Genomic DNA, 131,967 nt, shown 5'->3' with positions numbered 1-131,967 from the left:
CAGAACAAAGTAGCCTTCTCCCAGATGAGAAAGACTGAATGAGAAAACATACAGCAAGATAAAACAGAGTGAGCGGAATTAAGATTAAAGTTAAAACAGTATGAAGAAAAAGAGAGAGAGAGAAGGTCATAGAAAAGGGGAGGGGGGCATGCTATTTGTTTGAACCCATTCCTACGAGGCTTGCTTTGTGTCTGTCAGCAGCTTCTTATCTTTTCCTTGCGGGCAAACATACACACAAAAACAAAAACACACACACACACAAAATGTCTACTTGCTTCTTTTTTTTAAGATTAGGCTGTTCTCATGTTTCATGTAGTCCAACCGTCCACTCAGTCTCTACTGGGCTTCCTCATGCTAGTATCCCACTTTTCATCCAGTCATGTTTCACATACATTCCTCATTTCCATTATTTTCTGCTCTCATCCTCTCTGTCCCATGATGCTTTCTTTGTCTATCAAGACAAATCAACACCCTGCTGTTACCAGGAAATTAAACCATAAAAGATGGAGGTTTTGGGACTTCACCAATGTGGGGGGGGAACAAAGAGAGAGGCCTAGAATATGAAATCACTGGCAAAACCCCATCGGACATTAAAAGTCTCACCTGTGTTTTTCTTTCTGTTTTAACTAACCCATACACACGTATACACACACACACGTACGCCGTTAGGCTCATTCATACGCACATGGTGTGTTAAGCGTGGCCTCCATTGTGTGTCCCATTCCCTCTTTAAATAATCATGGCCACGCACTCACTGCTCTTCTCAAACCACATTCATAGTGCTTACTTTGGTCAGTGGTTGAGGGCAAGGCATGACAAATTACTCAGAGGAGAACACCTGCAAATCAGAGGAGCTTGGGCTACAGCGGAGGTTATTTTTTATAAGACTATCTTGTTGAAGACTTGTTACAGGCTACCATCTGATTTCCATCTTTAAAGCTTAAAGCTTCACTAATTAATATCTGTATATTAAAAATTGGATCAAATAGCTACATGTAATGAGAAAGGTGTCACTTGTTGTGATTAATAACAGATAATGATCATCATCATGGCGTCTTTTGTGGTTCACTCTCAACAGGGTCATTTAAAGACTCATCAAGGAAAAGCGTTGCAGCGATAAACCCACTGTGGGCTCCTCCATCTGCATCAAACGGTACACAGACAGTCAGCGACTAGCTGGTTAACTGGATGAGCTTCCCCCCCCCCGAGCAGCAACAACGTCAATGAATGCAAGTTTAAATATTACGAAGAAATCCATGAAGTTGGTGAACTCACAAGGGTCGGATTTCAAAAAGGATGTACAAATTCATAGAAGCAGAGATTAAGAGATCCTGATTTCAGTCACTTTTGTGTGGGTCAAGCTCCACAAATCCTGGATCCTAAAATACCCATAAGAAAAGAGAGTATTTCTACCCTTCATTTACTGTGCAGTTGTAGCATGGATGGTAGAGAAGGAGACCGTTTGTCCCACAACAGCAAGAGAAGGAGGGATATTCAATTAAATGCGCAAAGGATTTTTGCGCATTTAAAGGTTAAAAAGGAAGAGAAATCTTCAAGGATTCAAGATTCAGTAGCACATTCATTCCTGGAGTGATTTTTCAAGCAGCAAGAGCTTGATCCGAGATTAAAGGATGGAGCCTCTGTGAAGACGTATCTATGAACATGATAAATGATAATACATGATGATAAAGATGAATCTATTTATATTCTTCTGCTTTTCAAGCCGTCCACAGTCTTTGCAGCTGCTGTAATATGATTTTTTTTTTTTATCATTCAATATCATTATTAAAATGATGCTGAGCCGTAGTTGAATTTGTCCACACTCAGCAAGTTGCTGTCCTTCGAAAAACAAAAGCTGGGTTAATTTTGTAGTAAAAAAAAAACTGCCAAGAGAAAACAGTAAAGCACAAAGCATGTTTTAATTTAGGGTGGCGGCTCATCACAGTTAATCAGCCTGGACAAGGGTTGGATGAATAGACTTAAGACAAACAATCAGAGGGAGAAGGAGGTTACACTTGACAGAGAAAGACAGGACCAGACAGGAGGAGCTGGGGGAGCAGAATGAACAGAACTGATGGAGAGAAGTAGACACAATCAGGGGGAAAAAAAGACAGAAAGAGGGTTTTAGAGAGACAGACAGACAGACGTGGAAAAAAAAGCGACACAGACAGATGATGAGGAGGTGGAGGAGAGCTGATGAAGTCATTGAGGCGTGTAGGAAAGAATGGTGAGAATATGACCCATAACTGAGACACGATGTAGCGAGACAGCGCCGCCTAACATCACATACACACATACACACTGAGCTGACATGTAGCAGAAACAAATAGGAGGAGTGATGTCAATCTGTCCTTTCTTTCTTCTCCGGCCAATGTCGAACACAAGAAAAAAAAAAAAAAAACAGGCACCAGCATGACAGCATCTAATTTCACCATCCACATAGTCATGTTAACAGGACTACGGGTTATTTGATTTGATTTTGCTGTTGTGCTCGAAACACCACAGATTGCCTCGTCTCCAAGGATGAGAGGTGTGTGGAGTTTGTTTGGAAATGTGTGGGTAAAGATTTGACTTCACCACTTCAACCTAGCTTCTCTCTTTTTTTTTTTCTTCCCTTTGGCATACACTTCCCCTGTTCTTGCAGTTTTTTTTCTTCTCATTTGCAAAATACACTCAAACACACTCAATTTCTCTGACCCTCCCAACCTCCAGTCCCATCCTTCCTCCTTGTCCCCTGCTCCCATCTTTCCCCTCCTTCTTTCACACTACATTATAGAACAGCTTTCATTTAGGTATGAATATTAGATATTTCTTTTGAATAATGGAAAAAGACTGTATGTGAGGAATCTGCAGACATAAGGAGAAAAAGGGGACAGTTGTACTTGTGGGTCTTCACTGGCACATTTAAAATAGTCCAATAAAATGACATTCTCAGATCCAAACTGTTCCATTAAATAAATGATTAACTTTAAGTGCAAGTCAAGAAGTGAGGTGTGTGTATCTCTGTGTGTTGGGAATCTGCAAGCTTCTCCATATTACGATCCTAGGAGGAACTGCAAATCTTTGTGAAATACTGCAGAGACAGATTACAGGGGTTTTTTTTCAGCTGAGAATAAATTAAAACTGTTTTTGATGAATAAAGATGATGTTTTTTTAATGGGATGTTTTATTGTGCTTCTATATTTTATGGACTTCAGATGCATGAAACACCGTCTATAGTGTTTAAAAGTTGTACGCATGATGAAAAAGGATGGAGACAAGCACAAACAATGTTTATATTTTCATAGTTCCGGAAAAGTCAGGTTTGCGAAATTACATTTATAACAGTGTCACACTGTAGGAGAACAGGGCAGAAGGATCAGAGAGAGAAAGGAAGAGGCAGAGGGGTACAGGAAAAAACAAATAACAAAAGCCCTGAGGCGGCGGAGCCATTTTAATTTGATGGAAGTGATTCAGTGCTGTGTCTGCGTGGCGTGCTATACAATATGTGTGTGTTGGTATTAGCTGAATAAAAGAGTTTGTTCTGGCAGCACAGGAACCTCATGGCGCACTTTATTCTTACAGGTTATTGAATTACCTGAATTACCTATATAGTGCACAGGCTGAAAGAGCTTACACACACACACACACACACACACACACACACACACACACACACACACACACACACACACACACACACACACACACACACACACACACACACACACACACACACACACACACACACACACACACACACACACACAAAACCCTGCAAAAAGAAACTGCAAACATCAGCAAGACAGAGGAAAAACACAGATTTGAGTCAAATTTAAATGAGATTAAGAGCTTTACCTGCCAGGTGAAGTATTATTGTCGGGGTTTGCTTTGTGAAATTTACTGGATTGTATGTCATGCACGCACACACACTCACACGCACACACACACACACACACACACACACACACACACACACACACACACACACTCAAACGGAGAAACATGAAATGTAAACTGTCCACTAGACTGCCCTTACTCTTTCCCCAAATGCCTATAGACTATATTTAGTATGATAAGTAAATAATGCTCCAACATTTGCAGTGCTTGGTCTAAAGTCTTGAAATCTGGTACGAACAAACGTTGGGGAAGTATCCAACAGTACAACTTTGATATTTTTAGATCACAAACTCATACTTCAATAGTCAAAGTCTGGATGTTCTGAAAAATGAGGAAAAAACGCTAACATTGTATGCATCAAATGTTTTCCATATGAACTCTTTCTTTATTTTACACTGCATACGTGTGCATATCTTTGATGTGTTATGAGTAAACCCATAGAGACCAAATACTTGACTGTGCTCCTTGTAGTTTCTGAGGTACAACCATTTTGTTATCATACCATATTTAGTCTTTGGGCACTTTGGACCACGTTTTTTTCCGAAAATATAACAGAGCATATTGCAAAGACAGTATTGCCATGTGACCACAGACTAGATATAGTATGATAAGAAAACCTCACAAAATGGTTCGGCCAATTTTGAAAAGGTCTTCAGATTTGTGTCTCGGACAAGCCCAGGATCACCTCACTATAACAAAATCTTAAATTTCCATTGCAGCCAAATCCCCGTAAGTACACCAAGCTGCAGCCAAACAATACAATATTAGCATGACACTATTTGTGGTAGATCATGCAGTTTTTTTTTTTATAAAAGTAGAAAGATAATTTAATAAGATAATTACAATTTGAGTACAGAATCAGAATTGATTGCGCAAGTATGTTGCACATACAAGGAATTTGACATGACGGGTGTTGCATAACATTAAACAATCAACAACAATCAACACAGTGCAAAAAGTAGAAACATATTCAAATTTACAGTGAAATATAAAATAAAGTGAAATATAAAATAAAGTGCACAAACGAACGGATAACAGGACTATAAACAAGTGAGATGTACTGTAAGCAGGGACACAGAAGCACAAACTATAACAAATACAACAACTGAAAATGGTGAAACAGATTACCATTTGAATCAATGGATCTACTGTTGGACTGGAGAAACATCTGCAGAACAAACAACAGTCATCCAACAACTGGCCTAACTTTGGGATTTGCATGCTGGTCCTTCGTGTTGTGAGAAAATAGAACTAAATCTATCGCTTGCTTTCACCAAAGATTCAGTTCCGCCTGGCAACAGTGCGCCTCGCTCAGCCAAAGCAACAAACAGAGTTTGCCAATCATGCCCTGCTCTCTGCATAACTCTTACAGGTGGATCAGCATGCCTGTTCAACAGGGATGGGGCAATCTGCAGGAGACAACATGAAACTCCCACGGTGAAACTACTCACTGTATCCAAGGACGCAACTGGTGGTTTCCTGGGCAAGCGATGATTTGGCAGTGCAAACACAATTTGAAATTGGCAGGGAATTGTTGCCGTCCTTCTTTATTGCTCTTCATGCTTTCATCAATAGCGGTTGAATTTTCATTTTAGGGTGGCTTTGTAACATCTAGGGACTATGGGTGGAAAATAGCCATTTGTGTGATTCTTGCACATTCAGTGTCTATTGATGTGCAATGTCCCTATTAAATAAAACAGCAAATAAAATCTGATTAAGAAAAAAAATGCAACAAATAATCTACCCATCCACATTTATTATATCCAACTCTCTGACAAGCACCCTCCCTCCCCACACAATTAACAAGAGTTATATAGCAAGTAAAATCTGCAGAGCTACTTATCCAAACATACCATCCCTACAGAAAATAGGAAGCCTTTTCAAGGCCCAATAAATCAGACATACTTATGAGTAAACAACCAGTATGAAGTGGGAACCTCTGACCAATCCACGGGAGTAACAGTAATGAAAAACACCTGATCTCACTCATTCCAGAGGAAATAATAAAGAAGGCATAACACTTTTTTTTTTAAACACATAAAAAGAGACACACTCAACCTAACCACCTCTCAAGATAGACACAGCGAATCCCAAAAAAAAAGCATGACGGGAGGAAATAGCAGCTTCTGGAAAACAACATCACAAAGTGCCTTCAACTAGTGACCGCTCCAAGCAGGAAAGTGTGTCGTCTGTGGTTTGTCTGTGTGAAGGAATTTATTTTGTGGCTTGTGTGTGTGTGTGTGTGTGTGTGTGCATGTGAGAGAAACCCGTCTGGGAGATCAGGGGTTGGTCGGACCAATGAAGGTACAAAAAACAGGAAACACATGGTAGGAAGGCTACAAAGCTCACTTCAGGGCATCACACACACACACACACACACACACACACACACACACACACACACACACACACACACACACACACACACACACACACACACACACACACACACACACACACACACACACACACACACACACACACACACACACACACACACACACACACACACACACACACACACACACACACACACACCTACCTGTGGCATCTTTATAAAACATTAGTATTCCAACGTTGTTTCCCTGAATGCTTGATAAACACACAGCCACTTATGTTCCGGGAATGTCAACCAACACTAAACACCCTGTTTAACTTCAGGTTCCCACTGTTGGTATTTAAACAGCTGCTGCACAAGAAAAACTTTTACAGTCTTGATAATAGAGTGCTGCAGGAATGAGTCGTAAAAACCAAGAAATGAGTTGATAATGACCATTTTTGCACTCTGGAAGTCAATGGGTCAGTTCCCTGTTCAGGTTAATGCGTGTGTACGTGTGGGTGTCGGTGTGTTGCGTTTTCTCTTATGTTGATGTTAGTTTGTAACACTAGCTTTATCAAACAACAAAATAGAACATCACCTAACACAAGCTTCAGTCCTTTAATAAAGTCATAGTTTGTATGACATTCAATGTTAACTAAAACATAAATGATTATTTAAATTAGTGCAACTTAACATTAAGTTTTCATACCCAATCCCAACTACAGAAAGAAACAATGTTTTATAGCAAGTTAAGTCTTCACAGCTACTCGCCAAAACACACTATTCTTTTCCGGAAAATCAAAAGCAGCTTTAAAGGCCAAAAAAATCTTGACTTCACCAACCGAGTAAACAACTATTATGAACTGCTGACCTTTAAACAACACCCCCCCCCCCCCCCCTCCTGCAAAACAAACTGCTCACAGATTGGGATTCACCATCAGTATCCGGTATGTTGACAGGTTCTCCAAAAATGCAATCACTTCATTCTGGTGTTGGCAAAACAGGAGAGGAGAGAGAAATCCCCTCAAACGCGTCGTGAATGAGTGCTCTCTGTTCAGTCATTGTGACAAAGACGGCACTCATCTGTTAAACAGACCGTTAGCATATTGTTTTTACTGGAACAAAGTCAGAGTGAAATATTTTTTGGGAAAACACTCTTTGAAGATAAGGACAGAACGGAAGTGACAAGGACAAAAATATTAAAAACGATATTTATAATATCAGTTTTTTCTGGGTTCAACTGTTGGAAAGACACACGTCACACTATCTAACGAGATGGAGTGTGAAAACGCTTGATTACCTTACGCCATGTAATCATCACATGAGGACAGTGTCCTGGATTGGTGATGTGGAAAACATGTCAGTAATCACAAGTGTTATAAGAAGCGTTACACTGAAACATGAGTGTGACCTTGTTGTGCGTTTGTATGTTTTTATTGCGTTTACCTGACTGTGTGTAATTTTACGAGTGTGATAAGCGGTCTGTAATCACACAGTAGCAGAGAGACATTCTGTTTATCTCTCTCTCTATGTGTGTGTGTGTGTGTGTGTGTGTGCAGACACCCACAGGCATGTTATCTGCAGTATGAAAGGAAATCTGTTCTCTGACACCTCAGTCTGACTGCCATAACTCATAACTCATAACAACCACACAGATACATACCCACACAATAGATACTGTGTGTGGATAATGAGGTGTGCAATCACAGATGAACACATCTAAGTGAACACGCAAATGCAAACACACACAGACACACACAATGTCACTAAATAAAGTCCAGACTGGCTGCCCTGGATGCCTCTCAGCTGCATTATTTACAATGAGTGTCCGTGAGCGTCTGACCTGTTTTTGATGATGTTGGTGGAAACTTCCAGACCATTATTCATGTCTGTACAAAATCCTGACTCGGGGATACACTTTTTTTATATATATACTAGTGCAATACAATGTGCTAAAAGTGGGTAAATAAGACAATGTGGCTGCTTATTTGTTGCTTCTAATCAGCGTTTTCTTTTTAGAAGATAATAACATTCAGCTACGCAAAACTCGCAAATATGACAAATGTGTTGGCAGTCAATCATATAGACTGACAAACAGCTGTAAAAGCAGGAGTTGATTCTCAGTTGTATGGTCAGTAATAACAAATATATCAAATATACAATTTATGGTGCTTTAAAAAGGGCCAGTGTGGAGGAATTGGTGAAATCTATCGGTGAGGTTGCAGATTGCAACCAACAGAAACTTTGTGTTGCAAACATGTAGGAGAACTACGGTGTTTAACACAAAGCGAGGATGGCCCCATCGAGAGCCAGTGTTTGGTGGTTTGTCCGTATCGGGCAACAATATGGAGGAGCAACGTTAGCGGACTCCGTGAAGAGGACCTGCTCAGTATGTAGACAATAAACAGCTCCATCTAGGCTAACAAAAACAGAACAATTCTTGTTTTCAGGTGATTATATACTAAAGAAAACATATCAAAATAATATATACCACTTCTGTCAATAGAGCCCCCTATATGCTACACACTGGCCCTTTAAGACATTCCAACCGTAAATATATCATGCTTGATGCATAATGTGTAGTAGTGACAAGATGCATCGTATTTTATGAAAATTGCAATTATGGTGAAGTCAGTGTAATCATTTTACACAAGGACACAACGTTTCACACAGTATTTCCAACTTTAGTCGAAAGCAAGCCAGTGGTGTCAGAGACTTTACATCACAGTAGATAAATTAGACTTTTTATTAATTATATGGTCATAATACTGATGGATACACATAGATAAATGGAACATCCGTCCAACATTTACTGAGGCTATAGTCTCATATAGCCAGCACTCCACAGCAACAGTGTCATCTGGTATCCGATACCAATATTTTGATAAATAAAAATTCAGTAAATTTACATCCACGTATTTCATATTTACATTTGGATTTACGAAGTTAGGAAAGCAATGTTTGAGTCAAGCCTGATGATGGCTTACACACAACAAAATGATCCAAGCCACACCCACACAGTGAGGCACACAGCTTATTCATGAAACACTGGAATCTGATCAATTGAATGTTGTATTAAACAGGTGAGGCGGCCTGACATCTGAGGCACAGCCAGGGTGAGTGTGGCTGGGGGAGTACGTCCATGTCGTTAATGAATACTTGATCAGGAGGGACCACGTGAATGACAATAGAGATATGAAAAGTTGTATGGATTACACATCCTGCTGGTTATTCATACAACGTGTAAAGTCCACCATATGCATTCAAGTGGAAATCAGAGCAGTGTCTGTTGATGCATTTATATTTTAAGTGGCTTTAAATGCTTGAAGTGACAAATGCAAACGCTGACTAACTACACACACTGTCAATGTGTAAAAGAAGGTTTAATATGGTAACCTTGATTTAAATATCTGTCACTTTTTGCTTTCTTCCACCATGGATGGAACAGCTTCGCTTTGCAGTGCCCACTTTGCGTCATCTTACATTTCAAAACAGGGGCCTCCTGCTGTAATTGGACCGGTGAAAGAAAGATGGAGAAGGCAGGAGCCTGACTTGTGTGGGTAGGAGGAGTGTTAAAAGCATTTTGGAGCCATTAACACCATTTCTCTCCCTTCACAGCCTTTTAAAAGCAATGCAGTCAGACACTGCCTGTTTTTAGTGCTGTGTGCTTCCGCCGTGTATCTGTCTCTTACAGAACGAGCGAAGTCGTGTTGGATAAAGATGAGTCAACCTCGCACTCCTCTCTTGAAGAAGCCGTCATTTTCCTCTGGAGGTGTATCCCTCCCTCTTTATCTAGTGAAGACTCAGAGGTCCTCTGAGTCTTCCTTTAGAGAAACTGTTCCCCATTTTCCCTCCATTGAGGAAGCACTCTGCATTTATTTACCGTCTCTACTATTTTCAGAGTTTCCATCAAGCTCACCCTCCTCTTTGTTCTCCTTAAAAAACACTTTCACCTTCCATTTAATTCCTTCCTTCCACTCAATATGTCTTTACCCTTTTACTCCATCGTGCTACCTTTATCTCACTGAAGTACTCTTGCTCCTTTTTCTATCTGTAATGTTTGTGCTTTTCATCTATAGCTCTAAACCTTGTCGTGAATATGACTTTCTATGAATTCATTTAATTTTATATTTTATTTTTGATCCCCTTTCTTTCTCTTTTCCTGTTTTTTTTTTTTATATGAATGATACTCCAAAGTCTTTTCCCCTTTTCCATCCTTCCTTTTCTTGACAGTGTCGGTGCTGTTTTGTTAAATTCAGCCAAAAGAAAACCCCCTGCTTCTTATCTTCCTCTCTTTTCACACTCTTGGTGTCTCATATTTTCCTCTCTCCTTTTCTCCATCTCGACCTAAGCCTCTCTCTCTCTCTCTGCCGTTCTAATTTTACTTTTTCCCTTTCGGTGTCCTGGCTTTAAGGCCCAAACCCATAGGCTGCAGTTCTGTCAGCTTTGCTTCTGAATTTATTCTGCCAACATTTTTTCATTCCAAAGACAAACTGATAATAACACATGGACTGAACACATACGGGGAAATAGAGGAACAAAATGCTTTTTAAAATGTGTCAAATTTAGTCAGTATTTAGGTACGAAAGATGCCATGACCTTATTCAACTCTACATTCACCCACTGTCTACACACACATTCCTCCTGCACACCCTCACTTTGTTCAGCTGTTTTGTCAGACTGCCTCTGTCTGACTGCTTGGCCGACTTCATCTTTACTAATGAAGCATGTTAGTGACAGAAACGCTGCACTAATCCTGCCCTGGCTACAGCGCTTAGTAGAGTCACACACACACACACACACACACACACACACACACAGTCTATCCAACAGGCTGATAGGCATTAAAACATACTGCAGACACTGTTGCATGGACACCTGGAGTCAAATTGGGAACTTTTGGGGTTAATGTGTTATTTTTCCACTCACAGGAAAATACAATTAATTAGGGTTAACACAAGTTTGACGCTTGAAGACTTAAAAGAATTTTCATCATCAACTAGTTGCCAAAATTCAAAGATTTTCGAGGCACGCGGGGGCTAAAAGAGTTCTGCATTCCTCGAGACAGAGGATTGAGAAGAGCTACTTTGAGACGAGTCTCAATAACACTCCACTGCTTTGCTGATGCAATGCTGATGATACAGACGAAAGCCAAAGATTGCAATCGCTCCTCTCTCGTACACAAACACACACGCACAGGAAAGCAGATACGAGTAAGCTCACAAATCCACAAGCATAATATGGTTGTGGAAACAATAATGTTCTATATACACAAAGTGTTGCATGCTTGCACAGGAACACACATTATTCAGTCGTGACTTAAAGACCTCTTCCTGTGAACGCTGACACCACAGACTAACAGCGTTTACAAACTAGAGAGATACACTAAATAGAGTTCAGATCCAGGTGTGTCTGCAACAACCACTGCTGTTTTGCGTGATTGAATGAATACAAGCCACCATTGGCTAACCTCTCGTCTACATACTAGTGGGCTGTAAGCCGTGGACAGAGGTGAACACTCACTCGCGGACGCACGCACATACGTGTCCGATCACATGATCCTCGTGGCGAAGATAATACAAGTTGTATTGCCATTCAAATCCTCCCGTTTTCAACAGACTCTGGGACTATTTTCATGAAGAGAACCGTCTTTGTGGTTGTTTATCTAGAAGTGCAGAGTTCAGTTTAAGGGCAGACGAAAACATTGTGCAATTAAGAGAAGTCTTCTCTTTAATTACAGCCAATCAAACAACTTCTTTTGCTTCTCTTCAGAAGGTAATGTTCTCTTTATTCCAAGACGTTCTCACCACGGATCAACTCTTGAGAGGAAACTGGCGTCCCGTTGCAGCATGGGAGGTGCAAAATCATCACACCTTTCAGGAAATAAACTTTTGAGAGCATGCTAATGTTGAAACAGTTTGAGGAAATAAAATACATTTGGCGTCTTTCCTGTCCCACGAGAATGGCTGTCTTATGTAAGAAACGGTTCAATAACATTAGAAGCCAGCAGCAGCACACAGGAATGTGGCATCCACCAAACACTGCCTTAGATTTATAAAGAAAACAACCTCTGTGTATCATGCTGCATACTGACGCGTCTATGTGGGATAACAGTAATACACACTGCAATTAGAGAGGAAAATAGAGGATTTTCTTTCTTTCTTCTTACGATGTTATGCGAGTTGGCCGGCGTCAGCGCACACATGGTCTGAATCGGCAGGCATTCACTGCGTGATTGTTACTGACACTTCCCCGACTGTGCCTCTCCCCCCACATAAGTGCAGCCAAGGTCATGATGAGTCATCAAAAAGCAAAATGGATACAGGTGAGAAAAAAAAGAAAAGAAAATGATGAAAATGCCGTTTTTCGGGCTGCAAATCCCCCACCGCTATCTATGTAGCATGCGCTGTCACAAACACAGATCCACTTTAAACTCCCAATTTCTAACAAAGCCTTGCACTTTCACCACAAATCCTCAAAATGATTGAGTTGCCCATTTTTTTTAAAAGACCCGCTGAAAATTGACCCTTTTTGGCAGCAGGATCAACTAAATCAACTGCGGAATCTGTATTTTACACCTGAAAGCTTCTGGTCCTTCAGAGGCCACTTATATAACAAAAGCTCAAAGATAAGACGTCCTGTCAGTAAAGGCGACACACTCACCTTCCTCGTAAAAAAGCAATTCGCTGTGATTCATTAACCGAAAGAAGCTGCGTATCTATCACCTTTAAATCAGATGGAGTGAATAATATACCTTTTTTTTGGTCACTACATACAACGATGAGCCACAGAACACAACAAAAACCTTTTTGCTGTCTGAGCATGTGCATCGTCCTTAATGTCCTGACGTGTGTGTGACTGTGTAAGTGTGTGTGTGGGTGATCCATGGTTTGTCTAAAGGGCTAGTAGACAGGGCCGTGGTCATAAATTTGCCCAGCCATAACTGCGGTGATTTGCAAGTTCAGAGAAACCATAAACATCAGCACTGAGAGGCCCGCTGCCCTCAGAGGAGGCTAAATTAAGTGGAGAGTGTGTAGCTGTGTGTGTTTGTGAGTGCCAAGTGTGTGTGTGTGTGTATACCTGGTTGAATGAGTGCGTATGAGTTTGCTCAAGGGCATCCCTTGCAGGAGATGAGAAGCGAGTTTGGTGATTGGCCGGGGGTTTGAAGGGGTCATTAATCTACGCTGCTCCATTGGCTGTGACGGCAGAGGGGAGGGGTTAGTGCAGCTGGTCAGTTAGCTGCTGTCAGCTTTCTAATCTGGAACATTCTTCAATATTAGATGGAGTGCGCAGAGGACCACTGGGGCCAAACTGGAATCACTACAACGCTAGGCTACTCCGTCCTGTCCCTTTTAGTTTCTCACTGTATATTATTAGGCGAAGCAAAGTCTCCAAATAATTTGTTTTAAGTATTTTCTGTCTCTTTTAATAATCCTGATGACTCCTGCCCTCTGTATCAGCATGACGGCAACGATAAACCAATGTGAATCAGGAGGAAACGGCTCGTTCACCGGTAACTTAAAAGGCATCTTGAATGATCGTATGTAGCAGAGGAGAGAAGCAGTATACATGAACGTGAGGTAGAGAGAGGGGCTGTTGGAACAGTCTAGTGTTCTTTTCCACTTTAATTATATTTTTATATTCCTCTCCCTTTCCTTATCGCCCTCTCTTAATCATTTATTTTATTTTCGCCCCTCCTCTATTCTTCGCCCCCAACCTCTTTCCCTTTTATAGCAGGAAGGATGGACGGTCCAATCTCCTGCAAGATTGTTTTTATAATTCAACTTGTATTATAGCCGAGCTGGACAGTGAGCTACAGCTACGTCAACAAGAAAGCATGTTGGAGAAGAGAGAAGGCACACACCAGTTTCTTCTATGGTTGGGCCACAAAATTGCTCTAAATCCCCCCACACTGTAACACTGTAACACATACTGCATCAGTGGACACACACCATTTCCGGCCACAGGTTTGGAATCTGATTGATTCAGACTGAAAGGCCTCATGTAAAATTAATCCAGAAAACAGCTTTCAGATGGGATGTGTGGCACACGATGACAACGATCCACCATGGGGGAAAAAACACTGCAAACCGCTTGTTGAAACTTCAATATCCGAGATAAAAGTCTTTGTCTCCTGCAAGTGGATTTATAACTAGCACGAGATTACAGAACCATCAAGGAAGAAAGAACAGCATGCGGACAGAGAAACGCTTCCCCTCAAAAAGCATTCAGATGATGTGCCTCTAAAACTCCTCAGTCACTATGATGCGCATTTTCTTGTAGAACATATCAAAACACAAATTATACAGATTAATGTGGCTAGAAGTTTATTTTATCACCATATCCTCCAATCAAAAGATAAATAGAATCTAGAGCAAGATGTGATACATCCATCTGCATTTGTTGTAAACGATGGTGCCCCGGTGCAAAGAGATCTTTGCAACAGCCAGGGCCGGCTGTGGAGCATCTGTCCTGATGGAAAGCGGTTTTGCAAAGACAGCAATTCAGGAGGTATACCGACTACTACAAAAACTGCTGAAGCTGACTTTTTAAAAAAAGGATGCTGGGCAAAGTGCAGAAACCTCGAACTAAATGTTTTCAAGCTGCTGCCCCAAGCGCTAATCGAGCAAAGGTTTTATTCTCCGTCGTTGGGGATGTTGAACTCGTATGTCTGAATGCTATTTGTGAATCCAAGTTTCCCCTTTTCAGAGAAGAAGTTGACTAACCTTACCCGATGAAGGGAAATCTCAACAGATCATTTTAAAGATTTTGAACAGGGATCACTGGATACATTCAAACTCAGTGTTAAGCTTAAAGCCAAACGTAAAGTGCTTAGAGAGAGTGAAACTAGTTGAAGTCCTCTAGCACTGCCAATGAAACATCCTAGTTTATTGACAGAATATAAAATTCCATTTCCCGTTTTATTGGGGAGACCTCTTCAGCTTAATGGGCCTTACTCTCTCACAGTGTACTGAATATGCTAACTTCAGCCAGGCTCAATCATCACAAGCTGTATTATTATTTGTTCGAACCAAAGCATCTGCTTTGGTCACAAAGTCAATTCAATGTCAGCATTCAGTGTGTGATGGTCAATGATACAACCGCTTTCCTAGAGTTAACCAGAGAAGAGACAAAACTCAGAGACTTTAAAACAAGTCACCGACAACAAGTAATAAGAGCTAAGGACACACAAGGCAGTATTACACAACAGATATTAGATATCCTGTCACTTCTCATAGAATCAACAGCAGAATATAACATCACCAAAGCATACAAGACATAATATGTATCAACAATATAAACTCCACAGCGGCTGCAGCCACAAACACACACACACACACACACTAAAGCACAAAGCAGCAGCAGTTCTTGCACACAGGTATGCAAACACAGCAGGCGTTGACATGCTCTTCTGTTCAATGAGTTAATTGGACTCACCTGTCTGAACGTCATTCTGTGAGTCGTGCACCGCAAAGTCCTCCTCAATCTGCTCCAGAGAGTTCAACTTCTCTGCTCCTTCATTCTCTGTCCACGATATCCACTGAACCTCTCTGACCCAGTACAACCAGTCCCAGTCTCTCTGACCCAGTACAGCCAGTCCCAGTCTCTCTAACCCAGTACAGCCAGTCCCAGTCTCTCTGACCCAGTACAGCCAGTCCCAGTCTCTCTGTCCCAGTACAGTCAGTCCCAGTCTCTCTAATCCAGTACAGCCAGTCCCAGCCTCTCTGACCCAGTACAGCCAGTCCCAGTCTCTCTGTCCCAGTACAGTCAGTCCCAGCCTCTCTGACCCAGTACAGCCAGTCCCAGCCTCTCTGACCCAGTACAGCCAGTCCCAGTCTCTCTAATCCAGTACAGCCAGTCCCAGCCTCTCTGACCCAGTACAGCCAGTCCCAGTCTCTCTGTCCCAGTACAACCAGTCCCAGTATCTCTGTCCCAGTACAGCCAGTCTCTCTGTCCTCTTGTGTGCCTCAAAGTTTTCAAACACTTAGAGCTGGATGAGGCTCTGCAGTGTCAAACAGCAGAATGGCCTCACACTCACCTCACTAGGTTAATGTTCTTCAGAGACAGCAGAGGTCTCCATGAGGAACCACCATTTTAGCAGTTGGCATGCTAGCGAGATCCAGCATGCACCTATTGATCACATGACATTATGGGTGTGTTTGATTGTGTCACTCAGCCTGCTGGCCAGATAGTGTATTAAACCCCAAAACCAGCATTAAGAGATTAAGATACTGTCGATGCAGCTTTTCTGTACTTTGCCTTTATACCTGCAGGCACACTATCGCATACCTTTGTTTTTACTCTGGATGCAACTTGAAATGTGATGAATTACAATACTTGGGATAAAAACAACAAGTAAAAGTTGAATTACAGATTTTAGTCAAAGGGGTAAAAACAACACACGTAAATTGATTTGTTATAGTAATGAGAGTAAATGTAATTTGTAACTTCCACCCCTGCACATAATGTGTAAGCACTTACAACAAGTACCGATTAAAAAAGAGCAGACTGACTTTAGAACCACATTTTCTTCCAGTCAACAGTCGATAGATACACTCACATCTCCAATACAGACTACAGTGCTCTCTTAAGTCTGCAAGGAGCATTTTCAAACATATTAACACACACAGGCAACACACTATATCACATATTTCCATATAGCCGTCAAATTCTTATATATAAATATATTTATTTTATAATCACAACCCCAAGTTTTTGCATGCAACAATGTTAATTATAATGTACAAAAAGAACAAAACTCTATTCTGTTGGACAATTAAGGGTTACAATTTCTGATTAAAAAAAGAGAATAGGCTAAACTGTCTTTTTGTCCCACCATTTGAACCAGACAATAGTCTCAAATACCACATGAGAGATGACAAGAAGTCCTAAAGGAATTCTGTCTAACATCTAGCCATAATACAGTAATCCCCTTAGTCTGCAGGGAGATCAGGGATTAGAGTAGGAGAGAGAGAGAGAGACGAGACAAGACGAGATTGAGGAGCAAAGAGAGAAGAGAGAAAGTTAGGTGAGAAGAGAGGCAGGGGGAGAAAGGGTGAGAAAAGGAAGCAGAGAAAAAAGTGTAAAGGCAGCAGCGTACCATACGAGTTAAAGAGGAGTGTGAAGACCGAGAGAACAGAAGCGAGACGAGGCAAAGAAAGAAAAAGAGCAAGAAATCCCCCTGAAGTGTGTTTGCGTCTCCTGGGAGGATCAAAGAGCAGAGAGACGAGTGACCTCGTGGTCATCTGTCAGCCCCTCCGACTCCGCTGGAGGCAGGATATCTCTCCAGGGAAAGAGCATGCTGACACACACACACACACACACACACACACACACACACACACACACACCGTTAGACAGGATACTGAGGAGAACATATGTGTGTGTGCCATCATTCCCACTCGCACATCTAAACAAAGCAACGGCATGAAATAACTTCCCGCACAACACAAAAGCTGTGTTTTCACCTACTGAAGGGAGTGAACATGGTGCCGTATTACATCTTAAAGGATCTTATTGTACAGATTGGCTCTTTTCTATTTCCAACTCATATTTCCAACTCATATTCTCATATTCTGTCTCCTGTCTCTCGTACACACACTCGCAGTATTTTATACATGACACTCATATGTTAGAGTAAGTATACTGTGTAGACTCTGAAAGGATTGGTTCACCCAAAAGTCTTATTTTTTTGGAAATGTTGAAGAGCATTCAGCCACACTTCCTGTCATCATCAGTGGATCATCATCAGTGGATCATCATCAGTGGATGGGGTCATTAAAAAAACAGTCCATTGAAACTGCCTTTCTATGAGGAAAAGGTCCCTTTGACAATGGTTGACGTGTTCTCCATTTGACCCTCACCAGAAGCCTCCTCGGCCTTGGAAACGGTACGATATCAAAACTAGAAAGATTTTTGTTGTTGTTGTTGTTGTTGTTGCCATGATTACACTACATTTAATCTCAAGGCATTAGTCCAGTGCTTCTCTATTATGTGAGATCATTTGGACCTTCCGTCTTTACAATGTGAATAAAAATGTGTGTAATTATTTGAATGTTCATTGGGCATCATATATTGTTATTAGCAGGAGAGGGGGGGGGGGGGGGGGGGGTTTCGAGCTGGCTGAGGCAGCGGCTGACCACTTGTATAGCGCCTTATTAAAAATCTATATTCTCATCCTGGGAGACAATTGGACTTGTGTGCATATGTGTATTTTTCTTTTATTAATTCACCTTAATTAACTCTTTTAAACTCTTTTTATCTCACTTTTAAAAGTTGCAGGCAACAACTAGTTCAGACGGAGCTTTTGGATGACGAGGCACAAGAAAAAGTTTCAGCGTGCACTACGAGGATACGAGACTGCTATGCCTGGAGGCCACTTATGCAACATGACAGGAGGCCAGGGGCCAGTTAATAAGCAAACATTAAGAATATTTATCGGATAAAATGAATACGTAAAGGCCCATAACTCATCTTTCTTTGAACATTTTCTAATTAACTTGATTTATTAATTAAGTTGACTCGGGACAAGGACTGACAGGAATATACGAAAGATATATCGGGTATTTCTCTTCGTTAAATAGTTGCAACTGCATTTTAGTTGGAAATGCTTTGGTTACATTTGAATGAGTTTATACAAGATTAGCTGGAATGTTCTTCCATTTGATGTTTATTCATGCACTCCGGCTATTTATTTACAATAAAAGTTCCCAGTGCCAATTTCATTACTTTCATGGTGAATCAGAAAATGGTTGGCGGGCCACCAGGCACCCTATTGCGGGACACATCTGTACTATATGTAGATAAATAGACCATGTGATCCTGCTGAATAAAGGAAACATGGGTCACAAATATGGCAAACAAGGTTTTATTAAAAAAAAAAAAGTACAAATAGTTTGTTGGTTTTGGTCTTTCCATGTAATTTATAGACAGCAAGATATACAGAATTATACACTCGTACACGTTTTCCTGAGCAAATGTGGGTTAATGGTGCTGGTCTCTGTGACACTCACACCTGAAGGAAACTGGATTGATCCGATTCATCATCTCCAACAGTGATGTTCCCCATCGCGCCCCACACCTCCCCCTTCTAGTGTATTTTCAAGCACTCCCCCCCCCCCCCCCCCCCCCCCGAGCATCCTGTGGAAGGTGTTAGCTTTTCCTCGCACTTCCCAGCCCTAAAAAAAAAGCCTCCACCGAGGTGCGACATGCTGTGACATCTTTTTTGCAATCCAGGTGGGTGTTTATTGAAAAAAAGCAGCACTGCAGTGAAATGTGGGAATCACACAGTGCGTCCACAGTGAAGCTGATGGAAGCAGTGGGAGAGACCAGAGGTGTCATCACCAGCTGTCCCCGAGACCGCCAGTCCAAAAGCCTTCTCAAGATCCGGACACAAAACACAGCGTATGGTGTGTACGAGGAGGAGAAGTGGTCAAGTCTGCTGTTGTAAGCTGGCTGTGGTACATCAGAGGGTTCCTGTGGTTCTCTCACCGAAACGTGGCTGGAAGTCTGATGCAGCAGTGATTAACATTTTAAATCCAGAAACTCAGATGACAAATCTCGCCTCATGTTGGAACCCAAAACATTTTACCAGCCTTCATGGGGACCGACCAGATGTCGGCCCAGTTAGCATGCTGGGTGCCGAAGTTATAATACTACCGGGGTCAGATGCTTTAGACTGTGTACGGAGTGACTCAGTGATGTTAAATGAACAAATGTGACTTCTGAGATGGCGTGATTACATATCTGCAGGACAGGAGAACAAATGAAAAGGTTCTGGTTCTGTTCTGTTTACATCCTGCTGCTCTTATGTTGGACTGCATGTTACAAACACGTGTGCTAGAAAGATTATCGGAGGATAATTAAATGTTTATGTCTCACACAGGCAAGCTTTACAGAAACATTGTACTGTATTGTTGGTGAAACAACACTGTGAATGGTGGGTGACATGGAAGAAGTTGTGGGAGAATTGATGGAGAGTCACAAAAGCAGGAGAATGGAAAGAACAGAAGAGAATGATTTGAAACCAGAAGACAGAAAAACGCAACTTTTGTCATTTCTGTTGGAGTGTGGTGAATTTCAGGAAGGAGATCAAGCATTAGAAATAAAACCCTTTTACCTCAGTTAGGTTTTTTTTGTCTGTCAGCAGGATTACAGAAACAACTACTGGCCCGATTTTCATGAAACTTGAAGCATGGGATAAAGAAGAACCTATTACACTTCTGAGCGGATCTGAATCAGGCAGACACACACAGTCTGTGCTCTCCGAGTGCCCCTCTAGTTATATGCTGAGTTCAGGCTGTGTGGGTTTTGATGTGAGCATTGACTACAGATTAGTTCAGGTGTAGCAATGTGACGTGTGCTGTGAAGACATCTTCACTCTGTAAATGACTCATATTGTGTGGGTTCAAAAACAAACATCTCATTAAAGCAGCAACTGAACGTCATCAGAGTCCGAATTTTATCACAATAGTTTGTCAACCTCGGCATGCTAATTTGAGACAAAAGACTAAACTGTAAACACATTACCTTGGAAACAAGCCGTCGGCAAATGCATTTCTTTGTTTGCTGCAATGCTGATGTTAATTTCCCATCTGTGCCTGCAGGACAATAGTCAAGTCAGAACTTGAGGGAGAGTTCTGCAACAACACTTTCTGTTTGCAATGTTGAATTTTGAGAAGCTTTTGGTAGAAAATGAATCAGGCTTTAGAGCTTTTATTTACACTCAATCCTGCAACATTTAACCGAAGATACATGCGTACAAACATGTGGGGTCAAAGGGTTTCTCTCTTTTTCTTTCATATCATATTATATCAGCTCAGTACTGTAGGAGCTGTAAACACTAGAATCTCTTGAATATCTGCTCCCTCTCTCTCACACTCTGCCCTCCGCTTCGTTTCTCCATAACACAGACTCTACTTGTTAAAACCTTCTCCATCCAACTCTTCCCCGTTAACCCCTGATCTCCTCCCAACCTGCGTCGCCTTTATTTTCCTGTTTCTCTACAATTTTCTCATTCGTTTTTTTATAGTCTTTTTTTCTCACTCCCTGCATCGTCTCTCTCTCTCTCTCTCTCTCTCTCTATGCCGGCATCCCTCTGTCTCTCCTTCCCTCTCTGACCCAGAGGGCCGTGTTTCTCCGAAATCCAATCCTCTCTCTTTTTTTCAAACCTGCTGTTCCATTTCACTCCCATTTTGTCACACTGCAGTGCACACACAACACCCGCTCCTCCCTCATTTCAACCCTGTTCTCTGCCTCCACAAACACACACATTTACAGAAGAGTGCACACACACAGACGCGCTCACAAACATTTGCACAACTGCATGAATACGAAGAGGAAAAAAAAGGTAGATACAGAAAAAAAAATAGCTTAATTAAGCCATCAATCAAATGTTTGATGCTCTTGGCTGGATTCACGCACAAACACACACACACGCACATCTTACACACTCCCTTGTGGTTCTGTGGCCATCCATCATAGCTTCACTGACTCCGCTCAACCTCAGCTCAGAACCAATCACACAGAGGTTAGGGACTAACTGAGTGAGTGTGTGTGTGTGCATGTGTGAGAGAGAACCACCATTGGCTTTGGGAACACTCCTGTAAAGTCCGTTTTCAGAGCAGAGTGAGCTGTGATCTGTATTATTTACTGTTGAACAGTTGTGACTACTGATGGGTGGAATGTCAGCCCAGCCCTGAAACACACACACACACACACACACACACACACACACACACACACGCGTCTTTGTGTTGGTGCTTTGGAATATCATTCTCACTGCTACAGTGATAAGAGATGCTGCACTGAAATTACATCAAGAGAGAGTTTCTCACAAACCACCTTATATGAAGCCTGCTAGTGTTAGCGACTACGTTTGCTAAAAAGTAGAGCAATAATGACATTTATTTCATCTTCATTTTAAATAAATAATGGCTCATGCAAGAAAATAACTGTGAAACAAATCTAACACTTATGGAAATGTGGATATTGTTGCTTTCCTCAAAAGCTCTCTTAACAAAATAACAAGACTCACTGATGTTTTACACTATTTGATGAAATGTATAAGATGAGTGGAGTAGTGAGACTAAAATCAAAGATTATTACTGCCTGAGATCCAAATAACATCATGTTCATGGCCCATGTCCCAAGATGTTGTTGCTCCATTTGGCTGCATGGTCCATGAGAGGAAAATAAATGACTTTTCCTTCCAGTGTCAGTGTGTTAACAGCTGTTAAAAGTCAATTATCCTGCTTTCCTTTGTACCCATATCATGCAGATGTTCTTGACTTACAGTAACTGCATGTTTAAGTTTTTGGTCTCCAAGCTAAGGTGCTTAATTAAATGTCAGTATCAGAGCCTGACATTTTCGAGCGTTCATAATTTGTCCAGTATTCGATGCCCCGGTCAAATTCGACTTTCATGACAATATTATCTTCACCTCAAGCTTACGGTGCTCAACAGAAGCTGCTGTCGCTACAGGCTCTATTTTACTCGCCCTGCGTCCTTTCACTGTTCTTTGAGAAAGAGAGCAGCTCCAGTCTGTATCCACTGGTTGGGGTTCGCACCGCAGGGAAGACGGATGTGCGTGACCACCTTCACCCTCTCTGAGCTCATATACAGAGGCAGCCAGATACTCTCCTCTGATGCTGCGGAGTCAGCAGCAGAGTTCTAGGATCAAAGGTAGAACACACAAATGAATGAATGTATGCACATTGCCTGTTTGTGTTTCTTAAGCTACCCCCACAAACACATCATATCAATGAATACATCCCCCAAAAATCCCCATATGAAGGCAAGCGTTAAGCATTCTACCATTGACAACTGCTTGTACATGAATACATCAGTCGAATTGTTACTTTTCTGGTTGAAATACTCCCTTAGGATGTATAAACAGTCAATCACTGTTAGTTTCATGATTATATCAGACAATATAAACACTCAAACAGCACAACAAATATGTTTCATTGGTCTAACGTCCATGTTCTGTTCATGTTTTACACACATTTTAATGTCAGGCAGGTAGAAAAGTAAACCTGCTTGGTGAAGGCAACAATATGTTGCTGTTTTATACACAAACACATACCTGTGGAACCCAGGCCATGTAGCAAGGAGGGACAGCCGACACACTGGGAGAGTCGTGTTGATTCTCACAAAGATGAACGCCGTCAAAACTGCAACCCTCCAACTGGAGACCTCCGACCTGGAAAAGGGAGCGAGAGCGAGAGAGAGAGAGAAGGCGTGAGAAGCTAAAGGAGGCAAAGGGAGTATAGGGGGCAAAGAAGAGAATAAAACAAAGTGACTGTTAAAGGAGAGAGAGAGGAGAGAGAGAGAGAGACAGGATGATGGAGTCAAAAGGTGTGGTGAGATAGAAAGACATGAAAAGAGGAAGGAAAGGAAGACAGAGTGTGTTATCAAAGAGAAATGTAGAGCATGTGAGGAAGACACACATTGCTGTCAGCAGATTAACTAGCATGTTGTACAAATTGTACATGGGAGAGAGTGTTTATACAAGTATATCCAGTCTAGTTACTCAGGGATTTTCCACAGTGGAGCAGACAATAAAAGGAACTCTGGCATCAAGGCAGACAACTACTAAATCACCATAATCTGGGCAAAAAAAAGCAAGAGAGTGAGCAAGAGACAAATCCAGAAAAAGCTTCATTGTGTGTGTGTGTGTGTGTGTGTGTGTGTGTGTGTTTGTGTAAGAGACCTCATTGCTTCACAACAATTATCCCGTTTCTCTTTCTCTGTCAGATGTCGGAGTATTTCCCTTCCCTCCCTGCAGCTGCAGCCTGATTTTAAGCACCCACACCCTTCCGCTCTCTCTTTGTATATTTCATCCAAGTGCAAGTGCAAGCCGTGCCGACTGTTATTGGCATGACAACAAAGAAACAAATGACAAAAAGTATCTAGATTGTAGACAATGCAACTATGTCACCCTTGAATCAGAGCATGAAAGGGAAATAAATGAAGACTGAAAGTGGTTGAGAAGAATATCTGCGTACACTGTTCTTTAAATGTATGAATGTGTGCACATTAAATGGATGAAAAAAAAACATGTGCTGTAGGATCACGTGTCAGAATTCTACCTTGACTTGTAGCTTGGCTTGTGCAATAGGACTCCTCCATGATGAGACAAACACCAAACTATCCATAGAACAACCCATGGACCTAAAACCACAAAAAGATGTATTTTCTTTTTTTTGTTATAGCGTGCACACTCTTTCTTCTGTGTCACATAATCCCACAAGCATTGTGTATTACCTGGCGGTTTCCTGTCTCAGAGCGTTGAGGAAGGTGTCGGGGTGGAAGAGCTCCGATAGATCTAGGGTGTCTGATAGAAGAGCTTGTCTGCCTGCACGCTCCACCCAACTCTGGATGCACAGAATAAATCACACACACACACACACACACAGAGAGAGATTAATGAGCTAAAAACCTACAACTAAACACTCAAAGATAACACATAACTCATCCATACATACAATTTCATCAGTTTCACACAAGAGGCAAGAGGCAAAACCTGTATTAGATCACTGAAAAATAACGTGTACGCACAATTTTCTTGGTGAAATTTGACACAAATAGAGACGGCTCTAAATACTTACAATATTCGCTCAAAATGTATTTCACCCTGTCACCACAAAGCAACCGATGTTTGTATTGTATTTGTCTCTTTACATTGTTTATAGAGAACATCGATCTGGGAGTGGGACGATCACTATTTCCATTCGAGTCAATTTGTTAATGAGAGTTAAAAAGGCTTTACAAAACACAAAGTCAATAAAAATGTGTGGCCAGTAGAGTATTTAATGTCCCCTTTGTCACCACATCAACAAGCTGATAACACTGGAACCCCAATTACCTCCTAATGGGAATACAGTGATTGCACACACACACACACACACACACAGATTCCCATTTGAGCATGTGTGTATACTGTATTCACACATGCATGCAAAGACAGAGATGTGTATGTGCAAAGACACTAAGAGACAACAAACGTGAAGAGTGGATCTGTATGACTGCAGATAGACTCCTCTGAGGCCTCTCAGATGTGTTGATCCAGTCTTCCTTATTCAGCAACAACTGCTTTGATCATGGAAGCAGCCTCCTGCTGTTTCCCTGCACACACTAGTTATTTTTGTCAAAGGCACGGCTCACGACTTACCCTGAAATGATATCTCACAATACGATCTTAGGTCTCAGTTTGCACCTCTCCGAGTGGCACAACAACTGATTTCACCGTCATTTTTTACACGTACTGCCGAGGTTATCGGGATACATAAGCCTGTATGGCTGCAGTGGCCAGATGTAGGGCCTTGAGAGTTGGCCTTGGATTGAAGTTTTGATCTATTCTCGGACCTTTTTTTTTTTGCATTTCTGTATTTTTAACCGGTAAGCAGTTTTCTCTAAATCGCCACAGACACTCGTGTATTTTGGAGGTCAGCCGAAGAAAATTGCTGACAAATAGAGGCAGAATAAGCAAAGGTCTGATCCAATCTCTATTATAAATGGATTCCTTTTAAGCACAGCGTCAGTCTTCGCTGGCTTTAGAGATAAATTGGGATGAGCATAATGCCAAGAAAAAGAAAACAAATGCACAAATGCAAGCCCATACCCACAGTCACACAGTCACATTTACAGGCAGATGCACACGCACAGCGAGCCAGTGTGTGCTGGTATGCATAGTATTTATCTGCATATATGTGTGTGTGTGTGTGTGTGTGTGAGCATTTGAGTGTTTTCAAGGTCGCTCTGCTCGTCTGGGGTGCGCCGCTGTGCTGTTTGCACTTTTTTCTTCAGCAGCAGCGTTGGCCGTCTCCGCCTTTATTAGGCTGATTAGCTAACAGGACAGAGACACTCTGCTAACAGAGACATCACTCAGTACTGATTGGCAGAAATGGACAGTTAAGGACAGTGCAGCCTCCAGATAGACATACATGAAGACAGATGGAGTGCAGGTAGACGGGGAGGCCAGCAGACAGAAAGGAAGAGAAGAGAGATGGCATGCAGACAGGAAGACATACACACAAACAGATGGGCAGGCAGGCTGGCCGGCAGACAGACACACACACACAAGCAGTGAGGCTCGCCCACATGAATAACGAAATGCATCAAATTCATAAAAAAAGAAATAACTTGAGTATGTGTGTGTATGTGTGTATTCTAGTCTGCCAGAACATATTGAGGTAGGCGTACAGGCAGACACAGTCGAGAGGAGTTTCAGCCAGAACCTTTATTTCCTGGCACCGACCTCGGGCACACACTTCCCGGAACCTCGTGCTTTTATATAATAATCCGCTTTTATTTTGTATTGAGCCCTTTTCAAAACAACATTGGATTTTTTCTGGCATCGGTTTAGTCAACACGTTGCCTCAGTCAGTCATAAATCATTTTGGTCAGGAGCCCAAAAGTACTTAGACTGGTCCTCGGACCAAGGCTCAGTTTAAGGACTCTTGTCATGAGGGGAAACGCCAGAAACGGGTCCGGGGCCATCGCGGGATATCTGAGGTGCAGAGTCCTCTAAATCTAAACGTGTCCTACTGTAACATTCATCACAACTGGGAAACAAGGCTCCCGGTAGGATATAAATGCATGGCGGATTGAAATGGATCCCTCGATCAGTATACTACTGCTGATTAGAAAACTCTTAAGTCCTATTCCTGTGAGAGTACCCAGGGGCATCTGTTTTCTTTTTAATAACCAATGAGGTCATCAGCAAATGCTTTGTCTGTTATCCCACAAAAATGTTACAAAAGCCCTCTGATAGAAGCAGGCCTTTGTGAATTCCATCTGAACCGTGTATAACTAAACTAAACCATGACAACTATCACAAACCACATTCCAAATATTTTAGAAATGTTTCATGACTACATGGAAGAAGAATGCTTTCTTTTAGTTAAAGTTAAAACCCGGTTGTATGTGTGTTTGTCTGCTTCCATGTGCACGTGTCTATTTAATGTAAGTATTCTTTGTGTGCCTGTGGGAGAAAGGGAGACACACACACACAGAGCGACAGATAAAGAGAGTACAGTATGCATCTTGGCATAAACACATGTATGCGTTACCTGTATGGCGAGAGCCCGTGTTACTACAGCTCTGAGGTACAGCATTGGCTCTTCTGGTCCCTCCCATTTATTCTGCCACGTTAAAGGACACTGAGACAGAGGGGAGGCATAGAGAGGAATAGAAGTTATTTAGGGTCGTACTAGTAAAAAATACGTGTCGGCAAGAAGGTAAAGTAAACCATATTATTTTAGGTGTGGACATTCTGCAGTCAGTCAGACTGCTGTGCGGTCCGCTGAACATGCCTCTCTTAAACTTACTGAACGCAACTGTCAACCCTTCTCCCCCTCGCTCCCCATCACTAAAGGCTGTTGGGTCACCTTACAACCATCCCATATTATACACATTCAAACACTGTGCCTCAGTCACTAAACGATATACATTCTCCTTGGCTGCACAGCCACTGTGGTCTGGATAAAATATGATCAATGTCCATGTTTTCTATGATGTCAGAGGTGACATCACCTTCTAAACTTCTGATCTCAAAAGGTTAGAGTTGGCAGATATGCAAATGAGTGAATCTTTATAACTTGTCTTCCTGTATAAATATTTGACTGTTTACAATAAACTGAAACGCTGTCCCAAACTTCAGTGACGACAGACTCTTGCGTAGACAGATGCTGCTTTGTGTCTGGCTCATCATGATACAGTTAATCTGTTTAATCCATCTGATTATGCCCTTTGTCTCACACTGGAACTGTAGCAAAAGCACATTTGACTCTTCTAGGTTGTACTGCCATAGGGAATTTGGCAACAAACAAAAAAAAAAACCCCACAGAAAAACTTGTGATCAGTGCGATTGTGAAGTAGTGTGATAGATGATCTATAATGCAGTAGATGGATGTACAAACGTACAGTAAATGTCGGTTTACTTAAAATTCTTTAACGTTTTAGTTGCCTTCCCTTAACCGTAAGAGGCGGTTTATAAATTTGTGTCGTTTTGAAAGGCTCAAAGGGGATATTTTGGAAGGCACTCACAAATGCCATATTTGTGTGTAGGTGGCAACAGAAAACTTCCCTCAGGAGACAACTGTTAACTCTGGAACAGGTTCGGCAGTCCATCTTGCTTAAACTGTTAAACAGAGATCAAAGAAGTGCCAAACACATGCACAGATATGCACAGTAGGAGATTGAGGATTAAGAATGTGATGTTATTCAAGCTTGAAAGTCATAATGGAACTAAAAGGGACCTTGCGTGTCTCTCAGCTGCAAGTCAACCATTCAGTTACTTCTCTGCTGTGTGTGTGTGTGTGTGTGTGTGTGTGTGTGTGTGTGTCACACTGAAGTGGGAGGAGACGAGCATGCAGCTTAAGTTGTATGACTGAAATGTGCAAATATACCCACAGAAAGCATATCAGAGTATATATTTAAATGTTTTTAAATTACTTTCAGCTGCATTTAGTGAAAACTAAAAATCGAAAAAGGCCCAGCACGTATTCAGACCACATGTTTGTTTACATACAAGGCACATAAATAGTGAGCTCTTAAATGTGTCTGTGACGCAACAGAGGAGACAGCTAGCAGCTAGCAGCCTGAGACGACACAAAGCTGTCACTTAAAGCAGCCACGCCCTCAATTATGCCTAACTTCATTCCTTAATATAATTGAAACCGGTGAGTTATATGAAGATTCTCCCCCGGTACGGTTGTCACGGAAGGAGATATTAGCTATAGAGATGAATACTGTTTATTGTACCAAACTGTAGACATGTTTATTTCTGCTGTAAAGTCGGGCTTGTTAAAATGGGGGTCTACGGGGATTGACTTGCTTTTGGAGACAGCCTGAAGTAGAACTGAACTTTTTGTCATTTCTGTGTAGGCTTCATTTCCCAGCATCGGAGGGTTGGCGCTTGTTATTGACATGCTAATTATTACCACTGGCACCGAAGAATTCACAGACGATTGAGATTGTTAAACCTTTCATCAAAACGCTCATGTCCTCATGTCTTGATTTGAATGATCTTTCCGCTGACTAAAGGCAGTGGTGATATCTATTTCTGTTTTGCAGCGCTGCTAACCACTCTCTTCTGATGCTTGGGTAGTTTCCAAGTATCTAATTATTTTTTACTGCATAGCTGAGGAGAGGTGCAATGGAGCTGATCTCTCCGGAGCTGTGCCTGCCATACTTTTACAATATTACAATCCCAAATATATCAATGACATCAGCAGCTCTTTCTGTTCCTCTTCTCGAGCTGAAACCGGGCTAATCAGCGACGGTTGGTTAAAACAGAAGCCAAACTCATAATGTCTCGTGGTTGGAGACAGTTGTATCTAATATTATTGACTGTGAAGACTAAAGTGTTAGATAAATCATCACGTTTTCCATTCTGCTGGTAGTAAATCTAATAGGTGTCGAGGATTGTTGCTTTTTCAAGAATACGCCAGACAATTTCTGTACACTTTCTCTCTGGGAGGAGATATCTTAGAAACAGGCCTGTGCCACTACTCTGGGTCATAACTCATCATCATTTGAATTCATTAAAACAACAAACAACTCATTAAAATGCTGCAGTTTGATTACGTACATCGCATACGGAGAGAACGTCTTAAAATGGGTCCAAAAATGAGCATCGAGGAGAACAACTGTGCTCACTAGTGTTGGGGTGCAGGAAAGTGTTTGAACAGTTCAATTAAAGGGGAGCATAGACTTGTGAAATGGGAGTGAGAGCTCATCTGTTTTACAAGCCGAGTAGTTGCAGGAGTAAGTCAGCCATAATGCACTGAGGTGTCCTCATCTGTGGAAAAACCCGTACCAGATGGATAATTAAAAGAAACATGGGTTTTTTGGGGCTAACTTGGGTATCCTAGGTTTACTGTGATGAGCACTGATTTAGCAAGGTAAGCAGCTGATTGGGACAATGTTTGGGGTGTTGTGATATACAATTATAATGGCCATTTAAGTTTAAATGCTTTAAACATGTAAGGAATTGTGTCTTATGCATTGCAATGAACTATATTACAAACTAACGGGCAGCTCAGACATTTCATAGCTTTGGTATTAGTGCTAAATTGTTGTGAAGGAATATTTTAGAAGGGAGAGAGACCAGCAAAGAGAGAGGAAAACACGAGAGATGAAGAGCGGAGAAAGTTGGTCGGGAGAGAGACCGGGATGAGACTTCAGGCCTGCTGATTAATATAAAAAGAGAGATGAGGAAAGCAGTAGAAAGGGAATCATGCCCAAGGCTGCTCCCAGGAGATTACAAACTTAGAAGAAGTAAAGGGTTGATTGTGTATCTCTCCCTCCTCTACCTCATCATAACCCCTTTGTCCTCATCTCAGCCTGGGGACACAAACGAGGACACATGCAGTGTTTGCTACGAGTCCACAGTACAAGTCTGTACACTAAAGCGTGCGCCTATGTCGGCTCTGGTGGTCCCATCTTCATCACTGTATGGGGAAGTTGTACACCTCTAACACGATGTAGTGAAGAGAAATATTCACTGCACACTGTTAAGATACAAATTCTATGTATCTCAATGTATTTCACCTTTCCTCCATTTCTCTAATTCTCCTTTCTCACCTCTTGATTGAGCAGGGCAGTGGCCAGTTTTTGGACTTCGGGAGTCAGCAGTTGGGTCCCTCTGATGACTTTGCTCAGTGCAGCCAGGGATTGGTGAATACTCTGCGACAACACTTACAGTTTAGTGAACACACTGTGCCAAGATATTAGAGCACTGGTACCTGGGGTGTCATTTGATTGCTGGGAACTGGTTCAGTATGACGGGCCATTGATTGACTGATTGGGCTTCTTATTTTCATCTTATTACTCTGCTCTCTTAAAACAATCAAATGTATTCAGTACAACATGCACATATGGCTTTAACATATACCCAAAATAACAAGTAACATACAGACTGCTGCTAAAAATGCCCATTCCAGGAGATGAATGAATCTAACTGTTTGTGACTCACACTCATCCCATACATCTTCATGAAGCAAAGCCCATTTTCCATAACTCTTAACATGTTAACATATCCATCTCATTTATAATGCAAGGTGCAGGACCTATGCTATTTGATGAAAGCGTTGTGCCAAATTACAAATGTTCAGCAAACACCACCCAATGAGAATATCTTTCTTTTTGACAATGTAATGCACTGTAACGTAACGTGTTTGACATTATTAATAGCGCTTATTATCCGACACACCTGGACCAGGCGGATGGCGTTGAACTGCTCCAGAGTGATGAATGACAGGACCGGTGACCCCTGACCTTCTGTAGGTGCGGCCACCTTCTGATGGATCAGAGGAGAACCCTGATAGACAGGAGACGGACAGAAAGACATGTTAGCATTTTGACAGAATAAAAAGATAGATTTCTAAGATTTTCTAAGATTTCCACGACTGAAAGAGAAAGAGAAAGAGGGGGATAAGGGTGTGCAGAGGGCAAGGAGAAAATGCAGCAAATATAATTAGATGCTGGTCATTCTGACTAACTCATAACTTAAGATATTATACCTTGGGCTAAAGTGCTTCACATCACTGTATAATATAGTAGAATTGTCCTAGCATTGGTTTATGTCCCTATTATCACTGGAACATTGTTAAAATTACATCAACTAAACAGTCTCCTCTAACGAGCCACTACACAGGAGTGTGGACATAGTGTTATTTAGAGTAAGACGTATATTGCATTTTGTAACTGCTGCTGTGCATCAGCATGCTATGGCTTGTTTTTTTAATGATTTCCTCAATTAGGACTGTACATCTTTCCAGTGTTCCCTGTGGGCTTCCTTAGCTCAACATTCATAAAGTAAATTGTTCTGTTGTTGGGTCTTCCACAACAACAAGATGTAACAAAACGGGAATTATCTGTCTTTCTGCAGTGTAGACTAAGGGGATAATTTGTTTGTATTAGTTAACACAGAGATCTACTGGAAGTGCACCAAGTGCTTTTGTCTGTAGTTGTGCACAAATACATAACGTAAAAAAACCAAATGTGCACAAACACTGATATCTTGTTGTATTCTGCTGCAGATATCGGGTTCTGTACCTGCATCCTATTTCAAATTGTTTTCCTTGCATCTACTTGTAGTAAGAGTTAGAGGAGGGAATATAGGGAGAGAAGGATGGTCGGGCTGTGGGAATGAGAAATGGAGACATGGAGAGCGACACGAGAGATAAATGAGAGAATTAAAAAAGACCAAGTATGGTGGGATTCAGCTCGACTACACCTTTGCTATTGCCTCTATTCAAAAATGTAAATTAATAACCAAATAAGTACACCCCCCCCGATCCAGACTACATAAAGATTTGTCAAAATAAATACATACATATCTCCACTCTCCAAAAAACATACACACACAGTTTAAAGACAGGAATGCACATGGCCATACAGAAGCACACTTAGGTTGAACATCAACATTTACACACACACACACACACACACACACACACACACACACACACTTTAGGGACCACACATCCGCTGATTATCAAACACAGAGGGTTAGCTGACGACAAAGGGCCTGTTAATTGACAGCAGTCAGAGGTAGATTGAGATCTATGGGAAGCAAGGTGCTGATACAACGGCAACAATTAACACAATCAATCATTCTCTCAGAGAGAGAGAGAGAGAGAGAGAGAGAGAGACAGAGAGAGAGTGTGAGGGAGCAAAGGCACAAATGAGCGAAAAGGAGAGGGAGAGCATGTGTAATTTACAGCATGAGAGTAAATAACAGAGAGGCAGGAACATGGGGGCTAAATTATTTAATGTGGAGGTAGATGTCCTTTGGATTTGAAAAGGTGCCTGTCTCCAAGCAACCACACACAACATGGCGACCCGACGAGGCCGGCCAGCGGCTGTCACATGCAGTGGGTGCTCAATTAGACCCTACTTATTTCCAATTAGCTGTCACAGCTTTTAATTTAGACTCGTTGCTGCTGCATGGGCAATGTAAAAACATGATTTTGTATCCAAGAAAAGACTAGCATGGAACTGTCAAAGCTGGAAAAGAACTACAAAAACTTACCAAGCAATAAAGTAAATACTTAACCACTATGAGTGTAATAACAAAGTGGTGTTAGACATGTGGTTATTCAGCAGTTATTACTGGAATATAATAAGTTGCATTCACGTGTTCATCACTGTAATGTCGTAATTAATTAGTCAATTTGTTTGTTGGATTAATAATCTGAATCTGCAAAGTAACTTGTACTTTGATGTTGTCAAATAAATGTAGAAGAGAAAAGGGTATAATATTACCTCTGAAATGTAGTAGAAACTAAATATATAAAGTAGAATCAAATGGAAATACAAGTACCTGAAAATTGTATGTCTGTACAGGACTTGAGTACATGTACTTAGTTACATTCCTCCACTGATCTTAGCACAGTGTTGCTAACATTCCCAGTCGAATTTTAGGGTGTGAGGTTAAGAGCCAGAGTACGAAGAGATCGTTAAAACGTTTTAATCAAGAACAAATTCATAGGGCCAGCTTTGCAGTTTGGTTTGCAGAATAAATACAACAGAGGGTTTGATTCTTGGCGAAGACTCAGTAGTTCTTAGTTTAGGGAAAGGAATGAGATATGTGGAAAAGATGAACTGGAAAATAACTGACCTGGTTGAGTTTCTTCCACAAGTAAAGGACGGGTGAAAGTCCATTCGACCAGAGCTCCCTGTCGAACTTCGAACCGGTTGCTACTGAGCGGCTCAGGACGCGCAGCTGGTAAATAACCTGCGAGTCAATAAAATATAAACACAAAAAATGCATCAATTTAGCAGAAGTTGCACAGAGGTACCTGGTTCCTGAAGATTCTGTTGTGTTCTGTGAAAAATAAGACAAATATAAACACAATAAATATGCACTTTTGCTAAATTAACCCAAAAGCAATGTATGATTAAAAAGAAAATCACTGTTAGTTCTTAAAATACTGTAATGAAATGTCATTGACACCTCTGGTGGCTGCACTGTCAGCACTGTTTCAGATCCCGGAATGTCGCAAGTGAAAAAAGGCTGAACCCTAAACATATCCTCTAACAGCTTCTTACACACCTAATCAAGCATGCTTAGCTTCTGGCTTTGAGTATTGGATAGTGCTTTTTGCTTTTATCGTGACTTAGTGTGCGTGTGTGTGTGTGTGTGTGTGTGCTGAACAGATGTGTGAGTTTCTATAAATGTGTGTGGTGAGGAAGGCAAAGCGTCTGATAAATGGCTTTCATTTGGTCCAGGATAACTCTTTACTAACACCTGCTTTATCTTATTTGCTCAGGAGGGAAAGTGTGTGTGTGTGTGTGTGTATGTGTGTGTGTGTGTGTGTGTGTGTGTGTGTGTGTGTGTGTGTGTGTGTGTGTGTGTGTGTGCATGCATGTCTGTCTGTTTGAAAGGGGGAGGCAGCTGAGGATGGAGATTTGAAATATATTGGGGTTCAAATGTATAAGGATTTAAATATATTAAGATTATTCCTATCTCAAGCAATTACTACCTGGCAGCAACTGCATTTACCGTCATAACAAACTGGGAAGAAAAAGTTACTAGACAACGTCTCTGTGCAGGAGAGTTCAGTTTGAATCGCAGTGGATTTAGTTCAGGCTTTCACTTTCAATGTGATCCAGGATTGTGGTCCAGGGTTTTTAATCAGTGGACTATTTATCATGGTCTTAGACAAGATACCGTTCAATGAAGACATCTAATGAGCAGTAAAAAACACAAGCACGGATTCTATTATAGCCAAATATATAACGCTGCCATCACTGAACATAAGTGCATTCAGAGAGAGCTCATTTATTCGGACAATATGGGGCGAAAGATACACTTTTTTTTTTAAACCTAATGAGGACAACACATAAACGATACGATATACTGTAATTTTCCCTTGCTAGTCGATACTCAAAATACTCCCTTATCTTTTGCATTGCACATGAAAACAAACTATGCGCACATACATCATACATCTGTCTCGTCTTTCAACCCAATGCAATCCTCTATAAACCCTTCTGACCCATGTTGGGTCATTAACACTGAGCTTATGCATTTATCCGTTCAGTTGTGTGTGTGGTTAAGTGCCCAACCCACAGACAGTGAGAAGGGTCTTTAGGGAGAGGAGTGGGCATAAAGGAAGGAAGGAAGGAAGGAAAGAGAGAGAGAGACAGACAGACAGACAGAGAGCGAGAGAGAGAGAGAGAGAGAGAATGAACGTGACAGTGATAAATAACAGCAGGAGTGGAGGAGATAGGTGGAGACAGACAACTGGCCTTGTGTGTGGGTTACTGAGTACACCGACAGTGTGAATGGACTTAAATGCATTAACACACACACGGGGACTGTTAACACAAACTGTAATGGTTCTACAGGGTTTAAGTGTGTTTGAGGAGTATTACGCACAGAAAGACACGTGCAAACCCCAAAAACACAAAAAGCATCTCATTCTGTCAATTCTACCACTTCATTTGTTGTACGTGTGAGAGTGTTGCGTTGATTTAGATCAGAATATGCAGTGACCATCAACCTCTACACACACACACACACACATAAATAAATAAATGAATATTCAAGACAACATGAGCATAAATATTACAGACCATCTGCAACCACACATGTTATCATTGGAAACATTGTTTGCACATGAACTAGAGTGCAAACAGACAGAAAGCCAAAAACCAACCCTGAGCACGCGGACACGCGACACCGACCGAGTTACAGAGATGTTAAGTTCTGTGACTATAGAGCTTGTTGTGAGCTCAAAAGTTTTGTTTTAAAACGTTTTCATTTATTTTCCACATCAAACCGTAGACATTTTTGGTGACCCCGTCTGCATGCCAAGGGGATCCAAGGTTGAAAAACTCTGCTGTCACCTTTGTGCTCCAAAGTCATCTTCTTTTCCCTTTTTGAAGACTGTTGAACATTAAGCTATTTGTTAACGCTACATTATTGCTACAACGCAATGACCACACAATGGCAACATAACCTTGAGAACAATAAAAGCAGCTGTGATATTCACTGTGATGGATTACCCATCTTAACGTAGTTTCATGCCTCAGCAAAGTGAATTTGATTTCAGAGTGAAATAAATGGAGTCGGATGGCTGCCTGGTAAAGTCCTTTAACCTTGGATTGAAGTCTTGAACCTGAAATAAACTGCTTTCATGTCTCCACCATGGAGGCGGTTCCCCCCGACATGACTGGGGTTGTGGTTTTTTTTGAAGAGTAAATACACATAAATACACAATCAAATACATCGAGACAAATCCAGAGAAAACAAACAGAAATAACAGCAGTGTCATAGGATGCAACTGCACAGGTTTCACCTACAATCTGGCAGCTAGAGTAACCTCATGTTTGATTTGAGCACAACATTGGGATATAAATTGCCTTCCTGTACAAATAGTGCAGTGAAAGTGAAAAAGTGAGAAACTAAGGCTTCATTTTGACTCACCAACTGGAGCTTTGTTTTAAGCTGCAGGAGCTTGAAAACACCAATATCTGAACTGACCAGATCCACATGCTTTCAAAGTGAATACCTTCATTAAGACGGCTGGCTTTTTGTTGTCATGCTTTTGTGCAGTTAGCTGGCCTGCAACACTGTATGTTAAGAATAAACTGTAGTATTATAACGTAAGAAAATTGCAATAGGTTAAAACGTATAAAACATTCGATTTGATATAAACCATACTGAACAATTGAAATGTGCTCTAATTGGTCCTGACACCTCATTTTGCTGATCAGCACAGGACATCCCCCCCCCATACACACAGTGAATATGATGCAGACGGATAAATTAGGGAAAACGTGCAAATAGGGTGGGACAGTATAGGATTTTATCAAGAAGCGCAATAAAAAACAATAAATTGATCGATTGTGGTGAATTTACATTATCAGGATAATCGTTAATATCCTAAAAATAGCTGTCTAGCTCTCTATCGCGGTAGAGAAGAAGAAAAATAGAGCCTGATTTAAAAAACACAGGGATTACCACGTACAAAGAACACTCACTCTTATTGATTCATTTATTTTGTCCTTATTTATGCAGGGGGGAGTTATGATTTGTGATTATTTAACATTGGTTTTCTCAAAAAAGATGTCTCATCTGAGACACATTAAAATGATTCGTTTCTTAACAAAATGTAAGGTAACATGATTCCAGTATGTTTTAGTTCCATTTTAAGAGTTTTAAGCGTATTTTGATGATTATTGGAATAGTATTGTGATTATTGTCCCCACGCACAAATAAAGTAAGATGAATGATGAATGATTTTCTTTGCATTCAGTGTGAATGCACCTGCATGTCTGGAGTGGTTTTGACAGAATGGAAGGGTGGGAGTGTGTGTGTCTGTGTGTGTGTACTGGCACGCACTAATTAATGTGCTGCTGTGTGCTCCTGCTACAGTATATATTTGAATCTGCCTGTTAGTTTGTGTGAGTGTATGTGAATAAATGTGTGTGGCTGCCTTTGAGTTTGTATCACTGAGTATTAGAGGAAGAGATGGAGGTTGTGGTGGTCGTGGGTGTGTGTTTGTGGGAATAAGCAGGTGGCTGTGTGCGTGTGTGTGTGTGTGTGTGTGTACCTGGGAACTGATGATTCTCTGGGAGGATCTCTCTATGTTGGCAGGCAGACCAAAGAATGCAGGTCTGTCATCCTCTGGGAGGTTCTCTATTACGCTGCGGTAGTCCTGGGGAAACACACAGACACATCCTGTACAGGTCACACACAGAAATGTATCCACATGTCCATATAAAGAGAGTGACAGTATGAGCATGCTCCCTATTTTCATCATGGCTTTATAACACAAGACAACATTTTGCATTTCCGAGCAACACATGGTCATAAACTGAAAAAGTAAAAACTTGTAGCGTGCTTGTTAGATTGCTATGTGGGAGTATAGGATTGTGCTATCTTGCCCATCATTAGGTGTGTTGTTTGTATGGTTTGTTGCAGATTTTTTAATGATATCCATTTGGCACAAAAACTACTTTTAAATACTAAAATTGAACTCCCACTTATTCCTGACTGTCACATTGATTTAAACAGTTTAAAGTACTAGACTTCCATATTGATTTATTTTGCTTCCCAAATGGCCTCTCAATTGCTTCTCAAATGACATCTACTGAACAGTGTTGGGCATGTGTGCTCCCTTATTCTTTGTGTATACTAAGCTGCATTAACGGAATGCAAAGCAACAGGATAACAAATCAATTGAGTAAACTTGAGGCCAACATATTTGGATTTATTTGTAGTGGCATAACATGGACTTGTGAAACTTCAATACTGACCAAACCAAAAATACTAAATCTAGTCAGTGAAAAGCTTGGGTGCATTCATTTTGTACCCTTTCTTTGGATTGTTTTTGCTTCTCTGCCAGTGCACCTGGGACCAGCAGCTTAAGCTTAACAACATAGATGTGCTCCTTTGTTTTCTCTGGAGCAAGAATTCATTTCTTGAATATCTTTAGGAGCCACACATACAGCTTCTATGCCTGTAACTGCATTCAAATGTGTGCTTGCCAACTGTATGTGGTACACACACTGTGTCATCCTGACAACCTACCAGTATGGAGCAAGAGTTTGGGAGGCTAATCTGTGGTGGAAAGAAGTGCGTTCCACCTCTGCTCTTTCTCTGACCAGCTGAGTGAGAAGACGAGAGGAGACGAGCAGAGAAGAACTGCTCCAAGTAGGAGCGTAAGATGCGGAGGTCAGAGGGGTTGTCGATCCGTCCACCATAAATTGCGCTCTCCAACAGCCCATGGACAAACTCCCACTGCAAAGATTTACCATCTTGGAAGGTACCAAGACACACAGGCACAAAGAAAGCTATAAACGTGTAATGAGTGCACACAGAACAAAAGAACACTAACAATTCACTAATGTGCTCACAGACAGGGAGATACAATGAAGGGCTCACATGTGTACACACTGCAATATAAATGCAAATGCAAACCAGATGTGCTGCAGAGCAAATCAACAGAGCAGAGATCTCCACTGCATGGTGATGTTTTGTAGCCAGCCCTCCTACCTTCAAAAAGCCTGTCGATGATCTCGAAGCCAGCACGGAGGTCGGACATGGAAAACTCATAGAACTTAGTCCAACCCTGGATAAAGCACAGAGGAGGGGGAATAAGTACAAATATAATTACAATATATATATTTTACTCCCGGTACAATAGGGCGACTGTGGCTCAGTGTGGTGGAGCAGCGTTGTCCCGCAATCAGAGGATCGGCGGTTCGATCCCCGGTTCTGCTCGTCCATGTCGATAGCCCAAGTTGCTACGGTTCCTACGGTGTGTGAGTACTACCTGCTGTTGTATGAATGTTATTTAGAGTCCTGATGGGCAGGTGGCACCTTGCACGGTAGCCCCTGCCATCAGTGGTTGAATGATGTCATGCAGTGTTAAAGTGCTTTGAGTGCCCGGAAGACTAGAAATGCGCTTTACAAAAGCAGTCCATTTACCATTTACAATAGTGAGAACACATCAAGTACTAATGGATTACTTTCAGAATTTGTCAACTAAACAGTAACAGATGGCATTCAAAATCTCACATCACATGCAGTGTTTGAGGATTGATGTATCATCCCTCACACATCCCTTCTTAATATTTAAGCAAACGTGGGCAACTGCAGTTTTAATTACATGGCGGCTTCATTTTTCTACCCCTGAGATTGAATATACAAGCCCAAGAAAGTAAAGACAGCTGATTGCAAAGTAGTAGAGAGTGCGTTGTAAGTCGATATATATCTTTCAATATAATGTCATTTGTGGCTCTCATTTTCAGGATAACTATCCACTCTGTGTATTAGCGATACTTGAGAATGTAAAATCACTTTAACACATCCAAATACATCTACTTGCCTCTGTAATGATCAGCTCAAACTTGCCTGAATTGATACTTTTCAGAAACCCTGTATTTTGTAATACGGCCCCGATATAAACTGCCGTAGTAATATGATGAAGCAGTAGCGGCTGAATGACGGCTACTACTGCTAGACAACACATACTGTACACATGAACAAAAGAGCACACACACACAGTTCCACATCATTGACCATCACAGAAGAAAAAAAAAAAAAAATCACAGAAGTGTTAAAACATAGTTGAGTGTGAGGGCAGTCTCCGTTTGCGAGTGTGTCTTTGTTGCATGTCACTGCTATTCAATCAGCAGTTGTAATCTGCCCACTGATGCTGTAGGTGGATGAGGTGAGGGGTAGAGGAACCCGTGTAGGCATGTTTCAATGAATAAGTGGGTGTTATTTATTCAGTCATTTTGTGCTTGAGTGTGTATTCACAGATAGTGGGGCATGTTTCTACTTCATTTGATGAATGTGGTTATATATGTATGAGCGAGATTTCAGATTGTGCTCATGCATGTTTGAATTTCTTGTACCGTACGTAGTATTGGCTACGCATTCAGTGAAACGATTCAATGTATGGGTCTTATAATGGTGACTGTGTATGTGCATTGATTGTGTGTGTGTGTGTGTGTGTGTGTATATGCCTTCAATTACTTTGGTGAACATACAACTAGGTAGTTCACAATAAGTGCTCACAGACATAATTGGTAACTCTTCTCCTATGGCCATCAATCACACGCACACACACATGCATGCATGCATACATACACACACAGTAACAGTAAATGTTCTCTTGTATTAAGGCTGTCCATGACCTTACATGTGAAAACCTGTCTCCCTGCTTCCATCTCTGCTCTTTTCTCTTCCCTCCCTCTCTATGTCTATCCCTCTGTCTTGTCAAAATAAGTGGTTTCTGCACAGACATGTTAAAAGGATGAAAATGGGGGGGGGGGGGGGGGGGGGGAGAATACGTAAATGAGAGCGGGAGGGAGGACAGCAGATAAAGTGAGGGGTGAGAAAGCGAAGGTAGAGCGGACAAAAAGAGCTGTGACTGTTTCAGTAATTAGGCGTCCATGTTCTTGGATGAGGAACACAACATCAGCAGCTCAAATGAAATCACTCACCAGAGATTCAGTGATTGAGGGAGAAAAACAGAGAGACGGGGGGACAGTAGTCGGGGAGGGAGGCCAGGGAAAACTAAATGAGGAAAAACAAGTAAGCAGGGTAAAGTGAAATAATACAAGGAAAGAGGAGAGTAGAGACATATCCCCAAGAAACGTACAAGACGAAGGGATACTGCATGCTACTTATGTATGCTTACATTCTCCTATAGGGCAATCAATATCCCCCACCCCCCCCCCCCCCCCTCCCAAACCACTCCACAATGCGGGGGCTGGCTAAAGGAGAGTATTGGGACCAACCTTGGGGGGATAAGACAGACATAGAAAGAGGAGAAACAAGTGTGCAAACTTTGTGGCAGTTTAATTGCGAAAACACGTTCTCTGCCACAGTCCTCCCTAGTGTTTGGGTTTACCGGGACTGTGTTGATTGTGTGTTGGTTAGCAGACAACACACAATGCGGTAACTGCAGCGATGTTGTATCATTCGATTAGACGGGCCACTCTGAGGCATCGCTGCACTACACGCTGAGACAAATGGGTCCCAGTGCCTCTTGAGACTTCCACACATCCACATGCTGTAAACTGTAAAAGCAACCGTTTAATGTGACAACTGGGAACATGACACAGCAAACTGCGGCAAGTATCCAGTAATTACAAGTGCAAGCACATCTTATTTCGCCCGTGTTAAAATGTCTGGGTGTTTCATTAGTTTGGACTCGCACTCCTCAATCACAAGCAAACCAGCTAATAAGCAAAAGCCACGGACTCCAGAAGCTTTATTTACTGGACTTAATTTAACTTTACTGTGTTCCTTCCTGAGTTATTGTGCATAGCGATTGCAGGCTTATGCTCCAAACCAACTAGTGCGTACTGTACATGTGTCGTCTGACCGTGTTGGAAAGCCAAAGTGTTTACGGCTCTTCTGGACTGCCCCGGTCCAGGCAGGGAGAACATCCTGCTGTCATTGAGAGTGGCTAGCCATGATAATGGTGTAATTATGAAGATAGCAGCGCACACTTCACACGCAGTCTTTTATGGAATTCATTCATAGGGTTACACTCTGATGTACACATGAAAAGTGACAGAAATTATTTTGTAAAAAAAATAATAAGAGAGCATGAGACAGAAGTTCAAACAGAGCTTTACTCACAACAGCAATTACACCGTTTTTCAAATATTTTGATAAAAATTATACATTTCATTTTGTAAATCAGATTTGACTATTTACAAAACCTGTGGTCTTTTGGACACAAGGGTCCCAATAGTCTAATACTGTAAGTCTATTGTTTAGCATCATTTCCCTCAATGGTTTTGATTTGGTATCTATTTTGTGCCAATTCATCTCTGCCTCTGGTTTCAACAGAGAAAACAAGGAGTCTCGATAGGGAATGTGGTTCTTTACACGCTCTATCTTGTCATGGAGAGGTGGTTTATCCTCAGAGCTGTAGTTCAAATGAGGAAACACTGTGTTCAATCTCGAACATTTTGGAGTTGATTCTGGCACAGGTAAAACAGACCATTTGGATTTATTCTGCTGTGAGACTGTTAAAGCTGATATGTCAGTTTACAAAAAAAAACAGAGTAACTATTACCATAACGCAGTGGGTCAATTCAATCTTTTTCAGTTGTCTCCTTTTTAAAATCCCTCAACAGCGTGTGACTTCGCAGGACTTGTATTGCCCACACTTCCACTGTCCTGACTTGACTGTGCAAACCCTTTAGTCTAATTGCAGAGTGTGTGTGTTGACCAGCAGGGAACTATAAAGACTATTCACAGTTGCAGACACACACACACACACACACACACACACACACACACACACACACACACACACACACACACACACACACACACACACACACATTCATAGCCTCGCATACACAAACAAACACTATACTGTGGGCACAGCACAATAAGGACAAAGATAAGTGATCCCTGGGGTAAGTTTTTACCTTTTCCGTGGGCAGGAGTATTTAAGAAAAGGTGTCGGTTAGTTTGTTTGTTTATGCGATTGTCTTGGTTTTAAATTCAGGACTATTATAACATTTAAACATGTGTCATATTTTGACTATTTTAAATGTCATTGTAATGCTACAGTAATTTGAGTTTATTGTCCTGTGATGAAATTGTAGAAGTATGACCACTCAGGTCTACATTGGGGGTATTTGTGTAATTTTTTTACCTGTGGTATGTAGTTGCGCCTCTCTTGGCAGACAGCATGGAACCAAGCCAGACAGAACAGAGACTGGGCTCTGGCCAGGATGCCTCCTGGACACAAACAATCAACAGCATGTCATAACCAAAATAACTCTATAACTGATTATCAGTGTCTGTGTGTTATTAACCTTGAGGGCATTGTTATCTCTTATTATCCATCAAACGAAATACAACAGAAAGGACTGAGATGAGATTCAAGCGTGCTGTGTTCTGCTGTCGATGGCTTGTTGTTGATGATTGTTGTTGTTCATATTCTCTCCCTGAACCTGCAAGCTCGCTGGGATTCTCACAGTAGTCGCAGCCTGAGGTACTAATTATGCACTGATTGTTAACTATTCCTTTACTGTAATTTAGAACAAAGCACAAATTATTGAAGCTCAGTGTCAGCTCATTCGCTGCATTTGGTTGTTAGCTTAAATGTAGGATGTACAGACATCTCCACAAATTCACATGATAGCATTATTCAAGCATCGCTGCTTAGAATAAGGGAAAATTTGAGGCAACTGACATCAGAAAATGATTCAAGGAGAAAGAGAAGAGCCAACCTTTACTGATCTGCTCAGGAGTCCACGACTCGTATGTTCTCAGGAGATTTTTCTTCAACCCAGGAGGAGCCTGGAGATGGCAAAGGAAAGGGAGGTCAGATAGACAGAGGAGGAGAAAGGGTTTTATTAAGATTGACTGTCCAGGAACATTCACATGTTCATGCAAGTTCAGATAGCAAGGTCCAAACAAAGTGTCGTCATACAAGCACAGAAACATGGGATCCAGTTAATAAACAAGTTATAGTAACATGTGAGCTTGTATTATTGTGAGACTATTTGTCTGAATTGTAAGAACTGGGTAACAACTGATCCGACATGACCGAGAGTGTGATTGATCAAATATGTGTGGATGGATGGCTAGACCAAAAAGAAGCTGTGCAATCCATTCGTAATGTGTGTCATGTTGTTTCCTTTCATAGTCTGGTTAGTGTTCTAACCAGCAAAGAGTTGACATTTTACAAAAAACACTAGATTGGTCAGACAACATGGCGACACTGACCAAGCAAGGGCAGAGAATTGATATCATATTAAGAGGGCCGAAGACTCCTAAAGAAAACCTTCCTTTTAACTCATTTGTAGCCCAACATCAGTGTCTCTAGGAACTACGACAAGAGACTATGAATAAACATAGTGTTGGACACATGTATTGTCACCTATGTTCTTGTTATACTGTACTTAAGTTGGCGTATTCTCTACATGAATCAGCACAAACTGTATCTCTGAACAGCTCTCTGTACATTTGATTCCTCTGACAACACTATGCTCTGTTTAGAATTGAAACAATAAGCATACATTGACATCATTTCACACATTATCAGCTCTGCTGAACATTTGCTACTTCCATCTGGAGGTTTTGATAACAGTCGGTAACGCATATGTACTAAATTACTAAATTGTACCAAAATTGGCAAAATCGCTACATGTGTTACTAACGTTAGTAGATGAAGCGTGTGTGCAAGATGTCTACTTGTTTTACATTGTACTTCCACAGTCTGAATTTTACTTCAGCAACAGTTTCCCATGTGCATCACTGAAGCGTCATCTTACACTTTTATTCACCCTTAAAGAGAGTAGCATGTTAGCTCTACTTTTAGGCACCGGCAATTCAATTTCCCTTTTTGTCACTTTCTATTCTCACATGAAGCTACTGCATTCTGGTCCACGATTGCATATTTACTTTGTGAAGCTTCAACACTGAACTCCAGAGGGGAGTTGAGTGTGGGGTAAAGTCTTTGGAGTTGGGTGATGGAGCTAGTCACTGCGGTTAGCTTGTATTTTAGCCATTTTGAAAAGTGGGTTGTAGATAAGCGGGTCATGCATGCAGTGTCATATACTGTAAATTCACATGTAAAGTATATAATAACTTTCCTACAACTGGATTTACCTCACATGAATCAAATGAAAAGGCCATTGACCAATCCTGCAGATCAGCTCTGAAGCATCCAACAACAATCACACTGGCATCAACATCTATGTGCGTATGTCAGTTCTTATGTAGACTGTTTATCTTTGGTTTGACATATTAGCTCTGACACTCGTCCTGAACTAGTCCAGAAATAATATATTACAGTAACTTCTCTGGGGCATGTTTTCAGAATCTATGTTCATACATATAAAGTATGTCAATATGTTCTTCCATGACAGAGCGCGAGTGTGTCAGAGAGAGAAAAAAAAGGAAAGCAGACAGACAGAGCATGCAGCGTGCTTGGCTGCCTAAGCAGCTAACCCCTTGTGCACGAATCTCATCAGAAGCACACTGAGCACTTAAACACGCATGACTTACACATAAGCTGCAGGCTTCTCCTCCTTACAAATGCACTGTATATGTGGCTGCATTGCGTCGGAAGTCATTATATAGGCAGTGGCTCAGAGATAAAAGCGGGTCTTCTCTCAATAGCTCCCAGAAGGCTGTGCCTATACGCTGTTCGAGTGGCTGTGAATGCTTGATTAAGCCTTGATGGGCAGGTGGCACCTTGCATGCTATGGATGTATGAATGGGTGTGAAGGGGTGAATAACATGTAGTGTTAAAGTGGTCGAAGACTAGAAAGGCGCTAAATCCATATTTAGGATACACATTGCCATGACTTCACATGACATTTCAAACAAACATGGCCGCATTGTGGAGGGATTCACAGAGAACAGCTATGTGGGTGCATGTTCGTGTGTAAAGTTAAGTCAGATCGACGCCACCCAACGCTAAACTTCATCGTGAGCTACTGTACGTGTGAGGTGGTGAATGTGTGTGTGTGTGTCTGAGGACCTCGTAAGTGATCTTGAGGCTGGACTGCAGCAATATGGGAGGAAACCTGGGGTGAACTTCAGCCGTCAGCCACAGACGGAAGCCGGCTTTGGGACGCAGCACGTTTAACTCCTGCGGAGGAAGGACAGCACACACACATTAGAAACGTTGTACACATCGCCACAGGAGAGTAGCATGAGACCAGACTACTTGTGAGTAGTATCTGGCTGTAGATACAACTCTTAGCTGAGGGTTTTCTATCGCCTTACACACACAAATATACTGTATTTTGAAAGACAACATGTAAATAAATAAATAAATTCACAAATTGGAACCATTAGTGAAGACTTGAGCTTTTGATTGCACACATTGTCCAGACGCTGCATCATGCATCACTGCGTCATACATTTTCTGAGCTGATTATCTTGTTTAAAGTTGCTGGAGGGCTGGAGTCCATCCCAGTATATGAATAAAGTCCAAGCCAGCTGGATTGAATTCAAACACACGACCTTCTTGATGTGGGGTAAAAGTGCTAACGGCAAAGTTCACACAAGAGTAGATTAATAACTTTATACTGCACCTTCTCATATCCATAACTTTGGATTTTTTCTTCCCTTACAAAACCTTCATTCATATGTTTATCTTTGTAAAGATATGTGGATATATTCACTAAACCTGTGTTTATACAGTGTGGTCGAAAACATTCGGCGAAATCTCTCTCCTCCATCTCTGTCTCTTCATCTCAATTTCCAGCTTTCTTTTCCCTTACACTCCTTCCCTTCTCTTTCTAGCTTTCTCAAAGACTTGTGGTTAAAAATAGCATGCTGGCACCTCAGGGTCTTGTGTCATCTGATTGGGTACTCACACGACAGCATGCACACACACACACACAGACACACAGACACACACACACACACACACACACACATTGAATTGTAATCAATGTGTTTCTGCATCATTTGGAACCAAATTAGTTCCTTTGGAAGCACACATGGTCACAGAACACAGGAACTCTCTTGAAGAAAACTCCAAGCTGTCTCTCATTGAGCATGTAGATATGTGTTTGTATGTGTGTGTGTGTGCGTGCACGGATGTATCTGATGTGTTGTCAAACAGAATTCCAGTGGAGCAAATTATTGAGTGAAGATACAAGACAGACACATTGACAGAGACGGGTTGTGTAGACACAGAGATAGGACAGATAGTGAGAGAGAGAGAGCACACGGTTATTCTACTGTTTGCACATGTCAACCTTTTTTGTTAGAATATCTCCGTATTGTTCAGACATGCACAGCGTGTGAAAATCATCCCACTCAAACGCAGAGAAATACTCAAACTCAACAGGCTTTACCCTTAAAAAACGTTGCTCACGGAAAGTTCTTCACACGAGAGATGAGAATTAAAAAATACGGTAACTCCTGATATAATCCTACCACAATGATTTGATGAACGCTGTTAATTATATCACAATAGATGGGATTCTGAAGCAAACATATCTGTAATTGTTTGAATTTTAAGCCGACTGGCAGACAGAGACACATTTAGAGTCATGGATAGTCTGATGGAGGGGGTGATGTGAAAAATGAGAGACAGAAAACAGTGCAAGTGGAAGAATATGAGTAGACAGGGATGAGAGGACATCTGCACTGCCAACTTCAATTATGAACACTGACCGCTCTCCTTCGCTGTCTCTGCTCCCTCCCTCTTCTTTCTCTAACTGACCAACTGGTTCAGTGAAGAAGGATAGGACAGGAGAGACAGATGGCAAAAGTTGGAAAATGTTGAAACTACATTGAGAGATACAGTAATACTGAGCAGATGGACACAGCTACAGAAACAGAGGCAGATACTAAAACAAAGCCCTCTCTTGGTAGAATCTCCTCCTGCCGGCTGAGGCTCAGTCCATCTTTCCCTACTTCCCTCCTTCCACATCCACTGTGTCTTCTCTCTCTCTCTTTCCTATGCTCCCTGCCTCCCTCGTTCCCCTTGTTGAGTCGGTTTTTCATTTCAAGCTCGACTGCCGAGACGCCCAACTTCATCGGTGGCTGGGCAAAGAGCGAGACGATGAAACAATGAGAGAAAGAGGGACAGACAGAAAGAGAGTTAAACAATATGAGAGGGGAAAAAGAGGAATGTTAGGAAAAACTGATAGTAGAGGTGGAAAAAATACAAAATTACATACTAGTCAGAGAGAAAGGTAAGGTGAGTGGAACGGAGAGGGACAAAAGTAGAAGAGGAGAGCTTTAATAAGCTTTGGTTTAAGTCACATCGAGAGCACCGACAACTCTGGACTGGAAGTATCTCAAGCTAACCCTGGAGCACACACACGCACACACACACACACACACACACACACACAAAGGTGAGGGCACACACACGGACACAGGCCAATCACTGCCAACAACTGTGCCTCCAAGTGGGATGTGACCTGCTACAGTGACACAGCACTAAACAGAACCCCAGGAAAAGCACACAGACACAAATAAACACGGCGAAAGTGACACATGTTAACCCACTAACTGTAATGTGACACACAAGCACATATACACGATGATGAAAACCATAAAAGACTAGCAACAAGGGCACTATGGATGACACACACACACACACACACACACACAGACAGATGTGTGCCGTAAAGCAAGCACGATACAAACACACATATACAGAGACAACACACATGGAAACAACACAACCACAATAACAAACAACAGAGACTAATATGGGCCGACAGGTAGAAAGCAAATTGTGTATGTGCAGGCAAAGGACAGAAGGTAATTTTAGATATGGAAATCTGGGCAGCCACCAGAATGTGTCCTTGTGTTCCTGTGTGTGTGTGTGTGTGTGTGTGTGTGTGTAGCAGTGTTGTAATAGTGTTGATAAACACTGACAAGCAGGATGAAAAAAGGAATAACATACAACCCCTCCCCCTTCCACTGTCCTAACCTGACCCCAAACCCAAAACCTGATGATGTGAAAAAGTGTTTCTCTCATTTCACTGGACATGTTTCACTAATGTATTTTCAGGAAGTCTTATAATGGATTTATCATATTAGTCTTTGACTTATTGTAGTCCCCTTGCTGGATCATTGCATCATGTATTTGAAGCGCATGGTAAACATAGTTTGTTTATCTCTGGCGACTTTCCCCAACCACGGCCCCTGATCCACACCTGGCTTTGAACAAATGGGGCTGCAGTTTAAAATCATTTTACAGTAAATGATGACACAATGCATCTTACTGTAATGCAATCCTTCTGTCCAAACATACAAAATCTCAGATAGCAGAATATTATACACATCCCCTCTCAGCCGAAAAACACAAACTGCAGAAAAAAAATAAAAATATCACACACACGCACACACGCACACACACACACACACACACACACACAGATAGATGTTAACACATGTCCGTAAGGCCTTACCACACACACACAGAGTACCTACTTTTTCCAGGAGCGGTAGCCATGTAGTGACAAGGTGAAGGTTTTTCAGGCAAAGCCAGTCTCCATTGTGGGAACATTCTCTGAGTGTAGCTAAGGCCACATCCGCCTGTCCCTGACCCATGGAGATCTAGACACACAGAGTGGGGGAGGTAGGTGGAGAGAGGCAGTGGGGTGAAACATTTATTCTTCAATGTAATTTCTCAGCAGTAAGTGGACAGATAATCTGATTTCATATTTGAATTCATCTTTCTCCTCAGCAGGAGAAACATTGAAATACTATAAGAGGGATTCCCAATCGGATTTTCATCAATGGAGTTCCAACATAGAGGCTAGTAACTCGTAGCTAATGGGATTTATATGTATATGTAACTGATTTTACTTAGAATAATGTTATATGCAGCAGCAATAAGCAGTGGAAATAGCGTGTGTGGCTGTAGTGCCCCATATACAGTATGGGTTCGCTTGTACACACAGTTGGTTGTAGTTACAGTGGAAATGGTAAAAATATGTATTTTCTGTTAACTGTCTGAATATTCTTGGATAAAACACATCATTTTGAGCCTTAAGAGTGTAAGCTGATTGTGGGAAGAGTCGCCTACTTAAAAAGAAAAACATATTTCAACATAGAGACCAAAATATAATATATTATATAAGTTGTAAATAACATTTATTAAATTTGCACTCTCTTTTCAAAGTCACTTAAAAATACAACTCAAACTGTAATGAAGGAACATGTCACGCTAAGCATATGACTCATGGATGTGTTTTTTTTTAAGACAGTGGGGGGGGGGGGGGTGTTATATGGCATAGTGGCTCCTGTGTATAACGCTTGGACTTCACAGACACTACTCGTTAGTCAAATAAATACATTTCTTTGTGGGTTTTGATCTCTTCAGTGGATTCCTTGATCATCATGACACCAGCATTGTTCTTGAATAGCTGTATTAACCACAAGGGGCAGTTTTCTCAGGCGTCCTGCTGTCTTGAAATATATTACAATGGATGAACTCCACTGGCAGAACATTAGCAAGAGCTACGCCTCAAACCTGTGTTTGAATACGACATTCAACAAGCTGTACGACTCTCATTTTTAGAATTCAGATTTACAATCTGATCTTGGTATTCTGTTGAAAACATTTCATAGCATTTGTTAAATTGTTATTACTTTTCCCATTTCATCTTGTTAGTCTTTACCTCATAAAAGTTGTCCCTGCCCACAGTTTCTGCTGCTAGCTCTGCAAGCTCCTGGGACGGGTCAGCCCCTGGAGAGATGATGATCAACACCGGCTCCAATTCCAGTGTCTCAGCGTAGAGACGGCGCAGGTTCAGAGGAGGGGGAGAAAGCTCCTTCATACCTGCAGAGAAGAGTAGAGGGAGACTGAAAACGAATGAATGGGTGAGAATGACAGATCTGTGAGAGAGCGTTTCGACGTTGCATTTAACGTTGATATGTTACTCGAACTCAAAGTGACCGGATATACTGCACTGAGACGGTGCACCGGGAGGGACAGAGAATACGGGAAAAAAAAAGAGCAGGAAACAAGAAGTGGCGGTAAATGACAGCATGTAGCAGCGAAGGGGCATTAAGTGAGGGTAGGCTGCAAAGACGGAGACACAAGCGTGGCAGATAAAGGAAGCAGAATGACAGAGAGACAGAGGGAGGGCATGAACGGGGAGGGGTAGACAGTGCCTAAAGGGGAATGATGGGGAAGGGAGGTTGGGCGGAAAGGGAAAAAAAAGTAAAAGAAGAGGTAGAGAGCAGAAGGCAGGCGTTGATGAAGAAAGAGTGAGAGGGCACAAGAGGAAGAGACAGAGGGATAGAGAGATTAGGCGCGTGATGTGTTGTGCATACTGAGTGCTAGGTATGCAGCAGTATTCACCACACATAGCAGAACAATACCTAGTCAGCCCCCTGGCGTCGAGAAGCCAGGCTCTCTGTGTATGCGCCTGAGTGCATGTGTATGTCTGCATGTGTGTGTGTGTGTGTGTGTGTGTGTGTTTCCTCACTGAGCATTAGGCTCTAATCCTGCTGTAATGTAATGAATGATATACCAGATATGGGTTAATAGTGACACACAAGCAGCGATACAGGCTCACACAGTGTGAGTGGCTTTGTTGGAAATTCCACTGTGATGTTATTCGCACATGTATCAGCAGATATCTTTCAGACAAACGCGCACGCGCACACACAAACACACACGCACACACACACGCACTGTGCTTTTTTCGTTGAGACGAAAATTCTTTTGGTGTCTGCTGCCAAATGAAATCTGCTGCACCAGAGGTACACGTATACGTGTGCGTGCACGAGGTCTTGGTTGAGAACATCTCGGAGCGACCTTTTGCTGCGTCACCATGGTAACACTAAGAAAAACAGTCTTCTGACCACATGGCTGGAGCTGTCCGACTACAAAAAAAGGTTGCATTTCCAGAACACGCGCGGGCGTGCACGAATACATACACGTCTACCTTTGACATGGGCAGGTAATCAGTATTCCTGCTGCAGACCAGCATCCTCTGCAAAGTTCACCTTGGCTTTTATGACCCACAATCAGGGCAGAGAGGAGCCTACGAAAAGAGGATGCTGTATAGGCTCCCTATGGTTGAATGCTGATTAGTGGAGGAAGCGCTGAATGGCTAAGAATGAATGAGCACTTGACATTACAGAAAGTGACCGGACACGTCTGCATATTGATTGTTAAAACGAAAAAAGATCGTCTTCTTAGCTGGTTGATTGATATGAAAAATAACTGGAAAGATACATAGAGATGCTTTTTATGTGTATGTGAAAGAGGGTTTGTATTTTTGAAAAGTAGAGAGAGCTTGCCAGTGAGCGAGTGTGTGTGTGTGTGTGTGTGTGTGTGTGTGTGTTCACCCAGGCATGCCTGTGTGCGTGAGCAGTGCCCAGGCCTGGACTGGAGGGATTGAGTCAGATTAGCTGTAAAAGGATTACAGACCATGCCTCATTAGCATACTGATTTGCTGCCAAAAACACATACACATACACACAAAATCTTCTTCTCTCTTGTTCTTTTTGTATCTGTATGTCTCTCTCTCTCTCGTTCTCTCGTTCCCTCATTCAGACACACACTCTCCCCCACGTCATGCACATTCACACATTGCACCTTCAATCAATGGGTTCACTTGGCGTTCAAGGCGTGCGAGCGCTATCTCTTTATCGAGACAGTGTAAGTGACGGTTTTATCTGTGTGATGTATTAGAACTGCCCACAGACCAATGAGAAGAGACAAGAAAGTGATATTGGACAAAAGCTCTCATGGCCTCGTTGGTGCAGTAGGCAGCTTGTCAGTCTCGTGATCTTAAAGTTGTGAGTTTGAGTCTATGGAGAAAGTTACTGCACAGTCAATGTGGTGCAAATATAACACTCACCTTCGAAGATGGACACCCACAAACACTGATATACAGATAGGCACCCACAGAGGCTGGAGTGCGCCCCTCAATGAGACAGGGTTATTTTTAGAACTATGGAGCAGCTGCACAACAGCTGACACTTCTGTTTCAGTCAATAGAGCTTTTTGCTATCAGTAGGAAGCAAGGCAGTCGGAGTATTCTGGCTCATCAAAGTGCTCTCTCTCTCTCTCTCCGTCTGTATCTTCCATCCTTTTTATCACCACTTCTTTTCTGCTGGGGCTCCTTTGAATGTCATGTTGAAACCACTTGTGGTACAATGTTAGAGTGGATTTAGTTTAGATAAAACAAGTTAAGGTGTAGTTGTCTTTTGTCGTGGCTGTAGCGCTGGGTCACGACGCAAAGCATCTAGGGTTGCTTATAGCCTTTGTGTGATTATTTCAGTTTGGCAGATACACTGTTGCAATTGAGTATACAGACTGGATTGTTATTAATTTAGGCTTTTCCCACGATTTAAAGGTCTTTCATGGCCTCCCTGCCACCCCGTAAGTCGAGCTCATTCTTGGTTGTGACAGCCAATCACCTTTCCGTCTGTTACCACAAATCTACCAAGACTTGTCCGCTGCGGCCAATCAGCGCTCGTATCGGATGACAAACGGCCGAACTGTAATTGTCTTCTTACCGGCATTGTGAAAGGAAGTCAATCCTTTATAGCTACTGTCAATACAAATGATTTGAGATTTATCGATATTTGAATGAATGATAAGCTATTTACTAACGACGAGCTAACGTCTCTAGCTAACATCTCTAGCTAACGTTACCTTTCCTATCACTGTACAGCATTACATTACAGCCTGCTTTCTAATAGCGATTTTGAGACTTCCTAAGTGCAGCCTAACGTTACTAATGTCAAGTAAATTTAACGGTAACACATCTGACAAACTAACCTGCCTGTTGATGACTAACGTTAAGGGAATGTCACCTGCATTCTGTCATTAGGCTGCAGGACTGTCAGTCAGTTACTGGCTATATTAGCTTTTGCACAGTTTGTATTTGTGTATATATTTATCTTCCATTTGTATTTTATATTTTCCACAGTAATCTATATCCTAGTGAGAGCCATGACCATATTCTTGGAAAGAAGTCAAACGTGGGCGTTTGGCTCTGCCAGGTTTGTCCCTTGTCACCCATTCTGTTTGTCATTTTAATAGGAAGGATCAGGAGGTGCAGCTGGAGGGAGGAGACCGTCCCGTTTGAGGACCTCAGAATTGTTTCTCTGCTCTTTGCAGATGATGCAATTATTTTGGCTTTATCAGACCATTAGCTTCAGCATGCACTGGAGCGTTTTGCAGTCGAGTGTGAAGCGGTCGAGATGTCAACAACTCCAAGTGTGAGGCCAGTCATGGTCTTCTGCCGGAAAATGGTGGATTGCTCCCTCCAAGATGGGAGTGAGTTGCTTCCACAAATGAAGGAGATCTTACTCAAGAGTGAGGACAAAATAGAGCCTGAGATCAACAGGCGTATTTGGTGCAACGTCAGCAATAATTCAGGCGATGTATCGGACCATTGTGGTGGAGAGGGATATGAGCAGCAAGGAGAAGCTTTCCATCAACCAGTCAATCTAAGTTCCAACACTCGACTACGTTCATGACATTCAGGTAGTGACCGAAAGAAATAGACTCAATTTGTTTTCTCCATAGGGTGACTGGGCTCATTCTTATAGATAGACTCTGATTATAGTCTCTGTGTGAGTAATTCGGTGTGCAGATACACTGTTACAATTGAGTATCCAGACTGGAGTTTTTTTCCAGGACTGCGTGAGTTGCCGTGGCCTTGTTGGTGCAGTAGACAGCGTGTCAGTGTCATAATCTGAAGGATGTGGGAAAAGCTTATTTGGTTGTAGCCTACAAAAAAGACTCAATATCACTGGGCCACTGTTACATGATGACATCATACATTCATACAGTTTTATTTTACTATCAAAAGCAATTGGGAGAGCAAAATGTAAATTCTATTTTGCGGTGTGTTTTCTCATTTAAACAAGTGATGTTTGGCCTTGAGTTATTGTTTATTCCTAATATATATCCTAATATTCATATGACAAAGATGCTGACATCCAAAGCACATCATTTCCCCAAGGTTAACACACCCAGTAAGGCTTTTTAAAATGCATGTGTGTGTTTGGTAGAGTGTATGACTGACAAAAGCAGGTGCAGGACCAGAGAATAACAGAGATAGTGTGTTCTTGTCTTCAAATTACAAAATTGTGTCAACTTAAACTGAAACCTTCATTTATATTATAAATGTTGTGTTATGTAAGCTGTTACAAAGGTCAATATTAACCATTTTAATAGTGTGACCAATTCATATTTCCAATGAGATGTTCAGGGAGGCCTAACATTTGGACAACCCAGAATTTGCAGAGTCAGCTGGGGTCTTGTGTTGAATATGTTTTGCACACGATTTTATTTTGTAAATTTCCAAATATGATGTTCTTTATATTTTTGAACTTGCAAGCTTAATTGTCTGGAAAATTACTTTTGGCATTAGTGAATAACTGGATTGTAAGCAGCTCAAAAGCTGCTAAACACACACACACACACACACACACACACACACACGCACACGCACACACGCTGACATTGATGGGCAGATGAATGTACATGCTCTTGTTCAGACAACAAAACAATACTATATAGCTAATAAAAGCTGAACCTATAAACCTAAAACCATCAGAAGTCAATTAGTGTGTTTTGTCACACAGCACGTGCAACTAAAAATGAGTTTCATACACATACATTAACACCTGCATATCACTTTCACCTGACAGCAATTAGCAGCGTCCCAGATAGTGCAGTCAGAAGCAGGCACACAATACGCCATTAGGATTATCTGGACTGAATGAATGGGTCCATTAGGTACAATAAACTAACTCTCTAGCAACATTATTACTGTGTGTACGTGTGTTTGTGTGTGTGTGTGTGTGTGTATGTGTATGGATGTTCGTGTCAGTGTTGGAGAGAGACAATGAGAAAAGAGAACAGACAGAGAGAAGTATGTGAATGTGTTTGTTTTTGTAGCATTTACTCAAGGTAAGTGACAACTCACAGTGTTGAAAAACACATGAAGAGAAGAGATGGAGAGGACTATCGGGGGGGAAAAACAAAAATGACACCATTGTCATGAAGTGGACAAGTACGGCGAGATCCAACATAAAAGCTCTGTTTGGGAAGATTTAGCTTGAGTGGAGTGTGAAGGCAGAAGGTGCTTTTCTCTATATAGCTGAATGAGAGCAGAAGTAAAGTCGTTTATCAAAAGCAGTAAATGAGGATCTAGTCGTGATGATTACAGCTCATTATTCAGAGTAATCACACTCAAATTCAGAAGGGCAAATATTTACCTAACCTTTATCAGAACCAAACAAGGCATGTTGTTCACATTTTTCAGCAGCTCATCAAACGTAACTTGCTTTGTACAGAGCAGAGCATCAGTTTGTGTGTTGGTTGGTTTCCTTCAACAACTGCAATACACTTTAAAAGGTGTGCATAAGAATAGAATGTGTGTAGTTCATTCACGTGATACTCATATATAGGGTCTAGGCCTGACCAAGTGAGAGCAAATAAGGAAGGAAGAGAAACCTTGTAAAATATCAATAAAGACGAGACCCATTTCCAGAGCAGTTAGGTGTCTAGTGGGCAGCGTGATTATGACGTGAATGTCATGTATTTGTTGTGGCTGTTCAGTGGGAAATTGTGATTAATAAATAATTTGTTTTATGCGTATTCTGTTCCATGTCAGTAGAACGGTCCCGAGCTTAAGTCCAGCCAACTTAGGCAACATTGATCAAAATAATAATAAAAATATGAAAACACTCACCCAGGGCCTGGGTGGCAAATGCTGCCATGGCACTCTGTAGTCGGTCGGGTCTGACTGCCTGAACCAATAACAGCTGGGAAGGGCGGGGGGGGGGGGGGGGGGGGGGGCAGAGGAGAGCAAAGACAAAAACAGGAAGAAAAAAACAACAGCCATTCATTAAAACCTTATAGACAGAAAGTCAATTCCACTTATGTCAAACTAAAATGTTATATATCCAAAAGATGAATAATTACATCATTTTGGATACATAGCCAACATCCAGGATTCTAGATGTTGATTTTTTGGATACACAAAAACACAAAGTAAAAGATGAGTCAAGTGTGTAAACTCGACTTTAGTGATTTAAACTGGGACACATATGGAACGTTTGTGTTTACATCTGTGAAATGGTCTGAAGGTGAATTTACATTAAATGAGTTGCAAATGCACAATGTGTTGAAGAGTTATGCAAGTTTATGGAATATAGGATACACATACAGGAATTTGGCAAATTCGGCATATAAATGAACAAAATTTTAACTAAGGTGGAGTGTTAATCAAAAACAGTTTTGCAACAATATAAAAAAGCAGACAATCTGTTTAGGCAGTAATTGGTGTGCATATACCGTAGTCTCATTAAATGTGGCGCTATCTGCACTAAAGCATTATCAGCTCTTCCCTGACCCATCGACTAATTACTAATTACAACAGATTTTGCTGAAATCGGCTGAGAAACAATCAAATAAACTGAGGCAAAAACACAACTGTGTGTGTGTAGACTTTTGACACACTGTAAATGATGATACCGTGTTCCATTTGGCTGATGAAATGAGTGGGTTTTTTTTTTGATTGAAAGCTGACCTGCTGGAAGGGAGAAATCTTCTTGGCAATTGAGGATGGGATTTCCTGTTCACACTGCGAGCTCTGCGAGAAGGACAGCCAAAGGTCTGAGTCACTCAAACACAGGGATTGGTAGAGGGCTGGGAATGTAGTCTGTGAAAGAGAGATGGCAAAAGTTAAAAGGATGAAAGACTGGTCGGGAAATAATGCGAGATAAATATCCAATCTTAAGCTCAGTAAGGACTTTAAGGCTTCACTGCCGTTCTATGTAAGTCACGATAAGCTATTCTTTTTTTACATGTCTGCTGGTTGGAGGAAAAAAACTAATAATATAATAAATAAATCATTGCATATGCAGCTTATGGTGTAATAATGTACACATTTTGAGGTGAGTGTGCGAGTACGTCAGTGTGTAAATCACTGTGTTTACTTTCAAAATGGCCACTGCCCCTTGCCTCTCCTGATCCATCCAAGAAGGGAAGTCCTGCCGAGAGAGGAGAGGGGTAAGTACAGAAACAGCACTTTGTGTTTTCTCCGAAAAAAACCTGCTCTCTTACCTCTTTCTTAAACATTTCTCCTACAATGGATCCAGTGAATGCATCCCATTCCTACAGGAAAGAGTCGTGTTAACATTTGTCAGGTTTAAAGCTAGAAATTAGCTATATTCAATTTTTCACTGAAATCATACTATATATACTATAATCTACAAAGATTACTCACACTCTCCTGGAAGAGGTCGGGGTACATGCCTTTCACAAAGTGCATCGCAAACATCAACTGGTCAGCCTGAGACAGAGAGAGAGAGAAGGAGAGCGAGATCTATACACGGCTGTAATGTGTCACATATGATCACATGAAATTCTGCTCTGCTCAAAACCAAAGTCTTAGCATCTCTTCTAGACCAAGAGCAAACACACTCATATCCCCATTGTATGATGTGCAGCTATATCTGCCTAACTACAGGGCTTGTAAAGAGTTTCTATACATTGGTAAAAAACAACAACAGAGACTTCAAGAACTACACTGGCTCTTTGTGTCTGTCTGTCTCTCATATCCACTGGTTGAGTTTAAGGAAGACAACAGAAACATCAACTAATCCAGATACTTATCCCACTCCCACCCACAGAAAGAAACAGAAAGACAGGGACCAAGAATCTCCAAAAGCAACAGCAAATATAGGAAAAAGAAAATGCACAGAGAAAAAAATACAAAACATTGTATTGCTCTAATGCCATACTTTTCTTCCAATCTTTACAAAATCATGAACAAGTACAACAATCAAATATATACTGTAAATAATTCAAGAGTAACCACGATATTGTAACACAGCTAACCCGGTTCTTCGATTTCCTGCCACAAGCATCTTTGCTCGTCTGCATTACTGTTAGACCATGAAACCACATTGTGACAACAATGCACACAAACAGTCAATGTACTGTTCCTTACATACCTGACCTATTAAATTAATTTCTGTAGTGTGAATGGCCTCCAAAAGCATAATAATTATCTCTTCAGTTACAGGACATATTATTACTGATTCTCTAAACTCAATAACAGACAATGCACCCAATATGACTCCCATTAAAACACAGCCACACTGCTTCCCAGCTTGCCGTTTGGTGTTCTTATGTATATCTAATTTGAAGCACTTAACAACTGGCTAGCAACGACTAACTGAATTAGAGAAAGCATTTAATGCAGTTGTGTTTTGTAAAGTGGCGATAATTCAGACGAGTGTGTTAATCGAATCAGTTTAGCTATATAACTGCTATCGCTGCTACTAGATGTGGGCATTGTTACTGAAAAATAAGGTACATTATGGAGACAGTAGTCTATGAAAAACTTTTCCTGCAGCCACAGTGGCTGCAATCATCCAGATGTGATCACTGAATTACAGCATGATTAGATAAGGGTATAATTAGAAAGACTCCCGGTGGTCTTTGACATCCCCCTTAAAGTGCATCTTAAACTATGTACTACTAGCAACACTAAAGTAACACTTGAGGAATAATGCTATTCTGCAAATTGCCAATGCAATCCAATCGTGTGCCTCTTGTGTTCAACTGCCGACATTTCCAAACAGAGGACCACGCCATGTGGGACCCTTGTACACCAATTCCACATGACCACATTATTCCTGTGTCAAGCTGTCTGCAGAAGGTGAGCGCATGGGAAACGGGTCAGGTAGTGTGTCACATAAACACTCACACCCACAGACTGACACAATATCTTTTCTTTTTTTTTATTTCCAAGGAAGGTGGTGGATTTCAGTCTCACATTATGTTTAGTGTTTCCCTGTTGTTTTGCTTTTCCATCTCAGCTGTTGTAGGGCTCAGCTCGATGTGTTTTTGATCTTATAATCTATGTTTAGTAGTGATAAAGGTTTAAGAACATAACTGAAAGGGTAAGAGAAATGTTGAACACATTAAAATAAGCTTGTAAAAGGTGCTCTGCATTCTTTGGTAGGCATCTGCACACATGCAAGAACTGAGTTAAACAAAACAAAAAATCACTCAAAGTACTCGAAGCGTACATTCCACGTACTGAAAAACCTTCTTAGCACATACTTGCCTGTCACCATATATTCCATTCCATAATTTACTAACAGCTGAAAAGCCAGCTTCAGTAGCGGCAAGGATAACCTTCAGGCTACATTAGGACTAGAGCTCTTCACTACCATGTCCTCTGTCCGACCCTCTCCATGATTTGTCTCTTGATCCAACGTCTGGATGATTTACACAGAGCTGCCGAGTTCAACTCCATCAACGGAAGTGACTGTGGGTGCAGTTGAACTCGAGGGAGCCCGAGCAACATGATGTGACGGATCAAACAAAAAGTGTCACAATGTCCCGCTTTTTTTCCGGGTCTGTGTGAGCACATGTCATGTGTCAGAGAGAAATGAAGCAAACTAAGTGCAAAGAGGATACAAATCGGGGAGTGTAGTCTGCTTGTCATACTGACACTCTGACGGGACAGGAACCTCCGCTGACAGGTGTGACACCCCTCCCACTGTCTTGAAGACTTGTCTTGGCCATCCTAAGCAGGCTTGTTGGCTGACATGGGAGGGTCGCCAGCTGATGAGGCTCACCTGGACCCTTGAGCTATATAATGCTGGCTCCTGTGCTCACTCAGCGCGCTTTTCATTATTTCTAACTCGTGCTTCCGTAAATCGCTCCCCTTCCGTCATCATGGAAGATCTTCCAATACCTCAAATGCATCTTGAAGAGCGAGGAGGCTTCTGGAAGAGCTTAGAGCGAGGAAACCATCGATACAAAACAGTAGATGTGACATCTTCTAAAGACGTGCCATTCTGGGATGGAACCATATGGCGGCCATTTAACCTGGGTTCAGTTTTAAACTTGCTGTTATTGGAACCATTGGTTAAAGAAGCTAGTGTTGTCTTTATAATCCTTGTATTTCTCTACCTAAACACCAATACTGTTTTTATTTTTTCAATTTTGCCTGAACTTAATATGCAAGAACTGTCTTTGGTCTTCTGAATGGCTAATGTACTGTATAAGCAATATAGTTCATTTAGAAATCCTAAATGGATTTAGAATTATGGCCCATAGGCAGCCAATTACAATCAGATACACAAGAGAGAAAAAAATCAATCTAATCTAAATTAATATAGTAATGTCATAAATTGAGGCACTTCCTGATGATGAGAGTAGAGGTTGAAGTACCTTTGCTAACTGTAATATACTATATTATGAAATGGGATTTAGAAGCGATTAGCTTCTAGTTTAGCAATAACTAAGAACAATAACAGCTGGTTCTTTACTTGGTAGTTAAAAAATAAATCTCTCATCTACTCTATGCTGACTTGTGGAAAGTGATACCAGCCTCCCTGATCTCTTTGGTCCTTTTGGTAAAGCAATTAGGTGCTGAACAGCTGACAACCATAAACAATACCCAGGTAAAATGGCGGACAGTGATCCATCAGATTGATTATGTCACATCATCTGTTTTATACCTATGGAGGAAACACAGGTGTATCCTATGCAAAAGTCTTTTATCAGGTGGCGTGACATAAATCCCGCACCTTGTGTGACACACAGTCTGACGTTGCTTAAGACTGACGCTATGGAACCAAGGATTTCTCATTTGGCAGCTTCGGCTCCTCCATCCTCGCATCCTTCTCTCACACCCTCGCTGTGAGAAGCTCAGACACGAGGAAGAGACGGAAGTGAGGGTGGCCAGGAGGCACGTTAGCATGATGAAAATCACCATCTGAAAATCCCCCTCTGTCGTTGTATTTATTGTTTGTTTGTTTGTTTCTGGTATGTCACACTTTTGCGCATGACTATAACTCAAACTACTGCATGTACTGAGAGATGCATCGCACGCACCCAAGTAAAACTCAGCACATAATGTAAGAAAACTATGTATTGAGTGTATTTGTGAGAGTCAAAGTGTGCATGCATAAGAGTTTCTGACAGATTTCCAGCAGATAAGGGGCAGAGAAAATCAAAAAGCCATAGTGCCTGGAGCACACTGGACAACGCCGAGGTGCTTGCTATTCAAACCAAACCGTCATCACAAACAAAGCATTTTTTATTTACATTTATTTATCAGAGCATTCACAATAACCACTCAAGATCAGCAGATTACAGCCGTAAATTCTATTTTCAACCACGAAAAGCAAGCGGGCTAAGATCTCTGTCGATCTCACAACCATTCACCATTCACACACCAGGCACATTTTGGGGTTAAGTGTCTTGCCCAAGAACACATCGACGTGGACTAGTGGAGCCGAGGATCGAACCGCCGATCCCCCGATTGAAGGACGACTCTGCTTCTACCACTGAGGTATTACCGTGCACAGCCCCGATATCAACAACAAGTCAAGTTATAACTCATAACTGCCAGTGTGGGTCACAGAGTTGGCTGTGTCAGTGATCAAACCAAACAGCCAATCAAAGATTATGGTCAGAATTCAAAACAACCAATCAAAGGAGCGGCGACATCAGCCACCGTCTATTCCATCACTGCCTCCAAAGCAGAAGTGCTCCCTCGCGAGAACGGTTTTCTGCTCGAAGATAGAGTTCTATGTGCTCGTATCTCGTGCATGTGCCTAGATTTTCTTTGCGCTGTTGTGAGACTAATTGATCCCTGTATTATAGTAACTGGAATCATTATGTAAAGACAAATCAATCCCCATGCAAGTATATTAAATTGAGCATCGTCGGTTTACAGGGTTCCCATTTGTCCAAATGTAATAACTTTTACATCATGCATAAAAATGTCATTACATTATGTGCTCATGGTTTTCTGAAATTATTGGCTGATTCTTACATTATGAGCTTTTAATAAATTTAAATTGTTACATCATCGACAATTATCATGTTATGAGTTACCCCCTTGAGGCAAATTCGTAATTTATGAATTTGAGCTATAAAAAAACAATGTCTCGACTTGCCAGTATCTAATCCACATATCTGCCTGCTTGTTCAGTAAACACGTCCCTAATTAATCATTTTCATTTTAATATGTCAATTAAGAAAATGCTGTTAAGCCTTAATTAATATGACACGGGGAAATCCAGGCAGTAGAGTTAAACACTGAAAATACTGTTGTTCAGGACACTTATTTGGAGAAAATAAAAGCTGTTCAAATATAAAACATCTCATTACAAGTCAAGTAACATTAGATAAACACCCATAAATAAAAACATTTAAAAAACAATCTTTGTGATTGAGGTTCACCAATCTGATATATTTGGTAGAGTAACCCTGATTCTTAATCAAACTTTGATGTGTCTAGCCATGCTCAATCAATATCCTATTAAGCTGAATCCGTTTGTGGAGGAATTCAACGCACACAGAATAGTCTGAGTGCCTACCATAGAGATATTCCAAAGATATGGGATGGCTCGTTTGTTTTTTCCACAAAGACGAATATATTATAATGTTTTCTAATATGGTCTCCTCTCAAATTGTCCTCTTCTCTATTCTCCCATTATGCTGCTCTCATTTTGTGTCCTCTCGCTCATTATCCACCTTTATCTTTTTACTGGACCCCCCCCCCCCAAGTTATGTCTTCTGTAGCACAGATACGGGGTGTTGACATGAGCACTGATACTGTAGTCCAGTGTTTCCTCTGCTAATGACTGGACTGCTGCTGTCTACATGTGTGTGTGTGTGTGTGTGTGTTTGTGTGCAAGTGTTGGGTTTATAGCCTTTAGACATGATCAGCAGTTAACAGCCACCCCCACTCTGCCTGAAATTGCCATTCAGGCAACACACACACACACACAAAAAAAACAGAGAAATTACATTCACCATTTACTGCCTGACCTATGCAATGACTGCTCTGTTGGTCAATATTTGACACTTCATTACTGTGTTACTTGCAGAGGTTTGATTGTATACGTGTGTAAATGTATGTGTTAATCCGATTGTGCATTAAGGCCAGAGAATCAATAATACTGCTATACTTCTATACTTTATATTACAAAATCACAAAGATAACAGTGCATCTGCAGGAGAACAACCAACCCGGTTACTAGTAAACCAGCTTAACAGTTGCATTCTCATTGGCTGAAAGGCCAGACAGAACACATTGTGATAACAGTGGGGGGGAAAGGTTTGGAGAAGTAAAGCAGGAGTGTGCAGGTGAAGAAATCAACATTCCATAATAATACTTGCACTTTTGGATAAATCTTAATATTTGTTGGAGGCACTTGTTGTATTTTAGTTATTCAGCCCATATTTCAGTTTAGGCCATGCTGTGCAAAATTGCCCATTGAGCTAAAAACATAATTAAGTATTGTTTGCAGAACAACTGACTTATTCATGTAGTAGCAAAATCATTTCTCTGTTGAGAAAGAGGAGACATTTTTTTAGCTCATGATGAGCGAAGTGTTTTTGGCAGATTGTTGTTTTCAGATTGAAATCCCATCATTTGAATAATTTTAAGAAGGAACAACAAGGCAGAAATAAAACTGTTGGAGGTCTACTTCAAAACAAACTGATCCTGTTTTGCAGTGCACACCCTGATGGTTTACATCAAGCTTTAAGTCAGAGATGCTCAAAACCATATTTGGTTTTATTTCTGTATGTAAGTGTGTGTTTTACCTTGAAAAGCGACCGGCAGACATACTCATACACCATATTCTTCAAGCTGGCCTCCAAAGCAGCAATCCTGACTTCAGTGTTCTCTGCTTCCTAAAATGCACACACATGGACAAAGAGACGGAGATGTTAAACTGCTGAGATGAGGTATGATGGATATGATGTCATGAAGAGCTTTAGTACCCCCCGCCCTCAGGTTCCATTAATAAAACACAGTATATGTGTCTGTGTGCTTTTGATTCTAACTAAATAGGAGCAGCAATGATGTTTAAAAGTTATCAGTTGGTGTTCCTCTTTAAGAGTCTTTTAAATACAAAAAGGTCAGACAAGAGGAAAAGAAAATCCAATAGTGAAACATAAGTATCGGACCATGAGAATCAAACACAGAGATAAAATGCCAGAGAAACAGAGGAATAAGCTGACAAAAAAGGGAATTTCCAGATGGATTTTTCTCGTTCTGTCCCATATTCGCAGTCCAGCATTTCTGTTCCTCTGTTCCTCTTCCTGGATCTCTGTTTGAGATTTTCTGCAAGCATGTATTTCATGTAAAACCCTGTTTAATGAGTGCAAGTTAGCACTTTGTGTATACAGTACCTGAGCATAGACATTGTGTGTGTGTCTGCTAAATAGTTTGTGTGTGTGTGTGAGAACTAAAAAGAGGACTGTTCAGTGTGTTATATCAGACATGAGAGGTCCAAATTCTCTTCCAGATCTCAGGAACCATCTGCAGTTCATGGCAAATAAAACATTCTCATTCAATACAACAAACAACTAAAAGATTCAAAGGGAGAGAGAGTATTCTCACTCACTGCATGAGTCCACAAGCCTCCCAACACACACACACACACACACACACACACACACGTAACAGTGGTGACCAGCTGCTGCCTGGTGACATTCTTGGATGACAGCACTGGCTCTAACAACCCACACAGGATTTGAGGAATTAGTGCTCAATCTCTCAACCCAATGTCTGTGTGCCTCTGTGTGTGTGTGTGTGTGTGTGTGTGTGTGTGTGTGTGTGTGTGTGTGTGTGCACTCTGGTTATCAGAGAGTGTTTAGGGCTCAGATGGAGAACAGCAGTGTGATGCTCTCCAGCTGCACAGGTTAGACTGAGATAAACTCAGTAAAAACAAAAAGGAGATGAAATGAATCTAGCTGAGCTGAACTGAAATAAAATATATCGAAATAAAGTAAATGGAGTTAAGCTCAGTTTATCACAAATAAACTGCACTGAAATATTCTCAAACATATATTTCTATCAAATGTGCCCATGTAAATGCACTGCCTACAAAGATGTAACGTATTCACGTGTGAGCTTCAGAGGCACTGTTTCCAGTCGTTATGCTAAGCCATGCTAAGCTAACCAGCTGTAGGCTTACATTCAAAAGTGGATAATACAAGATTCAGAGACTTTATTGGGATACTTTTTCCCCTCGACAACTTGTCTTACAGATAATATTCCTGCCACTTTTCTTTTGGACTTATAAAGCAGTGATGGCAGAGATAGCCCCACGAGTTAAGTCACAACTCATAAGCTGTGACACTGTATTTCATCGAATATAACAGAGCTGCAGTTTAAGCCTGAAGCGGATTTTAGGACAGGATCCTTGTTATTTTAGACAGTTTGCCATAAAATGTGAGGGAGAAGAGTTGACTTTCAATAGCAGTGAACATCTTCTGCTACTGTGGAACCGGGTCTCACACAGGCCTGATTGTGTGCTGGTGTGTTGCCCTTTAAGCCGAACTGTTGTGTGTTTACGAATGTGCATATAAGTATTTTTGTTAATCAATTGAATTACTTATTAATTAGTCTAGCTGCATGACGGTGTTGCATTGATGTTGATTTCATTTCAGGGGCACATTTTTTTGGAACAATTTTTGCAAAATAAACATGTTAACACACTGCTGTACTGGATGGAAAGGGATGTACTAGAAGAGTTGTGTCAACCAGTCACCTTCTTGGCCTGAAGAGCCCTTTGGAAGAGGCGCAGAAAAGAAGCAAGGCTGAAGCGGTACATGTTGTTGATCTTCGACAGGTCTGTGATGACGAAATACATCTTGCTGGCACTCTCTGCAAGAGGCAGGTAGGCGTCCCGCTCCTACAATAACAGAAAAAAGGTAGAAGTGAAAAAGAGGACAGAGAGAAAGGGGGATAGAGAGACACCAAGAAGCAACAGAAAAGGAACCAGATGTTTTAGAGAGTTACAAAAGATACCACCGATGGAAGGATCGCAGGGAAAGTAGATTAGAAAAAATGTATTTGCAAACGAGATGGAAGGAGAGTGAAAGAGAAGACAACGCGATGTATGATGAGACAGGTGGTGTGAAAAAAAGAGGTTCATTTCAGAAAAATAAATAAAAGCAACTGAGAGAAAATAACTAAAACAGTTCTGGTTTAACAGTGCGCCCTAGAGGATGATGGTGTAATGAATCTACACTCGCTCCTTGCTTGTGCAACTATGTAATCTGATGTTTTTGCAAACTGCAGCTGTGAGTTTGTTTATCTGAAGACCACTCAAACGAGACGAAATACTTACATAACACGGCATATTTTTAAGTAATAGCCAAAACATCTCAATTTTGTATTCAGGATTGTTCAAGAAATTACACAAAAGTGGAGCCATTTTACATTTGCAGACTGGGAATAAATGTCATTTCACATTCTGTCTGAATCTCTGACTGTCGGTATCTGTGTACTTCAATGCCTCCCTCTACCTTAGTCTATCTGTCATCTGTGCTCTCTCTCTCACTCTCCCTCCTCTCTCTCTCTCTCCTCTCTCTCTCTCCTTCCTCTCTCTCTCTGTCTCTCTCTCACTCTCCCTCCTCTCTCTCTCTCTCCTCTCTCTCTCCTTCCTCTCTCTCTCTGTCTCTCTCCTCTCTCTCTCTCTCTCTCCCTCCTCTCTCTCTCTCCTCTCTCTCTCTCTCCCTCTCTCTCTCTCACTCTCCCTCCTCTCTCTCTCTCTCTCCCTCTCTCCTTCCTCTCTCCTCTCTCTCTCTCTCCCTCTCACTCTCCCTCCTCTCTCTCTCTCTCCCTCTCTCTCTCCGTCTCTCTCTCCCTCTCTCTCTCTCTCTCTCCGTCCCCATTCCTTCTCTCTCTTCATGAGGTAGAAGAGAATAGCAGTTGTTGTGAAGAGTTTGTTTATTACACTATAGATGTTGAATACAGATTCTCTTTGCATCACTTTTTTCTTTTGTCATGACCAAAAAACCTTTAAAAAAATGAATCAAACACTTAAATGAATAGTTCAGTTAATCAGTGTATTACCTATACAGGCACACCCCCAGTTTAGAGAAACAGACAGGAGTACGAGCACAGGAGCATTTTAAGTGTACCCTATATTGATAATATTTTCCCCACTTTATCTTGCCGTTAGACAGCCCTTTCCATAGAGGAACTGAACTGAAAGTGAAATGTATCTATATTGTATTTGTCAATGGGGTCTTGTGGCTTTAAAGAGAGCATAGATAAGTTTCCCTTTCAGTTCAGTTCCCCGTTGGAAAGGGCTGTCTAACGGCAAGATAAAGTGGGGAAAATATTATCAATATAGCGTAACCTCAAACAGATATTTTTTTTTTTTAGGTAAGCCTTTCTTTTAGGTGGCTAAAATATATTTTGCTGCTACCCCCGTCCACAGCGGTACATTGCTTTTCTCCCGTGTCAGTAATCATGCCTGCCTCTCCAAACTGGGGGCCTGCCAACCGCCATCTACTGTCGGTAATACACTGAATATTGATAAGTACCTCATACAACTCCACTTCAAATAATCCGAACAATCCCATTAAACAGTGGTGCAGTGAGGTCGGCCATGAAAAGTTTTCCCTGGCATTTTTTCAGAGTGTGTGTGCATGTGTGCCTGAGGTACAGTACCTGGTCCAGGGAGGCCTGCAGCTGGTGTGATTCCAACAGTGACGTCTGGATCAGGGCACTGCTTGCCTTGGTCTGGTTCAGACTGTCTATCAGCTCCCTGTTCTCAAGAATATTACCCTGAGATGTAGCCAGGGTCTGACAAAGGAACAATGGACAGACAGGTACAAACAAAAGATAAGGCAAGGATTAGACGATTAATAAGTAAGAGATAAAAGAGCACAAGATGCACAGAGAGTATGTTGTCCCGTATCTGTCAATTGGCTGAAATCTGGTCTGATCTGACAGTTGCAGGAGCAAGAGTTGTTGTTTTAAAATAGTCTGATGTGGGGCTTTTTTTTTAAAAATGTATTCATAATTTTTAGGGTTGACTCGCCCACTACATCCTGTGGAATCTATTCTCTAAACAAACTGATAGAATTTATTCAAATAGAATATATGAGAAAGCAGTGGAGCATGGAAATGTCAAGTCGAATATGCTCCCACAATTCTGGAATAATTACATGTCAAGTACCACTGAAGCACTAACATCCTTCTCTTGGCACTGTCTATGTGTGCCCAAATTTCCCTTAGACTGTGTGCATAAAAAAATGATCATTAGGCTGAGTGTCTATGTGTCACAATGTCTATCAACTGTGTGTGTGTGTGTGTTTGATAGTGAAGTGCAGGACGCCCCATTAAGTATTTGGACAGTAACAATCTGTTTGACGTTTTGTCTCCATTTTCCCATTACGTAAAATGACCCAACACCTGTCTCCAAATTTCCAGGTTTGAAGTGCATGAATAATTGAAAAGAAATCCAACATTCCTATGGTAGCCCTCTGATTAAGGTGGCTGGGTGGTGCAAATCACATCCTTGTTGAAGCTCAGCAACTCCCCCTGCTTGGTCTGTAAACATTGTATCCATATATATATCTACTACACCCTCCTCAAACCAACAGTGCCAGTTAGAAACGATATGCTCTGTGTGCACGGATAAGTGAGCATTCCAAATAAGAATAAAAGGGAGACAAACACTGATTTTCTGAACACTGTCTAATGATTATATATTAATAAAGCTCCATTTTTCTTCACTGGGGTACATAATTGTGCTTTAGTAGGTAGACATGGTAGGCATACTGTAGTATACATAATACAGTATCGGGTGCTACCCCAGCAACAAGCTCTAGTAGTACTCCAACACGTAGAATTCTCCTCTACATTGTTGTCACAGTGCATGCTATATGTCTGCATGTGTACCTCTAACAGGGATTCTTCCAACTGAGCCAGCTGTATCTTCTTGTCTTCCTCTTGTTGCAGCAGTCTTGTTTTTTCAGTCTCCAATTCTGGCTTCTCCTGCTGGATGGTCAAGGCTAGCAGCTATCACAAAGACACACACACACACACGCACACACACACACACAAATTGGCAAGTGGACAGACAGTATGACTGCAGAAAGACAGACAGTATGACTACAACATGCACTACATGCTGTGTAGATACACTGCATTATTACACAGCACTTGAGGGTGGGTTACATGGGTTACCTGTCCTCGCAAGCCTGCCCTGGTAGTAGTGAAGTTGACCTCTGTCACCACGGAAACAGCATCGGGGGGGATGAAGGGGGTGGGATTCCGTGTTGCCAGGAAGAGACGGAAGTCCTCGTTATAATCAATGACCTTGTCTCCTATCTGAACCACATATCTAGGACCTGGATGTGTTGAAGTTGGACAGAAAGACAAAAAGAGAGTCTCTGTTAACAACATGTACTGTATCATAGAAGCTTGTAACTTTGTCCTCAGTGTCTTCACCTTCTTATCTTTTTACACTCTTAGAAATATGGGTTCCAAAAGGGTTCATCCTGAAGGGCTGAGGTTCTACCCACAAGCATTTCCTTCTGAAGAACCCTTTTTTAAAGAAAGGGTTTTGAAAGTATTGTTGAAAGCATGGGTGCTAAAAGATCGCCCCCAGCACACACAACCATAAAAACTGATTGTGAAGTATGATTGTGATTGTCTGTCGTACGGCACCACACCAGCCCCGGCCCTTTAGGAGCCTCATGAGGACCCAGGATTCTAGATGAAACTCTTTGAATATAAAAGGGTTATATCCAGTATATATATATATATATATATCCACAATCTGAAATTTCTTCAGGCACACATCATAGTTGTTAATTAAACCTGGGTAGATAACATCAAGGTGCAGAATAGTTTGCACTCATTAACAGCATTCACATTGAGGCAATATCTCTGAAAATAGGATTTCACTACAGTGTAGAAAAGTGGTCGGCTTTTGAGTAAGCAACCAGTGGTTGGGGTTGCATAATCAATAATTACCACCACACCTTCTTTGCATAAAAGTGGTGTTCGTGAGTGTGTGTGTATACCCTGTGCTATGAGGTCCCTCCTCAGCAGCGGGTAGAGCACCGGTTCAACTCCATCCATCTCTTGGATGATGAGGGTTTTTCCAAACCTGACCGCCAGTTCAAGGGATGTCATGAAGTTACTATCCTATAGAAAACAAGCACACAGTGGAAAGAATATCTTAAATTACAATATTGGTTGGTGAAATATATCAGAGCAATATCATTATCATCCCTAATTTAAAAAAAATGAATGAATGAATCAGTATTATTTATTTTATATATATATATATATATATATATATATATACACACACACAATTCAATTAACAACCTGACAGGCAAAGGAGCACGATGCACTGAATGATAAGGGTCTACCAATGAACTTAAAATAGACTTGGATTCATCAGACAAGAAGATCAATCGAGGACATCTAATGAAACACTTCAAAGAAATGTTCAACAGTAATGGCTTTACCGGCTCCTGAAACCATAAAAGTTACCTCAGAGATAAATTAGGTTTAGAGTTTTCACCAGAGTGCACATGTGTGAAGATTGCAGATGCAACCGGAGAGTTAATTAACCTTAATGTGTGATGTAAGATATGCATGAGTGTGATTGTGCGTGTGGCTTTACCTGTTGGTTGATGACCTCTAGTCTGTGCTGCTGAAGATGTGTGCGTAGCCACTGTGTAGCTCGGGATGACGGGTCGATCAGGAATGGACAGGCAACACTCTGAGTATAGAAAAATGATAAAGAACTGTTTCAGGGTAAGTTGTTTGAGGATATTTTTACTAGGAAAGAGGCCCAGGTACTGAGAAAAAAGGAAGTGTGTGTGCATGTTCAGTTCTGTCTCACTGCTGTAATGCTCATCGACTAGCGTCACTCCTACGCCAGGCAAAAGAATGAAGTCCACCACCCTCTTTTCATCTGCTCTTCCATTTCACGGTCTCTTGCTCAAGTATTCTCTTTCTCAAACCTGCTTATTTGTCTGTTTATTCCTTTGCTTACTATATATATATATATATATATATATATATATATGTGTGTGTGTGTATATTTGTGTGTATGTGAATGTAAAATCTGCTATTTAAGTGTATATGACAATAATCAGAAACGTGTAAGGGCACACACAGACACCGTGAAGAAAAACCCGAGAGGCTACACTAAAGGAAGTGCGGGCTAAAAGGATGAATGATGGAACACCTTCTTACCTGTAACTTGAGTGCATTGATCTGAAGGCAGCAATGGTAAAAACAAAACAGAATACAGACAAATGGAGGACAGATGAATGGTAACACGGGCAACATTGTTGATATGACTAATAATATAGAGATCGGCTGTTCCAAGTAAATGCTGTAATTATATTGTACTTTGATATTTTTTGTACATATATTACATTTTGTTAAGTGCATTCAATGCATAAGATCTTTTGTAATATAATATATACATATTTTTCAAATAAGTTTAACTTTAGCTACATAAAAACTAAACAAAGCGGATAGAGAATTGGTGATTAAAATGCTTTAAAAGGTACAAGATCCGAGATTGTGAGCATTTGGATTGCCTCTCATCGGCTCTCAACATGTCGACGGCTCGTAGCTAACTGTGCTAACAGCGCAAACTAAGGTGAAAGGGCTGACAGAGATAACAGTGTTTAACCAAGGGGGAACCTGAGGGTGGGTGCTACGCTTCCTCAACAACACTGTCGGTCAGGGCGGCAATATCAGCTGTATGAGAGCAGTGCAGAGCAGTGGCCGTGAGCTAACCAGTGGGGCGCGCTCACACGCACGGACATGCACTAAAAACACGTGCTGCCGGCAGGCTATGTCAACAAAGCAAGGAGAGCTCGGATTACAACACACAGAGAAGAAGAGCTACTTCATTTCTGCTCAGGTAGACATTACTCTACTATATATTTACATAGCAAACAGTGGTTTGCAGCCATATCAATGTTCAGAATGTTAAATACAGTTCCATTAATAACATAGATCCTTCTGTGACAAAGCAGAATTGTAATCAAGGGAATTAAAACAAAGGTAGGGAGAATAACGCGATTTGACAGACAGGGAAATGGATGTCTAACCTGTAGTATGACAAGTGCATTCTCCATGGAGAGGTCATCAGATGGTAGCCCTTGACTCTTCCAGATCAACTGCTCACTTTCCGAGCACAGGAATGACCGCAAGTCAAACTCTGATAAAAACACACACACAACACAAATGCACATGCTTATTCGTTGCTTTACTATTTTCTCACTGAAAACAGTGTTGGTTATTCAAAACACAGAAGACATTCGATGGACGTGACGATTTACAAATAATAGGGGGTCAACTGGATGACTCAGCTGTTTGACATGCTGAGGCCCTCTGGGAAAGAAGTGGCCAAGCATGGTCAGAGCTATTAATAAGACAAAAATGAGCGCTGAAAGAAAAGCACACGTTTTACAGGTTCATTTGTGAGGATGGAATATTAATACCTGAATAGAACAGCTGCTAAATTAAGGTGGCAATGCTTGGCATGTGAAAAGTAAAACCCAGAAAGTGTTAAAAACAGGGTTATTAAATACTGTAATCCTTAATGAGTCAGTGTGTTTTTATGCGAGTACTTACTTATTAAAGGATGATCAAGCAAGTTTAACATTCTCCACTATAAGGATGAGTTATCAGCACTCGTATTCAGTAGTCTGAGAAGTGTTGTATATGTACCATATGTATCCACACAGTGCATTGTGCCATGTGTGTGGGTAGCAGTGTGTTTGTGTAGGCTGTTTAGCACAGGAGTTGGCAAAGGTTGAGCCTCTAGTATTAGTTCTAGTGTATTTACTCTGTAGTCCAGTTTGAGCCATCCACGTCTCTTGACAGTGTCTTCTACGGTCCTCAGGAGCTGCAGACAGATACGTGATGAAGGCTGCAGCAAGCATTGCCCTCATAGGGAGCGTATCCAACTCGCTCTTTATCTCAGACATCTGATAAAAAAAGAGAGACAGGCAGGAAATTAGGGTGAAATAGTATGAAAAGAAAAAAACTGCGAGGATTGGGAGGAATCAGAGAGTAATGGAAAGAATCGACTCCTTATTCCCTCCTCCAAAGTGATGAACCGTGAATCCAACTCCACACCCCAAATCATCCGTAAATCTCTGCAGATTCTGACAAGAAAAAAGTCACCCACAAATACAGGAACACAGTCACACACGTGTACGTTTCATGCTAATGTGAAATTACTGCTGTAATTTCTGCTGATCAGGATTCCTTTGAGACTAATAGCATGGCAGGGGATGATAAATACACGTTTGGTGAACTATGCACCAGGGTTAATTGACTACTTAATGGCCACATACAGTATCTGTGGCTGCAGGTTTTCAGGACCACGTGATCTCTGATCTACTGTATTAATACTGTCAACCATCCTGCCACATTCCACTCAAACCATGCATCTATTTCTGCACCACTTTGCAGCTGTGTACCCCTCTCTCTATGTGGTTCTCCCTTCCCTTGAAACACTTACACAACTTAGAGGGCATTCACATATAGCGAACCCCAGCAACTACACAGTGTGCAAAAGCGTTACGGATGAAGTGTGTTTGTGTGAGTATATGGAAATACGTGAGAAGAGAGTAAACTGGCTCTTTGGTGCGGGCCTTGAGGGAGGCAGTGAGTGTGAGGGTGTGTGTGTCAGCAAGAGATTGAGTGTTTTAATTAAGGTGCAGACAGATGCTGCAGAGAGGAGTAAAAACAGCCAGAAGGGACCCAAGACAGCAGGATACATCCCCCTGTCACACACACACACACACACACACACACACACACACACACACACACACACACACACACACACACACACACACACACACACACACACACACACGCCTCCTGTTGCTCTTACATGTTAAATGAGCCCCATTCTTAGTAAATGTCTATAACCTCCCACAACAATGCACACATCAACCAACTCATACATCAAACTACCTGTGCATTCCACCGCGTGTGTTCTCCGTCCAGTTGTGAAATGAGCTGCTGGGCAGCCGTGATCGTGTCCTGAGCTTTTGTCACCTCGGCCTCCAACTTAGCCGCCTCTGTAGTATGAGACTGAAACCTGAGGAAAGAGTGAGGGGGAGGAAAAGAGATCAGAAAGCAGGTATAAATGTGCTTGATGTGGGATCATTGGAGATTTCTAATTGATTTAATCTACCAAAGATAGATTAAATAGATTGAACACATGTATATAAACCCTTTGTAGCTCCTTCCATGCCGTTGAAGGTAGAATAGAAATCTGTACATATGCCATGAAATCTCACAGACAATACAGTAAGAGGTGAGGTGAGGTGCTCAGATACTATAGAGAGGAGAGGAATGGTAAGACATCTTTCAGTTCAACTCGCACATTTAAGAAATGATTGTACGAACAGGGAAGGACAAGAAGATAAATGGCAGGACAGACGGTTGGAGACAGCAAGAGTTGGAGATGTTGGAGGAAAGAGCAACAGAGAGAGCATAAGGGCTCGGCCACACCTGCAGCGTGAGGTTCACCTTTGTTAAACTATGACCTGACAAGTGGTGTGACTGGCCAATGTCCAGCCAAAAGAAAAACATTACTGGACACATTTATGAAAGGTAACAACTATAAGCTTTTGTCACAGGTGAAATACAGTGGAAATGGAAGGATCAAAGGCTGGAAGAATAAATGGAAAGTTGGAAGGAGGCATACTTCTCTTTCAACTCGTTAACTTTGGCTCCAACAGAGTTGAGCTGGTCCTCCAGCTTATTCTTCCTACTCTCCGTTTTTCTTAGGTTTCTGGAGACACACACACACACACAAACAAAAACACAAACACAGTGTCAAGAGTGTCTATGTGAATCGTTAAATGTATGTATACTTTTTGTTCATAAGAGAGTATGAGTATATTTTCCCATCTTACTGTGAATTAAGAATTATTTTTGACCAAACCAGAGTTGCTGATTGTTTTTATGTTTGGTGAGTTGTATTTTGTTTCTGTCCAGTTTGAATGAACTGTGTTGATGAGTAAACAAGGCAATTAAGCCTGCCGTAGTTCGATGTAACAGAGAAACTTGAGTTCAGAAGGTGTGCAGTTGTATTTTTGGGGTTTAAGTGAAAGAATATTTCCTTTATTTATGTTTTGTGAGCTTATTTTGTTTATTTTTCAGCCCTAGCAAAATCGGCGCTCCCGTGCAATGCATCCTGGTACATGTAGGTACAGCTGGCACGGCTACGCAGCAGGAGAGATCAGCTTTCTCGGTCAATATAGCACGCTCAGGGGAAGTTATTTCTTTAGTGGACTACATTTACCATCAACACGGTCAGACATCGACATACATTTTCTCTTTAACAATTAATGGAATATCAAAAGAGTTAACGACTATTTTTCTGTCGACTGTCCAATATATTAGTCAACTAATCGTCTCAGCTGAATTCTGGAGTGGTATTTTTTTTTGTGTGTGTGTGTGTGTGTGTGTGTGTGTGTTCCTACTCCAGTAGTCCAGACTGCTCTTTCTCCAGTGGTCCTATCCTCTCTAGGACGTGGGAGTATTGGACATTGGCTTTGACCCAGGCAGCCAGGGGAGCAGCTGCTGTACTTGCACGCTTTGCACTCTGACCGCAACAACAACAACAACAACAACATCATTACAAGTCAGAAAAAACTCAGTTATAACAACAGCCACAATAAACAACAAAAAATCTACAAGGGTTTTATAACATCTACCAACCATTCATCTAATTATCATTATGCTATTGTGGCTAGCTGACCTTGGGATCGAAGGAGGCCTTGTTCCTGTTGAGCAGCTCTTCCACACTCTGGCGAATATCAGGGGTGATGTTCCTCGCCTCAAATGTAGCTATGTCCTCCCTCACACCGCGCTTCGCCAGAAAGCTACAGAAAAAAAGGGGAAAAGAAGCCCAAAAAAAAGGAAAGAGAGGGAGGATTGGATGTGAGCAGGTGAGAAATAATGCAAATAAATGTTGTGTGTGAGAGTCTGATGTTACATGTCCAAGTGATAGAGAAAGATCATTCGAGAGGAAGAGAGAAAAAAGTGACTTTTTATCCAGAAAATGAAGGAGTTTATGAATCATTTATGAATTATGAACCTTAAAGTTCTTTCATCTCTAATTTACCAAAAAACAGTTGCAATTTATTCTCTTTGTTACTAATGAAGAGTCGTCACCCCCCCCACTCTCCCTCACACACGCACACACACACACACACACACCACACTCTCTTTGTTACTTGTAGTGCTCAGATTTGAGTCTGCTTACCCAATTAACACGAGTCATTAGCAGGGCAGAATTATTTTTGTCCGTCTGATCCCCTCTAAAGGTGCCCATGGTCATATGAGTGACTAGTACCAAAAGCTAAATTTAAATCAGCATTAACACACAAATCAATCCTCCAATGAATCACCACCATAACATGGCGGAGGGGTTTGTGTATCCCAGTAAACCTCAGAGCTGTGTTGTCGGGGGCCTGGAAGGGTCTCCCAAGGCAATGTGGTCTAAGGGGAGGGGCCAGACTAAGAGCGATTCACTGACCCTTGATGAATAGGCTGGAAACAAAGCCAGACCTGGGAGGGGAGCTCGCCAGCGAAAGTCTGGTGGCTGGGCCTTGGCACATGGGGCTCAGCCTGACAAAACTTCATGGAGCCACCGCCCTGTGGGCCCACTACTCGCAGGGATAGGCAATGGGGTCAGGGGCCATCGCAGTCTAGCTCTAGGGACGTGGAATGTTACCACTCTGGCTGGGAAGGAACCGGAGCTGGTGCGGAAGGTGGAGCGGTACGAACTAGATATAGTTGGGCTCACCACCACACACGACATTGTTGGGGTGTCTTGGCTGACACGTCTTTTCAGTGTCGCGTGCAGGTTGGAGACCGTGCCTGTGGAGTGGCAGACCGGGTTAGTGGTTCACATTTTTAAAAAGGGGGACCGGAGAGTGTGCTCCAATTATCGAGGTATCGCACTGCTCCGCCTCCCTGGTAAAGTTTATTCCAGGGTGCTGGAAAGGAGGCTCCGACCGATTGTCGAACCTCAGATTCAGTTGGAGAGGTCATGGGAGTTTGCCCATCCGGTTGTGGACTTGAAGAAGGCCTACGGCCGTGTCCCGCGGGGAGTCCTGTGGTGGGTACTGCTGGAATATGGGTATCTTGGTTTGTTTCTACGAGCCATATGGTCCTTGTATGATCAACGTGAGAGCTGTGTCCGGATACTTGGCACAAAGTCAAGCAGGTTTCCAGTGCGTGTTGGCCGCGCCGCCAGGGTTTTCCCTCGTCACCGATCCTGTTTGTGATTTTCATGGACAGGATTTCAAGGCGCAGCTGGGGGGAGGAGAATGTCCGGTTTGGAGACCTCAGAATTGCATCCCTGCTTTTTGCAGATGATGTGCTTCTATTGGCTCCCCTAAGAACGTGACCTTCAGCACGCACTGGGGCTGTAGAGAATCAGAACCTACAAGTCTGAGGCCATTGGTTCTCTGACGGAAATGGTGGATTGCACCCTCCGGGTTGTGAGTGAGTCACTGCCCCAAGTGAGGGAGTTCAAGTAGCTCGGGGTCTTGTTCACGAGTGAGGGTAAAATGGAGCGTGAGATGGACAAGGTCATTGTGGTGAAGAGGGAGCTGAGCCGGAAGGCAAAGCTCTCGATTTACCAGTCCATCTACGTGCCGACCCTCACCTATGGTCATGAGCTTTGGGCTGTGACCAAAAGAATGAGATTGCGGGTACAAGCGGCCGAAATTAGCTTACTTCATAGGGTGGCTGTGCTCAGCCTTAGAGATAGGGTGAGGAGCTCAGACATCCGGAAGGAGCTCGGAGTATAGCCTGCTCTTTCGCATCGAGAGGGGCCAGCTGAGGTGGTTCGGGTATCTAATCAGGATGCCTCCTGGACGTCTCCCTTCAGAGGTTTTCCGGGCATGTCCAACTGGTAAGAGGCCCCGGGGTAGACCCAGAACACGCTGGAGGGATTACATATCTAGCGACCCAGCCCCGGATTGATACACAAAAGTCTTATACTGGCACATTCTCCTTCTCCGTCTTTTCCTAACTGTGCAAAACCTTTCATCCTCTTCTTCCTCTGTCCGCATCCATCTTTTAACACCCCATCACCACCTCACACTTTTGTGTAACCAAAGACTTAACTTTCTCTTCTTCTATCTACTGTATCCATCCTTCTTTTTTGCCCCCTTCTTTTGTCTATTCTTGCCATCTCTTCACCCTCTCACCTCTTCATGCTGACCCAGGAGGTGTCGAAGGTGCCCATCAGTCTCAGTACCCCCTCCAGGATGTCTCTGATGACATCAGGGGGCATGCGGAGGGAGCGGATCTCAGACAGAGCTTCAGGCTTTATGTTTCCAACTGCCCGCTTTGCTTCATCTACCAAAGGCTACAGGGCAGCAATGGTAAGAAGAGGGAGGGACACAGAGGTAAATAAAGGTAAGTACAGCTCGAAAAAGACAAGTATGGAGATGGTGGCAGCTGTATGTATGTATATGTATTTCTAGTAACTGACACATAATGTCATACTGACAGCACAAGTGAAACTTACCTGCACTTCCTTCAGCTCATGATCTATTTTGGCCTTTCTCTCTTCAATCTTGGACACTTCCTGAGCCATCTTCCCTTTTATCTTCTCCATTTCTGTCTTCTGGTCGCTGGCATTCTGGAAAACCAAAAAGATCATCTGATTTTCAGTGTGTTGTATCGACATTTGTGTTTCAAATTCTAAAACAGAAGGATATTGTATACAGTATACTTTCTTCAACTTAATACTCACCAAGAACATGTGACCCATGACTGACAGATTTTACGCCTATCTAAGCAACCTATTAAAATGTAAATACATCTATTTGTCAGTTTATCAATTCTGAGATGCATCAGCCCCAGTCCTTATCTGAGTAAAGATGAAATATTTGGTTTAGGAACATTCGGAGTAAGACCCATTAGGTTTGGCAGAATACTTTTAGTCTCACCTCTATATCTGTGAAGTCTTTACCCCTTTATTTATACCACATATGTTCCCTATTCCCTCTCCAAATCTCATGTTCCTTCCTCCTTCACTGCTTCATAATCTGAATATCTCCACCTTCCCCAAGCCTGTTTTCCATCTAGTTTGTTTCCCGTCTTCATCTCTTTGTCCCAGTCTTCCTCCCTTTTCCCTCCCTGCTGTCTCCATCTCTAAAGGAGACATAGCTGCTACAGCCCAAAGGGACGAGTCTAGTCGTTAATTATCACTCTGCTGACAGTTTTTCCTTGCCTTGTTTCTTCTCTCTCCCTCCTTCACTCCATCTCACTAAAAAAGCCAATTCCCCACAGAGAGAAAGATAGGATATCATAACTAATGAACCCCCCCTCCCCCCCACGCCTATACATCTATCCACACATCCATCCTCCAGACAGAGCCAGCAGGAGGAAAGGGAAACAAAAAACACTGGATGAGAAGTCACAGAACAAACAAATGCACACAAACTAAATAAAAAGACTTCACAGCAGGGGAGACACAGTCATGGGAAATCCAGAAAACGTTGCTCGTATAATACAATGCAGATGAGGAGAGGAAGAGTAAAGGGGAGAGAGGCAAGATAAGAGAAGAGAATAAACTGGAAGATAAAAAAGAGGAGAGGAGAAGAGAGGAGAGGAGAGGAGAGGAGAGGAGAGGGCTGCAGTGAGAGTTCATGGGAGGATAAATATCACTTGGAGAAGCCATGAAACCTTGCAGGACCTCAACGTTACACACACTGACATACACACAGTAACAAACATACATACACACACAAGCACACACACACCTGCATGGAAGTGGTAATTTCCTGCAGGGCAGAATCTGCCTCCTGTTGTTTAGTCTTCAGCAGCGCACTCTGCTTTGCAGCCCGCCTCTTCAACTCATCCACCAATGCTTTAGCTTCATTCAGCTTAGACACACCAGCCTGCAGACAAGAGTCAACCATAGAACAAGAGAGACATGGAATATCTATGTGTAATATATGTACGAGTTAAAAACACAACCTCGAACATGTAATACCAACAGTGCTCTTACAGTCACTGCCTTTCTGACTAATATAAGATAAGATGATCCTTTATCCATTATTAGAAACATATGGCAACAAACTGCTGTACATATAAATCAGTTATCAGTTGGTGAAATCAGTTTGAAATACATATTCTCATGCTATTGTTTTCCACATGTATACTACTTATGACTGTTTTTATTTAGTTCTACTTACCTGATCTGTGCTTCACACCATAAGTTATTCTTTAACGGGCTAATAGACAACATACTTTTATATTTTGAGGTACTCAAAAACAATTGGCATGTCTTTCGCTGAAGAGCAAATACAGTTGTGGAAAACAAATACTTGGTGTGAGTACTTTAACATGCATCTCAGTTCTGTGTGCATATGGACCTTGTACTATAGCTGATATTGTACCTGCAGATGCTGTTGTCTCGTTGTGAGCTGGCTCTGCTTCCGGCTAAATAATGCAGTGTAAACGTGCAAAAAGGCCATGTACTGGCTGGGTGTTGCACCATGTTCTCTGCATGATTCATGGACCATCAGGAACAAACGGCACAGGTCTCCCTGTGCAGAACCTGCTGGGAGAAGAGGACGAAGAAGCTTGTGAGCATGAATTGGTTTGAATTTAGGAATATAACATAAAACACAAACAAACACAGCTAGAAAATATGTTAATAGGCTTCTAGTTGCTTCCCCATTAGAAAATGAGAACGTAAAAAGGAAGTTGTATTTTGAAGGTGCAAAAGTATAGTTAACATTCCTTTCTGCCAGCGGTGAAGCGTTTACTTTCATATATGTAAACACTGATTCTTTGTCAATAAAAGCCATTTTCATCTTATTGAAGCTACAGTACTAAGATTGTAATTATGATAACTGGATGACTGTAAGATTAAATTAAGTCAAAAAAATCCTCCACAGAAGAGAAGTACAATTACACTTAGAGACATGACAGAAATGAACCACAAGATACTATCATCATCATTATAATTAAGAATAACACAGCCATACAAACTAAAAAGGCTATTGAGCTCCCACCTGAGCTTTTCCCCTTTGCGTCCTGTTCCCTTTCATTCTCCTCCCGTCCTCCTTCAGTCTTTGCCAGCAGCAGCTCAGGAATCTGACGAGGGAAAAGTTCACACACCAGATGTGAAAGATGGAAAGCATTGATGCATGCATTAAAAACGCTCTTATCGCGACTGCATTTTACATTATTTCAAGTTTAAAATATTAAATTCCAGGTACCATAGTTAATTACTTTTTAATTGATTTACTAATTCACTTTTTAAGCCCTGCGGTGACGGGGTCAATATTTGAATATGAAGCCACTGGATACTTGTAAATTACAAATACTTCTAAGTATGTTTGCTCAACAGAGATATTATCAAAGTCTGGGCAGAACAAGTCTGTCTTTTTCAAAGTTTCCGGGCATAAGTAAATCTGCATACTCAACACTTCTTGCAAGATTTATGGATCTTAAATACTGGCGTGAACTTTATCAGCAGTTGCTGATGTACGGTAATATCTGTTTTTTTTGATCATGTCACTGTACTTGTTTATCATCCTCTATCACTGACCTTCTTCATGCTGCTTTCAGACCATCCTTCCATCCACTGGACAGAACACTTGCGATAGAAAGCTGGGTTGCTCTCACAGTTGATGGTGAAGTTGGAGTTGGAGCAGTCCATGAGCAGAACAATGTGGAGGTTCTGCTGAATTCCTAAGGGGGGGGGGGGGGGGGGAGATACACACAGAGTTACACAGTAGTTGGAGTATAAAAACAGTGGAGGAGTCCATCAAAAAATGTTGTTTGAGACAAAGCAAAAGAGCAGAGAAACAGAGACGATAGGGGTCAATGCGAAGGAAAATATGAATAAAATACAGACAATATACAGTACTAACTATGAGAGAAGTAGTTGTAGAGTGGTCCGGTAAACCCATCCTGCGAAGCAGCATCTTTGAGGGAGGAGAGGAGAGGCTCCAGTTCCTCTGGAGTGTACAGACCTGGAACTTCACCTGAAAGATAACATACACAGGCACACAAAGAAATGATGAAGAAACTAAATACAAGATAGTTGGGCCAGGACGCATTCAAACTGCAACTTCTGATCGGTGCAGCATTGTTTTGCTAAAATTACCAGTACAGTATACAAACACAAAAGAAAGCGAATAAGTGTATTTCACATTTTCTTTATTACTTACATTAACCTAATCTAAAATCTAGCCTTAACCCTGAACAGAAGTTGTATCCCTTGAGGTCTAAAAAGTCAAATCTTTTCTAAAACTGGAGTAAGGGAAAACAAACAACCACAATACGCACCTGATGACAGCAGGCTGTTGATCATCTCTAAGAAAGCTGGGTGAACAAACTGATAGTCCTCCAAAAGCAGAACCACCTGTTGGCCCTCCAGACCTGCCAGCTGCATCACCTACACGTACACAGTATGCATACACATACAATATATGTTTAATATACATGTAAACACGACACACCACAGCTATACTGACACCAAAGTTCCCTTTGCAAGCGATCTGTGCATTTATGTTTTAGTTGCTACTTTAAGGTGGCATTTAACAATGAATTTGGCAATTTAAATGTAAAAAAACAAAAAAACACTTATCCAATTATCTAGCACGTTCTGCAAAAATCAGTTAGATTGGCACAATATGAACCAGTTTAGTCAAAAAATAAAAAAAGACAATCCACTCTTACCGTCTTGAGGTCATTGCTGAAATGCTTAAGAGAATAGCCACGGGAGATTTTGGGCGTGAACAATGTGTATCCATGCATGTGTGACACCAGGCACGTGGCTGTGTGCCGACCCACTCCACTCCGGCCTGCCAGAAGCAGAGAGCCACCGGGTCGGCTCAGGACCCGATCCACCCTGGACACAAAGTCACACACTTCCCAGAACAGGAGGAGATCCAGCTCCCTGTTATCACGGCTGTACAGCACTACTCCCTAGAGGAAGGAAAGGGGGGGGGGGGACACACACACACACACACACACAGGTGAGGAGCTGCACCAACAAATACAAAGAAACACAACCACAAGACTGAGGCACAAAGATAAAAGCAGGAAACACATACCTAATCCAACAGGACTAACCACATACACCACACCGCACAACAGTTTCTCACTGTGTACCTTTTGTATAACTTGTTTTAAGTCAGCAGAATCCAGACGTCCCAGTTGTTTACCATGTGGAGGTAGAGACTGGCCTGGAGCCATTACAGCCCCTTCAGAGGCTCCCCACGTCACATAAAAGCCATCTGCACACAAGGGAAATACTACAGACTTAATAATAACACACAGTGTACATCAAATAGCACAAAGGCTGTCTTCAGAGGTGAGAGAAAACATACAAAACGAGCACTGTAGAGGAAAGTACTGTCGTAGACATGAATCCCGGTCAGCTACGTGTGGAAATGAAGATAAAATGTGTGTCTGAATGTTTAACCTGTGCAATAGGAGTTTTGATTTGTTTTCAGATCCCACAGATTACACACCAGATGTTTCAGACAAGCAGGCAGATGTTTGTTTTGAGGGCGGACTGCACTTTTGGCCATAATCTGGAAGAGGCATTTCTCACTCATTTCACAAAGTAGCAGCATTTAACTGACGGGTTAGATATAAATGCAGGCGGCTTGCGTTTAAATCCAGCAGTGTAGGCGATGCCTAGAAGGGCGAGCAGATGACAGGGATGGGTATGACACTGTAGCTGGATGCATGCTTTGGATGTGTTGATGTGATAAAGAACCATGTATCCTTTAGGCCTCTGCTTCTCTGATGTATTTAGTCTAACTGCCAGCACTGCAGGCCTTCATTAAGCAGTGTCAAGGGCCCTTGGTTATAGATTTGTCATTGTATGTATTCAGCAGTTCTTGAACACCTCTCTGGGTTGAACCAGCTTTCTTTGCATGTTTTCTTTATGCTGGCTTCCAATTGTAAATTTGCATGAAGAAAACTGGCCATGGCTTGCTCTTGCCAGCATTTGTCCCTATTTCTAGTACTGCTTTGCAGATTATTACTGAGCACAGTATATATTCGTATTACGACATACATTTGTATGCAAGGAGGGTGGGATCTGCATTTATCTTCTGCTCTCATTCCTGAGGGACCCTCCTGTACAGTGTGGACAATACGAAACATCGTTCTGGTTTGACTTTGTTCTTAATGATCTCCCACTAGGATTTGGCAGGCAAGTGTAGCAGCAAGTGTAGCATTGGAGTCTTGCCAGCTCGAACCAGGATTTAAAACCAGTTGCCAATATCTCACCCCTGCTACAACCAAGGAATTAAAATAGTATTACAACTGGTGACACTATATTTTTGATCAGGGAATAAGAAACATTTTTGTTTTGTTCTCAATTTGAAGTGGTGTCAGTCAAACCAAATGAAAAAAAAAGGAAACATTTTATTTATATAATGCTGGTTTCAAATAAGCAAACAGACCATTATCTGAGAAACTGCCCTAAATGCAGAGCTGTCAAAGAACAGAGCCTATCAAAGCTTTCATTCAGGCATGAGTGGCAGTCTGAAAACGTTGGCTTGAATTGCATCAAGTACTCAATCTGTAATGGATGTTTTCCTGCTTTGCCTTGATGTTGGGCTGTTGAATCCATCGGAGCCTGCAAACAGTTGTTTTGTACGCGTGAACCGAGCGAAGGTGCATGTCAGCCAGAGTAGAGCTATCTCATACCAGTCATGTTGTCGAGAGCGTCAGAGCTCCAGTCTCCCCGTATGATGGAGGACAGGATGTTATCGAAGGTGTGAAGGTCTTTGGAGGAAACTAGCCGGTCTCTGAACAGCCTCCTGGCCTCATATGCTACCACCTCCAACACGCTGTCTGTCACATTAGATTGAGCTAAAAAGGAACACATGACATATGCACACACACACACACACACACACACACACACACACACACACACACACACACACACACACACATACATACATTTGAATTAATATCCAACAGGATATCCAAGCCGTGTACATGCTTGCATTTACTTACAAGATGAGATTTGTTGATTTTGTTTGAAACTAATCAGAACTTTGATACAACATTCAACACAAAGAGTAAAAAAGTACAGCGAAATATTTGAAGTATCCGTATCTCTCGTTGTAGTTTAAGTTTCAAACAGGACAGACACAGACACAAGCACGGTATTTACACTGTGACTCAGGCCTCAACGTGAGTCAAAGGGCTATTTTTGGTGAGATCAGGCATGACAAAAGCACTTCCAGGGGGGAAACTAAATTTACCAAAATCCCCCAGGAACAAGCAGAGTGCTGCTAGCTAAAAAAAGACTGCTACAGGGACAGGCCACAATTGAGGTCTCGTATAGACCACTGGCTTCAACTGTGTCTGTCACATTATACTGAAGGAGCTGAAGAAGAGAGTCAAGCACAGACACAGTTGACGCACCCGGGTTTTCATTTAAAACCCACAACGGAAAAGGAAATGACTCAAAGTGCCAAATGGTCATGCTTAACATGTTCTATGGCTTTCAAATTGATATTTGTGAGTTAAAAACATTTGTTTTTTAATACAACACAAGGGTTGTGCCGATAGATGATGATCTTGGGGATTGACGATGTTCAGAGCAATCAATAGCGCTAAATAGCCTGAGATCAATAGACAGAGAGAGACAGTTTCAGCCTGCTTGCTTTTTGTGGTTGTAAAGACAACTTTTGGCCCTAATTCCATTTTCTTCCGTTGAAGCAATCCACAGAGAGAAGGAAAAGGACGAGAGAGGGAGACGCAAGCTGCAAACTGCTGTTATAACACCACAAACAGCTGTCTTTACACTATCTTTTAGCTTTGTTTTTGGTCTCTACCAACTTCTGAGAGAATTATCTGACTCTTCAGCTTGTTGGTAACTGTGTCTGTCTGTTGTTTGGTGTTTTTTTAGAGCTTTTTTGCTGAAAACGGCGTTATGAGAGTGGTTATGTGCCGTTCATATACAGTATATTGTGATCACATGCACACTCAAACCACACCACGTACAACAACACAGTCACAGAGTAAAGATGAACAGAGGGGTTTTTCCACATACCGGAAAGAAGGTAAGCAGCAAGAGGGGAAAAGAGGGAGGAAGAAGAAGTAGTAAGTAAAAAAATGATGAGCATTGGAAAACAGAAATGTGTCCTCTGACGTGTTTAATTAAAATAAATGATTGGACTCACTATCACAGCAGCGACATATTACAGAAGGAGAGAAAGAGACAGAGGCAGAGATGAAAGGACAGCAAAGGGAGAGGATGATAAAAGAGGGGGAGAGAGACGAGTGACAGAGAGGAAGTGAGGAAGGAGAGGAGAGAGCTGATGAAGAAAAAGGTGAAATTTGGAGACAGTAGCTCTGCGCTAAAAAGAATATTGACAAGAAACAAATCCATGTGGTGCTGTTTGCAGACATTAGTGGTTCTGAGAATGTGAGTGAAAGCCCCTTACTGGCCATGGGTCTGATTCTTCAAGGTTCCCACATGGACAAAGTGATATCTTTATGAGTATTGGTCCCAGTCCAGGTTCATATTTGTTCCCTAGCTTAGAGGAGGTTCGAGTGTGCCTGGGAGAGGTGCTCAGACACACACCTATTAATATGTGCGCATTCTTGCATGTGTGTTTGTTTACCTGCAGTGAGGTCATACCGCAGCAGGCTGAGGACCCATTCTGTGAGGATACAGGGGGTAAACAGGTAGTGGCTGTGGTCATCCACTGTAAACTTGGCTTTCACCTGACAGTAGAAATAAATGAGGAGATGGATGATACATACTGTACATATCTGAAGGACACAATTCATTGGGAATTGACGATATGCTGACAGTGAATGAAGCCCCATATGGCTAGTTCAAAGTTGCAACTATGGATGGCACACAAATTGTGCTGTTAGAGGTTAATTTATTTATCATTTATATATATATACACAAATATTTATACACACACATATACACAGTGATACACAGTAATTTTATGAAGCTAGATATGCTCATATTTATACTTTTGATATCTCAGGCAAGACTATGTTGCTCCAAATAGAATGTGAACATGAACGGACATCCTGCCCAAGTCAATACCTGTTCATAGAGCTGCACAAGAGACCCAGACAGCTGGTGTGTTTTTCCTGTGCTGGCCCAGGACGCCTGGCTGCCCAGGCTATGCTGGAGAACTGGCTGCAGGTATGCTGAGTAGATAGTCTGCAGCTGCTCCTTGTCTGGATAGCTAAATGCAGAGGCAAAGAGGCAGAGAAACAGATGGACGATGGAAAATAAATAAAGAGAGAGGGTCAGGGTTAGAGGGACACCAACAGTGAAACAGAGACATGATGGAAACATCACAAATTTAGATGCACGGAAATACATAATGTAATTGCAGGCTGTTTGGCAATGTGTAAAGTACATTTGCACCATACTTACTCTATAGTGCAGACACGTACTATAGATGAGAAGCGAGAGTTGAGTGAATGGCTCCCAACAGCACCCCCTGTTGACATGGAGGCCACCACCTGGATGTTCTCAAGACTCACCCACTCCAGGTTTTCATCATAGAATCCCTTATATGTCAAAACCTTGAGGAGAGACAGAGAGAGAAAGAGATGAGAGAGAGAGAGAGAATCATCCATCCTTCATTCACTACTTTGTTCACTTCTTTGTATTTTTGTTCATGTGTCCTCTACCTGTTGCAGGAAGGCAGTGAGGTTGCTGGTCCCCCATTTGTCAGGTTTTGGTAGGTTGATGTCTTTTAGGTAGAGCACCAGGTTCTCACAGTCTTTGGGTCTAAAGACTCGGCCGGTGTTTGAGCTGAGCAACAGGCAGGTCTGACCGAGCTTCTGGAGCACATGGCGAGATGAGGTCTGGGCACTGCAGTGAACCACGGCGACTTGGGTGGACCGCAGCCGGGAGAAGGCGTAGCGCAGGAGCATCCTTGACAGAAAATAACAAATAGAAGAAAGGTCAAGAAACACACAGGCACTGTGAAGATGTGGCCAGACAGGGCCGAACAAAGTCAGACACATTTATAAATGCCGTGACTCTTATACATGTCATATATGTTTAGGATGGTGCCAGGACCGCAGGAGGGTCACTTAGGATCTAGAGAACAATGTTCGTCAGAACAGACCCAAGGGTGCATAAAGAAAGAGAAAATAATTGGAAAGTAAATGATGTGCATGTGTATGTAAATTAATTCGATGTTCTTTTATCAGAAGACTAAGCTGACAAACTCGGTGCCTCATTGCCACCGTGACCTTTCAGACAAGAGTGAGGCAAAACAAGAGGATGGGAAAGGGCGACATTGAGTGAGACTAAACTGGAGTCTAAAAGGCAAACTTAGTAAGCTTTGTTCCTCAAAGCCCTGCGGAGGGAAGCAGCTACATTTGAGGAAAAACGACACACCAGACACACATGCACTACGCAGATCTGAGTCTTATTCTTGTCAGTGCCTTTACACAAAAGGTCAAGTCTTGAATTAAAGAAGCTTTGATATCAGTGGTGATTGTGTGCTTCTTGTATCATTTTAATTGTCCACATTTGAAAGCCTCTGCCTCAGAAGCCATAATCCTTTCACTGTGACCTCACTAACCCTGCAGACCAACAGGAGCTTTGCCGAGAACAGAAACTGCCACTTTATAATATTAAACAATCATGGCAATGCTGTTAAATTAGTGAATGTGAGATAATGTAATAGTTGATGAGTTCAGTACATTTGAATAGGTGGTTTCAAAGTCTGTATTTTTGTGTTTTCTGTGCGCGCATGCATCTCTGCATGTGTCTGTAATTACCCCTTTCCGCAGCCCTCCGGCCCCACCACCATGAAGGGCTGCCTGTGCGGAGCTGTGAGCCATGGGGAGAAGCAGTGCAGACCTCTTTGCATGTCTGGAGTCTCGATAACAGGTAGCGTGTGTGCATGAGAGAGCTGTTCCAGTGAGAGACCCTCAGGATGATGGAATGTGTAGGCTGCTAGATTGCCGCTGTCAGAGTCATAGTAGGTATCTAGTGGTTTTTTGGTGTCTGGTGGACTTTCCCTGGCCCAGCTCAGCAACTACAGAAGTACAAAAAGAACAAGGGAAAAAACATTCAGACCAGGGCTGATCTTTCTGAGTAGTGGCGTGGTGGCATTGCAGACGTTCTGCAGCAGGTGCATATCCTGTGTAAGCACTTGAATGATGACTCATCCCTCATTTTTTCAGTAACAGCTGAGACCACTTACTGTAAGAAACAAGTCTTTAAGTTTGAGTCATGAATACAATTTGAATACTAAAACTGTTCTTACGGTCACCATCTGCCCATACAAAAAATCAACAGAGGTCCTCACCTCTTTGGCAAACTCCTGTCTTGTTTTGAGGTTGAGGTTTCCTCCCAAACCTCTAAGAAGACCAACGATGAACTGACCTCTCTCTGCGACAGCACTTAGGTGTGACAGACCATTGAAGACTGTACCCACCAGACTAGTCTCCACCACAAAGTCATTCTGATGGAAGGAGAGAAGAAGAGAAGGGTATTTACAAGTTGGGATTAAAAATGGAATTGAATTAATTAAAAAACAAAGATTTGGGTTTTTTTGTGAATTCATCACACTCTTATGACGTCAGCATTTAAATCTATTATGATGACCACTGGTCAGTATACGTGGAGGTCATTTATTCATTTATGTCAGAAAGTGTTTTAAAAATCAGCACAATGACACAGTTTGACTGTTTTTGTGTAGAAGTAGGATCGGGCAAAGTTGACCTGTTTGATGACCCAGTCCAGGGCTCGTTGGAAGTAGTCTGCCAGCCAGTTTTCCAGGTTACTGCAACACTCCTCTGGCTGACCCCTCAACCACGACTTAAGCAAGGCACCCACATCAATGTCCTCATCGCTAAAGTTACAAGTCGGAAAAGAGGAAGGTAAAAACAGTGAGACAAGCCAGATGAACAAGATGGAATTTGGTGCACTTGAAACCCTGTCTGCATAGGCTGACTGACCTGAGAAAGATCATTCCCATGCGGGATATGGTGGCTGGTGAGGCACAGCTAAGGTCATGAGTCTCAAACAGGAAGTTAACATGGGGACCGAACTGGATGCGTTCTCCACTAGGCATGGTCAACAGCCGGTTATCATCGAGCACAGAGTTCAAACTCTCGATCCACTCTGGGTCGATGTCGCCGTCGCACACAATCCATGAGCTCACCCCTAGAAAATACAAAAACACATATAGATATATATACATACGTACATACAGTCAGCATCAATATATATTGCAGTATAGCAAACGTAGACCACTTTAGGCAAACTGTATCCATTCCCAGTAAAGTTTACTGGTCAATTTGAACTTTTCCAGTTACAGTAGACTTCATTCCAGTTGTCAAAGACCACCAGTGAGCTATATGCACCATTGGTGTCTCTTTCTTACCGTGTGGTTCTCTGACCACATTCCTGGCACTATGTGTGAGGACGCCATCTGCCCATTCTCTGGTGTCCATGTCTATATGTCCCAGCAACTGTTGTCTGGGCATGGCCTTCGGATTCATTGTGTACTGCTTCACCTACAAAAATACAGCATTAGTTGAAGATGGCACACAAGATTGGGGAAGATTTTTTTTTTTTTAACTGACCCAGAAACTCTGGAATAATTGCTTTTCATACAATAATATGTACATTTACAGCATTTTGAATGATTTTTAAGTTTCATCTTAAACTAGGTGTTGTAAGTGTACAGTATTCCTTGCTGTATGAACATCCAGGTAGGCAGTTTGTCTCTTACTCACCACTTTGCCCGTCTTGCTGAGTGCAGCCCTAAGCATCCTCCAGAGTGTAGACTTTCCTGCTCCACTTGGCCCTACGATGACTACACCCATGCGTTGCCTCAGCTGTTCATTCAGCTCCAATGCTTTCTTCAGCTGGAAAAAAAAGAGAAGGAACAAAAAATCTGCAATTAATATATGATTTTTTTCTAACAAACTATCTAACTGCGGTGTCTCAATGCTAATGTTAAAGCCTTTTTGCGGTATAGGGCGATCCCAAACACTGAACGAGGACCAGGTATCATGGTAATAATATTTGTATACTCTGCTAATTAATAGATTACTTTATACACACACACCTGGCTGGGTATAAGTTCCATCCGTGCCTCCTTGAAGACTTGTTCCAGTGCATGCATTAGTACCTGGTCCTCCACATCGGTGAAAATAACTCCAGAGAAGACATCTTTTACCAGAGCATCAAACCGAGAGATATCGGCAAACGTCAGCTTGGACATGGTGTTCAGCCTCAAAGCCTGCACCACCAGACTACTCTCCTGAACTGCATGTAGACGAAAAAGATTGATTTATTCATCATTCCAATCTGAATTAGGATATGATCACAAATATGAAATTGTTAATTACTGATGAAAGAAGAGAACAACACAAAAACACGAGGTTATGACTTATAGACATTGTTATTTTGCTCTTGCACATGCCCCCTGTTATAAATGTGCTGATTACCAAAGCCTGTAATGATTTAAGAGTTTGTACTACTTATGGTCTCTTCTCCAAAGATGCTGGCCTTCCCTACAGGGACAACTGTGGTGTTTTTCTTCACCGCAGAGAGGAACACTTGGCCAGACTACTCACAGAGACAACACAAGGAAACCTTGGGGGACTCAACGGCAGACAGGGGTGCATGTGTGCTCTGTGTGTGTATGTGTTGTCGTGTGTCGGACAGATAAAGTGCGGCTGGTGGAACACAGGAATTTGAAAGAAAGAGAATGGGCTCCAGAAAAGGCAGAGGGAATGAGAAGAGAGACAGTGTGGGGGGGGGGGGGGGGGGGGGGGGGGGGGGGGAGTATTGAAAAGCAGAGGCATGACAGGGGAGATGGGGGTGAGAAACGGAGAGCAGCGAGTGACAATAAGTGGGTCGATAGTGGTATCGACAGCCAGGTATCAGAGACAGTGAAACAACAGGTCAGAAGGAGGTGAGGTAAGGAGGTGAGGGAAGGAGGTACTAAAGGGGCCAACAACAGAACTCTGGCGTGTTTGGGAACGAGAGAAAGGAGACGGACAAAAGTACAGACAAGCGAAAAGCCCAAGGGAGGAAAAGTGTTGAAGTAGATTTCAATTGATAGTATGTCAGTATTGGAGGTTTTAGAGGGCAGGGACGACAGGAGGCGGTCAGTGAAAGTGCTGGTCAATAGAGTCTTTTGATGTACACTCATGTACAAAGAGATTATCAAAACATTTTGTAGCGTGACCCTGTTGTGTATAAGCATTTCTCTAATCCTGCTCTATCTTTCAGGTCAGAAGCTTACTATCAGTGCAACCTTTTCAGTACTTCTCAGGGTACACGTTATAGAAAAATAAAATGTAGACAGTAAACGTTGATATGTTGTAAATCTTCATATATATTACATGACAGTATAGCGATGATTATTCTGCCTTTGTGGTACACGTATCTGTTGAACAGGCTGTCACAAGCTAGAAGAATCAGCTTTCCGACAATCACATAACTTCAATGCCATAATTGATTAAATAATTTGATGTTATGTCACCACATTTAGATATCTGAACCTGGCATGTCCATACATTTCTACCATGAATTATGGCAAAAGTATTGCATTAAAATAACACAAAATGAAACAAATAAGATGTTTTTCCCTTCCCAAGCTGAGACTGATTGAGCTGCATGTAAAATGGCCGTTTAGTCTGCTGTGACTTCTACTTCATTACTATATTATTTCCACCTATGAAGCATGAATAAATTCTCATTTTGAGCAGTGAAGACATGTCAGACCATGTCATTTTCAGTAGCTCTCATTATCAGTTCTCAATACTGACACTAGAAGACTCCTGACCCATGAAGTGTGATGAGTAACACTGCGAAAAACTGTTGCTCAAATATGTATTGATTGTGCATTCTGCTGGTGTTTTATGAAGTCAAAAGGATCGATTCACTGAGAACATTACGTTTTTCAGTAGATCTGGTATTGGCCAATAGTATTAGCTTACTGCAGACGGACCACATCGGCGTATATGTCGGCCGAGCTAGGTCAGAGGTCATTTAGAATTCAGAATTAATGGCATGTGATTGTAGATCCTGACACGTTGCAGTGTATTTTGCTAAATAAATCCTGTTACTCTGCATTAGTCAAATACACTCTCCATTCATACATGTTTGCATCTGTATGTGTTGCATTGTGATACACAAGTTATGGGGCTGTGTGTCTTTTGGCAGCAATGAATGTGACTCGAGGTAATGGCCAAAGAGCCACCCGCTTTCTCCAAACGTCCCTGTCACTCTCCACTATTGGAAAAAAAGCCTCACAGAAATATTGTACCTTAAAATAACAAAAATAGCCCGAGGGGATCTTACTCTTGTCCTTGTCAAGACTCCTCCTCTGCTGCTGCAGCAGACTGCCACAGGCCTTCAGCACCGTCTTCAGAGCACGCAAACCCCAGTCATAGTGCTGCTGGGGAGTCAACAGTTCCCTGGACGCAGCACACATAAAGGCACATTTTCACACATATTCAAACAGTCTGAATCGACTGTAGTGCCGGCTGTAGTGCTAAGGGGAGGGAGTACAACTTATTCACAAAATCAATACACCGCAATAGACTGTAGTGGCAGAGTAAGGCATTTTGAATAAATGTAACCCTCAGATTATCATTTGGTTTGGAACACAAACAAAAACATTTAGTAAACACACAGACAAAAAGACCAGGTTGATGAGACAGGTCACACATAATTAGCTAGTTGATGATTCTTTAACCTGTAAAAGATTTCATATTCCACTTCATCCAACCTCAACCCAAACCGAAAAAAATGAATTTCTACCTGGCCAAGTTGAAGATTGCAACTAGTTTTTGGCCCAGGATTTCTCCATTTTTGAAGCCTTCAGAATAGAGGATGACCTCAGCAATGAGCTCATTGTCTGGCCTGCTCATGGCCACAGGCCTGAACAGCTGCTTTAGGTTGTCTGGAAGCTTCTGTCGGCCTCCATAGCCTTTTCCTGCCGGGTTCAATGTGATAAACACTCCAGAGTTTGGGTCCAATTCCACCTGAAGGATGAAGAGAAGTAGTTATTCTCATTAATAATATGTTATTTACTACAGTAGCATGAATGTAGTTTTATTGATTGCTTGATGTTGATAAATACATAACTGATTTATTGACGGATTGAAAACCTGCACTGTGTGTTCAGTATGTGTGTTTGTCTGCATCTTTTCTTATTTACAAACCTCCTTCCCCAGCAGTTCACATGCGTTTTTGTGATGTTTAAGAGAGTCTTGAATGGCCTGAATCTGCATAGAAACTGCAGACAACACCGCCTCCTCCAAGCGGTTAAACTCGTCAAAGCAGCCCCATGCTCCACACTTGACCAAGCCCACGAAGATTCGTCCCATTGACTTCACATCGATACCCTGAAAAACAGACACATTCTCAATAACCAGTCTTGTGTTGTGTGTGTGGTCAGAAATGTTCATTGCATATTTGTGTTTATTTATTTATACCTCATCACAGTTGAATACCAGCACTTGGCGTCCGAACAGCCCACCCAAAGCTTTGACCGACTCAGTCTTGCCTGTGCCAGCGGGCCCATAGGGGTTCCCCCCGAGTCCCATCTTCATGGCCTGGGTCAGAGTCAGGTAACACTTATCAGTCAGTGGAGTGTGCACCAGCTTAGCCGCATTGCCCTGGGAGACAGGAGAGGTAGGGTGAAAAAAGTGAGCAATAAAGACCTTGACAGAAACACAGTGAGATAGCCAGACAGAAGTTAAGATATGGCGAGTGAGGGAAGGATGGAAGGGGCCGCAGAGGATAAAGGCAAAGGGACAGATGATGGATTAAGGGAGAAAGGAATGAAAAGCAAATGAAGAACAGGCAAAGCAAATGAAAACGAGTGAGACAAGAGTCTAGCTTGTGGTGTTTTAAAGGAACTGCAGAGGGGAAATAAAGCGAGGCATCTTCAGTTCATCTCATCTCTGCATAAACAGTGCCCCCTGAAGGTAGAAAATAAGAATTTCAACGATATTACTGGAACGGAACATCTTTTGTGATCTCCTCACTGAGTAACAAGATGGCAATTTCTCACAACACTCAAGATCCCGTACCATTATCATTATCATCTTAAGTTATTTAAGGGATTGTGATAGCATCATGGGAGGTGCTTGGAATGGCTTATAACCTGCATAATCAAGCTGAGCAGTCATCATGTTGGCTTTTTAAATGATTTAGCCACTATAATAAAAGGCTTTTTTGATTTTTCCTTCCTTGTTGTTACTTGTTTTTATATTTTGGAGTGCCAGGGTTGCCTTCCTGTTTATCCTGTGTTTTTCCCCCCATTTTCCAAGACACATCTTTGATCTACGGTTGACAAAGTAACCAATCATTCTCTTTCCCAGTAACACCAGACCTTGAATTTCCCCGGCAGGAAGCTTTGGGCAGAACTATCTATAACTCATCAAGCATGTACAGATGTGTATGGGTGCCTGTTACTACATTGTGTGACACTAGTGTGATATGACAAGTGACCACCATTAGTCACCATTTAGTCATTTATCAAGTGAAAATACACATTTTCTAATTACACAAATTAGTTGCCTCACAAATAAGCTGATGTTTGGCACTTTCCTCCCTTTCAGGTCAGTGAAGATTGAACACCAAGTAAGCAGATTCAATTACCACTTGAGTTTTTTATATATATATTTTATAGTGTGAATGATCAGAAAAAAGTTAAAAAGGTTAACTGCAGCCCAAGAAACATAAGTGTGTCTTTTCTGTGTGTCCATTTGGTCAATTTTGAAGGAAGAGTGCATCAAACCTCTATCTACATGTCAACACACCTGGTATTCATATGTATAGCTGAACTGTGCATCCACCATATGTATGAGGCAGCATTTGTCTGCTCCCATGTAGAAGCGAAGCTGCTTCTTCCAGGCCCAGGCATCGGGGCTGGTAACTCCTGCCTGGTTAAGTTGCTTCACCACACTGATGTTGTGAATAATATCCAGAATCAAGGCCTTCAGCTTCAGCTGCAGGACACTGGACTCTGTAAGACATGCAATATCAGGATGGCAGAGTTGGTAAAGTTGTGCAAATAACAAACTTGATTATAAATGAGGGTCGCTTTTGTAAATGTCATAACCAGTAGTCAACCAGGTCAAACCAATAAAGAATACATACGCACCGGAGAAAACAGTGAATTATCAAATATTATACACTGTGCTGTATAAACCTACCCCTGTTGGTTCAAAGCAAAAACTTTACATTCAATTTCTCTGCCTCCCTTTCTTTGAACAATTACATGAAATATGTAAGAATCGTATTACCGTTTGGTTTAAAAAGTAATTGCTACTTTACTTAGTGTTCTGGGCTCAATAACCCAAAGTCTTGAGGTAGTCCCAACAGGTCGCTTGTTTTGCTGCTTTGTTGTGAATAAATGGTTCTATTGTAAGCAGACAGAATGGCAATGGGCTTTTTGTTACCATAAAACAGTCGTGTTTTACAGCTGCTTAAAAGAAAAAATGCAGGATTGAATCAATCGGTGGGAAGAATAAACGGAACCCCTCGCTGTGTAAACGACCAACCACTTAGAGAGGGAAACTTTGCTATGACATGAATACAGCCACATTGATATTCTGGAAAGTCAATATCCCTGACCTATGAATACATAAAAATGACATAAAAAAACAAAACAAAAAAAAGTAGCCAAATGAACACCATCTTGTCTTGTCTCTCTGCCAGAGGCCTATGTCAGAGGAGATCACGCTCACTCCCCACCTGGGTTTATAGCCCATTTATGTGGACTGGGTAGTTCAATTATCTTTCCTGCCATTACTTTAGCTACTTTAATCAGCACTGCCACTCCAAAGCCTCTTCAGTCTACCTGGCTGTTTTAGGGAGCCAGTCATTTAATGAGACGTTATCATGGAAATGGGTTCAATTTCAAGTGAGTATTGATGGTAGAGTTTTGAATGCAAGAAAGTCACAAAATGAACCATATTATCTGCAATTATGATAACCTGCAACGCAGCACTGTGCTGAAATATTTGATATTAAAAAAAAAAAATGTAAAAAAATAAGTAACTGATGAGGAGAATTGGCGATAGTAACACTTTGTGCAGTTGAAACGAGCACTGTTTTCATAGATACATTTTCATGAGACAGAAATTTGGAATTGTGCAGCAATGTACCGTGAAATGATGCCACTTCCAGGGTTATGGAAGAGCTTTTCATCTCATGCATGAATAAGAAACGTTGATTTAAATTTAAAAGCCCTTTTTACAAATTGAAGTTCTGTGGAAAAACTCAGCTGTCATGTTTTATGTAGCCATATATTCAGCCCCCCCCCCCTCGCCCCCAAGACATTAAATTAGCCTGCAGGCTAGTGCATCTGCAGCTTGAAAGGGTACTGCCTCTAGAGTCTGACTGGCTATCAAGAGATTTACACAAGAGCAGTCATTTGGCATTAATCTCTCGGGCAACAACCCGTGATTTTGATCAGAGCTCAATCCTTCGAAACACAAGAGGGAGTCTGATAGTGTCATGAAAAAAAGCAAGTCGTAAGTATCAAGTGTTTATAGAGCACGGCAAATTGGGGAGGTTGACATTATCAGGAATTTGATCAGAAACCAAAAAAAAGCAGAAGAAAATGGGGATAAAAAGAGCAGGACAACCTCCTGAGCATCATTTAAAAATGTTACAAACATGTCAGAGCCTTTAATGATCTCTTGACAAAAACAACATCACACAGGGTGCTGCTTCTTTCAGCTTCTCCTGTCTGAGTTTGTATCGGTCTCATGCGTTGTTTTGTCACCTCAATTTTGAATGACTTAGATAAAGATCAGAGTTTAACATTTATTCAACATGCATGAAATGTGTCCAGGCCAATGTTTAAAAAGGCATTCATGCATTTTGGCCGCTGGTGGTCAGAAAAAGTCCAAAACGAGCTGGCAGTCACACATCACCAGACATCTAACTATAACGCATGGAATCTACGGGACACATCTATCAGTAGTGCGTTGTGTACACACTGGACAGTGTATTGAGAGGGAAGCCCTATTAACTGTGACAGCGCTGAACGGCATGCTGGGTACAGCTTGTTCCCCGTCGCTTGCTTCAATATTAACTGCTACACCGCCGAACGACATGCTGAGTACAGCTTGCTCTCCGTGGCTCTATAAAGTACATTCAAGAACAGATAACCTGACGGACAGACCAGAGATGAACGGGACATATTTATTAGTGATTTTCCAGGGAACCCTTCATCCGATCCACTTCACATTTGGCAAGCGTATTGCTCAGGACCCAAGGAAGTGCAGTGTCAAGTGTGTGTGAAGCGGTTCTCGAAAGTTATACCGGCCTCTTCTAAACAGGCACGTTTTGACGTTTTGGCACTAGTATTGGCACTAGTATTGGCACTAGTATTACTACCTTCTAAAGTTGCTGTGGCTAACATGTTAGCATACTCAGGGTGTATTCAGACTGAATTTGAAGCCCATTTTTAGAGGCAGCACGGTCACATATAAAGTCATTGAAAAGATGGGAGTTGACACAAACAGAGGTCAAGACAGATCCACATGAGCAACTTGAACAACAAGCTACAGCTGACATCTTTAAAGTCAGTACATTGAAGTTACACCGGTCTGAGACTGACGCAAATAAATTCACCAATGCATACACACACACACACACACACACAAACAGAAGTACCTGTATTAGCGTGATCGTCAGAGCTGGTTTCCACCGTAGTGTAGTGCTCTAATTTGGCATTGAGTTCCAGCTCCAACTGATGCAAATGTTGCTCTTTTAGAGCTCTTTCCACGTCTTCAGTAAACTGGATTTGCTCAGCCAGACACAGAATCTAAACCAAAAATAAGAAAGTTCAGACACGTCAGCGTAATTAAGATGTTTTTTTCACATCCTGGGTCACAAATTACTGACATACAGTATGTGGTCTTGGATCTCAACTTCAACTAAGTATTGTGGGTTGTGTAGAAAGTGTGTGTGTACCTGTGATGGGTAGCAGGAGGGGTCCACCTCTCCTTTCTTCCCTGCAGATATGCATTCAAACAGCAGGTGCTTCAGAGTCTCCTTCATTTCCACAGACAGCTCACTTAGCCACACCTAGAAAGACGGACAACAGTTCACACAGAGCTACAAATAAAAACAGCGTACTGCACATACGAAGCTGGAAAGTGTGTCATCAATTATACTCTACATCCAACACAGAACATATAGCATATACATTCTTACAAAACCTACCTCCACGAGGCTGGAGATGCGGATGAGGTTTCTGAGTGGTACAGTTTCTCCTTCCAAAGAGCACATGGCAACAATGTGCTGGCACTGCTCATCAAACACAACACTGTGGATGCCTAAATGGACAATACCCACGCAGATTATCGTCACTGTCCGACAGATTATGCCGTGATACAAGGGATACGAGGATGATGAGAGGAGAGCCGAGCAAAAGGATAACAGCGTGGAGAAACAGAAATGAGCACAGTATAAGAAAAAAGACAAGCGCATAGAAAAGAACAGGGGTTTCTGACCTGCAAAGAGTTTCCTGAGATGTGACTGGATGACAGTCGGGTTGGTTGCCTGACCAAGAATCTCTAACAGATCATCATCTCCTATGAAATAGAACCGTGGAAAGGCAGAGCGCTTCTCCTGCGACAACCACACACAATTAAAAAAAAGTTGTGATATTTACCACTCATACTCATACTGTACTGTATGTAGTCTTTGCGTACAACAATGTATGTGTGTGTGTGTGTGTATGTGTGTGTGTGTGTGTGTACCTCCAGGAACTCATTGAGTGACTTCTGGCAGCGCTGCAGCTGGTCCAGTATGGTGACCAGAGAGTTTCTGATGCCAGCCCTTGAGCTCAGAGAAACAACTCTGTTGTCTCTCTGAATGTCTGACATTATGGACCTGTTACACAAATAGAGACCGTGTTGTGTTACTGAATGTGGATAAAACACATTCCGCCTGTAATACAAATGATATCTGTCCATTTATCCCAGAAAAAGACACACCATCCTACTGTTATACTGAATATTAAGCATACTAAACCTGAAAGTTTAAACAGAAAATTAATAATAAATCAAAACAAAACAATGTGCTGTGGAGCAAGAAAAAATGTACAATCAGTATGGGATGTAGGAACAACAGTGGATATGGAATGAAACAATGACTGAGGTTTAAATGCCAACTTTAAGCTTAAATGTGAGGTTGTTCCACATACAATGGATAGTTCTTCATTATAGACGGGGTGTTTCTGGAAAAGGGAAATTTAGGTCAAATTTAAAAAAGATCTAAATTTGACCTGCATTACTCTGGCTGACAAACAATTTAAAATATAGAGCAACAGCTCTCTGGATGTGACACACACACACACACACACACGGAGAGAGAGTACCTGAAGTCTTCATCAACACGTTTGAAGCGGGCCTCCTCCCGGGGCAATGCCCCTCGTCCAAAAATGGGCTCTAGATAAACCCAACGCCTCTGGATGGCATTCAGACTCAGCAGGTACTCGTCTAAGTCTGATAGACGGACCTCCCACAGACTGACCTGTACACACATAGACCAAATATTTAACATCGGCTAGAGCTGCTTCATTACGGATTTGTAAACAACAAATAACTAAAAATGTGCAATCATTCGATTGAGTAAACACATACTGTATCTTTAATAAACAGAAAGGCTGGGGAGATTTAAAAATAAAGCAGTAAAGATTATAAAAGTGTTTTGGTAGATTTGTTTGACCTAACCTTGTCTTGGAAGCTGCGGTAGTAGGGCGAGTCTTTCAGAGACTGCAGCAGACAGCGGTTATCTCCCACCTGGACGGGCACAGAGTGGTGATAAAGCCAATGTTTGATAATCCTCAACAATTTGTTTAATGGTGCCAGTAGATATGCATTCCCATGCCTTCCAAGTCCATCCATCAAGTGGTCGCTTTTAGTGACCTGTCTGAAATAATGATTATCAAAAGCAATTTTTTTTTAAAAGGGAAATTTAGAGAACAGCTGAAGGAGTTTTCAAAAGTTTTCAAAAGCATTGCTCTGCATGCAGACTTCCCTTTTGTATACTGTCTCATTATTATGCTGAAAGTCCAGCGTTTTGGCTCACACCTTCAGGTAAAGCGCTAGAGACAACTTTATATTTACATATAAATACTTAAGAAACATGTAAGAGAAACTTCTTAAAAAGTACATACAGTGTGTGCTAAAAACAGGGCAGCTAATTAAGTACTGTTCAAGAGAGGATTTCTTCAAAATGGGTTCAATAATTGCAGATTTAATTAAATATTCAGTGGTGTGCCGAAACTCCCAGCACTTAGATCTGAAAAGCACATCAAGGCTATTTGTGCTTGGCCTAATAAAATTATGAAAATATTAAGCCCTCACACTGTAACTGCTGCGTTAAACTGCTTAGCAAATATTTGAGTGCATCAAAGTTAACATTTAAATTTATCTTCCTCTGCCTGCATTAAACTTTACGGCATTCTGTCTTTAGTTAGCCAAGGCTCAAGAAGACTTACCCTAAGTCTGCGTGACATCATGCAGTAAGTGTTTGTTTTGTGTTGATATACAGCGCGTGAGTCCACCTCTGTTTGTTTCGGTGTGCTTGTGCGTCTACCTGGTTGACTATATCCTTCCAGTCCTTGATGAGGGTGAGTGTGCGCCGGCTGCTGTCCGTGTACTCCGTCAGGTTGAAGGTAGCTGCAGCTCCCCACAAATCCAGCTCCCTCAGTGCTTCTCTGATTGTCACCTCAGCCTGAGCACGACTGTTCAGGTCCTAAATACAAGAGCGTGCACACACACACACACACACACACACACACACACACACACACACACACACACACACACACACACACACACACACACACACACACACACACACACACACACAACGTCATATACATTTATCCTATAAGACCCACCTGTATTACTTCTTTTATTTTTGCATCGCCTGTGTGCCCTCTTTAGTAAAATATTCAAAAGCCGGAGAAGATTATATGAAAATGTAGATGTGGCAACGATGAGAGAAACACCTTGGCATGTACAATTATCCCTACCAAAATTGTTTAATTATAAATATTGTTACTGAATATAATTACTGAATCCTGATAAGAAATAAGAACAGTGCAATTATCAGTTAAATCATTCCTTAATGTCCAACACTACGGTAAACAAGTGTTTGCGTTGTAAAGTATATCAAAAGCAACACAGATTGAAATGATAAGAAAATATATTTGTATATTTCATCTACATGCCAAACTCTTAATTATATACTGTACGTGAATATGTCTGTAACCTACAGTATATGGTCATGAGCTTTTCCTTTACTACTAATACATGTGCAATTTATTGCTTGCTGCTGCCTCCTAGTGGCCCTGGTCACAAGTTGCGCTAATGTTTGTAACCATAAGGATTAATATGTTTTGATAAATCATAGCCGCATACTTAAAAAGACCAAACTAAATATGAGCAATTTCCAGAAGTGTGTGTCCCTATAGAAGTGTAGGCTTCCCCCCTGTACGTATTTGCATAAGCGTGTGCCCACATACCTTAAGCTCCAAAGCCTTTTCTATGATGGTGTTCGCCACACCGAGGAGGTCATTAAAGGTGAGTCTCTCTAAAGTTGTCCCTCTTGGAAGGCCAAGCAAACGGAACATGTCCAACCAATGGTCTTGGGACAGGTGCTCCCCACGCACATATTTCAGCACTGGCACCAGGTTCTAGACATGCAGATGAAAAAATGTGAAAATAAAGGATGTGAGATCTACAATCACATCAAATCTTGTGTCAAAGAAAAAACTTTAACCATTCATCTACAGTTTTTCCAACACGGATGCTTTCTTTTTTTTCTTGTTTGGTATAGTTACAAACAGTATATATTCAGAACCGTGTCATCTGCTCTACATGTTATGGTCCCCAGAGGTTAAACCCTTTTGATTTTGATGATCGTGTAACCTTTCTTCAAGTGTCACACACACAAAGCTTCTACTTACACAAAATGTATTGCATTAAGCTGATTGTCGTGTCATTTTCTGAACAAAAGTATGTCGCCCAAAAGAGGAACCCTGCTAAATTTGGTGATTGCTGTCCCCTTATGCTACACTGACTAATATTGTAACACCCTTGCAGGCTGAACAGCTGAATTGTCAGTAAATCATCCAAAACTCATTGTCGAGTGTAATAAACATTGTAGCCTTTAAGTCCTGCTCGAGGGCCTTGCTTCAGATTTTGAGGTGTGTTCCTTCAAAACACATGAAGAATGATGATTATGTTATTCCCCCGACTGTACTACTGTCTACCTTGTATTTGTCCACTTCGCCTTGCAGCTTAACAGACATGGCAGTAGGCTGCTCCAGCTTCCTAAGTCTGTCCTGCCACGCAAACAGAAATTCCTCAAACGCATATGTCTTACTCCTGTAAAACAACAGAATCATACACATTAACACACAATTGAAAACAGAATAGTGACCAAAAAAAAAAAGAAAACAATCCAAATCATGAAGATTGAGGTCCAGGTCTCAACTTAACCCCCTCCCTACCTGAATGTGATCCAGTCCTCTTGGGCCTTTTCTGTAAAGCCTTGTTGCCACTCCTCATACAGACCCCACATCTGGCTGTACTCCTCCATGTCTGTTTTTGTCTTTTCTGCCAGAGTGAAATCTGGAGAACCCAGGTCAAAATAGGCACAGTCCTCACTGAGGAGAGGAGAGGAGAGAAGTCAAGCCTTCATTCAACAGTGCTGGCATGTGCAATTCAGGAGAGGCACTCATCATTAAGTTATGTGTAAGACACACACTTTATATTTATTTGATTGTGCTGAGACCTGACATCTTGTAGGAAGAATATGAAACTTCACAAGTAGGAGAAGTTCTAGTCTGGGGCAGCAGGTGCCTCTGGCTGTAGTTTAATTGGGAGGTGGCCATGAATAAATATAGTATTTCTTCTCATTTCAGATTTGGTCTGCATCAGTAATAATACCGAGTAGCTTCAAATAGAAAAATAGATCTCTAGATAAACAGAGAGCAGTAAGCCCAAGGACATTAAAAAAAACTAAATCAAGACGCTGTTTCCTGTTGAGTCGCTAACTTTTACAGCGTATCTGAATCATTAGTTAGATTTATGGCTATAATCTCATCACATCAGATTTAGTAAAGTTACTAACAATCACACCAATATAAATTATTAATATTATTATTATTAGACGCTATTTTCTGGCCACAGCATAACCACATTTCATCGAACCACAGCGTGTTCTAAAAAGATGAATGCAATAAACATCCTTATCAGCCATCCTCAAAAAAAGTATAAATACAGCACTTAAAAAATTAAAAAACGTACAGCAGTTTACTGCGCACAAGCTCGAGCTCCTGGAACTCTTGCTGCTTGTCTCTGATGGTCTGGAGGCACGCAACAAGGGCAGCATGATCACCCGTCTCAAGCATCTCATCTTTAGGCTTCAGCTGGTCCCAGCGGGCCTTAAACCTGTCAAGGTCCGCCCTGTAGGCGTCGATACGACCAGCAGCATTGCTTCGCATCACTTCCACCTAAGGGAGGAACAGGGCAAGAGAAAGCAAGTAGCACACAGCCAGAGAAAGAAAGGACGGGGTGATTTTGGGGGTAAATGGGCAAAGGAGAGGAAAGGTAGAAGGGGAAAAGAAGAAGTCTCAAAAAGCTGCTGTTACAGAAAATCTTTGATAAGAATTTTTTTAGACATGATCCAACGTGTGTGTGTGTGTGTGTGTTTGTGAGTCACCTGATCTTTGATCATAAGCTGGTGGCTCTCCATGACAAGCTCCAGTTTGTCCCACTTGGCCCTCAGTGAGGACAGCGAGTCCAGGCCCCCCCCAGCCACTGCTCTCAGCAAGCGGTTCTTCTCCTCAGCACACTGGAACTGAGGTAGGATCTATACACATACATACAGTATATTATTAGTTCATTTATTTACATTTCATGTCAAACATTTGGCGCATCGCATTTGGAATTACAAGACACTGTGTTTATATATATATATATATATATAACAATGTAAAATACTTTATTCTTTCATTTCTTTGACAGGAAGCAAAACGATTTGGCTGAATGAAGGAAATTAACTTTAGTTCTAAAATCCCCATGATTTGGCAGCATGACTCAGGAAGTATGAGAAAACTATTTGCACAGACCTAAAGCCTTAGTAATACCATTAAAGATGGTTGCTAGCCAGTGTTTAGAAGTGTTTTTGTCTTACTTCTGGTTTGCGGGTTAATATCTGGCTATATTTGCTACTGGCCGCGCCAATCTCCTCCATGCTCTCTGGTCGAGTGGACAAGGTCTCCGTTGCCTCTGAAACAAAACTGTCTATGGCCTGGGTGTGCCCTGCAATCAAGAAGGAAGAGCACATGCACAAAGGAAAGGAAACAGAAAAGGAAAGAGAAAGAGAAAGTAAGACAAAAGGAGATGGCATTGGACCAAAATAATGAAAAACAAAATTGAAACACACAAGCCCAGATAAAGAAATTGAAAAAGGGAAATATTTGGCTTCTGATTGTTGTAAAGTACAGTGATAACTTCATATAACAATGCAATGTTAATGCTGTAAAAGAGTAAAAACAAAGTGGGGGAAAAGTGAAAAGACAATTGAGTTGTCTGTTTTTACCATATATCGACTTCCTGAGTGATAAGAGCAGAATGTCAAACAGCTTCTGGATCAGGTCATCGATGACGGCTTTCACTGGCTCACAGTTGACTGTAATACAGTCGACCTTCTCCTGGCTGACAGAGGAGGAAGAAAGGGATCAGTGTCTGTGACTCTATTGTTATGATGTCAATTTCCGTATTTGTGAGGTTGAATAACATGAAGTGAACCAAAGAAGATCCTGGTAGGGCAAATAAAATGCCAACTACAACTACAAATGGTTAAAGAAGAACTCCGTGACATCTGAAAAAGCTGAATCATCAGCAGAGTACCAAAAAAAAAACTTGTGTTTGTGTTTCCTGTTGAGAAGTTATAACTTAGTTATATTGTGTTAACATGTGTGAGCTATACCTGGGCAGACGCTCGGACTCCTTCCCTCTGGCCTTCAGGGCCTTGAAGTTTCTCTCCCAGTCTTGCACAGAGTTCAGATGCTGCTCCACTAACTTCTCTAAATCAACCTGACCCAGCACCACCCACTCCTATGACACACAGAATCACAGTGGTTGGGTGCAGTTCATGTTTCCAGATTTTAAAAGTTTCTGCATCGAAGGTGACAAACTACACGTCACAACAAGACATAAATGACGAAAGAAAAAACAGAACTAATGAAAAGGAGAGATAAAAAGAGAAGTCTGGGGTTGACTGAGGGCTTTTCCCTATGGTTTAGATATGCATGGCTTCACACAGAGGGGAAACAATAATATGATGTGCTCACTGTGACTATAGGTAATGTAAAGGTGAAAAATGCTGACGATGAAAATAACAGAGCTTCAGTATATAAATAGAGAAGCATCAATAATCAAAGAAGCATTCTTTCAATGAAAACAGTACAGCAATGGCTCATTTCAATGCTTACATGAGCAAAAGGTGAAAGAAGGTACATTTTTTTTATAGGACAGTTGACTAACAGCAATCAGTTAAATCAGTATTGATATCAAAATAATATGTTGTTCAGGCACCTTGAACTTGTGTTGTATCGCCTGCAGACGGCTAAAGAGGTCCTCTGCCTTGCTGAATATGGTGAGGTACCCAGAAGCATTTCTGTCAATCATGACGCTGAAGATAAGCTCCTCCCCCTGGGCACTGACTCCTTTGAACTGGTTTGGGATCGAGATGAACCGCTTCATCTCCCTGAAGTAGCGTGCTCGCACTTCCTCAAACGGAGGACGGAACTGCAAACGGCCCTGCCTAATCACAAGTTAAGAGAAAAACAGATTGAATCCACACTACTTAATAATGTTGTTGGAGGAGAGAAAAAGAAAGAGGAAGAGAGACAGGAAGAGAAATGGTAATATGACCAAGAGTCAGAATTAAGAGGTGGGGACAGAAAATCAATGGCAGTGGTTCAAGAAAAAGGGAAAACACCACATGTGTGAAAGGGCGAGAAAGAGGTGAGAAAGAGGTGACAACCCACACAAAATCAGTTGCATGGCAGAGATAAGAGAGAGATGCAATGAGACAATACTGACTTGAAAGTGAGGTCTATGTGTATTTCAGGCAGGTTCTTGTTCAGAGCTTCCAGTCCGGTCTGGTACTGGTGTTCAAGAGCCTTGTACAGCTGATGGTTCCAGTGCTGACGCCACGCCCGCATGTCATCAGACCTGAAGCCCTAAACACACGCACATACGTGCATTCGTTTTCCAAGGAGGCAGGAGGAACATTTGTTGTACAGGCTGTGTACGTCCAAAGAAAAGCTTAGTAATGAGCACTAAAATAATTGTGTTCCATGCCTATTTACAATGACAATCACAGTAAGCACAGAGCTCCCCCTTGGGGGTTTCTCCAAATGTTTATCGTCATGAATATAGAAAATGATTTATTCAGTAAAGCTATGAAGGCCAGCGGCAAATACACTTCTGGCTGTAATTAATACCTGAGCCTCCAGAGTGGCAAAGCCAGTACGGAGGTCCTGAAGGCCATCCTTCCACCGCTGCTGATGTCTCAGCAGGTCCACATTCATCAGTGTCACCACCTGAGAAATACACCCAAATACAGACACACAGCAAGACGTTAGTGACTCATCTCAGATTATGATTCCAAAACAAATCATTTGTGTTAACTGCCTATCTATTCAATCATCTAGTAAAACAACTGAAGTAAAAAAGAAATAACAGCATGCTACAACCTTGTCAATGAAGTCAGTGTGCCATTTGCGTAACTTCCTGTTTTCGGTGGAGAGTCTCTCGGCAGCAGACTGCAGCTTGGCGATGTAAACTTCCAACTCTTTGGGGTTGTCCCAGGTGATCTGCAGTTTACCACCCGAGTCCTTTGACTGAGAACGAGGGTTCTTAGAAAGAAAAGCATAAAGATCATACTCCAGTCCAAAATATGAACTTCAGGTAGAATTTATAGGTGACGAGCGGGTTTCTTGTTAAAGTATGTAAGACATTTGAGAAAGTTCCTTGACTTTTTCATGCATATAATTAGAACTAGGCACTTCCAAGTTTCATAACATTAGATTTTTATAAAAAATAAAAATAATTATTACAACATTAAATATCCAAAGCAAAGCCAAAACAAAAACCCAGAAAATTTCCCGCTGTGTACCTTGATGACCTGTTCAAAGGCCAGGGCAAGGCTAAGCATCATAGGTCTCTGAGAGGGAACCATCTGCTGGTCTATGGTGTTGTAGAAATGGGCCACCTGCAACGCAAGAACACTTTGTTACAATATGAGCTTGAGACAAGCTAAAAACAGAAATAATGAGACAGAAACAAACACATTAATGAGGAAAGAAAATGTGCTCATGTGTGTGTCTTGACCTCCACTCTCACCTGCTTTAGGACAATGGCTTGTCTGTAGAATTTGTCTGCAGTATTAGAGGCCTGTTGTATCTTGGCTGGGATGGGAAAGCCCAGGGCAGAGAGCTGCCTGACCTCCCTGAGCAGGCTCACCAGCCTGTCTGAATACTGGATCTTTAGCCTGCCGTCCACATGGTCCAGGTCCATCACACGGTTACTAGCCTGGAGACTATACAGTGGGAGAGAATTACAATTAGATCCACTCAAACCAGCACCCATTCCAACAGAACTGCCCTTGATCAATGAAAAGGATTATTGAGGAAATGCATATGTGTTGCTGTCTAAGAAACCCTGACACATAAATTGACCCGAATGCTTTTAGTGGCAATTAAGATGAAACTCATAGTTGCTCAGAACTTTCCCTTGGGGGTCTTGTTAGTTAATGTCACAGTGTGCAACGTTTCCAACCTGATCCCTGACTTTGGGTCAGCCAGTCCCGACAGTATATCTCTTGACCAGTCCTCGAACTGTTCCTGTTCATACGCCCTCAGAACTTCTAGCAGGTCATCACAGAAATGCAGGAACCCCTTGAACCCAGACAGGTCTGAGAGCAGTGCTTCAGCTATGCGAACAGAGTCCTCAATCTAACGTAAGAATGCAAGCACAGGGATATAGAAGAGAAGGGAATCAGAACACACTAATAGTTTCATCATCATAGGAATTATTTGGATTTGTAACATCAGCAAAAAGCTGTTGGTGTATTTTTCATATGATCACCTATCTGTCTAATTCTGTCTAATTATCTGACGAAAGCTCATCCTCTTACAAATGGAAATCAATGCTGGTCAGTCGCATACGGCACATGTGAGCATGTGCACATGCAGAGACAGACACACTCAGTTACCTTGTGTATGAGCTGTTGGACCCAGACAATTCTGTTGACCACCTCAGGCAGGTTCCTGCCAATGAGTGGGCCAGACTTGTCTCCGGGGCCTCCGTGGCATCGACTCTCAAAGTCACTCTTCAGGCCTGAGAACATTTTAAAAAGTAGAGAGGGGTCAAAGATGAGGTACGACAAAGTGTCACCACTGACATCATGCGCATCATTTTAACATCTAGCATTCAGTCAGTTATGACTCTGAGAAGGAAAGTGATTTTTGGCTCAAACTGCTGCAATTGGGCGCTAAAGGTTTTAAAGTGCCTTAACTGCCTCCATGAGCTGTCTGTCATAGCCACTGACTTCCTGTTGTTTTTAGAAGACCAGCATGCACTTTTATACACCATGTGTAGACACAATAACCCACTGTCACACTATCTCTGACACAGACACAGATACGTGCTGTGTACCCTTGTTGTAGTCCAGGAGTCTGGCCAGGAGGGTCTCTCTCTCTGACTGCAGCTCCTTGCTGATGGCGGGACGTCTGATTAACTCCTTGTGCTTTTGGAACACCTGCAACAGCTAGACAACAAACACACATGCACAGGCACTTACTGTAACTTCCCACATCAACACACCCACACACAATACTAACAACCTGAGCTGATGTAAGTTGGTGTTTCACTACCTGTTGTGGGTTGTCCTGTACATCAGCAATGTAGCTCTTTAGTCTGCCGGCTACCTCCTGCTCTGACGGAGCCATTTGACGCTCAAACTGAGCCACTGCTGCTCTCCAGAGAGGCTACAAGAAAAACACACAACAAAGAGTCATACTCTAAGTTAAAGAGGGATGTTTCATCCTTGCCTAAATAGATTGTGTAGAAGATGCAAGTTAAAATGACCATCATTTCTTTTCTATGTTTACAGGCGCAAGACAAGTACTTATACTACAGTGTCAAAGTCATTGCAGGATGAGGTGGCTGTAGCTGGAAAGTGTGAGCATGATTGGAGAATCCCTCAGTTACAGTAATCTGTTCAAAGTGACATCAAGCAGCCACGCATGAAGAACCTGTACCGTATCGTGCCTGCATGGTGGCACCGAACTTAACAAAATACAGGCACGAGGACGGCTCAAACGAGGTCACTCAGAAGTCTCACAAACAGTACGTATGCACACCCACCGATTCCTACAACTAACCTCAGTGTACGGGTTGTAATGCAGAGGGTTGAGTCCAGAGAAAGGTTCAAACACACGATCCGGAGTCAGAGCCTGCTGCTTCCCTCCCGGTAGCAGACGCAGCAGTTTCTCATGAACCATTCGGAGAGTCACCACCTGGTAGACGTAAACAGGGAGCGTGTTTTCACATGTTATCTATGTCAACTGTTTTATTTATGCGTTTGGTTGTAAGTCAACAACATCAATTACAATCTGTAACTTATCCGACTGTGGCTCTAATTCTAAGATGCTGTACATATGGGAATGGGAGACGATTCCTAAAACATAGTTTAGCGCATCTATAAGCGTGCTAAACTGACAAACGCCAATGTCAGACCTTCAATGGAAATGCTAACAGGAAAAATATTTCATAATTCCCATATTTGTCCCACAAAATCTGTACATATGAACATAGAATGAATGTCCAATGTGAGTAGGCTGCTTTGTGGATCAATAAGGTGTCTAACTAGTGTCTTTGTCAATACATGTTTGGTTCATTTTCCCTTCCTTGTTCTGCTTTCAAAAATAAACATCAAGTGGAAATTCCATTGAAATGTGACATCTGCTCTTTTGCAAACAAGCAGAAATGACTAAGAGGATACTTGCGGAGATAATTTAAACACAGAATGTGATGCAACCAGTGCACCACAATGTCATGTGAAAAGGAGAAATATGCACCGTTAAGCATTGTGTATTCTACAGAAAGTGTTTCCTTGACTCCTGATTAAAACCATATCTTACCTCATCCAATCTTTTTGCAAGGCAATGAAGGGTTTGCGGGCAGTGCTTGTTTCCCTTCCAGGGGTGTGGAGCATGTCTCTTCCACACCTGAGGGAAAAAAAAGGAAATTAAATGTGTTTTCAGCGTTTGGATTTTCAGTCAAATTTTGGGTTTATATGCATTAGAGTAAACGGTAAAAGTTTAGATTTTTGGAACCGTTTTGTGCATACTTATTTCCTATTTTGATCTCTTCCATACCTGTCCAGTCAGATGCTCACAGGCAACAACCCACTGCTCACAGATGGCAACGCCCGTTCTCATGTTCTCCCTCACGGATACAAATGGCTCCTCAAAGATTTGAAGGCCGCTCAGCTTCCTCTGCACATATCTTCCCAGGGCTCCACCTTGTACACAAACAAACACAAAAAAAAGAAAAGAAGACAACATTGCCACATACAGAAGCCCAAACACAGGAAAAGTACACATGCACACAATCCAGGACTACCAAACCACTTTTCACATTTTACTTGAAGGCAACGCAATGTTTCTTATGTAGGGTGTCCAGGCACAGAGTCAACATTGTTAATAAATGATTGCATCTCAAGCATTTCAACATTTAATTATTGGCATGCCATGTTCTGGTCCTGCTTTGAGACCGCCGAGTGTCCATCGGGCAGTTTTTTTTTTCCGAGCAGAAAGCGCTAACAGGGCGCTTGGGAGCACTTCATCCAGTGACGACACACCGGCGTCTTTCTGTCGACATCACAGATTTTCAAATAGAAGCCCTCAGAGTGCTCTGAAAAAAAACATGCTTGGTGGAGCGCTTTCTCTCGAGGCGGCCGCATCCGCTCTCTACTCATTGGAACAACTGAAATTGGACGCTGGCGCTCAGGGAAACTTAGGATAACTGTTCAATATATTCTATTTTTCAATGGACTTGGGAGGGCTTTGGCTTCATATAATATGCATCTAGATAATTGGGATTTTTTTTAATCTCCCCAAGATAATGCAGACTTTCCAAAGTGATCCAAAGATATACATGCTATATCGTGGAAATATCCCTGAATCTCTTATATACAGTGCAACTTATAAGATCAGTTGTTTTGTGAATATGACAAATGTGTTATGGGAACAATGTTTAGGGTAAAACATAATTTTATCATGTAGGCATAGATTATTGACAAGCCATGGTCTGTGCATAGAGTTGGTACTGCGTACTGAGGCGTTTGTAAGAAAACAAAGTCAGTTTCAGTAATCAAGAGATGTGCATTTCACCAACAACCACAGTCGCTAAATGATCTTTGTGCCGCAGAAGTCTTGACGCACAATGTAACTCAAAAACAACATCAGCAAATATTTGTTCTCATTTACTGGTTTTGGTCTGTGAATGTGTGAGAGAGTCCCACCGATGACATCCATGAGTCGGACCATGCGTGTTTCTGGATAAGGCTCAAAATCAGTCTGCCGCCACATGTCATCCAGAGTGTCTCTGCTCTGTTCCACCAGATCCATAACATCCGGCATAGACAAGGCATCAAGACCGCCATACTCCTGGTGGACACACACATAGTTAGTTCCCCATTAGTTCACTGCAATTTGAAAATATCAGCTACGAAAACAATTGTGAAACAGCGTTCAAAACAGTACGTGAGATAATGTAAATGTTAAGAATCAAAGTTAAAGTTAAGGCATAAAATAACAAAGTGTACCAAGATGTAATGGCTTTCTTTTAATTACTAACTTATCTATGGAATCATTGCTTAGTACAGATACAGATTATATCTTCATCTTATAATTCATTTAGTAACCACCTTGTATACATAGAAATAATATGTAGTGAATGTAATGTAGCCACTCCTCCTGATACATAAATGTTTGCATGCATACCTTTCGTATGAGTTTAAATTCCTCAGTGAAATAAGTAGCCCTTTCTCTCACACTGTTCTTCTCCGCAGACTCAGAGAGATCGTCCCAGTACTGGAACTCATCACTGGGAGTCAGGATGCCTGAAAGATTGGAAAAGAAATATGAGTACATAGTTCATATTGTGTCTTTGTTGTAACCAATTAAGAGTTGTTGTTTTTATTTCTTTACTAGACAGCCTCCTTTAAAACGTGAACAAATGCAGTCACTACATCACCGTGCAGCCCTATTTCACAAAAGCACATGCTTAATGTTAAGTCCCTCCAAAATCCAATTGTTTGTAAAAAAAATAAAAATAAAAATAAATAAAAAATAAATATATATATATATATGCAGCTTCTATGATCATTCTGTATGCACTACAACCCAGACCTGTGTATTTGTTTCTGCAGAAATATATTCATGCCTACCGAGAACATCTTCCTCTGTTCGGCCCCTCTTGGAGGGCTGTGCTCCAGACTGGCGGACCACTGAGCCCAGGCCAAGCTCCAGCTCACTCAGCAGGCCGGCCAGCTTCGGGTCAAATGCTGAACTCCAGCGCTCATCCTAAAGAGAGAGAGAGAGAGAGAGAGAGAGGTGAAAGAGAGAGAGAGGTGAAAGAGAGAGGGGGGAAAGAGACAGACACTTTTTAAAGTTTTCGACTAAATAGTCTTGTTTTGTTATTAATCTTTTTTTGTTATTAATCAAAAGCTTTAGGGGGAAACACTTTAAAAGTATTTATGTACATCATAGTGGTGTAGTAATATCTATTTACAATAATGTGTTTGCAATTATGTCAAGTTTTTCTTTCTTTTCAATTCTAATAGTCAGGGAGAGCGCTTATTTTTCAAAATAAGAATATAGAAAGTATTTTTACTAATTCCAACTTGAAATGTGTTCAGAAATTGTACATCCTCCTACAATTTTGTTGGCTGTGTGGTCCAGCAGAATCTTCCACTGTGGTTAATGTTACTACTAAAGCCTCCATCTTTCAAAAAGCCTCTGTGGAATTCATTAATACACAGAGACAGGCTTACCTTCAGCAGTACAGGCGCAAAGACTTGTCTTAAAGCCTGGTAGAGGGTGTTGATGGGAGACTCCAGCATAGACGACACAAGGAGGCTGTGGTGAAGGTTGTCTTCTGTAATCACTGTGGGATGCAGCTTGAAGAACACCAACACCTTCTCTTTGCTGTCCCCCGATGCTCCAGTCTGACAAAGGAAGATGAAATATTTAAAAAAGGATCATTGTCAAGTCGACTGTTGTTACGTGTTATGATCTGCACATGTACATGTACATGTACATGCTACCAGGCGTTTAGTTTGACACATACAGTGAAAAAAAGGTTTTTTTGATCAAATTATTTCACATGGATAGTTTAATACGCTCTAGGAAACATTGTAATGCTTTTAATATTTGGTACCTTATTTGACAAGTGAAGCACGCTGTCATGTCTGCAGACGGACAGGACAAATTCATTTCCATCATCCAAGAAGTTATTGAGCTCTGGGCTGTCAAGCAGAGACGGCGAAGCCTTTATCCCATAGAAGTTTCCACTGGTGGTCAGGATGAACTGTTTGCGAGCATCATCTGAACCGTGGGGCATCTTTCAGCTGCAATGATGTACTGATGCTCAGAAAGCTGTACAAAAAAATAAAACTGTAAATTACCACACTTTGGGAGGGATATATGGCTGCTATTGTGTAAAACAGAGACTCTTACAAATAATTTTTTGACGTCTCGTGGTTATTTCTATAGATTTAATAAATGTGCCATTTTAGGACCAGGCTAATTACTGCATCAGGAGACAAACTGGGGCCATATCAGGCTTTGACTTCAGTTTATGTTGATTCTTGCGTTGGTTACGCTGACCCAGAAATAAAGAAATAGTATTAAGACTCCGTCAAAACACATACTCATCCAACTTTTCCGGTTCACTGTCTTTGCAACTAACTAACCCAGTGAAGTGATGTGTTAGAGCAGCGCTAACCACTGCTGGTATCGCTGCTAAACTGTTAGCTAACTATACCATCTTAAATGTGCTAACGTTAACGTTAGCTTATAAAACCAGCATGCGTCCAGACAGTCTTCTGCCTCTTTTAACGTTACATGGGAAGAACTAAAGTAGTGTTTACAAAGTTATGCTGCAGCATTAGCTTTAACTAAGCTTTGGCAAATGACACCAGCTAGCTTGCTAACGTTAGCTCGCCACGTCTCTAAAATAAAGTTAAGCATTTTAGCTTACGCTAGCTGGCTTGACTTCAGCACGCTAGCCAACTAATAGAAACCTTGGCTGCATACCGTATTTTTCACCAAATGTACCACTCTCGGAGCTTTTTTTGGTAACTCAAATCATGGATGAGAGCTTTAGCAATCCGTTACTAGCGCCTGTGTGTAGCCAAGATTATGCTTGCGTGGTTACCAGGCAACTACAATCACTTGTACCACATGACACAGCGGAACCTATAAACGGGACTAGAAACTTACGCAGTGTACTTACGCCATTTGCTTAGGATAGCTGCTCAGACAGGCAGTTTCAGCCGTGGTTAAGCTAGATAACTTTTCCTCATATAGATCTATTTTAAGAAGCACAAGGTATTATATATATATATATTATATATTATATTTTATATGTGGTATGTGTTGTGGCATGACCTTAAAAAGGCGGTTCATGCTCGAAAACCCTCCAATGTGGCTGAATTACAACAATTCTGCAAAGATGAGTGGGCCAAAATTCCTCTACAGCGCTGTAAAAGACTCATTGCCAGTTATCGCAAACGCTTGATTGCAGTTGTTGCTGCTAAGGGTGGCCCAACCAGTTATTAGGTTTAGGGGGCAATCACTTTTTCACACAGGGCCATGTAGGTTTTTCCCCTTAATAATAAAAACCTTCATTTAAAAACTGCATTTTGTGTTTACTTGTGTTATCTTTGTCTAATATTTAAATTTGTTTGATGATCTGAAACATTTAAGTGTGACAAAAAAAAAAAAAGAAATCAGGAAGGGGGCAAACACTTTTTCACACAACTGTACGTAGGTGGTACTGATAACATTAGCGATGGCTATTATTCACTCGTTCCAGTGAACCATGATAGTGAGTCACGTAATGACAGCTCCGGGTTATCAGTATGATGGCCTTTATCTTTATTCTTGACCAGTAGGATTAACAATAACACTGATGCATATTTACTCTAACACATTTCTCAAAACAGCCTCTAAACCATTCCTTGCTGTTGCCCCTTGAACTATCAGTTGGTTACAATCCAATTTTGTGTGCAATCCAAACTTCTCCAATTTATTAATGCAGCAATAATCTCAACTGGGCCTTAGAGTTTCCCAAAGAGACAAGCAGATAGCGGATACCAGTGCCAACTGCAGACTTTGCAGCAGCATGCAGTGCTATATATTTGCTTGTAACACTAACATATGTAATGGGCATTTGCTTTAGTTTAGGGGAGCACTTTTTAGACAGGAAGCTACTGAAGAAAGGTGGTAGTATATGTGAGATTGTTCTTGAGTTTCAAAATCCCCCATATAATGAGAACTGATTTGTTTAACTATTTTGGACATTTAGTTATGTTCATAAAGCCTTTCCTCCCACATACTGCCCACTGGCCAACAACTCCCTGAAAACCACTGAAGCAAGGCTGTAAGGGGTCCTATGGGTGTTAACTTCTACATTAGCTTATACAGTTGATTTTCTATAAGGCATTGTCATCTATTTTGTAATACATATGTACGATTCATTACAAAACAGATTTATATTTCATTGTTCTGTTATGTTTTCCTGGATGTCAAAATTCTAATACCCTCTCATTCAATACAACAAGCTTCATCAGCTATGGTTAGCACATATTACTGGACAACAACCACAAACATTCATGCCACCTCTACACCCTACAAAGTTTATGTCAGTATCTTTTGATAAGGTAAGTGGCAAGTGAGAAGGAGGCTCTACTTTCTGGGTACTTTTTGTCAAATATTTCAGGGAAAATCCCACTTATTCCTTGTATCTTCCCTAAATTCTTCTTCTAAATTAAGGACCGACAGTTTCCCTGTAATCAGCATTTCCACTCCCAGGTGGGATAAACCTTTTCTAAATGGGGTTACGGGTATAGACTCACAAAACCTAAGGTAACGTTTTCTAACCTCTTTTCACAAGGTCAATTAAAACTGTAAGTGGGTAAAAAACACTTTATTATGTAAATCTTTATTCCTAAAATGTCAAAGTAGATATTAAATTAGATTAGAATAGAAGTTAATACATTAGAGACTGTCCATTTTGTATACTCACTTCAATTAGCTGGGAACCTTGCAAATTACGAACATATTGAATGGTGATTAACAGGAATTGAATGGCTAATGAAAAGGGACAGTACATATTTTAATATTTGTCATTACAACAAATTGCCATAACAAAGCAATTGAAAAACAGTAGTGAAAAGATGTTCTACCGATGTGACAGAAGAACAAAGAACAAACTTGAATATCAAACACTTTGTGGTTAGCTGCAGATGTTTTCCGGGCAGACCAGCTGTGGGAGTGTACAGTATGTTTAGAGAAGCACACCACCTGTATCCAAGAAACAGCGTTCGAGAGGCATCTGAGATATTGTGTGACATTTTCACCACAAATTGGAAGATGACAGATTAGAGATAAAGGCTGTGATGAAAAAAAACTACACACAATGCAATCACACATTTTCTTACAATCTTAAATTTGGCATCATACTGCTGTATTTCACACTAGAAAGTTATACTTAGTGCCCTAAGTGGTTACATTTACAGCCCAAAAAAGGATGAATATTTATTGATTCGTCACCCTGAAACAGATTAGATGGCATACTTATTATTGCATTGACTCTCTGCTTTCACAATATTAAATAATTGTATTACGTACCCAGTCTCTTAAACACTGTTTTTCTCTCAGTGGAAAATCATTGTCTCCACTTCTCTAAGGTCATGCCCAAAGTAAAATTGTGCAATAATGGTACACCGTGTGATTAAACTAAGGGAAACTGTGTTCTCTAGTTCCCTCTTCCCTCTCACTGAGAGTTACTCAGTTCGGTCAATTCGAGAGTGCGCCATATTCCGAAACTCATCATTTAAAAAACAAACAAAACAAACATAGCAGCAGAATATTATGTATGTGGCAGTGCTGCTTTCTGCCATGATAAATGATTGTTATCTCTCCTAAATAATCGACATATGGTCAGATGAGACTTAGCTGGAAAGCAGACAGGGAAGTTCATCACGCTTCCTGATGTTTTCTGTGACGTGGAATAACTGAACAACACATACACGTGAACTCATACAACCCTCACACCCTCACAATTCTGTGGAAGCCCACTTTAGGCTGCTCAACAGTAAGCTATATATTCAAAATGAATCTCAGCAAAACAATTATTAGTTACATATATTACATTTGCTACTATCGATCTTTTAAGAAAATAGACATAATGACATGTCACAGCAGGAAGAGCACAGGTGTACATAATAAATTGAACAATAGCTGAATTCCATTTAGCTGCTTCAGTTTCAGGGTCCTGAAGTAATACATGCTGGCTCACTGTAGCACTGCCAAGGCTGCCTGGGACACTTGAATAGAACAAATCCATTGTTAATGTTATTAATAACACATGTGCCTATGCTCTATCAAAGACACAACACGTTTTCTTCATTTAAAACAGGACTCAGGCTCAGGTTGAACTCATAGATTACTCATATGATGACTCACTCAGCTCCACCCATCCTTGTTTGTATGAAGAGGAAGTCCCTTTCTCTCACTCTCTCAGACTGACAGAAAGCTTCACAGCACGATGGTGAGTTTGTCCTCCTCTCTTTTACTTGTCTCTTTTGAAAACTTATTTTATTGTTGTCTGTCGAGTGTGTGTGTGTGCGTGTGTGTGTGTGTGTGTGTGTGTGTGTGTGTGTGTGTGTGTGTGTGTGTGTGTGTGTGTGTAGGTGTGTGTGTGCGCGTGTGTGTAGGTGCGTGAACTCAATCAAAACCTTCCCAGGAAGGGTCACATGTTTTCACCACAAGTAAACTAAACCATAGCAGAAAACCTTTTTGGCCTCTGCAAGATTGACTATCTTACAAAGGGAATAATATGTGCAAATAAGCACTGCTGATATATATATATATATATATATACGTACATATATATATATATATATGTGTATGTATATATATATATATGTACGTATATATATATATATATACGTACATATATATATATATATATATGTGTATGTATATATATATATACACATTATATTAAATTTGACTTATTTACTCAGCTTTGTGTGTATAAGTGACCAAGAGAGAGTGAAACATATTGAGTGTGTTAAAAGTGTAAATACTTGTATTTGTTGATTTCACACATGACTGGTTTATGGTCATCGAGTGACTTGTGTTGAGGAAAGCCTACATTCCAGGAATGCCGATTCATCACAAAACAGTTATCAACATGACGCTGTTTCTTGAAGCTGTGTAGCAGCCAACACAAAAGGTCCTCTCGTATTTTGACCCACAGCCAAGTATCACACAGCTCACACATTAGAAAGACATGAAAATCAATGTGAGATGAGATAAAGCAATGTGTGGAACTGGTGTGTGGTTTCGTAGTGTATCTGATTGGCAAAAGGCAGGCATGTGTGTATTGCCTCGAAACGTGTAATGCAGCAGGGTGAGTAGTGATTTGTAAACCATGTTACGTCATGTGGGAATCCTTACTCCAATAAAGGCTCACTGTGTAAATGTTTGATGACTACTATAACTGTGGGTTTAGTCATAGTAGACAAGTGATTTCATGACACATACAACTCAAAGTCAATCATAATGCTCAAACGATCCTCTCTGCTTTGCCATATCTTTAGTTTACTGACTTGTACACAATACATTAAACCATACACTGTAGCCTCAAAAGTATGCCATGGTGTTGACTCACAGAAATTAAAAGAATATATATCACATTCAATACTGAAGAAGACATGATGCCTGATGTTTATTTTAATAATGAGTCAAGAATGTCATAGTTAGGAATGTATCTTCCATGATCCATCTGGTATCACTTTAACTGAAACTACACACCGATTACAGTACGTTTATAATCATATGGCCTTTGGGAATTCCCTCAGATGTGGTTTCTGTTAAGGAAGACACTGCTGCTTATTATGAAACACGGTGTATGTCATGGTTTTCCCCCTAGGAGCCGTTTTTTCTATGTTATTTTTGTTACAAAATAAATAAATAAAAGAATAATAGAAGGCACTGTCTTAAGTGCACATGTACAGGGATACACCCTTCAGCAGAGCAAAATGAACGGGCTTTCTCAGATACTGCACGGGGACTTTCCTCTATCTTGGTGTCTGTTGAAAACACTCTTTGGATGTTTTCTTTCAGGGTGACAGAAATCATTTTCCTTTGCAAAACTGACTGCCAAGGGCCAGCTAGATATTTCACATAAGATTGCATTTTGTTTGTGTATACATTCAAGAGGCCGTGTTTACTGTATGAATGCAGAGTTTGAATTTACAAAGCGTGCAAATTTAAAAAGAATCAGTGACAATTCATGGTACTGTGCACTGATTTAAAAGATACCAAATCAAAAAAGAATCAGTCCTATCACAGTGATTAACTCGTTTGTTTTTTCAACAGGCATCACTTTGCAACCGACATTTTCAGTAAGTACCCCAGCCTTTTTCTACTACCTCGTGATTTTGAGCAGTAGACATGACAATGCTACGACTATGTCTATTTTTAAATGATCTGCGTAATCTACCATGATCACAGCGTTAGATATGATGTCATCAGTAAACAGTGTGACCTGAACTCCAACCCTCAAACACTTTTGAATGTTCATTTGGGTGAGGCGCCTAAGATGATTTCCACAGATGAGCCAGTGATGTAGTCATTAGTATTAACGTGGTCTATGTGAGTGTTACAGTCAAGACACTGAATACTTCCTGATTCAAACTCCCTCTCCATTTAAAACGCTGGCAGCAGTTTTACTGTGAGCCAACCGCAACAGATTGACAGGAAACAACTAAAACAAATTTTCAACAATTATCTGTCTGAGAATTACCATACAGGCTTTAAATCTAATAATAACCTAATGAGTTTATGACCCTGCATCACTCAGTGGAGCTATTGCTGCATGTGTCAAGGGTCATCAAATGAGGCTACTGTGGTAAAAAATGTATGTAACATGGACCCACATTATCTAAAGGGGCAAGTATACTGAGAACTGAGAGTTGAACTTATTGTGTAATAAGTATTTCTTTCAATAACTCTCCTCAGACTGTTTTAAACGACATTGGAGTCACCTCTGGGAGGAACTATTGATTGAAGTACTTTATAGACCCATAAAGTAATATACTCACATATTCATACTGCTGTACTGTGTGTGGGGTTTCACATCAATATCACCTTTGAGTGTGTACTTGTTTTTATAGTAGAGTCGGCACAGTCACGTCAGCTTTAGAGAGATTAGCGGTTGTTGACAGAGGACGGCGAGTTCAGTCAATATGATCATGTGTGGCTCATAGTGACTAACTGAACCACTCAATTGCAAAATCTCTGGGCGCAGGGCCAGCTGAGGAAGCTGTTTTTTATCTGTCAAATTATGTATGCATGCCTATGTAGGCATCTCTTTGTGTCACTGCAACACCCCAGGGTTACCTGAGTAACCATGTAAGCAATGTTTTGCTTTATTCTGTCTTCCCAGAATCCCAAGGCTTACTCTCCAGCTGCTGGTTTTGACTATGACATGTCACTCTGCTGCCATAGGTGAGCAGTTCTGTCATATCAGTGCCTCAACAACACACACCGTCGTCTTGGTTTTATAGCGAAACAAGTTAAATCATCCAACTCTGCAGCTCGACAGAACTAAATTCTCTTTAACTTCGTTGGGAAATACGTCACTTAATTTGCTTTCCTGCCAAGATTCTTCTCATCCAAATCTCGGTCAAACTATTCATTAACTTTTCCTTTAAAGATCACATCCCCGGTCATATAGTGCACCTGTTTGACAATATATGCAAAAAACAAATAAAATTGATCCAGTGATCTTTTCTGCCTGTAAAACAAAATATGACGTGTGCTTACGTAAGCTATTAAAAAACATTTTCAACCAATAATATCATAACATCCATCTATCAATCAATCAATCTGCAACTTTTAGCGACACGTTAGGTGTGTGTGGAGTCACAATCCTCAATCCACAATCACAATACTTTAAGGCCCATAAATCACGGACAAAACAAATAACTAGTCTAACAACGTCTTTATCGGTAAAAGATCAAAACCAAAACATAAATGGTGTGCCGAAAAACACCCACACACAAGGTGACGATAAAAAGGAGGACCTGTTTGTTGCTCACTGTAACGTCACTTTCGATATTGTGACCTTTAGATCATGTACGACATGAAGGGAACACTATTAGTTGTGTATTTTACATAAAACTGAAAAGACAAATGATGAGGAACTGAGACAATTCTACTACGTCATAAAGAGAAGCTATGGAAAAAAAAAAAAACTGAACAAAAACCCTTCACACCACCACAGCCTAAAGTAAGAACTGTTTTCTCATCGTTTATTGCTTATGTTTATTTCAAGTTGAAAAATAAAGATGGCAAACCTTTTTGTCAATGGTTTTACTTTCTGACGTGCAACATTGACTCAGTAACACTGTACACAACTCTTGTCCCCTTCTTGATTGTATCTTTCTCCGCATATTATTCTGTCAACACTTACATACACGGTGCATTATTTTTATGAAGTTTTTTATTTTTTTCACATTTTCAAAAATGCGTACAACTCATACATTCTGTGAAACACAATTTGTCTGCATTCACAATTTCATACTGTTTCATGGAGGCTTTCCCAGCATGCTCTAACCCTTTCTCTCCCTCACATTTATTTTCTTCCAGATAGTGCTGCTTCGATTCAGCTCAGAGGGGAGGTTGGTGGAACAGTGACCTTCCACTGTCCCGTTGACCGAAAAAGGACATTGACATTGTGGTACATCCAGAAAGGCGAAGCATTTGTGAACGGCTACTATGCATCAAAAAACTTATCGGAGCTGGCATGGGAGAACACCAGAGTGGATCTTGACAAGATGACCATACTCATGTACAATTTGAACGTCTCACATAGTGGTGAATATCAGTGCATTATCCGGTACAGTGAGATGAACCCTGAAGCCCATATACACCTGTACCTCAAAGTCACAGGTATGATTTTAAAATGTATTTGATTGTATGAGTTTTAGGTTTTAAGGAGTTTTAATTTCTAACACTTGAGAATGACGGATTAATACTGTATGTAGAGTACACTGATAAAGGCATTCAGCTCATTTCTAACATTGTAGGTCAAGAATAGTTTTTTTTCACCTGAAAGTGGTGCCAGTGAAAATGATTTGACCAAATCATTATCTGGGTCATTATCAAATACCTGCGCAATCCTAGATGTTTGAGCAATAGTACGGGAGAGATTTTATTGGAATGATAGGAGAAAGTCAGTGCCCAGCATTTGAACTGATTACAGCACGGAAGTATGTGCATAATACCTAGCCAGCTAAGTTTAGGAAATCCTTTACCACTCAGGTATTTACCCTTGATTTTACTGTCAATTGTTGAAGTGGGGATGTGCTGTTTGAGGTAAAAGAAATCCGATTCCCAGACCAATTTGTGACTTGCATTCTCCAAGCCCACTTATTCAGGGTCTGAGCAGTCCGAAGTCCATCCCAGCATCTCCTTTACCAAGAGTAGAGAAACTCTCGACAGGTTATCCATCTCAGGACCACTACTGTGGATAGACTTAAATGCCTTCAGTATAATAACAAACAAAAAAAATAACCTTTGCAGTAATCCATGACTGAAGTCAGTAAAGGTGAATTGTCTGGGAGTTTGTGATCTGAAAACTTAGGGAGGCTCTATGAATATTATTGCATCATTGAAAAGGTGTATGGCTATGCAACCTACAGTACTACTACCTGACAGTGCTCTTTGTATCCCTGTCTCTTTCTCCTAGCAAACTACAGCAAACCTACACTCAAAGTCCACTGCAGTGATGAAAATCATCACTTCAGTTGCCTAGTGAACTGTACCTCACATGGTGGCTACCCAGGCACTGAGGTGACATGGAACATATCGGGGAGTTTGAAGGTTGTGAACAACAGTAAAATGATCGATCCACACACCACAACGTTCAACATCTCCAGCGTCGCATTCGTCAACTGCTCCGACGGAAATCTGACATCCCTCAGTTGTTCTGTGGGCGACGTCATCTCTGACATGTTCCCAGTCTGTGAGTAGGCTACCCATTCAAAAGTCCCAAAGGTCCCAAAGGTTTCTCCACCAAATTATGTTTTCAACTTTTACCCCTGGGCAAGTTTTGGGAAGTGTGAAAGGGAAACTCCTTGGTATAGATCTGTTTTTATGGCTATTGTTAAAGGAATGTGGGAGGGGAGTTTTTGCATCCTTTTACATCCCGTTAATGATTTTCACAAAAGAGTTTAAAGTTTGTGTTTCTGTGTTGAGATTCTAAAGCCTAAGCGTCTACAGCCAAACAGGTCTGTAAGAACTATGTTCACCATCTTAGTTTTGCATGTTGGCATGATAACATTTGTTAATTAGAAATAAACAAGTACACTACAGCTCAAGGCCCCAAAAAGATCGCTGGGCTTTGAAGCAAATTTTACATAGAAGTCAAACAGTGGAATAACCAGTTCCGTGTCTGTCAGGGGATGCCATTGGGCCACTGAAATACTTTTTCCCATAGGCTTTTATTGAGGAAGAGACATCTGTAACTCAGCGGAGTAACTCATCTTACCAGTACGAACACTTGAGTATGTTTTGATTAACACTATTCTCATCTGAAGGTACACGCAAGGATCGTGACACTCGCGGTCCTGCTGTGATAACAACAGTAGCCATCTGTGCAGTGGTGGTTGTCAGTATCATGGCGCCATTGCTCGGGTGGTGGTGGCATTGCAAGAAAGGACAGAGAAGTAAGGACAGATATTAGGTTTGTCACAATGTAACTGTGCTACACACATTTGCATATCTGTTTGTAAAAATACAAAGATGAAAGTACAAATGACTGAGCGTAACAGAGAAAAACTCACAGCAGTTTCTATGTTTCCAGGAGGACCAGGAGTAGCTGGGAGGCAAGAAAATGGAATTGAGGAGTAAGTGGATGTTTGCAATTGGCAACAAAAATAATACTTGTAATCAAAAATGATTACATTCATAAGTAATGTAAAATATAAGCTGATAAAGGGTTCCATGAGGCACAACTGCAATGAAGAAATGTTGAAATTCATGATGGCTAAGTTTTATATCACATAGAAGTCTTGTAACCTCTGACCGAACCCCTCTTTTCTTTTTCTTTTCCATTTTCTCCAGGGAGGAAACAGTCCTCAGTGAAAACTAGGAGTCTTCTTGAGGGCTGAATTGGTTAAGAGGAAGGTCCGATTTTTTTTCACGGACCGTAGAATCTACAACTGAAACTGTATGTCACGCAAATGTACGTTACATTTGTGACTGACTGCTGCATACAAGGCAGGAACGGCCAAAGTCAGTAGTCGGAGACGCACTGGGGACCTCCTGCTCTCAACATTTCGCTGAGATTTGACTATTTAAGTGTTTAAGGAAGTATTCCTTATCAGTATTCTTTTACGGGTAATGTACAGTGCATCGTTCAACAGAGAATAGGTACTTCTCCAAAAAAAGGCTTTTCCACTGGTTTGTGGTGAGAGTGTTGTCATGTACTGGAAAACAGTCTGTTGGGGAAACACCTCCCAGCATTGTGAGCAATGACAACAAAAATGCTGTATGTAACATTATTGAAATACTGTGTATTGGCTGTTATTGCACTGACCTCTACGGGCAGAAGTGGGATCTGTTCCACATCCTGCAGTTTTCACTTTTTAGACTGTTTTATTATTTTTAAATACAGTATAATGTTTTTTTGCACTTTAAAATTGTATTTTCTTATTTAATGCCCATAATAGAACTGTTAACATTAGTCAGCATATTTTTTTGTTTACTTTAGTTTTACTTTAGCTTTGTCCATCAAAAATGAGGTATCAGCTTTAAAGCTGTGAACAAATATTTATGAATGCAGAAAAGATGGATGTCAAAATAGTGTTTGCACAGGAATTTGTTCTCTGAAGTACACACATTTTCTGCAATAAGTTCTTCGTTAACTGTCATTACCCTTATCAAACTTTTGACGTTTTTCTCTCAGGTGACTAAAAAAATATTTCTATTTTTCTAGATATTTATTTCATTTGGTGTTTTTGTTTCTCATTATCAAATTGCACATCGTTTACACTATTTAATTCTTCCTTTCACATAATTACCAAACAATCTCAGAGGACTGCTTTCATTTTCTGAATCTGTAAGAAACACTCTTGTAATAAGGCTGTTCTGTATCTCATTTCCATACATAGAAATCACTGAAATGTATAATAAATTAAACTTGTGCAATTACTTCTTTATTGTGCGCTGTGAACCATTGCTCTCACTTTTCACTCCACTATATGGTCGGATCACGGTATTTGAACTGCTGCAGTAGATTGTATTTACACTATTTTAAGACTTGCTCTTTTAGTTACACAAACTGGTAGAAATACAGCATTACCCCAACTCATTTATTTACAATGCAGTTATGTTGCCACTAGATGTCGCACTAGCACCACAGAGTCAAGACAAATCTGCTATTATGGCCGATTGGTCTTGTTAGTGTTGTGTGTACTATAACATCTGAATATTGTACCACATCAATGAGCCAACCTGCAAAAGCAACTCCCTTTCCTCTGGCTCTGGGAATGAAACAATGTCCTATATCAGAGCAATTTGAGCACAATCCTTTTTGAACAGGGATACATGATGTCTCTCTGACCTCAATACGTGGTCACCTGCCAGGAGAAGGATGAGTAGCCCTGCTTTACTGGAGGAAACGAGAAGAGAAACAAGAGGAGGGAGGGGAAGAGATGTCAGACCATGTGCTCATTTGAATGTGTTGAGACAAGAGGGAGTCCTGTCTAACATAGGATATTGCCATCATTAAAGATACACATCTTTGTCTCTATTCCCACCACCACTCTCTCTTGGTCCCATGCTCGTTCTCCTTCTTTGCACTTTTTATATTCATAACACTTCTCCATTTCTCTTCCTCGCTTGCTTTCTCTCTGTCTCATGAGTCACTGTGACAGGCTGTCAGTCCACCTCTCTGCCCTGTGTTTACATTGGGCAGCAGAGCAGCACCAGGCTGGTTGCACTCCAGGAATGTAACCCCCAAGGTCCCTGCCCTCCTCCTCCTCCTCCTCTTTTTCCTTCTCCCTACATCCATCCTCCCCAGATTTTTCTTTCCCACCTTCATTCTTTTATCCCCTCATTGCACAAATTCACTTCTTCCCATTCTCCTCACTTCTGTTTTTTCTTCCATCGTTTTCCTCTCCACTCCTCTCCTCCCTCTAATGATCCTCCCCTCTGCTCCATCAGTCCCCTTCCTCTCCCTCTGCCACCTTTCTCTCCTCTTTTCTAACCCATGCTATCTGTCCTCTGAACCTCCACTCCCCTTCTCCCTCGTCTTTTTCTATTCCCTCTTTAAAATCCAGAGAGCATTGTCCAAACTCGCTCCCCCCCCCAATTCCCTGTCATCATCCCCTCACCTCCCACTCCTCCCCATCTCTCTGTCCTCCCTCCCTCATTCCTCTGCTGTCTAACCCAAACAAACCAGGGAGGACTTTGCTCTGTGGTGGCTGTGGGAGAAACACACCACATGTCAGACTTGGTTTAAACATAAACATTAGTCAATTTGAGGTACTGGAAAAGGATATGAGATGCTTAAGTTTAACATGAGATAGAGCTACTATAAGGAAATCTTAACGCTAAAACTTACCACAGAATATACAAAAATCAGAGCAGAGAACTGTATATTTTGGTGTATATTGGCAAAAGTATATTCCAGGAATGGGGGAACTGCATCAAAAGACTGAAGCCAATGGAGTGCACAGAAGAACAATTTAAAAAGTACATTTCCCATTGATATATATGATGAACAAAGCACCTAATTAGTTTGAAACAAAAGCTGTTAATACCTTTTGTATTAGTTGATGAATATCGTTGATAAACTTTATAAATCAATAAAATAGATTGTGAGATTGCAAACAAATATCTTTGGAGATGGAAACGCTGGTATTTGAGATACTGACTAACTTACGCTCATTCCAAAAGGTATTAAAGCATGCAATAACAACATTTTTCATTTTCACATTATGGGCCAAGACAAAGAAAGTAGATCTAATACTTATGAACAATCTACGCACACTATTCTGTTTTCCATGTTTTCCAGTGACGCAGCAGAGTGTGTAATCTCCTGCTTATTGGAGAACCTTTTCAGTCAGAACAGTCCGGTCTCAGCAAGCGGCATGCGACCTCTGCCACACTGTGCTGTTTGGCGTCCATACCAGGGGATTTATAATCAGATTATACTAGTTATGAAAGTCAACAAGATTAGTTTTAGTGCGGGGAGCCGGAGCACAAGGCATCAATTCACAGAGGGTGAGCGGAGCTGATCAGCATGAGGGAGATTGGACTAATGTTCTCAAAATAACACCAGATAATTCAGTCTCTGAATCTTTTTATTGTATGCCTGTGTGTGTGTGTGTGTGCATGTGTGAATGTGTGTTTGGTGTAGAAATGCAAACAATGCAGGAAATAGTGTAACCCTCAACATTAATCAAATTTGAATTCAGCACCAGAAAACATAACTTTTGATTTATTTGTTTTTACAAGACCTTCTAGTATGCTCCCGTCAAATGCAATTCATTTTGTGTACATTTTAGTACCTTTTGTAGACTGGGGAGGTTGGAAGGAGCAGAATGAGGCAGATAGAGCAGAGACAGCGAGGGACCGGGCAGGTCAGGAGGTTCAGCTCTGGTGCTTCAGCTGAGTGATCATGTTGTTGCTGTCACTGCAGAAACCCTCTCCCTGACCTCCAGAGACAGGAGAGGTGACCTGGAAGCATTTATCACCTCTGTGCTTTCTGACCCATGACCTGAGGCCTGAGATAGGGAGAAGAACACTAACACACCAGAGAGAAGAAGGAGGAGATGAAGAAAGGCATGGGGAAGGGGTGACCAATGCAACAATACATAAGTAGCTATTTGTTATACTAAATTTGTAAAACAGAACTGTTTGTTATGTTGCTCAGGAGCGGAATTTGCACATTTCTTGAAGAAGAATTGCTTTTAGTCATTTAAATTTATAATAACAGCTTCATGAAACTGTTGGAAACCAGTATGGACTTTGTGAGTGTGCATCAATGGCAATATTTCTCTTGGTCAGAAGATGAAAACATTGCCGGTGTGTACTTGTGGGCCCGCTTTTGGTCGTGCCAAAAACCATCAACAGAGACTTGAAAGAGCTTAAAACAAGTCTGGAGAGAGATGTTTGCTGGCTTGGAGCCCAATAGAACTATTGACACCTCTCTGTAATGGCGATACACCCAAAGGAGTTCTTGGCCAAGGCCTTTTCATCTAGGCCGTGACCCAATACCTAAAGTTGTGTGTGTGTGTGTGTGTGTGTGTGTGTGTGTGTGTGTGTGTGTGTGTGTGTGAGAAATTGTACAGTAGACATTGTTCTCAGACAGGTGATCACGCTGAAGCCGAAGGAGGATCGTATGAGGTGAGCCAATGAGAAGAGCATGAGGGATTGGTGGGTAGGGTGCCCAGTTGTCTGCAGACGGTTGGCAGCCTCATGTTTCTGCAGAGGCTGAACATCAAAGACTGTCAAAAGTATTTCTAATGCGTGTTGTGTAAGACTGCGAGTGACATCACACTATAACGAGATATTTGTTACTTACTACAACATTCTATGTCTTAGTTGCTGGTCCACAGTGCTTTTCTACTGCGTGATAACAGAGGATGGATGTTCTCATTCACAGCCCACTACTGTGGAGACTCTACTTCTGGATACTGTGACATTTCCTGTTACACTGTAAGCAACTGCAAGGCCATAAATTTACTTCATGCACATAAATAAGGAAGACATTGTAGATTAAAGAGACAGTATGGTTTTGTTGGTTGGAGACAAGCCAATGAAAATGAAAGAGATGAATTAATCAAATTTGGTCCATAACGTGTTTCTTCTTCTGGATTAGCAGCGCCAAGATATTATATTGTTTGAATTATCAATAATCAAATCAAGAAGTGTAATGTTATCAAATCTTTTCAGATGAACAAAATAACTATCTATGAACTCTGGCAATGGCTGTTGAACCAGCTTGTGTGACATGTATCCAGTTATTTCCTGAATTACAACAGTAATTCTGCATATCAGCTGCTGCAAGAAGATGTGAAATACATTGTTTAAATAGTGTGTTCTATGTGTGCTCAGACCTGAGCTGTCGATGAAGGGGACACAACTGAAACTGAGAAAAGACGTGAAGAAAAGTGGCTGACATGCTGTGCAAGCTGGGGATACTTGACACCGACAGGTCCCTATGGCAACCTCCACTTAAATTTATCTCGACACCCCAGACGTGGTGAGGGACTTGAGGAAGGACTGGATGTACAGACGCTGAGGTGGCTGAAATATAGACAAAAAAGGCAATTTATGTACAGTAGAGCCATTTTTTTACTTTGTTTTCCTTCTCTGTTTATCAGAGCAATGACCTGTGTATACGCATGTGAGAGACATGAAGATGCGTGTATTTGTACGTGTGTATTTGCGTGTGTAATAAGAGACACCTGAGACGGTTAGAAGGTCATTCCTGGAGTCTGGTCACATAGCTTTGATCATTTTCTCGTCGCCTCAGAAATAGACCAGCGAGGACAGAGC

The 131,967-nt window shown here is 41.5% G+C and overlaps 2 protein-coding genes across 2 annotated transcripts; one reads left to right on the top strand and one right to left on the bottom strand.

Annotated features, from left to right (window-relative positions):
• Positions 1–20,898: 20,898 nt before the first annotated feature.
• Positions 20,899–116,526, bottom strand: dync2h1 (dynein cytoplasmic 2 heavy chain 1). Its single transcript, XM_076100322.1, has 97 exons — positions 116,413–116,526; positions 115,535–115,752; positions 115,149–115,322; positions 114,543–114,678; positions 114,097–114,215; positions 113,616–113,760; positions 112,468–112,613; positions 112,231–112,317; positions 111,472–111,606; positions 110,962–111,075; positions 110,744–110,855; positions 110,301–110,425; positions 109,865–110,040; positions 109,430–109,625; positions 109,203–109,298; positions 108,781–108,942; positions 108,529–108,627; positions 108,125–108,264; positions 107,615–107,843; positions 107,007–107,134; positions 106,617–106,732; positions 106,209–106,336; positions 105,735–105,884; positions 105,320–105,525; positions 104,521–104,676; positions 104,281–104,395; positions 103,531–103,701; positions 102,597–102,755; positions 101,729–101,797; positions 101,374–101,528; positions 100,754–100,886; positions 100,505–100,622; positions 100,215–100,327; positions 99,963–100,076; positions 99,663–99,813; positions 96,794–96,999; positions 95,462–95,644; positions 95,189–95,371; positions 94,785–95,008; positions 94,323–94,438; positions 92,077–92,276; positions 91,742–91,873; positions 91,387–91,519; positions 90,959–91,166; positions 90,723–90,852; positions 90,307–90,462; positions 89,774–90,033; positions 88,670–88,916; positions 88,410–88,561; positions 88,071–88,215; positions 87,628–87,730; positions 85,694–85,858; positions 84,140–84,264; positions 83,705–83,953; positions 83,312–83,420; positions 82,894–83,007; positions 82,569–82,711; positions 82,030–82,111; positions 81,409–81,569; positions 80,770–80,907; positions 79,530–79,643; positions 79,207–79,367; positions 76,743–76,866; positions 76,465–76,586; positions 75,684–75,770; positions 74,945–75,071; positions 73,803–73,944; positions 73,063–73,172; positions 72,191–72,211; positions 71,613–71,711; positions 71,002–71,125; positions 70,160–70,323; positions 69,872–69,991; positions 68,636–68,770; positions 66,723–66,866; positions 64,768–64,857; positions 58,409–58,474; positions 58,246–58,296; positions 58,119–58,172; positions 57,710–57,841; positions 56,870–56,942; positions 50,819–50,979; positions 49,626–49,751; positions 46,198–46,308; positions 43,937–44,006; positions 43,357–43,442; positions 39,219–39,294; positions 38,754–38,980; positions 37,774–37,878; positions 33,831–33,947; positions 31,419–31,526; positions 30,791–30,892; positions 27,274–27,363; positions 24,467–24,576; positions 24,292–24,373; positions 23,286–23,402; positions 20,899–22,870 (listed from the first exon to the last, which is right to left on the bottom strand). The coding sequence occupies exons 2-97, from the start codon at positions 115,715–115,717 to the stop codon at positions 22,709–22,711; spliced, it is 12,930 nt and encodes a 4,309-aa protein (XP_075956437.1). The 5' UTR covers positions 115,718–115,752; positions 116,413–116,526; the 3' UTR covers positions 20,899–22,708.
• Positions 116,527–121,756: 5,230 nt separating this feature from the next.
• On the top strand, positions 121,757–127,611 carry LOC142959347 (uncharacterized). The gene is made up of 7 exons (XM_076100601.1): positions 121,757–121,796; positions 122,840–122,901; positions 124,045–124,347; positions 125,147–125,422; positions 125,997–126,125; positions 126,263–126,305; positions 126,523–127,611. Exons 2-7 carry the CDS (start codon positions 122,877–122,879, stop codon positions 126,548–126,550), a joined length of 804 nt encoding a protein of 267 aa, XP_075956716.1. The 5' UTR covers positions 121,757–121,796; positions 122,840–122,876; the 3' UTR covers positions 126,551–127,611.
• The last annotated feature ends 4,356 nt before the right edge of the window (positions 127,612–131,967 follow it).

This window comes from Anarhichas minor, unplaced genomic scaffold (genome assembly GCF_050575085.1).
Source record: "Anarhichas minor isolate MPS153535 unplaced genomic scaffold, ASM5057508v1 ptg000026l, whole genome shotgun sequence".
In the NCBI taxonomy this organism is placed as follows: Eukaryota; Metazoa; Chordata; class Actinopteri; order Perciformes; family Anarhichadidae; genus Anarhichas; species Anarhichas minor.
Note: the sequence above shows the minus strand (reverse complement) of the source record. Positions and strands in the feature narration are given on the sequence as shown.

What these genes read in the sequence shown, in the direction of transcription:
- dync2h1 (XM_076100322.1), bottom strand. Translation starts at nt 115,717, where the DNA reads ATGCCCCACGGTTCAGATGATGCTCGCAAACAGTTCATCCTGACCACC. An exon ending in CGCAAAGGGGAAAAGCTCAG is followed by an intron (nt 81,570 to 82,029) that starts GTGGGAGCTCAA and finishes TTCTCCCAGCAG; the next exon opens with GTTCTGCACAGGGAGACCTG. An exon ending in TGGAAGAATCCCTGTTAGAG is followed by an intron (nt 68,771 to 69,871) that starts GTACACATGCAG and finishes TTCCTTTGTCAG; the next exon opens with ACCCTGGCTACATCTCAGGG.
- LOC142959347 (XM_076100601.1), top strand. Translation starts at nt 122,877, where the DNA reads ATGACATGTCACTCTGCTGCCATAG. An exon ending in TTGCAAGAAAGGACAGAGAA is followed by an intron (nt 126,126 to 126,262) that starts GTAAGGACAGAT and finishes CTATGTTTCCAG; the next exon opens with GAGGACCAGGAGTAGCTGGG. An exon ending in CAAGAAAATGGAATTGAGGA is followed by an intron (nt 126,306 to 126,522) that starts GTAAGTGGATGT and finishes CATTTTCTCCAG; the next exon opens with GGAGGAAACAGTCCTCAGTG.